Source organism: Cheilinus undulatus, linkage group 14 (assembly GCF_018320785.1).
Source record: "Cheilinus undulatus linkage group 14, ASM1832078v1, whole genome shotgun sequence".
Taxonomy (NCBI): domain Eukaryota; kingdom Metazoa; phylum Chordata; class Actinopteri; order Labriformes; family Labridae; genus Cheilinus; species Cheilinus undulatus.
The window spans coordinates 48,456,978-48,574,807 of record NC_054878.1 but is presented as its reverse complement, the minus strand read 5'-3'; the positions used below and the strand labels follow the sequence as shown (position 1 = coordinate 48,574,807).

General features: G+C 40.0%; 2 protein-coding genes across 6 annotated transcripts; both read right to left on the bottom strand.

The window, feature by feature from the left end:
* Nucleotides 1-4,678: 4,678 nt before the first annotated feature.
* On the bottom strand, nt 4,679-81,960 carry pex7 (peroxisomal biogenesis factor 7). Of its 5 annotated transcripts, none has more exons than XM_041804436.1 (11): nt 81,829-81,960; nt 80,636-80,780; nt 78,253-78,310; nt 77,814-77,964; nt 77,650-77,727; nt 77,457-77,565; nt 55,176-55,282; nt 52,287-52,400; nt 45,746-45,801; nt 27,849-27,948; nt 4,679-6,254 (listed from the first exon to the last, which is right to left on the bottom strand). In XM_041804436.1, the coding sequence occupies exons 2-11, from the start codon at nt 80,745-80,747 to the stop codon at nt 6,180-6,182; spliced, it is 960 nt and encodes a 319-aa protein (XP_041660370.1). In that variant the 5' UTR covers nt 80,748-80,780; nt 81,829-81,960; the 3' UTR covers nt 4,679-6,179. The 5 variants fall into 5 exon arrangements, with proteins under 5 accessions (XP_041660370.1, XP_041660371.1, XP_041660368.1 ...); XM_041804437.1 differs by having other exon boundaries at nt 80,636-80,777; nt 81,829-81,957; XM_041804434.1 differs by having other exon boundaries at nt 81,812-81,949.
* Nucleotides 81,961-83,755: 1,795 nt separating this feature from the next.
* On the bottom strand, nt 83,756-89,208 carry LOC121520947. The gene is made up of 3 exons (XM_041804571.1): nt 89,011-89,208; nt 88,167-88,442; nt 83,756-85,887 (listed from the first exon to the last, which is right to left on the bottom strand). Exons 1-3 carry the CDS (start codon nt 89,138-89,140, stop codon nt 85,193-85,195), a joined length of 1,101 nt encoding a protein of 366 aa, XP_041660505.1. The 5' UTR covers nt 89,141-89,208; the 3' UTR covers nt 83,756-85,192.
* Between the last annotated feature and the right edge of the window lie 28,622 nt (nt 89,209-117,830).

Here is a 117,830-nt window from a genome sequence, read left to right as displayed (position 1 = left end):
GGGGATGGAGACAGAAACATCTCCAAGTCTCTGAACATCCCCCAGAGTTCAGTTAAATCCATCATGAAGAAATGAAGGAATATGTCACATGTGTAAATCTGCCTAGATCAGACCGTCCTCACACACTGAGTGGGCGTGCAAGAAGGAGACTAGTGAGAGAGGACACCAAGACTCCTATGACTACTCTGAAGGAGCTCCAAGCTTCAGCAGCTGAGATGGAGAGACTCTGCAGACAACAACTGTTGGCCGGGTTCTTCAGCAGTCAGAGCTTTATGGGAGAGTGGCAAAGAGAAAGACACTGTTGAAGAAAACTCAGATTCAATCTGGACTAGAGTTCACCAGAGGGACTGTGGGAGACTCCATGGTCAAGAGGAAGAAAGGTCTTTGGTCTGATGAGACCGCAAACACACCATCCCCACTGTGGAGCACAGTGGTGGCAGCATCATGCTGTGGGGATGCTGTCAAAAAAGCCAAATTATATCGACCATGACTGATTTATAAAATCAGTTAAAGGGTAAAACATCCAATGGGGTGAATACTTTTTATAGGTACTGTAAATGGTTCTTTTCTTCTATTGTTGTCCATTTAATCTACATTTTAAAAGAGAAGCTGGAACCAAATGAAGAGCTGCTGGGGGCCGAATAACCGGCTCTTCCTCCTGCGCAATCAAATGTTCCAGATCTCTACAAAGACTCAGGTTTCCCATCACAACCAGTGAGACTGGATGGACATCAACTCAACTCAAGCAAGATCAGGGCTTACTGTGACAAACTGGACCGGTGGGAAGGAAACATATGTGGGCATTGTCTGACTCCGCCCCTCCAGACTTTACATGGAGGTTTATAATACATGTATGCCGTTCATGTAAACCAGGGGTCATCAAGTCCATCTGTACAAGGGCCAGATCTAGTCTCAACAGAAACTCTGGGGGCCAGATTTTCAAATACACAAAAATTAAATCAATATTTTGGTCTGATTGAAATATTACTGCAGTAGTATTTGTATTTTCCTTTAAACTACAGGACATTTTTAGTCATTACCAGTGAGATCTATCCCTATTATCTAGAATACAGCAGGCCTGACAACAGGACTGGCCAGACCCCTGAAAACCACAGAGAATGGGCCCTCCCTAATTGTCATTTAGCACCAATATTAACCCATTTTGAAACTTTTAACCCCTTTTTGATACTTTTTGTCTCTTTAACCCAATTCTGCATGATTTTAACCCCTTTTAAACCACGTTTCCTGCATGTTTAATCCCCTTTGTGCAACTCTTATCCATTTTTGCCACTTTTCTTCTATTTTTGCCACTTTTGAACCTCTTTTATTACATTTTTTCAGCAATTTTTGCAACTTTAAAACAATTTTTTCCCACTTTTAACCCATTGTTGATACTTTTTGCCTCATTAACACAATTGTAAAAAGGTTTTAACCCCCTTTAATCCACTTTTTATGCATGTTTTATCCACTTTATGCCAATCTGTTATCAATTTTCACCACTTTTCTTCAATTTTTGCCACTTTTTTAACCCCTTTTCTTTTCTTTCTTGCACTATTTTTTGTCATTTGTACCCAGTTTTGATACTTTTTGCCCCTTTTTCCTTCTTTCCCATTTTTTCACACATTTTAACCTCTTTTCACAACTTTTTTCTGCCATTTTTTGCAACACTTCTGCCAACCTTAACCATTTTTTTAAATCTCGGCTAATTTTGACAGTAAATTTCTGTAAAAACAGATGAAATGGTTCGTCATTCTAAAGCTATTTCAATGTTAATTGGGATGGATTTAACAGCTTCAGACATTTAAAGCAAAAAGATACTCTTAAAATCTTCTTTTTCTCCTTTTCTGAATTAAATGATCTCTTGGGGGCCGGACAGGAAGCTTTGGGGGGCCTGATGTGGCCCCCGGGCCGCCAGTTAATGATCAGTGATGTAAACTGTTTTGCCTTAATGTGTCACTACTTATAGGACTCAAATTTCACTTAAGATTGTTTCTTTTTCCTAATTTGAAAAGTTTGCACAGAGCTTCTGACATTTTGATGATGCTTCTCTATGCAGAAATCCCCTCCTGCCCCCCACCTGGAGTTCTACACTCTTACATCATCTGCAAACAACCTCCCTGGGTGTCTTCACCTCTATTTTGGTTGTCTTGTTTGATTTTAAGCTGGATCGTACCAAACTTTGATGTATTGTGACAGTCCTTTTCATCGTGCTGTAGCTTTAAGATTCCCCCTCTTCTTGGATAAAATCCAGGGAATATAAAAACAGAATTCATGAGAACACCCGCAGCTCTGTTCTCTCTCCGAGTGTTTGGATGTTTGCCATCATGTTGCAGAACTTGACGTCTGCTCTCTTTACATTCCTCCCTCCTCTTCGTCCATCTTATCACAAACAGAGACATCATCGTCACTCATAACAGGCGTGGAAATGGCTTGGACAATATTTTAATTGAAATATTTCATCAGAAAATCAGTTTCCAGGCCACGAGGGAGGAAGATCCGCCCTTATCAAGCGTAGACCATTAGCTTCCAATTAACACGCACAGACAGTAGAGACGCTTTCAAACGTGAGGAGATTAAGACCGGGCCGAGGATTTAGACCGGGACCGCGCTCTGCTGGGAAGGAAAAATGCCTCCATTATTCCACAAACTGTAGGTAATATAGATTAGGCTGAGTAATTTCACTTAAAACACAGAATGGAACGAGGCTGCATCCATTTTAATAAGGATTTGTGAATTAATATGGAGAGCAGAATCACTGAGAGTGGAATAAGTGCTGCTGTAAGCAGAAAAATCTGCAAATATTAAAATGATTCTCTTGGTTTACCTACACACCGAGCCTGGAGCAGGTTTAAAAAAATAACATAACAGAAAATCTTTCCAAATAATCCATCCATATAAAACAATCTAAACCAATCAGAGGCTCTTATGGTGTCAAAGCTTCTGCAGCGATCTCTCTGACAGTCATCAGCGTCTCCTGGAATGTTTGTGATTCCTGCAATCTGGATTTAGGTCTAACCTGAGGGCCCAACAGGGTCAAGATTTAACCAAAAACTGTCAACCGTGTTTTCACAGGTCGTGAATTATAGTGATGATAAAGGATTTTAAGATTTGTAAAAAAAAAAAAAAAAAAAGTCAAAATGATTAAATAGCACAGCATCAGTTACTGTGTGTCCATGTCAAACTTTTTACAGTTTTATTGTGGTTCCACATCAGAGACCAGGACCTGGATCTGAGAACACCTGGCCCAAAGTCTAGTTTGAGAACAAGCGTACTCCTGATAGCCAACCTCCTGGCCTGATCCAGGACCATGCCCCATCTCTCCAGGTTTTCTCCTCGATGCACAGGGCCCAAGAAAGCACGCCAGGTGCCCACTGTCTTGTCGACGATACGCAAAGATGACCTGGACTTGATCAAGACCAGTGGACCAACAGTACCCCAAACCATCACTGACTGTGGAGTCCGAAAACACTGGACTACAAGACCTGGAGGATTCTGGGCCTCTATGATCCTCCTCTAGACTCTGAGACCTGAAAACAGGACTTTGGACCACTGAGACCAAAACAGTCCAGTTCATTTTCTCCTCAGCTCAGGGAGGACTGTGATGTTGTTGAGGAGGAGGAGAGAAGGAGGAGATGAGGAGGAGGAGGAGAAGAGAAACAGGAGAAGAAAAGAAGGAGGAGAAGAGGAGGAAGAGGAGAAGGAGGAGGAGGAGAGAAAAAGAGAGAGAGAGGAGGAGAGGAGGAGGAAATGAGAGGAGAAGAGGAGAGGAGGAGGAAGAGGGGAAATTAGGAGGAGAAAAGGAGGAGAAGAGGAGGAGAAGGAGAGAAGAGGAGAGGAGGAGTTGGGGAGAAGATAGAGAGGAGGAGATGAAGAGGAGAAGAGAAGGAGAAAAGGAGGAGATGGAGAGGAGATGAGGAGGTGAGGAGGAGGAGGAGGAGGAGTGTCCTGATGTGTTTCATCGTTCCGGATGGGTTTTCCCTGCAGACGATGGACTGCAGAGCAGAGAGGAATCCTTCACGCATCATCACCAGGAGAGCTGTGATTGGCTGTAGCCAGGACAAATGGGGGAGACACATTTATCATCATCATCATCATCATCATCATCATCATCATCATCATCTTCATCTTCATCAGTGGTATTCACAGTTACATGTAAAGCTCAGCACAATCTAGAGCAGTCACAGCTCAGCCGAGCTCGTCTCTGGGTCGTTTCTTTGATGTTGGACCTGAAAATCTCTACTCTCACGTTAACTCATGTTTATTCTTACTAAAACATTTGATTCTGCAGTTTAAGGATGTTTTTATTCATCCCCTCTAATTTCAGTGTTTTTATCACATGATAACGGACTAACAGGACAGCTTCACTGCCTAACTGTGCCACATAAATCACAGAACAGAGGGACAAACTAAAATTCAAATAATGCATGGTCATAAATACGACCCAAAATTACTTTCACATGTGAACCTGATTATATCGTCTAATATTACAAGAAAATGGGACAAATGTATAATAAATACGTGGATCCATCATGGTTCTACTTTTTTCTTTATTCGACGTACTGACACTGATATTTAGGAAAGAGGAGGAGGGCCTCTGGAAAATGAACATTTTTTAAGATAACCTTTTTTTAATTATGAGGAAGGAAAATCAGAAAAATTAAAAAATCTTTGAGATTAAGTCAAAATTTTAAGAACAAGTCAGAATTATGAGGAAAAAAGTCAAAAGTCTCCCTTTAAAGTCAGAATTCTGCATTTTTTCTTAGAGCAGGACTTTCAGACTCAATCACAGCAGGGACCGGATCCTGGATTTAGATCTAACCTGAGAGCCTAACAGGGTCAACATTAAACCAGAAACTGTCAACCTCATTTTCAACATTATGGGAGAAAAAAAAATTAGTAAAATCTCACAATCATTTACTGCTAAGTCAAAATGATAAGATAAATCTGAGGGAGGAAGTCAATGTTAAAGTTCAAAAGGCCAAAACATGAAATTAAATATCAAAACAATGTTTTTAAAAGGCAAATATAAGGAAATGAAAGTCACAATCATGTTTGAAAGGGTTCACATTTAGCAAAATTTGCAGTCATACACTTAAAAGGTCAAAATGAGAACTTAAGAGTCAAAGTTAGGAGTTAAAAGTGCAAAATATGACTTAAATTTGGAGTAAAAATCACAAGTCTAAGTCAAAATTGCAAGATCCATGTAAACTTCGTGTTTGGACATTTGTGTTTGGTAGATTATTTCTTTATTGCAATAATGCTTTTAGTCAATAGTAACAGCAAAATTAGCTGTTTGACACTGGCAGAGAAGATTTGGCATGTTTTCATGGGCGCAACCCACATACTCAGCTCTGCTGCTCATCCCACAAATGCATGATCCTTATAGATGTGGCATCAGTTAAAAGGGTAATAAACAGGCTTTCTAATGGAATAATATTTATTATGAAGTGACAGCTAAAGCAGCTGATGGATGAAAACGCCAACAAAGACTGCTATGTGCAGATGTTGGTATCAACAACATGAGATCAGGGCATCCCCACACTTTATCTCTAAAAATAAGCGAATAACCAAACCTTCTTAGACATGCATCTGTCGACTTTAAAATTCCTAAAAATCCTCAGCAAAAATAAGAGAATAAAAATGTTCTTTTGGTGGCTGAGGGAGTGTTTGAATCATTTTGCCATGAGAGAAAAAATCATCAACATCTTTATGTCTGTTACTCTTGAGTAAAACCCCGACCACACACAGATCATCGCTGTTTCTACACTGATGACATTTGAGCAGTGAAATTAGTCACACTTGACATTTCTCTCTCCACTTTAATGCAAACTCACTGAGATAAAGCAGACCTACATAATGACATGGATATCACAGCCACATCCTCATCTACATAATTCATTTAAAGTTAGGCTGAAAAAAGCTTGAACTCCTTCGCCTGAGGCAGAGACTCACTCCCCACCCAGGGGGAGCGATCCACCGTTTTCCCAGGAGAGAACCACGGCCTCAGCGTAGAGGGCCTCACCCTCTAAGAATTATTGGTTAGAACTGAAAACTGAATCCCATCAGACCGAGAGGAACGACTTCCTCTAAAGCAATCTGGCAGAGTTTTGGTTTAAAGTGAGGCTCCAGGTAACATTTGAAGCTCATTGCAATGTCCTTAATAGTTGTGTACTTGTCATCTATGATGCTCGTCCAGCAGACAGACAGGCCGGCGTGTAGATCTTCACCGTCTCATCCCAGGAACAGTCCACCACCTGCAGACAACAACCTTTTTTAGCCATGATATTTAAGCTCTGGGGATGATGATATCTCAATACGAGCAATGATAAACTGACATTTCCTCACATGCGCAGTGAAGGGTTAGCATCAAAGAGGCTACAGTGTGGTGCAAGGTCACTGCAACCTCCTAGAAAGCCACAGTGACCTCCAAAATCTTATTACTTCACCCGAGAGTCCAAGTGTAAGTTTCTGCCAAATTCTGCAAAAACCCATCCAAGCATTCATGAATTATTTTTGTGCAGAAGATCAAAGATGATGTCAATGAAGACGTGTGTGCAAAGTGGTCGCCAGTACAGAAGCCTAAAACATGAAAACATTGATGAGCATAAAATTTTGTTACTACAGAGCAGTGTTACTCAACCCTGCTCAACCAGAGAGCCAAATAGATGAAAACTACCTTTGAAAGAGACACAATCGAAGAAAAAGCAGCAAATAACATTAAAATAGTAGTAAAAATAAGTTCAAGGTGGCAGAAATGGCCAAAAAGCATCAAAAATGGGCAGAAAGAGGCAAAAATGTGTGAGAAGTGACAAAAAATGAGTTACAGGGGGCAAAAATGGGTAAAGTGGCAAAAATGTAGCAAAAAATCAATGAGAAATGACTAAAATGGGCAAAAAGCAGCCTAAAGGTGGTAAAAATGGGCAAAAAGCTGTAAAAAAATGGGGAAAAAGTGGCATTTAATGGCAAAAGACAGTTTGTGTGGGAGAAAAGTGGCAAAAATAGTTTAAAAGTGGCAAAATGAAGAGGCAAAAACGGGCTAAAAGCAGCAAAAAATAGAAAAAAAAACAGACAGAAATAGGCAAAATAGGGTGAGAAGTGACAAAAAATGAGTTACAGGGGGCAAAAATGGTCAATAGCAGCAAAAACGTAGCAAAAAAATGGGCAGAAAAGCAACCTAAAGCTGTCAAAAACGTAGCGAAAACTCAGTGAAGAATGACTCAAATGGGCAAAAAGCAGCATAAAGGTGGTAAAAATGGGCAAAAAGCTGTAAAAAGGTGAAAAAAAATGGGAAAAGTGGAATTTAATGACAGCTTACAGCTTATGTAGGCGAAAAGGGGCAGAAAATGGCAAAAAAGGGGAAAAATATTAAATATTAAAAGGGCCACAAATGGGCAGAAAAAGTAGGAAAATAGACAGAAACAGGCATAAATGGGTGAGAAGTGACAGAAAATGAGTTACAGGGGGCAAAAATGGTCAAAACTGGCAAAAATGTAGCAAAAAATCAGCTAAAAGTGACTAAAATGGGTAAAAAAGCAGCATAAAGGTGGCAAAAGGCAGCTTTAATCAGCAAAAAGTGGCAGAAAATGGCAAATTCCCTCTCCCTAAATCCAGACTCAAAACTCACCTGTTCAGGACTGCTTATTCTTTTTAATTTCTTTGTCCCATTTTATATTGTGTTTGCTTTTATCTATTGTTTTTACTGTGCTTGTTTTTAATCTGTAAAGTGACCTTGAGTGTTCAGAAAGGTGCTTATAAATCAAATGTATTATTATTATTATTATTATTAAATTAAGTAGAAAAAAACAGCAAATAGCAAAAAGCAGGACATCAGTGGCAAAAATGGGCAAAAAGCTGCAAAAGTTGATTAAAAGTGGCCAAATAAAGTCTACTGTACAAGCGTGGGAAACAAACTTCTTAATGTGACTTGCAGTGGATCATTTCTGAGGTCAAGTTTTCCTTTTTCAAGGTTTTCTGGGGGGATAATATTTCTAATTCAGACATAAAAGAGTCACACGTGGCTCCAGAGTAACACTGCTACAGACGGCGTTTTCTGCAGATATGTGCAGAAACACTTGAGCTTCCAGTCAAAACACGGTGACCTCCTCTGAGCTCCTGTCTGCGTCTCGGTGCTCCGTGAAGTGTGGACACTCAGGGAGGCCGGCCGGCTGAGAGACGAGACGTTCAACGCTCTGTCTCCTCTGGCACACTCACATCAAAGTGTTCCACCTAAATTGGCCTCCATTATCGGGTCTGGGACAAAGACATTTAGAAAGACAGCTGACTGGCCGCTGGTCTCGCTCCTGCTGGATCAAATCAGTTTTCTTTCCTCCTAGTTTTCCCTCCCTTCCTCCTCTCTAGGTCTACAACAAAGAGCACATATAAGGACAGCTTGCATCCCTCCTTCAGTGTTGTTATTTCACTTTCATCATTGAAGATGACCTCTCCAATCAAACAGATTGTCTGGACGCTTTAATCATGTTTATCTGGTAGTAGATTCTTAGACAAACAAAGACCGTCTCACTTAATTATCATGCTAATATTTCCTTTTGTTTCATCTCAGTGGGCCGCTGTCTCCCAGTACAAAGGTCTGAATGTCCTCACTGCTGCAGTCATATTTTCCTGTTAATAATTACAGAAACAGAACATTCAGTCCTAAAGCTCCTCTCTCTGTTGTTCTCCACTGATTAGTGAGCATAATGGTTCAGCAGAAGCCTGATGATACAGGAGGACAGCCTGTTTGCCAACCATGTATTACACATGTTTTTATACAACTTTTATTCCAAAAAAGTTGGGCCACAGTGTAAACTGTAAATAAGAACAGAAGTCAAATCTCATAAACCCATATTTGAATCACAATAGAACAGAAACAGCAGATCAGTTTACCCCTGTGTAGCATCTCCTCTTCTTCAACAACACTCTGTAAACATCTGGGAGGTGAGGAGACCAGCTAATGGGAGAGGAATGTTGTCCCATTCTTGTCTGATCTAACAACTCAACAGTCCTGGGTCTTCTTTGTTTTCTATTAGTGAAAGGTCTGGACCGCAGGCAGACCAGTTCAGGACCTGGACTCTTCTCCTGTGAAGCCATGCTGTTGTGATGGATGTGGTATGTGGAAATAGTCAAGGCCTTCCCTGACAGAGATGTTGTCTGGATGGGAGCATATGTTTCTCTAAACTCTCTCTCTCTACTAGGTCGTTTCCACCAAGCAGTCTGGCTCAGTTCGGTGCGGTACGGCACGCATTTTTTTGCATTTCCATAGAGCAAAAGTTGGAAAGGGTCCCAAAAAACTGACCCGTACCGTCCTACTTTTCGGCACCCTTCCGTAGGGGTGCCAGTCTTACCTATCCGTACCAAAAAGGTGGAGCTACACACAACAATAGGGGCTGTACTGACGTCACGTCAGAGCGCAACTGCTGCTTGAAAACGTGAGAAAAGCGGACTATTATCTGCCTAAAGGGGAAATATTTGGACTCTCCTGGAGATCCAAACTGTTTCCTAGTCTATGGATATTGGTATCTGGCCACAAATCCAGTTTCCTGACGTTTATCTGGACCTGATTTTAAGAACACAAAGCAGAGCCTGAAGGCTCACATCAGCCTGATCTATCCATGATGGATGAGAAACTTGCTTAAGTTTTGTGAATACGAAGCCTTAGAACAGTTCATTCTCTTGTGTAACTAATTTAGTTATTAATCTACGTCTTACGTTAGGTAACCCATGAACACATCGCTCTGTGGTTGTTGAACGTGTTTGTAAAACTTCAGGCTGCAGACTATTTTAAAACAAGATCAGCGCACCCCGGATTTCTGACTTAATCTAGTTTGATTTTAACACCAGCTGAACTTTTACTTTATTTTTAATGCAGCGAATTCTCACAGTACAGCTCTAAACTTTCATACTTTGTCATATAAACTGTTCTAGACTAGATATATTCATATATTAACGTAGCGTTACGACTCTAAACGTCTCTGTACACGTATTCATCAGCTGAGGATCTGTACTGACGGCGGTTAACATCATTAAAATGTAGTTATTTTTTTAAAAAGCACATTCAGCTGAAATAAAGCTGTTCACTGCTTATTCCCGACTGATTTCTGTCACTCATCCTTTCTTTAACTCTGCAGCTGGAACAGCTGACTCGCGCTGTCTGTGACTTCACATGCATGCTTTTACAGCCCCGCCCACCAATAAGAGCACGGGTGTCTGTGGAAACGCAAACTATTTTTAGGGTTTAGCGTACCAAACCGAACTGAATCAAACTAGACCCCCCTGATGGAAACACGGCTTACTTTCCAGCACTGATGGTTCCTCTCCGGATGTTAGAGCTGCCCACGCCATAGGCACTAATGCAACCCCATCCCATCAGAGATGCAGGCTTTAGACCTGAGCCAGGAGGACAAGCTGGATGCTCCCTCTCCTCTTTAGTCCACAGGACACGGCGTCCAAGGTTTCCTCTGACCACAGAACAGTTTTCCATGTTTCCTCTGACCACAGAACAGTTTTCCATGTTTCCTCTGACCACAGAACAGTTTTCCATGTTTCCTCAGTCCACAGAACAGTTTTCCATGTTTCCTCTGACCACAGAACAGTTTTCCATGTTTCCTCTGACCACAGAACAGTTTTCCATGTTTCCTCTGACCACAGAACAGTTTTCCATGTTTCCTCAGTCCATGTTAAATGAGATTTGGTCCAGAGAAGACAGTGGCATTTCTGGGTCCTGTTCACATGTGGCTTCTTCTCTCCATCATCCAGCTTTAACTGTCATTGGTGGATGGCACGGCCGACTGTGTTGACCGATGATGATTTCTGGGATGTTCCTGAGCCCATGCAGGGATTTCTCTCCAGCCTTGTCCCTTGTTCTCAGAGATTTCTCCAGATTCTCTGAATCTGTTGATGATATTATGGACTGCAGATGGTGGGAGATTCAAAGACATCAAAGAAATCATTCCACAATATTTGGATTCAGTTTCCACAGATTGTTGAACCTCTGTCTCTCTAAAATGCTCCTTTTATACCCAGTCATGTTACTGACATGTTGATAATTAACCTCATTAGTTGTAAAATTCTCCTCCAGCTGTTTTTCATTAGTACCACTTACTTTTCTAGCCTTTTGTTGCCCCGTCCCTACTTTTTTGTAATGTGCTGCTGCCATCAAATTCAAACTGAGCTAGTATTTGTCATGAAATGGTAAAATGTCTCAGTTTGAACATCTGATCTGTTGTTTATGTTCTATTTTGAATCAAATATGGGTTTGTGAGATTTAGTAATCATTGACTTCAGTTTTTTTTAATTTACACAATGACCCAACTTTTTTGGAATTGGAAATGATCCAGGTGTGAATGCACTCAGCTCGATTTCACCAACTATGTCAAACTAGTCAGGATTCACTGCAGCTTTAGCCCAGAGAAACAGACATCTGCAACGTCCGCAGCCACAAAGATGTGGGGGACAAGTCCAGCTCTCCTCTGAGGGTGAAACTCTAAAGCCTGAGATGTTTCCCATGATGCAGTGCAGATACATCAGTGCGTCCACCTCCCTCTCTGAAGAATATAATCAAGAGGGACATGGCTATCATCTGAATGACATGCCTCTGATGGGACGTGACTATCAGCTGAATGACACACTACCTCTCTGTCATCTCTCCTGGCTGCAGAACACAGCGGCTCACCAGCTCCCAGCTTTCAAAGTAAAACACTGGCTCCCCTCGCCATCAGCGTGACAAATATAAAGTCACTTTGTTGTTCATGTTGTCACACGTGTTAACCAGCCAAACACAAGAAGACGCTTCTGCCTGCTGGGTGAAGACGATGGATTCTGCATACATAAACGGTGGTTGAATCTAAAGTGAGACATCCCTCTCCTTACTGTCACGATGCTGCACTTTGCCTCTCTCATTTGGAATGTGTTGGTCCTAAAAGCTTCCAGTCAGAGGAAATGTATTAAGATATCAGCAGGGTCAGAGCTATAATTATTTATAATCCTTCACAGTGATAGACAGAGGCTGTTAAAATGTGTCACAGTTTATTTTTAACTGTCATATTTATGGCCATATTTATGCAGAAATGTCTGCGGGTCCTTTTTGTGTGACTGACTGCCAAATCATTAAAGCTGTAGCAAAACAGGCTTGACAAAGTTGTTGACAAAAGTCACTGACAGATATTAAAAATGAGGTTAGAATCATGCAGACGTCTACCAGCTGTGTACCTGCTTGTGTGCTCTGGTGGGTAGCTGTCCTGTCTGGAGAAAAATATTATAAACAACCATCTAAAAGGGAAAAGAAAGAGTCCCTACTAGTCACATGTAGGGTAAGCCAGCTAAAGACTAAATATCTGGTCCTTTGGAAGTCGACACCAGAAAAGCTGGTCAGCTAACCCAAGTCCTGATATCTTAAACCAGTTCAGGTCCACAGTCCCAGTCAAACGCTCCATCTCAACTGTAAAGCAGCTACTTACCACAAGAAACAAACTCCAGTTAATGTTCAATGCATTATCTACTGCTAGGGCAGAAGATACTGTCACCCTTCACAAGGAGGGTAAGCCACAGAAGGCCACTGCTGAAAGGACAGGCTGTTATACACACATATATGCACATCTTAAAGGCCATGTTTAGAGGCTGACTGTGCTCCAGCCCTAATCCTTATAATAACAATAGGCCACATCAGAGTTACCTTTGGTTATGAATGGCGCTGTACAAATACAAATTGACTGATATATTGGTCTATGCCAATAATCAAACTTGGCTGAACAACCTGTCTGCAGCTCTCTGTGGGAACCTCTTAATGTTTAGTCTGTACACAAACACAGCGTTGCCTCCATCATCACAGCATCACATCCCTCTGAATCACCAGGCTTCCCTTCTGCTTCCTTTGTTGAATCTTTGAATCAGTGAGTCAACAAGCCGAACGGACTTTCAGGACATGAGTAAGCAAAGTGGCCGTTCAGTGAGTCAGCCATGGAGAAGAGGAATGCCCCTCTTTAATTAACTTTAACAGCCGACCGTAATGGAAAGGCATGCACACGGGCCAAGACTGCAGCAAAGCACAAAGAGACTGAGAGAAGTATATTCAAAGAGAAATGACAAGGAGGATCCAAGAAAAAGGCCACCAGACAAAAGGAAATATCAAAGCAAACTACAGTTCAAAGTCCAACCAATATTCTGTTTAAATTATGGTTTTCTTCTGAGGAATAAAGAGGAAGAAGAAACAATAATTAAAAACTAATGAGCCTGAGGTAGATATGTACTTCTAACAGGAAAGGGACACAATGGACATACCCTACATAACCCTTATTATCACTGCTGGTTTCCATAGTAACCGTGCTTTAAGTGACAGTTCTCGACGAGCCAACGAGCAAAAGTGTTGAAAAATAGTTTTGCAAAAGCCACAATCTAAGTGGTGAAAAGTGGCAGAAGCGGTTATTGGGGCAATAAAAATAATTTAAAGGTGGCAAAAATGGCCAAAAGTGTCAACAATGGGCGACAAGGGGTAAAAATGGAGAGAAAAAGTGGCAAAAGAGAGCAGAAAGTGGCACAAATGGGTGAAAAGTGACAAAAAGGAGTTATGGGTGGCAAACATGGTCAAAAGGTGTCAAAAACATGACTAAAATGAAGAGTGGGAAAAATGTCCAAACAGCAGCAAAGAGTGACAAAATGGGAAAAAGGTGTCATTTGATGGCAAAAGGCAGCTAACATGGGTGGGAAAACAATAATTAAAAAAAAGGAAAGAATGCAACCTCTATTGACCACCAGTTAGACCCTCTGTTGACCACCAGTTTGACCACCAGTTAGACCCTCTATTGACCACCAGTTTGACCACCAGTTAGACCCTCTATTGACCACCAGTTAGACCCTCTATTGACCACCAGTTTGACCACCAGTTAGACCCTCTATTGACCACCAGTTAGACCCTCTATTGACCACCAGTTAGACCCTCTATTGACCACCAGTTTGACCACCAGTTAGACCCTCTATTGACCACCAGTTTGACCACCAGTTAGACCCTCTATTGACCACCAGTTAGACCCTCTATTGACCACCAGTTAGACCCTCTATTGACCACCAGTTAGACCCTCTATTGACCACCAGTTAGACCCTCTATTGACCACCAGTTTGACCACCAGTTAGACCCTCTATTGACCACCAGTTAGACCCTCTATAGACCACCAGTTAGACCCTCTATTGACCACCAGTTTGACCACCAGTTAGACCCTCTATTGACCACCAGTTAGACCCTCTATTGACCACCAGTTTGACCACCAGTTAGACCCTCTATTGACCACCAGTTAGACCCTCTATTGACCACCAGTTAGACCCTCTATTGACCACCAGTTTGACCACCAGTTAGACCCTCTATTGACCACCAGTTTGACCACCAGTTAGACCCTCTATTGACCACCAGTTAGACCCTCTATTGACCACCAGTTAGACCCTCTATTGACCACCAGTTAGACCCTCTATTGACCACCAGTTAGACCCTCTATTGACCACCAGTTAGACCCTCTATTGACCACCAGATTGACCACCAGTTAGACCCGCTTTTGACCACCAGTTAGACCTCTATTGACCACCAGTTAGACCCTCTATTGACCACCAGTTTGACCACCAGTTAGACCCTCTATTGACCACCAGTTAGACCCTCTATTGACCACCAGTTTGACCACCAGTTAGACCCTCTATTGACCACCAGTTAGACCCTCTATTGACCACCAGTTAGACCCTCTATTGACCACCAGTTTGACCACCAGTTAGACCCTCTATTGACCACCAGTTAGACCCTCTATTGACTAACAGTTAGACCCTCTATTGACCACCAGTTTGACCACCAGTTAGACCCTCTATTGACCACCAGTTAGACCCTCTATTGACCACCAGTTAGACCCTCTATTGACCACCAGTTTGACCACCAGTTAGACCCTCTATTGACCACCAGTTAGACCCTCTATTGACCACCAGTTTGACCACCAGTTAGACCCTCTATTGACCACCAGTTAGACCCTCTATTGACCACCAGTTAGACCCTCTATTGACCACCAGTTAGACCCTCTATTGACCACCAGTTTGACCACCAGTTAGACCCTCTATTGACCACCAGTTTGCAAACTACAGTTCAAAGTCCAACCAATATTCTGTTTAAATTATGGTTTTCTTCTGAGGAATAAAGAGGAAGAAGAAACAATAATTAAAAACTAATGAGCCTGAGGTAGATATGTACTTCTAACAGGAAAGGGACACAATGGACATACCCTACATAACCCTTATTATCACTGCTGGTTTCCATAGTAACCGTGCTTTAAGTGACAGTTCTCGACGAGCCAACGAGCAAAAGTGTTGAAAAATAGTTTTGCAAAAGCCACAATCTAAGTGGTGAAAAGTGGCAGAAGCGGTTATTGGGGCAATAAAAATAATTTAAAGGTGGCAAAAATGGCCAAAAGTGTCAACAATGGGTGACAAGGGGTAAAAATGGAGAGAAAAAGTGGCAAAAGAGAGCAGAAAGTGGCACAAATGGGTGAAAAGTGACAAAAAGGAGTTATGGGTGGCAAACATGGTCAAAAGGTGTCAAAAACATGACTAAAATGAAGAGTGGGAAAAATGTCCAAACAGCAGCAAAGAGTGACAAAATGGGAAAAAGGTGTCATTTGATGGCAAAAGGCAGCTAACATGGGTGGGAAAACAATAATTAAAAAAAAGGAAAGAATGCAACCTCTATTGACCACCAGTTAGACCCTCTGTTGACCACCAGTTTGACCACCAGTTAGACCCTCTATTGACCACCAGTTTGACCACCAGTTAGACCCTCTATTGACCACCAGTTAGACCCTCTATTGACCACCAGTTTGACCACCAGTTAGACCCTCTATTGACCACCAGTTAGACCCTCTATTGACCACCAGTTTGACCACCAGTTAGACCCTCTATTGACCACCAGTTAGACCCTCTATTGACCACCAGTTTGACCACCAGTTAGACCCTCTATTGACCACCAGTTAGACCCTCTATTGACCACCAGTTTGACCACCAGTTAGACCCTCTATTGACCACCAGTTAGACCCTCTATTGACCACCAGTTAGACCCTCTATTGACCACCAGTTTGACCACCAGTTAGACCCTCTATTGACCACCAGTTAGACCCTCTATAGACCACCAGTTAGACCCTCTATTGACCACCAGTTTGACCACCAGTTAGACCCTCTATTGACCACCAGTTAGACCCTCTATTGACCACCAGTTTGACCACCAGTTAGACCCTCTATTGACCACCAGTTTGACCACCAGTTAGACCCTCTATTGACCACCAGTTAGACCCTCTATTGACCACCAGTTAGACCCTCTATTGACCACCAGTTTGACCACCAGTTTGACCACCAGTTAGACCCTCTATTGACCACCAGTTAGACCCTCTATAGACCACCAGTTAGACCCTCTATTGACCACCAGTTAGACCCTCTATTGACCACCAGTTTGACCACCAGTTAGACCCTCTATTGACCACCAGTTAGACCCTCTATTGACCACCAGTTAGACCCTCTATTGACCACCAGTTTGACCACCAGTTAGACCCTCTATTGACCACCAGTTAGACCCTCTATTGACCACCAGTTTGACCACCAGTTAGACCCTCTATTGACCACCAGTTAGACCCTCTATTGACCACCAGTTAGACCCTCTATTGACCACCAGTTTGACCACCAGTTAGACCCTCTATTGACCACCAGTTAGACCCTCTATTGACTAACAGTTAGACCCTCTATTGACCACCAGTTTGACCACCAGTTAGACCCTCTATTGACCACCAGTTAGACCCTCTATTGACCACCAGTTAGACCCTCTATTGACCACCAGTTTGACCACCAGTTAGACCCTCTATTGACCACCAGTTAGACCCTCTATTGACCACCAGTTTGACCACCAGTTAGACCCTCTATTGACCTCAGATGGACCAATCAATAGGCCACCAAAAGACCACCAATTGGATCCTAGGTCCACCAATGGACCACCCAATTGACCCCAGATGGACCAATCGTAGGGCCAACTATAGACCATCCATTAGACAACCATGGTTCAGGACTATAAATACAGTTGCACACTTAATAACTTAGTTATTAATAACTTAATAACTTAATTTATTGGTGCCAACAAAATAACATCTGACAGTGATACTGAAGTATTACGCTGCCAAAGATGGCACCCGGCATCTTAGTTCAATGAAGAACTTTTTTCTAAAGTGTCTAACCTACGGGCCTGTAAATGGTTGTCATCTCCTGATCTATCGACTCTAACTTACTTTACACACCAGCCACCCACAAGTCAGCCTCCACCAGCCCCTGTGTTAGTGTGAGTGTGGTTTGGCCTGCAGTGCTGTAAGGAGGGTGATCCATCAGACACATGTGGCTACGCCTGGATAACACCAACGGCCAGGGAGAGTGTAAGTGAGAGAGTGAGAGATAAAACGGGTAAAATGGAGAGAAATTGTTATTGATCAGGCTAAGACATGATTAGAAAGGAGAGGCTAAGAGCAACTTGATATCAGGAGGAGGAAATTAAAACAAGAGAGAGCCAAAATAAAAGTCTTAAAGGGAAGAATGAGAACAGACCGGGAGGAAAGTAGAGCCACAGATAAGACAAGAGAGATGGGGTGAAGTAAAGTTGAGAGAAAACAAAAAAAAAGCAGAGAGAAAAAGAGGTGAGGAGTGTGATATCTCACTGTGGGACGGATAACGTAGCAACCTCAAATTTCCTGCAGATTAAACTGCTGTCAGGATTATGAAACCAGGCAGACATTTATGGAAATGACGTGTGAGTTCACTGTCAGTTCTTACAAGTAAAATGCTAATGCAGCATGTCTCTGACTATCTCCACTATATCTTCACCGATGTTTTCCAGTCATCAGCGGTGACTTACAACAATAAAAGAAATCACATAAAAGCACAGAGGGATTTTCACATCCTTTACTTTTAATAGTCCTCTGGGGTCATGCTAAAGACTGCTGCTATCAAAAGGATGGTTTGAGGTTGCAGGAACCGTGTAGAACCAGTAGAAAAATGGAGTCTCCTGTCTACGCTCTTTATGTAAGACAAAGTGCTGACTTGGCCAATTAGAGCAATGAGGCAAGATCAGTAGATCACAGATGTCAATGTCAAACACACACGAGAGGCCGAAAGGAAGTGCTCTCTGGCTTTAGAGTCATAAATAAAGACTAGATTCTGTCAATAAGGGTCTAAATCTACATCGGGTTTTCTCTGAACCACATTTTTATAAAGCTGAGTTCAATTTGACTATCCACACCCAGACCTGATTACTGCCAGTCCTGCTGGATCCATAATCCTCTTCAATAGAACCTGTCTGACAAAGTGAAGTAGACTAAAAGATCTCCAACACATCATGGAACCATCTAAAGAGATCTAAGAACAGATGAGAAACAAAGTTGCTGACATCCATCAGTCTGAAAGGGTTACAAAGACATTTTTAAGGCTTTGGGACTCCAGCAAACCATGCCAAGAACCATTATCCACAAATGGAGAAAACTGTGAATAGGGGGTGAACCTTCCCAGGAGTGACTGGCCTACCAAGATGACTTCAAGAGAGCACTGACGACTCACCCAGGAGGTCCCAGAAGAACCCAGAAAAACATCCAAAGACCTGCAGGCCTCACTGACTCAGTTAAGGTCAGAGGTCATGATTCAACAGAAAGAGACTGGGCAAACATGGCATCATGGGAGAGTTCCAAGGACAAAACCACTGTTGACCAAAAAGAACACAAGGGCTCGTCTCACATTTGAGTAAAACATACTGATGACCCCCAAGACTTCTGGGAAAATATTCTGTGGACTGAGCAGACAGAAGATTAACTTTTTAGAAGGTGTGCGTCCTGTATCATCAGGAGTCAAACTAAAGCCTGATTTATGCTTCTGCGTCGCGTCGACGGCGTAGCTACGCGTAGCCCTTGACCATAGACACCCCTACACCATAGCCTGACGCACGTCCAAAAAATCCTATCTACGCATCACGGCGACACGGCCATGATGGCTGTGACTGGTCCGCTCAAAACATCATTTCCGGCAGTTCTCAGCCTCGACTCCTTTAGTGGTCGTACAGAGCACCTCTGCAAACAACTTCCCTGTTGCCCGCGCTTCAGCGTTTGCAACAAAACAATTTGTTCGTCAATTTTGATGAGCTCCAACTCCAAACACATTCACATGAATTCTGCTCTCTACTGGAAAATCCTGAAGTAGAATGTTTATCCATCAGGTCGTGACCTCAAGCTCAAGCACACTTGGGTTATGGAGCAGGACAGTGATCCCAAACACACCAAATGATCCCAGACATTTATCACAAACATTTGCTTCAGGTGTTGCCTCCAAGGGTGTCACAACTAGTTATTAGGTTTAGAGTGGAGTGACTCTTCCTATAGGGTCAGGTAGGTTTGGATGACATCAAGATTTTACCAAGGACTCACACCTGCTAGGAGCTAGGTGTAAGCTTTGAGGTGTAACTTTGACATACGTTGGATTTATGTCAGCTGGTGAAACGCCTTAAATGTTAGGAGGGCTTAAACTGAATGGTAAATGATTTATATATCTTTCATACATTCCAACATGGGCGGGTATTCCCAAGGATGGTCCCTGAGATGTAGAACAACTAAAAGAGGGGAGAAATCCACCAGAGAGGGACAGCGATGTCGATGGTGGGTAGGCATGGAAAGCGGAGCAGAAAGCCTCCAAACAGATGGGGAAAATCTCGAGTGTGACGTCAGCGTGAGTGTCCTCATCACTGTCAGAGCCGTTTGTGTACGAGAGTGGCTGCTCAGCTGTAATGACATGTCTGATAACAACACATGCTAACAATACAGCTCATTACGGCTGTTGTCTCCTCCCACACACATTCTCAAGCGCCGACATCGGGACAATGCTGCTCATTACTGTGTCTGTTAGACACAAACAGGAGCACGCTGCTGCAGCTCTGAGAGGAACAGCTGATACACGCAGAGTACTGAGACGATCGGGGTAAACACTGCTGTTTGTGAGGGTTTAGCACGTATGCACTTTGATCACGTCGGTCTCTTCTACCTGGAGAAGGGCTCGGTCTCTTTTCCACAGAGATATTTCTGGAAGAAAAACAAGAGCGCGAATGATAGAGCTGGGCGATAAATCAACTTGTAATTTCTTAAGTTCTAGCCACAAAACTTCAACATTACTACCTCAAAAACATAAAGTTACGTTTTTATTATGATGACTATTACTTCTATATATTTATTTTTCATTTATTCATGGTCAATTTTTGTTGTTTGTTTTTCAAAATGGTTTGAAAATGAAATTGTGAATAGTGTTTAAGGTAACAAATGCATGAAATAACTAATAAATAATCACAATCATAATCTCAATATGAATCAAAACTGCTGTGTAATTTCCCCTTGTAGGACTAATAAAGGAATACCTTAACTTATCTTGCATATTACCATGGGCATGGGATAATAATCTGTTAAAAAAAATAACAAAGTTCACACCTTTAGAGCAGAGAAAGGAGCGCAGGGTATTACCGGGTGAACCACAGGGTTGCCACGAGCCTGTGGTTGTGCTGTGACTGTCTCAGAGGCTCAAAACTACAAGCGGTCTTTCGGTGTATTACCGGGGGGGAAAGGCCTTAAATTACAGAGATTCTGTCGAGCTTGACCTTGGCTCTGCAGAGCGACACCTCAGTGAATCCTTAGCTCCCTACATACTTAATTGTATGCACAGGACTATATATTTTGATTATAGATATTTATTTTAGGGTGATCAGGAGGGCCAAGAATTATCTTTACATATCTATAAATATTTAATACAGGTCAAAAACTTATTGTTTGTTCAGCATCTGTTGATAAGATTTGTTGATGTCTCACTGAATCAGTGTTACTCAACCCTGCTCAACCAAAGAGCCAAACTGTTAACAAATACCTTTTGCACAATCTAAGTAGTGAAAAGTGGCAAAAACAGGTTAAAGAGGTAATAAAAATAAGATAAAGGTGGCAAAAATGGGTGAGAAGTGACAAAAAAATGAGTTTCTGGGTGGCAAAAAATGAGTGAAAAGTGATCAAAATGGGCAAAAAGCACCAAAGGTAGGCAAAAATGTGAATAAAAAAAGTTGCATTCAATGGCAAAAGGCAGCTTAAATGGGCTAAAATGGCAAAAAAACAAAAAAGACGCAAAAAATTTGCAAAAAGCAGGATAAAACTGGCAAAAATTGGCAAAATGTGGCAACAACAAGAGGCAAAAATGGACTTGTAGCTGTAAAAACTGATTAAAAGAAGCAAAATTTGAAAAAAAAAGGTACGAAAAAAAAATTGTAAATGAGGGCAATGGAAATACACAGACAAAAAATTAGGGTTCGCCTATAAAGCCAACTGTATAAGTTCAGGAAACAAACTCATTATTGCGACTTGCAACGGATAAGGTCTGAGGTCAGAGACCTTTTTTGAGGTGTTGTGGGGAATAATATGTCGATTAAGACATAAAAGAGCCGCATGCTGAGTATCACTAAACAGTGCATAAAAGCAGATACTGTAACTCCAGAACAGCAGCTTCAGCACCAAGGACAGCTCCACTGTTGCACCATCTCAGACTGATCCCTGGACTTCTGCATGTTTGAGTCAGTATTCTTCAACTAGGTAGAGAAAGTCTAATGAGTGTGTTAGTTTGCCTATAAGTGGGCATTAGACATGCATATTTAACATGTTTGACTGAATCTGTACCTAAAAAAAAAAAAAAAAGTCTTGAAGTTGGACTAACACAAACAGACCATGGGGTTAGTGAGCAATTTACTCTTGCTTGTATTTACCTCAGTCAGACTCAAACCGGCTTCAGCTTTCTGTACATGCTCCACAGTCTCTATGCCAGGCTTTGACGTGGAGGTCAAATCGAGATTGCAGATTCCCCCCCCGCAGATTGCTGGATCTCTACAAAGCTGCCATCCATCCATCCATCTATCAATCCATCATCCATCCATCAATCCATCAACCCATCAATCAATCAATCAATCAATCCATCAGTCTATCCATCCATCCATCCATCCATCCATCCATCCATCCATCCATCCATCCATCCATCATCCATCTATCAATCCATCATCCATCCATCAATCCATCAACCCATCAATCAATCAATCAATCAATCCATCAGTCTATCCATCCATCCATCCATCCATCCATCCATCCATCCATCCATCCATCAGCAGTTACTGAGCTAATACGTGTAGCCTTTCTTTTCTATAATAGTTCAGAGTAAGATAAAAATACATCACACCAGAAAGCCTGATGGAATGATTGGACTATTTTTAAGTCAAGCTAAACTCTTCCTGAACCAAAATGAGAAGAAGACTAATCTGGTCATGTACAGTGATCGGGGGCTGTGGAGGGGGCCCGTCTGAACCAGCTGAAAAACTAAATCAGACATGAGTGGCCTTTTCATTTCACCGCTGCTTCACACCGATGTGTTCAAAGACACAGCTCTCTGACAGCCACGCGTCACTGTGTCATTGTGTGTTATTGTGTTTGCTTTAACCCGGCCTGCTCCTGAGCAGACAGATTGATAGGTGGCTCCATTTCAGAACCACGTAAAGATCTGCTTTACCCTGAAGAGCGATTACCGAAACACTCGTCAGAAAGACAGAGACGGGAGAGAAGGAAGGGTGAGATGGAGCTTTATCTGAGGACCAAGCGTGTAGAGTACAGAGGGTTAAATTGATACATGAATGAGATGCTTTCCCTGACCTAAAAATGTCAATCTTTTTTATTATGAATGCAGTTTCACAACCCAGTTTCCAAAAAAGTTGGGATGACGTGTAAACTGTAGATAAAGACAAAATGTGATCATTTGTAAATATTAAAAAATGTATTTGATTGAAAGAACAACAAGGACAACATGTCAGATGTTGAAAGTAAGTAATTTTCCCGTTTGGGGGAATCAAATTCTTACTATAGATTTTATGCCAGCAGCATCTCTCAGAAAAGATTGGACAGGTGCAATAAAAGACCTGAAAAGATGTTAAATGCTCAGTCATCTTATAAGAATCACACAGGCCTCTTTGTTAGGACCACACTAGAACTGCCACTGTGATCTATGAAGGAGGTGGAAGCACAGGAAGAGGCTGTCCCGGCACCTGGCGGGCTGAAGCAGCAAGGTAGTCGGTAGAGTCCAGGTTGAGCAGACCTTGGTGGGAGTGAGACAAGGCCTCCAAGGAGGAGAGGAAAGCCATGGTGGTGGAGGAAGTGGCATCCCAGAGCTGGTACGGAGGTTGAACTTCATGGGAAGGTCTCATAGGCAGGCCAATGCCATAGTTAGACCTGTGGAAGTACTCCCAAGCTCGGCTAAGCCACAAGCAACATACGCCACCATACCTTGTTCACGAAACCTCCACCAGTGGTTGGCACTGAAGAGACCTGCCCCTTTTGCAACACTATCAATGCTAGCCTCAATCCTGTTGGGCTGCAAGACGGCCATGTCCTCAGACTGCTACAAATGGGAACACGATGAAACGAAGAAACCGGCTGAGTCATGCAGAACTTTCTCTCCAGCTTGCAAGTGGTGGTGGGAACACCAACACCTTCTGCTGGACAAGCACAGCAAGGGTCCATCCTGATAAAGACTGCAGCAAAGCTGCTCCAGTTCTTCAGGAAAATCTTTGAAACATTTCTTCATCTGGACAACAAGATATGGTCCATGGCTAACAAGGCGGTCCTTCTGGTGGAACTTGCTTTCCCATGGGAAGGAGGCTTGGATGCTGCCCACAAGCAAATGGGAAAATTACTCAGACCTGGTGGTGGACTGCAGGGAGGCTGGTGGGGAAGCTATCTCAGGCTCAGTGGGAGTGATTGTAAGGACTTAGTTGGCTCCTCAACTGCTTGTTTTGGCATCAGAGCGCGATGGATAGAGCTGGCTGAGGAGGCAGACGGAGGCAGCTTCTGGATGTGGCTGAGGAACCCCAGCACATCTGCCACCAGGAGATGCACTGGGGTTAAAGCTTCAAGGATTGGTGATGGCTGATAAACCATTCTGGTTCACCTGTACACATAGGCAATGAGGGTGTGCCAGGCAGAAATGCTAAGCAGGAAGGCCACCAAACCTGTGTTGTAACATTATCATGAAGTCCTGCTGATGTAAAGCAGAGCCAGTTCAATGAGACGGAAAAGTCAAACTTTGAGCTCAACGGACCAAGACTTAACTCTCAGCCTGCAGCTGGCTGCTGGGCTGACCACCGTCCCAACATTTACGAAAACTGAGTCATTCTACTAGCATCAATCATTTCTTCCAAACCAGAAGTCTGCCCAGTAATTATGGTTGTCTCTGCCTGGCAGCGGTCTGAAGTTTATTTATGAAGCTTTTCTGCTGTTGATTTTCTCTGATGTGTTTGCTGAAGCATGATTTCCACGGGCAGCAAATCTCCTGCTGTCTACATGTCATGGACTTCTAATCAATTTCTATTATGATGGATTAAACCTCCAGCCAGTTTTATTCTCTGCTCTCCCTTTTGGCATGTAAAGGTAATGAACAGAAACAAGCCTGTGCTCCTATGTTCTGTTAAAAAGGAACTTTTGACCTCTAACCTTTCAAACAGGTGTTTCTTTTACTCTGCTAGTATGGGAACCGTTCGTTTAGCGCCACAGGGAAACTGCAGCACAACAGCTGGTCAGGCATCATGAGGCGATCCGTGGTTTCTCAAGAATTCAAACATCTCAACAGTTTTTTTTTCATATATGTGAGCTTCTCTGCATGAGCCTGAGGGTGGGTCAAGACATTGTGAGGAGAAAATCTTTTCCACATGGCTCCATTAACATTTTAATTACTGAAACATAAACAATAAGGTGAATGTTGAGCCTTGAATTGAAGGTCAGGTGACTGTGAATTATTTGCTCTTACAACGCTGTTTCATTTAGCAATGAGTGGGATGATTTTAATATGTAAATTTGGTGTTTACCTGTGATTTTCTGTGATATATGTGTATGGAAACAGGATGTTGGGAAGGTTTAAAGTGGCTTTTTAAAGCAGGGGTGTCAAACTCAATCACAGCAGGGGCCGGATTCTGAATTTGGGTCCAACCTGAGGGCCTAACAGGGTCAGAGTTTACCCAAAATGTGAATCTAATTTTCACCAGAAATGAATCATAAGGTAAATTTAAAAAAAGCAAAAACAAACCAACAACTCAGCAATGTTGATAAACAATTCTGAGAATGAGATTTTGAGATTCATAACATGATTTTTAAGGGTCAGAATATGAGATAAACTCCAAAATCATAAGTTTAAAAGCTCAAAATATGACTTAAAATTGTGAATCTAAAGGTCAAACTGAGCTGAAATTCAAAATTGTGAGTTTTAAAAGTCAAAATGTAAGATATTATTCAAAACCATATGTTTTAAAGGTCGAAATATGAGATAAATTTCAAAGTTGTAAATTTGCAAGGTCAAAATGTGCCTTAAAATTTAAAATCAGGAGTTTAAAATGTCAAAATACAACTTGGAATTTAAAATCGTGAATCTAAAAGGCTTAAAAGAATAAAATGTGAGACTAAGGTTAAACTGAGCTGAAATTCAAAATCCTGAGTTTTAAAGATCAAAATGTAAGATATAATTCAAAACCATATGTTTTAAAGGTCAAAATATGAGATAATTTTCAAAATTATGAGTTTAAAAGGTTAAAACATGACTTAAAATTTTACATTTTAAATTTAAATGGTCAAAATATAAGATTAAAAAGTCAAAATTATGAGATGTTAAGGTCACAATAAAAAGTTTCCTTTTTTATACTGGAGGAAATCTGCAGACCTCATTCTAGTGGGTCAGTTATAATAAAAATATAATCTGATCTGGTGGGCCAGGTACGACTGTACCACGGGCCGGGATTTGGCCCCCAGGCCTTGAGTTTGACACCCCTGCTTTAAAGAAACATAAGGCATGTAAATTATTGAGTAGAAGTTTAACTGAAACTTTGCTGAATGTTTAAGCAGTTAATAATACTCTCTTTTATGGAGTTATCTTTCATGCAGAGCTTTAATAGTTTTAATTTATAACAGTAAAGTCTAATCAGGTGTTTTATTCAACAGAAAGGTACACTGAATAGATCTCTAACCTCAAAACTAGCTGTCTTATGCTGTGAATAGTCTGTATGCTGATCAGCTTATAATAAATCTGTGTAGGGAAATGATATTTTGTTGTACAACAGAGTTAGCTGTGGAGAGTTCCAAGGCCAAAACCACTGCTGACAACAAAGAACACAAAGACTCGTCTCACATTTGCCAAAAAACATCCTGATGATCCCCAAGACTTTAGGAGAAATATTCTGTGGACTGACGAGACAAAAGTTGAACCCTCTGAAAGGTGTGCGGGCCGTTACATCTGGAGTAAAAATAACACAGCATTTGATAAAAAGAACATCATGCCAACAGTCAGACATGGTGGTGGCAGTGTGATGGTCTGGGGCTGCTTTGCTGCTTCAGGACCTGGACCACTTGCTGTGATCGATGGAACCATGAATTCTGCTGTCTACCAGAAAATCCTGAAGGCCAACGTCCAGCCATCAGTTCATGACCTCAAGATCAAGAGCTCTTGGGTTATGCAGCAGGACAACGACCCGAAACACACCAGCAAGTCCACCTGAATGGCTCAAAATAAACAAAATGAAGGTTCTGAAGTGGCCAAGTCAAAGTCAAAGTAAATCCAGTAGAGATGCTGTGGTGTGACCTTAAACAGGCAGTTCATGCTGGAAAAAAATCCAATATGGCTGAGTTAAGACAATTCTGCAAAGAAGAGTGGGACAACATTCCTCTACAGTGATGTGAAAGACTCATCAGCAGTTATCACAAACACCTGATTTCAGTTATTGCTGCCAAGGGTGGAACAACCAGTTAGTAGGTTCAGGGGGCAATTACTTTTTCACACAGGGCCAGATAAGTTTGGATTTTTTTCCCCTTAATAAATAAAATCATCATTTATCCATCCATCCATTTTCTATACCGCTTATCCCATTGGGGGTCACGGGGAGGCTGGAGCCTATCCCAGCTGTCACTGATCGAGAGGCGGGGTACACCCTGGACTAGTCGCCAGTCAATCACAGGGCTGATATATAGAGACAGACAACCAGGCACACTCACGCTCACACCTACGGCCAATTTAGAGTCACCAATTAACCTAGTGAGCATCTTTTTGGTGGGAGGAAGCCGGAGTACCCGGAGAGAACCCATGCATGCACAGGGAGAACATGCAGACTGTGCACAGAAAGGCCCTGACCGGGAAGCGAACCAGGGACGCAACAGCACTTACCCCTGCGCCGCCGTGCAGCCAATAAAATCATCATTTAGAAACTGCATTTTGTATTTACTTGGGTTGTTTTTGTGAGATATTAAAATTAGTTTCATGATCCGAAACATTTAAGTGTGATAAATATGCAAAAAAAAATCAGGAACCAGAAAGGGGGCAAATACTTTTTCACGGCACTGCACCCAATCAACTTTTCTTCTTCCCCGTGGAGGAGTGGGGGTGAAATATTGAAAGTTGTGTGGTAATGTGACCAAGCAATTTGTGAACATTGGGTCCATCCAACATCTTCACATCTGTAATGATTACTCTTTGTTCTCTTTGCCAAATTTTAAAGAGATAACAAAGTTATCTGCAAATTTAAAAGATAAAACAAAAACATCCTCTATGGCCCAAATAGTGAGAAGAGACGTTTGCAAAGGAAGCAAGGTGTGTGCCAGAGAAGCTGATTGGCTCATAGCCGGCGCTTATAGAAGGCCTGAGGGATTTCTTATTGATCCGTAGTTTGAAGAGAGTAATGATCAATGTGATTTAATAACACTGTTGGGCAGGAATGAGTGAGTGAGTGTTACCTGGTTGGGAATATGGAGGTTAAAGTCGAGTCCACAGACGAATTCTGAGTGATGCTCCACGGTGTCCAGAAGAGGCTGGTTCATGCTGAAGTCCCAGAACCTACAAAAGCACAACAACTTCTTTTAGTGAGAGCTTCCCTCATAAAATACAAATATGCATAAATGTTTGTAGGTTAGTCTTCATCATTCCCCAGGTTTTTAGAGAATGGACGCCCATGCTGAGGATGCGTTTAGCTAAAATTTTAACACCTGGCTAAACCAAAGAAAAGCAACAGTGACAGGAACTAAAAATGACAACAATAAACAGAAATGTTGAAGGATCGAGTGCTTCAGGAATTTTCTATAAGAGTTATGATGGCTACAGCTGGTTTATACTTTTGTGCCATATGTTTTCAATTGGTGAAAGGGACTTTTCTCCTGTGAAGCCGTGCTGTTGTGATGGATGTGGTATGTGGTTTCTTGCTGAAATGGTCAAGGCCTTCCCTGACAGAGACGTTATCTGGATGAGAGCATATGTTGGTCTAAAACCTCTCTTTACTTCTCAGCATTGATAGTTCCTTTCCAGATGTTAGAGCTGCCCACGCCATAGGCACTAATGCAACACCATACCATCAGAGATGCAGGCTTTAGACCTGAGCCAGGAGAACAAGCTGGATGCTCCAGATCCTCTTTAGTCCTCAGGACACGGCGTCTGTGGTTTCCTCTGACCACAGAACAGTTTTCCATGTTTCCTCTGACCACAGAACAGTTTTCCATGTTTCCTCAGTCCATGTTAAATGAGCTTTGGTCCAGAGAAGACGGCGGTGTTTCTGGATCCTGTTCACATGTGGCTTCTTCTCAGAGATTTCTGAAGATTCTCTGAAACTCTTGATATTTTTGACTGAGATGGTGAGATATTCCAAGTCCTAACTATTTTACATTGAGGAACATTTTTCTGAAATTGTTCCACAATTTATAGGCTCAATTTTCACAGATTGGTGAACCTCTGCCCATCTTTATTTGCTATATCTGAGACTCTGCCTCTCTAAAATGCTCCTTTTATACCCTGTCATGTTACTGACCTGTTGATAATTACGCTGATTAGTTGCAAACTGCTCTTTCAGCTGTTTTTCCATTAATCCCACTTACTTTTCAAGCATTTTGTTGCCCCTGTCCCTACTTTTTTGGGATGCGTTGCTGCCATCAAATTCAGAATAAGCTTATATTTTCATGAAATGGTGAAATGCCTTAGTTTCAACATCTGATACGTTGTTAACCCTTTACCTACCGAGTCTAAAATGGTGATTTGGACATATTTAGTTATTCTGGCTGTAAAATAGTCAGGAAATGCCCTAAGTCTGAGAGCTTTCCTCCCTTTTCCCAGGAGTACTTGAACTTGACTTTTCAACATCTGGTTAATGATTATTGCACATTATATGGAATTGCCAGCAGTTTAAAAGAAGAAAAACACAAAAACTGATTTGTTTTTCATGGCTTTTATGAGAAGAAATGTTGTTATTGCTCATGAAGTTTTGATTTGACATTTGAAATGTGAACCTATACATGTTTAGAACAATCAGCAGTCATTTTTGGAGTCTGGGACTCTGGGTGTGCAAAACAGAGTAAAAGATAACTATATACATAGGCCACAGTTAGTGCAAATAAAGGTGGAAAAATGCATTCTCAGCATTCTCAGTAACATGTTGTTATTGCACATGACAGACACGCACAAATGCCACTATCTAACGCTATTTTAGAAAACTAAACTCCACTCTCACTCGCTCTCCTTTTACTCTCTTCCTTCACTCTCCTTTCTCACTCGTCTTCTGCCAAAGCTGCCATTGTCGCGGTGCTGTTCGACATTACTGAAATATATATACCACACATCATATATTACCGGAGAGCACAGATTCTCAGCTCTCTGTCAGCGCTGGAATTGTTTAGATTGAGCAAACTTTCGAGGAGTTACAGTGTTAAGAATTCATGTAGCGGTCTCGCGATACTTCTGGTTTTGCTATGAATGCCCGTGTCATATGGTTGCGAGTACTGTAATGAACCATATATGTGTGCATACCCACAATTCTCAGCTTTCCAAACGCCGTTGGAATTTTTCTGATCGGACAAACTTTGACAGAGTTACGGTAATAATACTCCGGACACATAAAACACAGCGCTGGCTCAGTAGGTAAAGGGTTAATGTTCTATTGTGAATAAAATATGGGTTTACAAGTTCTAAAAATTCATGCATTTTGTTTTAATGTACATTTTACACGGTGTCCCAACTTTTTTGGAAGAGCATTAAACATGCCTCAAATTCCATTTGCAGGTGTGATGTGTGGCAATGGGCCAGGACGCCTCCACTGGGTGAAATTCAGGCTAAATCTGCGTGTCTGATCCGGCCTTCAGAAAGGTTTTTAAAAGAGGAAGTGAAGTGAAAACGACAACAATCTAGAGAATGAGATGAAGAAAAATAATAAGTGAAAGAAAAAGAGGGACAGAATTAGAGAGAGCCAATAAAACACTGCCTCCTGACTCCAGGCAGCAGCGGCCAATCAGACTAATTGAAAGACTGTTTCTCTTCCTGGTCCTGACAGAGAGAGTGTATGCCAAAGCCCTGACGCAGCAAACACTCCCTCCAGACTCATCCACTTTGCAAATGTAATTAAATCATTTTCAGAGGGAACGCTGCAGCTCCCATTAGGTCTGTATTAATACTGGACACAGGCACAGACCAAGCACGGAGCAGCCATGGGTGTCTGGGGAGTCTCGTGCATTCAGAGTTATTATGTATTGAGTGAGCTGTTAGTGTAAATCACTGCTAACACTCACTATCACTGTCTGTAAGAGGGCCTCTCTGTGTGTGGTTTAAGCGTGTGTGTTTTATAAAACACTGCAGTATAGACTGGTTTACATAAGCAGCAGAGTGAGCTCACTCCTGGACTTTAACACTAATGAAAATTAAACTCTTGGAGAAGTTAACCAAACTTTATCTCAGATCACTGATGGAGAAGTAAACATGTCCGCCATCAGCTTCAGGAAGATTTAGAGCTCTGAAGTTTAGCTTCAGTGCAGGAGCACTTTACAATGATTAAAACCGGTTCTCCAGTGGGAGAGGCTGGCTCGGTTTAGAGCAGAAATAAAGAACAGGAAGTAAGCAAGCTTAGCTGCATGGGAAACTCTCTCCCCTCTTCATTCAGGTTTATTTAACAGCAGCACACAGGGGTCAGATATTGTGTCGCATTGCACAGCAGTGGACGCTCACTGTCGAGTCTGCAGCCGTTAAATGTTTCTTTAGCTTGTTTTTAATGCTTTATTTTTGCTTTATTAGTGCAGCCCCTTGGGGTGTAATGGTAGCCATAAGCCATGAATACTGATCAACTAATGACTGGAGCTTCCAGGCACAGGTGTCTTTATACTACACTGAGACACATTCACTGACCTCAGCTGATCCTCATTTCACTAACTGTGAGACTACCAGCACCAACTGTCTGGACCTCTGTTGAATCAGGTCAGTCACTTTAAAGTGGGTGAATATTTACGCAGATGTTTTACATCGCAGATTTGTATTTTATTGATGTTACATTGTAGGAATCTTGTTTCACTTTGACACCAAAGAGGGAATTTTTAAATATTTTTTCTATGAAAAAGCAAAATTATATAGACCATGATTGGTTTATAAAGTCAATAAAAGCGTAAAACATCGAAGGAGCCGAATACAGTACACAGTGCCGCGAAAAAGTATTTGCCCCCTTTCCTGAGTTTTTTTGCAATAGGAAAAATTTGGGTAAAGGCAGAGGCTTTGAAAAAAACTTGGATTGTGATTGGATGAACGTTCTGTCATATCTCTATGGGCCAATCAGAGCAACAAAACACATGACGCAGCCGCTTTCAAGCTGTGTGTGTGCAGCTACCGAGAACTAACGCGAACCAGGGCAACTATAGACATGCTGGTACTCAACTTTTGTCGTTTTTGAAAAGAAAACAACTCACTGCTGTTCTTTGTTCTTCTTTTAATGAAGAAATGTCGTCAAGTTCTGATAAAACTGGCGCTTTAGCAGCATCCAGGCTAAGCTCTTCAGTCATATTTGCACCAGCCTCTTCCTGCTGCTTGTTTACGACACAACTCCGCCGTGACTGAAAGTACCGCCCCTCGTCGCTGATTGGTCCTGTCACTCTCTAACCAGGCCCAAACGGTTCAGACGGGACCTTTGCAAGATGGATTCGCCAGTGAAAAACAAGGAAACGGGCGTATCCATCTGCTTTGCAAGGTTAACACAGCATCTGATAAAAAAAACATCATGTCAACAGTCAAACATGGTGGTGGCAGTGAGACGGTCTGGGGCTGCTTTGCTGCTTCAGGACCTGGACCACTAGAACCATGAATTCTGCTGTCTACCAGAAAATCCTGAAGGCCAACGTCCAGCCATCAGTTCATGACCTCAAGCTCAAGCGCTCTTGGGTTATGCAGCAGGACAACGACCCGAAACGTGCCAACTAGTCCACCTCTGAATAAGGTTTTGGAGTGGCCAAGTCAAAGTCTGGACTTAAATCCAGTAGAGATGCTGTGGTGTGACCTTAAACGGGCAGTTCATCCTGGAAAACCCTACAATATGGCTGAGTTAAGACAATTCTGAGGAGTGGGACAACATTCCTCCACAGCGATGAGAAAGACTCATCACCAGCTATCACGAACGCCAGTCTGTAGAAACTGCATTTTTTATTTACTTGGGTTGTGTTTGTGAGATATCAAAATTAGTCTGATGATCTGGAACATTTAAGTGTGATAAATATGCAAAAAAATCCGGATCTAGAAAGGAGGGAAATACTTTTTTATGGTACTGTATGTAACATAATCTTCAACCCTAGCAGAGAAAAAGGGGTTTCTCTGCTCCCTCATTCACAAATACAGCCACAAAGTAAAAGCCCAGCATATTCATCACCCGTAGCACTCAGCTATAAGTCTGCAGAGTAATGAAGTGCAGCTGCAATAAAGTCATCTGAACTGATATGAATGCATTCCTGTCACAGCGCTCCGCTTGCTGCATTAAGACGAAGGAGGAATAATCCTGCAGCTGAGAGCCACCGAGGCTTTGATTGGCTTCATAGAGAGACAAACAGGATGATTTACAGTCGGCTGATTTTAGCTGAAGAAATACAGCAGGGGGGATTTAACTCATGGATCTGGGAGGCTTTTTTCACATAAAATTACTTAAAATCTAGACATCTCTCTTATATTTTTGACCTGCTACAAAGGCTAAAAAAAAATCCTCATTCTCCTTTAAGTAAAGCAGCCTTTGGTTAATGGAAGGGATGTGCAGTGAATTTTAAACTCCCATATTTTACCCTTTAAGACAAGTTTATATCAGTCTCAGAGGTCCCCAAAACATGCCTGTGAAGTAGCTGTAAAAACACTCCAGTATTGTATTTCTGCATGTCTAAAAACCGCTCTGTTTCAACCCTCAGAACGAGCTGTTTCTGTGTCTGTGGCTTTAAATGTTACTGAGCTGTCTGACTCCACCCCTGACTCCACCCCTTTCAGAAATGGATGCAGCTTGACCCTTTAGGCGCCACCGTTTTTTCAAGAAAATATTCAGTTGTGATATCAAGATATCAAAAGGCTGTAGCTTGAAAGTGGTTAGAGATAAAGGCATACTGTAAATGAGAAAAAACTTCAGTTTGACCCAAAGTTTGTGGTGAGAGTAAATTCACTCATCTAATTTGCATATTCTGACATCACCAGGCAGCCTCCACCGCCACGGCTTCTATCCTGTCTGCCCCTGCCCCCTTGGTGTTTTGTTTTATTCCCCCTACCTTCGTCAATATTGGTGTTTTGACCACCCCTGCCACCACCATGTCCCCACCCCGGCTACTGTGAGGAAAAGCATCAGCTTCGGTATGTGCTGCTTGTGGACTCTCATGGCGCACAGACTCGTGGTGGCTGCTCACAGACAGACGGCCGGACAACTGAACGTCATGTATTGACAACCCCTGAACCACACCACGTCTCCTTGTCGGCATTAGCCAGTTACTCCCACCCCGGCCCCGGTGAGGAAAAACATCAGCTTCGGTATGTGCGTCTTCTGGACTCTCATGACGCACGGAGTTGCTGTGGCTCTGACACACTGGCAGTCTCGGTCTCACCGGACGACTGAACGTCATCGTCACGGGGGTGAATATTCCTCTATTCCTCCCGACATTGTGAGTATTCTCGCTACAATTCGCTCTCTTTCTCTCTTTTATGCACCGACTACAACCACTACTACCACTTCCTCGTCTCCTCGACCGGCGGTGCGTCTATCAAACTCTCTCTCTCCAAAACAGGCCCACAGATGCTGCTGGGATTGAAGTTACTCATGTCTGCCATCTCCTGGTGTGAAGCAGTAACAACATTAGGCACCATATTTGTAGCTAGAGCCTGTTTAATTCAGCAATATTGCTTGTTGCAATTTTGCAACTTTGGCACTTAAAATGTTAATGGATGTGGCTCTCCTCATCCTCTTCTCAGGATCAGGAGAGGAGGGTGGAACTTTCTTCCAAGTAGGGAGGGCCAACTGAACCTGGGGCGGGGCTTACTCCCCACATGACATCATGAGGGGAAATCTGAGAACAGCTTGTTTCAGGACACATTTTCTGAAAGGTGGAGAAAGGGGATTTTTCTGATTCTGGGGGGGATTGCGGACATGCACGGGGGAACATATTTTTGTTAGAAAAGCCTGAAAAGTGATTTTTGCATAAAATGTGTCCTTTAAACAGTCATCAAATGTTAAGAATGCAAAGATTTTCTGCAACTGTTATCTCCATTTACACCCTTTATTCAAAGTCAAATTGACAATCTGGGCTTTGCATGTAAACTTAAGCATGCTTTGTATTTGCGGATCCCTGTGCATGACAGTTTTCACCTGAACACAGAAAAGAGATGCCGTTTTAGGTGATCATTTTCATGTGAATGTGGCCTTAAAAGAAACTCTTCTCTGTTCATTTTTATCATTGCTGCTTATCTTTAAGGTTTGGGATCTTGGTGGGAAAAGTGAGATATAATAAAGCTCTGGGAACGATAAAGATTGAGCAAGAAAATAATGTGAGAGAAGACAGCAGAGTGTTTGCTGCAGGTTAAAAGGAGGAGGTGAGACCTTTTCTCTGACCTATGTGTCTTCTCCAAACAGCTCCATGTGTGATCCAGATTACAGCTTTAGATGATGTCCAGGATCAGATAACTGTCCCAGTTAGACAAACACACCATGTTATTTGTATAAAGGAAGCCCGCGCTGCACGGCCTTTTGTCTGCAGTTTCCATGGTAGGTAATTATTTAGCTTCCATTGTGTTTGATTCTGTGGAAGCGTCCATTCACCTGTCAGCTTTGTGTGGTCGTCTCACTATTACTGTGAAACTCATTAAGTCACAGCAGATGGAGAGAGAGAGAGAGAGAGAGAGAGGGAGAGAGAGGGAGAGAGAGAGAGAGAGGGAGAGGGAGAGAGAGAGAGAGAGAGAGAGAGAGAGAGAGAGAGAGGGAGAGAGAGGGAGCGAGAGGGAGGGAGGGAAGGCAGGAGAGGATATGAGGAGTAAAAAAATAAACTTTTGTAGAAAAGGAGAAGAGGTGAGAAAAAAGAGTGAAGTGTTTTTAAAAAGTGATGAGATCCGCCTGTATGTTTGTGTCAGAGATGCTTTCATTACAAACAGGAAATTAATGTTAACAGGCCGCAGTGAAGCATGGAGCAGGTTATCTAAAGCAAACAGAACATCTAACCTGCAGTTAAAAAAGAAAATATGACCTCAGTTACCGTGTTCAATTAATCTAAAGGACAACAAGTCCAGTGGTGAAATTTCCTGGCTCCTAAATATTCCACAGTCAGCTGTCAGTGGTATTAGAACAAAGTGGAAGCCATTGGGAACCACAGCAACTCAGCCACCAAGTGGTAGGCCACGTAAAATGATGGAGCGGGATCAGCGGATGCTGAGGAACATAGTGCACAGAGGTCGCCAACTTTCTGCAGAGTCAGTGGCTACAGACCTCCAAACTTCATTTGGCCTTCAGATTAGCTCAAGAACAGTGGTAGAGAGCTTCATGGAATGGGTTTCCATGGTAACAGCTGCATCCAAGCCAAACATCACCAAGTGCAATGCAAAGCGAGGGATGCAATGGTGTAAAGCACGCCGCCACTGGACTCTAGAGCAGTGGAGACGCCTTCTCTGGAGTGACCAATCACGCTTCTCCATCTGGCAATCTGATGGACCAGTCTGGGTTTGGTGGTTGCCAGGAGAACAGTACTTGTCTGACTGCATTGTGCCAAGTGTAAAGTTTGGTGGAGGGGGGATTATGGTGTGGGCTTGTTCTTCAGGAGCTGGGCTTGGCCCCTTAGTTCCAGTCAAAGGAACTCTGAATGCTTCAGCATACAAAGAGATTCTGGACAATTCCATGCTCCCAACTTTGTGGGAACAGTTTGGGGATGGCCCCTTCCTGTCCCAGCATGACTGTGCACCAGTGCACAAAGCAAGGTCCATAAAGACATGGAGGAGAGAGTTTGGTGTGGATCAACTGGACTGGCCTGCACAGAGTCCTGACCTCAACCCCATAGAACACCTTTGGGATGAATTAGAGCGGAGATTGAGAGCCAGGCCTTCTCGTCCAACATCAGTGTGTGACCTCACAAATGCGCTTCTGGAAGAATGGTCAAAAATTCCCATAAACACACTCCTAAACCTTGTGGAAAGCCTTCCCAGAAGAGTTGAAGCTGTTATAGCTGCAAAGGGAGGACCGACGTCATATTAAACCCTATGGATTAAGAATGGGATGTCACTGAAGTTCATATATGAGTCAAGGCAGGTGAGCAAATACTTTTGGCAATATAGTGTAGCATGCAGGGAGGACAATGTTCAACTAAGAGTACTTTACTCCATGTTAGGATTTCAAAAACTAATATGTCGCTATACACTAGCCTAGTTTGTACATAAGTTCTTATTTATGATGGACTTTATTTTCTACTAATATTTATTTGCACCAGCTGAGAAGCACAATATGGACAAAAGTATTTGGCCGCCTGCCCATTCCACCATTAGGGACTGTAATGACGTTGTATTCTAATCAAATATGGAGTTGGTCCTCTGTTGCAGCTCTTCTTGGAAGGATTTTGGAGTGTCTCTTGTGTCCATTCATTCTGTAGAGCATTTAGGAGGTCAGGCACTGATGTTGTCGATCCCAATCTCATCCAGTTCATCCAAAGGTTGAGATCAGGGCTCTGTATGGACCAGTCAAGTTCTTCCTCTGAACTCATCACATCATGTCTTTCTAGTCCTTTGTGCTCTGGGGCTGCTTGGATAGGTGAGGATTTTATACACCTTTGGGTCTGACTGAAACACCTGGAGTCAATAATTAGCAGATGTGGCCAAATACTTTTGTCCATATCTGACTTTAGACTCACCCATGTGAAGTGAGACATTAAGGAGCAGAACTGTCCAGAGCACAGAATCAATCAGGGTTATTTCCCATAATGCTTCACTCAAAGCTGCGATTGTAAAGAATATAAACAAAGGAGAAAGTCTGAGGGGGCGGTGAGCGGAAAGGAGCTATGAGAAAAGATAAATAGAAGGCTGCAGGGCTGCAGATTTACATACATGAGCTCTCTGTGTGCAGTGGTTTTGTTCTTTGTGTGTGCAGGTGGATTTATGTATTTACACGTTACGACCAGCGTCTGAACACACAGGAAGTCCGATAGAAGCAGGTGTGTGAGCAGAGAGGGAGGTGAAACCGGCTGCCAACAGGTGGACGAGTGAGATCCCAGATTTAAAAGCATATTTTGACTCCCTACAAGCCTTTAAAAAAACAGAGGAGTTTAAAATCATTTCTTTAATAAGTTCTGATGAAAACACTAAAGTGAAACAGCAGAAAGGACGAAGGAGGCGATGGCTAATGATGGAGAGAGATGAATTAATGAGGTAACAAGAGCGTCCTGCAGTCATTCATGATGGATGTTCAAGGCTCTTCACATGCCTGACCACACACTGACTCTTTAAAAGTGGAGAATAGCTGCTAATTAACGGGTACCTGTGCTGGGACGTCATGTTGCTAAGGAAGGAGGCCCTCTCAGCTGCAGCCGGGCTCCGTCTCATTCATGATGTTTAAATAAGATCAACTGGGATGAAGTAAACGGGCTGAAACTGTGTTATCAGCGCAGTAATGAATGGATTAAGAATTATCTGAGTGAGCGGACAGTAGGCGGGTTAATAAAGGAGACAGAGATTAAATTAAAGATGGAGTATTCAGAGCTTTAAGAGGGTTTAACAGAGTTCCTCTGCTCAGGACTGTTCAGTGACGCTCTGATGAAACCAGCTGAGGAGGAAATTATTTTTACTTTGGTTCCTGTTTTTTAGTCTTTAGCTGCTGAGTCAATCTGAAACTGCTTCAGCTCCGGCCAACGGCTCTGAGCAGAGGAGGCTGACGGGGCTCCACACCTTCCTCCAGACTCCTGGAATACATATGACAATATATCGTCACACACATTATCGAAACACACTTTTTTTTTTGATCTTCGGGCAGATTTTTACTTACTTTGCATATTGTTTTCCTATCTATATTTTACTTGCCTTTATTCCCTACTAACCTCATTTTATTTTCTTCCCCCCTCGGCTGCTTTAAATCTCCTTCATCACTTCAAGGCTTTCATCTTCTTCATTGCTTTTTTTTTGCAAACCTTTGCTATTGTATTTATCATTTTACTGCCTTTATAGCTCTAGGGCAGGGGTGTCAAACTCAAGGTCTGGGGGCCAAATCCGGCCCATGGGACAGTTACACCGGGCCCGCAAGATAATTGAAGTTTTTGTTATAACTGGCCCAGAAGTACGAGGTCTGCAGATTTCTACAGTATAAAAATGTAAACTTAACCTCAATGATTTAAAATGTCCTTAAGTCATAAAAATATGAAAAAGTACAGTAGAAAGAATTATTATATATCCAAAAATATTACTTTGTATTTAATATTTTGATCTTTAAGATTCACAATTTTAATTTAAGTGATATTTTTACCTTCTAAACTTGTAATTTAAATGTATTCTGAAATTCTGACCTTTAAAACTCATGATTTCCAAATTTATCTTATATTTTGACCTTTATAACACATGATTTTGACTGATTATCTCATACTTTGAAGTTTAAAATGTGTTATTTTGAATTTTATCTCATATTTTGATAGATAAAACTCTGATTATTTCATATTGTGACCCTTCAAACTTGTGATTTTGAATTTCTTAATCATATTATGACAGATAAAACTCATGATTTTGACGTTTTTAATCTCATATTTTGAAGTTGAAACGTAACCTTTTGAATCCTATCTCATGTTGAGACCTTTAGAACCCATGATTTAAATTTATCCCGGGTAACTGCCTTTTTTTCATTACTGATGATATGATGATGACAGTTTCTGGTTAAATATTGACCCAGTCCAGCTCTCAGGTTGGACCTAAATTCAGAATCCGGCCCCTGCTGTGACTGACTTTGACACCCTGCTTTAGGGCTTTCTTATCTCAATTTATTTATTCATTTTTTCACACTTTATTCACATTTTACTGCCTTTACTATTTTATCTCCATTGTTGGTTTTATTCCTTTTTGGTACATTTTTAATTTCTCACATCTTAAATTTCTTTCTCAACCTTTGTAGCTGAGTTCCTGTTGTTTTCTGGTACTGATGATGTCACTGTGGTACCTGCACACTGATTGGTGTCCACCATGTTTTAGTTATGTAGTATCTGATGATTTCTGCATTCTGAGTTCTGAGTTCAGTTTGGCTATCCACACCCAGACCTGATCACTACCAGACCTGCTGGATCCAGAAACCCCTTAACTAGAACCTGTCTGACAAAGTGAAACATCTCCAACACATCATGGAACCATCTAAAGAAACTCAAGATCAGATGAGAAACAAAGTCCCTGACATCTATCAGTCTGAAAGGGTTACAAAGACATTTCTAAGGCTTTGGGACTCAGTGAGAGCCGTTACCCACAAATGGGGAAAACTGTGAACAGTGGTGAACCTTGCATCCCGTTCCATGTGGAGTTGAATTAACTCAGCATTTCATCAAAAGAACATCAGACCAACAGTCAAAGAAAAGTCAAAGTTATGAAATGTAAAGGTTAAAATATGAAATAAAAAGTCAAAACCGTAACTTTTAGTCAGAAAACACACATTTCTTCCCCATGTTCCTGACTTTTTATCCAGTTATTTTGACGGTTTAATTTCTCTAATTTTTATGACTCAGCAAGGATATTTTCAATCATCCAGGTTAAGTTCACATTTTTATACTTGAGTAAATCTGCAGACCTCATACTGGTGGGCCAGTTCTAATAAAAATATCATGTGATCTGGTGGGCCGGGTATAACTGCGCCATGGGCCAGATTTGGCCCCCGGGCCTTGAGTTTGACACCCCTGGCTTAGACTCTAGCAGAAAAACAGCATCTGTAGCAAAAACCTCCTACAGGAATCCTAATAACGTGCTCTCATCAATTATTTCTTGTTTCTTCTCTTTGCGGCCTGCAGGCTTCTTCTTAGAAAACAAAAAGAAAGCTGGTTTTGAATGTCCTGATTTGTTTGGAAGGATTTTTTTGTCTTTGCAGCTGCAGGCGTAAAACTAGCAGGATAAGGCAGGTGGAGATTTACCAGCGTGTGTCAGGGCAGTCTGTAATGAAATCAGTACTCAGCACTGAGTATTTGAGCCAATGAAAGCACGGATCAATAAAACACAGCATTTGGCACAGAGCCAGCTCTCAGCACATCTATCTTTCATCCATCCACTTTCTCCCTCTGGTGTTTCACGTCCTCCATCTCTCTTTTCTCTCTCTTTGTCATGTGACATCACTTAGACCAGACCTCTTTTTGCTCATTAACATTTATCCCTCCATCTTTTCTGAACAGCTCTAAGACATCAGGATGGTGCTTTATAAAGTTATATGAAGATATTTAGCACAAAAACCAAGCAGAAAGATTTCTATATGAAGACATGGACGTTTCAATTTTGCTGACAGAATTTTAACAGGGATATTCCTAGTGGCTGATTTCACTGTAAGTTAAACGAAAATTTAAGTTCAGACTAGTGGTGGGCAGTAAACGGGTATCAGGACCGTCTCTGCTATGGACTGGTAAGGAACACAGTCATCACTGGTTTAAACGCTCGAGTGTTGGTGCAAATAAGATGGATAATCGCTTTTTATTAGAAACAATGTGAGAGCACACTTCATAATCATAAATTTGATATATTGCTCTACAATGCATGCATTTTAATGTGCATTTTATGTTGTATTTATTAGTACTTTTTCAAATCAGGAGATTTGAGAATTATTATGCAAGTGATATTTTTCTCTGATTTTCCTAAATATCTGATGCAAATGACAGAATAATTTTCAAGTCCTCAAATGTTAGAGCATAATTCAGATTTTATCAAACAAACCTCCCAATTATAACTATTTTAATAAAAAAAACTCAAAATGCACTGTTCCACATTATTACGCACAACAGGGTTTAAAACATTTTATAAGATGTATAGAAGTAAAAACGGTGATTTGTTGAATCTGCAGCATTAGGAGGTCATATTTACTGAAATCAAAGCTATTTCAATCAAAAACATCTGAACAGGCCAAGTTCATGTTAACATAGGAGCCCTTCTCTGATATCTCCTTCACTATTCTTCATCCATTGAACTTGTGAGTTTTTGGAGAGTTTCTGCTTGAATTTCTTTGCAGGATGTCAGAATATCCTCCCAGAGCTGCTGTTCTGATGTGAACTGCCTCCCACCCTCATAGATCTTTAGCTTGAGGATGCTCCAAAGGTTCTCAGTAGGGTTAAAGGTCAGGGGAGGATGGGGGCCACACCATGAGTTTCTCTCCTTTTATGCCCATAGCAGCCAATGACACAGAGGGATTCTCTGCAGCATGAGATGGAGCATTGTCACGCATGAAGATAATTTAGCCACAGAAGGCACGGTTCTTCTTTTTGTACCATGGAAGAAAGTGGTCAGTCAGAAACTCTATCTCTCTAAACTCTAACTCTATCTACCAGCTCTCTCCCTGTGATTCCAGCCCAAAACGTGACTCCGCCCCCTCCTCACTGACGTCTCGGCCTCATTGGGACATGGTGGCCATCCACCAACCATCCACTACTCCTCCATCTGGACCATCCAGGGTTGCACGGCACTCATCAGTCAACAAGACTGTCTGAAAATGAGTCTTCATGTATTTCTGGGCCCACTGCAACCGTTTCTGCTTGTGAGCATTGGTTAGGGGGGGCTGAATAGTAGGTTTATACACGACTGCAAGGCTCTGGAGGATCCTACACCTTGAGGTTGGTGGGACTCCAGAGGCACCAGCAGCTTCAGATACCTGTTTGCTGCTTTGTAATGTTATTTTAGCATCTGCTCTGTTAATCTGATGAATTTGTATTTGTATCTGAAACCTTCATCATTATGCCTTTATCTGCAGGAACCCGTCTGTGCTCTGAATCAGCCACAAACTTCTTCACAGTACGATGATCATACTGAAGTTTTCCTGAAATATCTCATGTTTTCATTCCTTGTCCAAGGCATTGCACTATTTGAGGCTTTTCAGCAGCAGAGATCCTTTTCCTTTCCCGTACTGCTGAAACCTGTGGCCTGCTTAATAATGTGGAACGTGCTTCTTAAAGTAGTTTTCCTTTAATTGGGCTCACCTGGTAAAACTAATGATCACAGGTGTCTGAGATTGATTTCAGTGATCCAAAGAGCCCTGAGACACAACACCATCCATGAGTTTAACTGGACACCAAAAACTGAATGTTTGTGACACTAAAATCCAATGTGCATAATAATTTGGAACATGGTGTACTTTTATTATTGGAATTTCTCCTTGTGTAACTAAAAAAGGAATATCTTATCTTATCTTACAACCTCATCTCATTTTCCAGATCAAAATCCTGTCTGCTCCAGAGTCAGTCGATATGAATGCCCTCTATCAGCTCTATATCTCTGACCAAGGCTCAGTGCTGAATGTCCAGTTTGCTTCCAACAAAAGAAACCTGAAAACAGCCATTTTTTCCTCTGTAATATCAATCTTACAAGTCACGCCGTTTCATTTATTATTGATTGATCAGTCAGAATAATCCATTACATTGGCCAAGAGCCAAAGGGGACATTTTTTAAATTGTTTATTGAGCCAGACCGACAAAAACCTAAAGAGATTAAAACTACAGCAATGAAGACAAGCAGGACATTATCACAGTAGAGCAAAAGAAACAACAACTTTCATTGCATGTCATTAAATTAGACACATTTACCTAGGTTTGCTGTCACTGGCTGCACATCTAATACAAATTCTATGCAGGTACAGAAGAATTAAAACCTTAAATTTAGTTTAAATAAGCCAACGCTGTGTAAAGAAAAGGGGAATTACCCTTTAACCTACTGCTGCAAAAACTTGTGCGAGCTACCGCTGAGAAAACCAGAGTGATCATGCAGGAGAGACTTACAATCAGACATATACAGGTGCAGTCGTGCTTGATATTAGAGATCTTAATAACAGAGCCTGTGCAGCTCTATAAAGGAAAATCTCATCTCATCTCACACACCAGTTAACTTTATCACACATTATCACCATGTCCTCACTCATTACCACCTCTGCTCTGACACCATCTATCCATCCACTCCGCTCCGTAAGTGAAGGAAAGACAGCGTAAGCAGAACTAGCAGTCCTGGATGGGAACCACATCCATACTCAGAGCTTCCACCTCAGGACAGAGAGGTAGAGTCAGCTATATGACATCAAACCTCTGCTAGCTTCCAGAGTCGAGAAGACTCAAACTACTGATGGTGCTCTTACACAGCTGACCGGGAAAATCTTTTTTACACATTAATCAGTGCTGTCTCATTCACAGAGAGCAATGACGGTCTGAATGCCTCTCTAAAGCTCTTTTTTTTTTTTCATTTGAAAGCATCAATACGTTCCAAGGCTTTATGACTCTCAAACATTGATCAAAAATGATCCATAAAATCCTAAAAACATCAAACTGGTCATACATTTGTAGACGTTATCACTGTAGTGATATAAGGAGATATAGATATACCAGCATGTAAATGTTACTGAAGCTAAGTTCTGGCTGGGACTGATTTTAGTGATTTAGTGTCCCTGTGCTTTAGAAAGATCCAACGGGATAAAAACTAACAGTTTGAATTAAGTCCTCTGTTTATTCTGAGGTCGTCAGCTGAGATAAGTATGCACTGCTCCGAGGAGATGGGACATTAAAATGTTCAGTGTTGCAGCTCCACATGGTGGTTACAGGTAGCTGCCACTGTCGAGATGCAAGATCACCAGCATAATGTCAGTACTGGCAGATATAACATTTTATTGGCAAATATCAGCGGAAAATATTGGCCTGTATTGGCTGTTTATGTGTCATATGTTGACAGCTAATACTGACCCATAACTGCTGTTAATGATGCCCTTAATATTAACCTATTTCAGCTGCAAATATAAGCATATTCTGGCTGGTAAAGATAGTCTAAATGAAGAAATTATATTAGCCTATGTTGGCTGTTAATATTGGCTTTTATTACGTTTTTACATTGGCCTATGTTGACATAAAATGTCGGCCTATACAGGCTGTGAATACCGGCAAATATATGCTGGTATTATTGACAAATATATGGTGTTTCTATCAGCATAAATGGAGTATTATGTTGACCTATTTCAGCTGTGAACATCAACCTATGTCAGCTGTCAATGTTGACCTATGCTAGCGCTTAATATCAGCCTATGCTAGCGCTTAATATCGGCCTGTGCTAGCTGTTAATATGAGACTTCCTGAGACTTTTTTTGACTTATTTCTAGTAAATGAAGTTCAATTATCATTCATGTTTAACCTGGTTTTAATTATTCACCCAGGATCAACACTACTATCGACCTCAGACTAGGCTGGGTGATATGGAACAAAATTAAACCCTTAAATTGTTGATGTGTTTATTTAGAGAAACAAATAAAAGGCAGTGGATGCCAAAGGGAGAGCCTTAATGCATCCAAGCAGCAGGTTGAGCTGGATTTAAATATGGAACTTGCAAAAGCACTGCTAGTGTCCTTAAATACCCCCAAACATGCTGATATAATGCATAAAAAATATGATTCTGAGTCAATAAGGATTTAAGTTCTACTAAACTGGTGGTTACCTTTCACCCTGTAAAATGCAGTTAATGTTTATTATTTCCATTTCAGATTCTATTACACAAAGATGAAGAGGGTAATCGAAGAGCTGTGAGATAAATGACTGTTACTGACTGTATTTGTTCATGTGTTTCTTCCTAATTCCCCTCTGAGAGATGTTCTATAAGAGTCTCTGTGGGGTTTCTGCCTCTGTTTCTCTCTAATGTTTAACAAAGATGACTTTGTGCAAACACATTTAACTGAAACGTGTTAAACCGCCATCATTTCCACACCTCATTTATCCTGAATGAGTTACACACATACCACGCTGCTCCTTCACAGTTAAACAAAAGTGCACAGAAGATGCTGGAGTTAATTTGAAGATGTTTCAGAGGAGGGAGTTTAGAAATGGTCTAATGTGTAGGACAAATAGACAGTTTTTAAATGAGCAAAAAGAAGGCAGTAATAGAGCAGTAAGAGTCTCTGCCTCTGTTTCTCTCTAATGTTTAACAAAGATGACTTTGTGCAAACACATTTAACTGAAACGTGTTAAACCGCCATCATTTCCACACCTCATTTATCCTGAATGAGTTACACACATACCACGCTGCTCCTTCACAGTTAAACAAAAGTGCACAGAAGATGCTGGAGTTAATTTGAAGATGTTTCAGAGGAGGGAGTTTAGAAATGGTCTAATGTGTAGGACAAATAGACAGTTTTTAAATGAGCAAAAAGAAGGCAGTAATAGAGCAGTAAAACTTTTCTTACCTGACTGTGAAGTCGTACGAGCAGGATGCCAACACCGTCCCACTGAACGGAGAAAACTGCAGGAAAAAAAACAGGATTAAGCTTTGTCTTCACATATTTTTAAATAAAATTTACGTTAATTAATTCTAATAAGTTTTTAATAACCAAGACAGAGAAAATAACATTTTACCGTACTAATTAAAATTACATGTTCCTAAATCAAGCAGATAAGTCGCTGTAAAGATTGTAACTCCAAATCTACCAGTTAAGATCTTGTTTCTAAGTTGCGTTAAAGTTTGTTACCATAAAACCTCCCAGTCTGTCTTTAATGAGAGTTTCAGTGAAGTTTGTCTCTGAGATACTTCACTGCTGCAAAGATCTATGTTGATGATGCAAAATCAAACATTTAACAAGTCTGGGTACATGGGCAGATAGATGATGGATGGATTGGTGTATGGATAGATGATGGATGGATGAAAGCATGGATGAATGGATGTTGGATGAATGGATAGGTGGATGGGTGAATGGATGATTGATGGATAGAAAGATATATAGATAGATAGGTGGGCGGGCGGACGGAAGGACGGAAAGACAGACAGACAGACAGACAGACAGACAGACAGACAGATAGATAGATAGATAGATAGATAGATAGATAGATAGATAGATAGATAGATAGATGATGAAAGACAGATGAAAGGATGGATGGATGATAGATGGATGGATGCATGCAGATGGATGGATGGATGGGTGGGTGGGTGGATGGATGGAATGATGGATGGATGGATGGATGGAATGATGGATGGATGGATGCATGGATGGATGGATGGATGGATGCATGGATGGATGGATGGATGCATGCAGATGGATGGATGGATGGGTGGGTGGGTGGATGGATGGAATGATGGATGGATTGATGATGGATGGATGGATGGATGGATGCATGCATGGATGGATGGATGGATGCATGGATGGATGGATGGATGGAGGCATGCATGGATGGATGGATGGATGCATGGATGGATGGTTGGATGGATGGATGGATGGATGGATTGATGATGGATGGATGGATGGATGGACGGACGGATGGATGGATGGATGGATGGTTTGATGGACGGATGGATGCATGTATGGATGGATGGATGGATGGATGGATGGTTTGATGGACGGATGGATGCATGGATGGATGGATGGATGGATGGATGGATGGTTTGATGGACGGATGGATGCATGTATGGATGGATGGATGGATGGATGGATGGATGGTTTGATGGACAGATGGATGCATGGATGGATGGATGGATGGATGGATGGATGGATGAATGGATAGGTGGATGGGTGAATGGATGATTGATGGATAGAAAGATATATAGATAGATAGGTGGGCGGGCGGACGGAAGGACGGAAAGACAGACAGACAGACAGATAGATAGATAGATAGATAGATAGATAGATAGATAGATAGATGAAAGATGATGAAAGACAGATGAAAGGATGGATGGATGATAGATGGATGGATGGATGGATGGAATGATGGATGGATGGATGCATGCAGATGGATGGATGGATGGGTGGGTGGGTGGATGGATGGAATGATGGATGGATGGATGGATGGAATGATGGATGGATGGATGCATGGATGGATGGATGGATGGATGCATGGATGGATGGATGGATGCATGCAGATGGATGGATGGATGGGTGGGTGGGTGGATGGATGGAATGATGGATGGATTGATGATGGATGGATGGATGGATGGATGCATGCATGGATGGATGGATGGATGCATGGATGGATGGATGGATGGAGGCATGCATGGATGGATGGATGGATGCATGGATGGATGGTTGGATGGATGGATGGATGGATGGATTGATGATGGATGGATGGATGGATGGACGGACGGATGGATGGATGGATGGATGGTTTGATGGACGGATGGATGCATGTATGGATGGATGGATGGATGGATGGATGGATGGATGGTTTGATGGACGGATGGATGCATGGATGGATGGATGGATGGATGGATGGATGGTTTGATGGACGGATGGATGCATGTATGGATGGATGGATGGATGGATGGATGGTTTGATGGACAGATGGATGCATGTATGGATGGATGGATGGATGGATGGATGGATGGATGGATGGATGGATGGATGGATGGATGGATGGATGGATGGATGGATGGATTGATGGATGGATGGATGGATGGATGGATGGATGGATGGATGGATGGTTTGATGGACGGATGGATGGATGGATGGATGGATGGATGGATGGTTTGATGGACGGATGGATGCATGTATGGATGGATGGATGGATGGAAGGATGGATGGATGGTTTGATGGATGGATGGGTGGATGGTTTGATGGATGGATGGATGGATGGATGGATGGATGGATGGATGGATGGATGCATGGATGGATGGATGGATGGATGGATGCATGGATGGATGGATGGTTTGATGGATGGATGGATGGATGGTTTGATGGATGGATGGATGGATGGATGGATGGATGGATGGATGGATGGATGGATGGATGGATGGATGGATGGATGGATGGATGGATGGATGGTTTGATGGATGGATGGATGGATGGATGGATGGATGGATGGATGGATGGATGGATGGATGGATGGATGGATGGATGGATGGATGGATGGATGCATGGATGGATGGATGGTTTGATGGATGGATGGGTGGATGGTTTGATGGATGGATGGATGGATGGATGGATGCATGGATGGATGGATGGATGGATGGATGCATGGATGGATGGATGGTTTGATGGATGCATGGATGGATGGATGGTTTGATGGATGGATGGATGGATGGATCAAAGCATGGATGCCCCTGAACCCCCAGCAAGCTCAGAGTTTGGACCTGGCGTTTCTAGAACCCTGAATACGGCGCTAATGTGTGACTCTTCTTCTATCAGTTGTCGGTTTTACTGAGTCCACTCACCTAGAACTGACTCCACAGATCTATAATGACATTTGTGGTAGTGGAGGTTATAATGTTAATGAGATCTTATAAAACAGCTCTATAGAATTAAACTCTCTAAAAACAATCATGAAGTAGAAGCAGAAAACCTTTCAAATATAAAGTTAGAGTTTAATAACCTTCACTACAGGAGGAGTTTTTACACCACTGTTGGGGTTAAAGGTGCTTTTGCTCGAGGAAGACTGAACCATGCTCCACTCAGCCTGTCTAACTACATTTCCAGAGGTGGATGGAGTTGGACAGTTTGAATTAAAGTTTGATGTTGAAAATAATTAGAAGAATCTCATTTCCATAAACAGATTCAAAATGTTTCTGTGGTTCACTTTCCTTTCTCTTCTTCTGCTGCTGATCATGAATCTCTTTACCTCCTCTCTGCTCCTTCCAGTCAGTCGATTCTAGCGCAGATTTGCAAACTCTGACTAAACACACACACATTAATACACACCCACTGTTTAAACGGGAGGTCTCTGGATCAATAAGAAACACCTGTCCTGGAAAACAACACCTGAGTCAGCCAGCTGTTTGACTGGGTGAACTCAGGACTCTGGTTTGTGGTAAGCTGGGTGTCTACATGTTTAGGACATCTGTGTGTACATAAGGCTGCTTAAACAACACATTATTGTGGTTTAATAATGTATTTTGGGCTTTCAGATATCAATGGGGGCGCTGGGGAGATATATCAAGGTTGATGCTAGGAGAACAGTTAGCAGACCTTTGGAGAGGTGCAGAGATGAAGAGAAGCTTAGACCTGATCAGCTGGACATTAAGATTAAATGACAGACCTGTGCCAGTTTTCACTGTAAAATCAGAATTCTGTCTCCAAAGACAGAGTTTTTACTTTATTTCTTACAAATTGAAAAAGAGTTTCTCTCCCATACTGTGCATACACCTTACATCAGTGTTACTCTACCCTGCTTAACCAAAGAGCCAAATTGTTGGAAATTACCTTTGCAAGATCCACAGTCTAAGTCTCAAAAATGACCAAAAAGTGGCAAAAATGGATGAAAAGGGGCAAAATAAGCATAAAGTGGCATAAAAAGAGCAGAGAGTGTCAAAAATGGGTCTGAAGTGACCAAAAAAGTGAGTTTCAGGTGACAAAAATGGTCAAAAATCAGCAGAAATGTAGCAAAAAAATAGAGAAAAGTGACTAAAAAGAGCAAAAAGTTGGGAAAAAATTAGCAAAAAGTGGCATTTAAATCACTCATATTATCTCTGTTTTAGCTTGGTGTGGTGTTATTATCCCTGTAGAAGCCTGCAGAACCGCACAGCTGACCAGAGGGGACTGAGGTGACAAAATGCTGAAAGCTGCATCATAGATTAGTGCCTGACACAGAGGGGGTTTTTGGGAGAAATGGAGTTCTTTGTATGTTTTCTACACAGAGTACAGGGGAGCCAACATATGTTCTTGGCCTGTTTTTACATAAAACTGGTTAAACAACACGGATAGAACGTTCCCATCTACAGCCGTTATGCTCGTAGACTGTAGAAAGAACTGGACAAACCCCGTGTGACGTCAGTCGTCTGCTAACAATAGGCGGACTCAAACGGCTCTTGAAGCCAATCTGTGGATGCTTCCATATTGAAGTCGCGGCCTCAACCGAACTTTGGATCAACCTAACGGCCCGCCCACTAAGCGCAACTTCCTGTCAGCCTGCTAGCTAGCATTCTGGTTGACAGAAATGGAGCCTCTGCCTGCCGGGCTATCTGTCAATCAAATGAGATGAGCCAATCAGCTTTCATCCTAAATATAAGCCAAACGATCGTGGTACAAAAAAATGTACCCCCCGTACAGTGAGAGCACAGTAAGACCCTAGCTAATGAGACACGTTTGGTGTTTGAACCAGGCTGTAAACCACTTTATGTCTAGTGTCAAAACCGGCTGTTAAACAGGTGTACAGACGGGACTTCTGGTGCTCCTGCAGCCAGCCTCAAGTGGACACTCGCGGTATAGCAATTTTTTGCACTTCCACATTGGCTTCATTTTTCAGGACCGAAGGTTGCCGCTTGGTTATGCCCTGGATCTCTCTGAGCTTAGAATAACCACAGGATCAGCTTTAACAGAAATCACTGGAGGCTAACGCCACTACTATAGCCAAGTACCTCATAATACCCAACTTCAAAAATCCTGAAATATCCCTTTAATGGCAAAAGGCACTTTAAATGGAGGAAAAGTGGCAGAAAATGAAAAAAGGGCAAAAAAATTGCAAGTAAAAAGGTGGGCAGAAATGGCATAAATGTGGCAAAAATGGGCTAAAAGTGTCAGAAATTGATTAAAAGCAGGGTAAAAAATGAAAAAAGAGGACAAAAATTGAAAAAAAGGCAATGGAAATATATTGACAGAAAATAACAGATGACAATAAAGTTTGACAATTCACAACTACTGTGGGAAATAAACTGACCTGCGACTTGTAATGGATGATTGCTGAAGTCAAAGTTTCCCTTTTTAGGCAATGAGAGTTCTTCTACCAGCTCTGCTGAACGGCATCTCCGCTCTGACAGAGCAGGACTTCTATTTCTGCCGGACGCTGAAGCTCTGTGCATAAATTCAGCACAGAACAGATCAAACGGGGCAGGAAGTGTCGCCAAAACCCAATTAAAATATCCCATTAAATTTTATAAAATGCTCTGTGTCGATGCAAGACTAATGCCAGACTGTATTTCCTTTCACTGCATCGACCAAACATCATAATGGGCCGTAGCAGAGCCTGTAGCCAACAGGTCAGAGGAGCAGGAGGAAGCACGTTTATTTATAAAGGGTTACTGACCCATGGTAGAAGCACAAACACAGTCAGTGGGTGTTAACGGACGGCGGGGCACGCAGTCAAACTGCAGCACAGCCGGGATGGACCGAACACATGTCTGGTGTACTTTCAGGCTAAGAGCTAGTCCCTTTTTTCAAAGATGGGAGCCTGCTCCCATTTTTCTTTCATGTTTGTTGTTTTAAAATATGAAAAAAGGCAAAATAGCTCTTAATGAAGAATAGTTTATCTGGCTCTTATTGTTGTATGGTGTCCAATAATCCAGATCTCCATCGCTCCCAACGAGGTTAGATTAACATGAATGAAGCTTTTTGTCGATTAGCAGAACGCAGCAGATCACAGGTGATGTCTGCCATCTACACACCCATACAGAGCAGGTGAAGACATCCCAGGCCACCTCTGTATGAAGTCTGAGCTATCATACCATTTTCATTGAGGTGCGTTGGTATAAAGAAGCACCTCTTGTGTCTGAATGCCCAGAACAGATAGAAATCCACATTAATGTGTTGTCTAAACAGGGTCTGTGTGTGAAGAGGCATGTGTCTAATCTGACTAAGTGGGATGCGTTTAGGGACTCCTCTGCAGCGTTTGGTCTGTCTCTGTGTTAGTGTGTTTGGCTGCGGTCCTATTAGGTCCATTTCAGTGGGTGTTTTGATGCTGTCAGGCCCTGCAGTGAATCTCTGCCAAAACAGAGAACCGATGCAGCGAGCTGTGCTCACCAAAACCCGACAGTTTGATAACACATGTGGAGCCAAGCCGTGTTTACGCGTTTGTGTGTCTGTGTGTGCTTACCTTTACTCTGCGGATGGCGTAGGTGTGGCCTCGTAACTGAGTGACAGGCTGCCGGGCGTTCCTGAGGTCCCAAATACACACGCTGCAGTCCACGGAGCCTGTGGCCACGATATTCTGCAGACACAACGACGTCTCTAAATAAGTCCATTTATTTTAAGGAACACATGCTTTATATTCTGTAGGATCATTTCAAGGCTTTAATAACAAAAAAACATCTTAGGATAAATTCATTCCAACATAACAGAACTGGAACAAACAAACCTTTTTTTCTGTTGTGCACAAAATTTTTTTTTTTTTTTTCTCCAAATCTAAGAAAGACGTAGGAATCCTAAATCTGAAAGTCAGAATTCTGACTTTAATCTCAAAATTTTGACTTCAATCACATAATTCTGGTTTTAATCTCATAATTCTGAAATTGCCAGGATGAGTTCCACCTGTAATCCCAAATTCTAACTTTCATTATAAAAATATGGTTTTAACATCTTTTTGACTTTTTTTCAGTCAGAATTCCGGCTTTAATCTGACCGCAGTTTCCACATAGATCGCAGCACCACGGTTTTGCTCCGATCGAAGGTGAGCGACCTCGCCAACTGGAAGCGTGTCGAAGGTGCTGCGCCGCGGCACGCAGCATGGATCTGAGGGCAGAGCTCATGGTAGAAGCAAGTTCCACAGGAATTGTATGTCAACAGTGGACTATTTTACCTTCTGGGGTTAATTTATCATCCACTAGGTCTGTGACCCTCAGACCTCCCGGTGACCCTTTGCTCTTGCTGCAGGATGAGACGTAACATTGATATGATGATGGTTTACGATCAGAAGTCTGTGCATTGTGATGTATTTTGAAAGAACCAGAGAGCGAGCCATTTGCTCCGCAGTACAATTCACCAGTAGATGACAGCGCAGAAGCTTTATGTGGGAATTGTGGGAAAGGATTGTAGCTTTAATCTCGGAATTCCTCCTGATCTATGAATTCAGTCTTTAATCTCAGAATTCTGGATATAATTTCATCATTCTGATTTTAATCTCAGAATTCTTAACCTTGCACACCAGATGGATGTGTGAAACCTTCAATACTAAGAGTGTGGGAGAGGGCAGAGCCTTTGAAAAAAACCCGGAGTGTGATTGGATGAACGTTCTGTCTGTCACATCTTTATGGGCCAAACAGCGCAACAAAACACGTGACGTAGTCGCGACCGAGGTGCGTGTGCCAAGCTACGGCGGAATAACGTGAACCATGGCGACTGTAGACATGTCAGTACACAACTTTTGTCGTTTTTGAAAAGAAAACAACTCACTGCTGTTCTTTGTTCTTTTAACAAAGAAATTTCGTCAAGTTCTGATAAAACTGGCGCTTTAGCAGCATCCACGCTAATCTCTTCCACCATAACTGCTCAGGCCTCTTGTTACTGCTTGCTTACATCACGACTCTGCCGCGCCAGGAAAGTACTGCCCCTCATCGCTGATTGGTCCTGTCACTTTCTAACCGGGCCCAAGAGGGAGATGGATTCACCAATGCGTAACATGGAAATGGGCGAATCCATCTGCTTTGAAAGGTTACAGAACTCTGACCCTCAGAATACCCTCAGAAGTCGAAATTTAATTTATGAATTCAGTCTTTAATCTCAGGATTCTGGCTATAATCTCAGTAATTTCAATTTAATGTCAGAATTCTAAACTTTGTTTTAAATTCAAGGATTCTGACTTTAATCTCAGAATTCTTCAATCTTTGAATTCTGGCAATAACCTTAGAATTCTGACTTAATCTCAGAAATCTGACTTTAACCTTAGAATTCTTAATTTAATCTGAAAATTCTGAATTTGATCTGAGAATTCTGGCTTTAATCTCAGAATTAGGGCTGAACAATTTTGAAAAATAATCTAATTGCAATTTTTTCCACCCAATATTACAATTGCGATTTGATATGCAATTATTATACAGTTGTTCAAAAATATCTAATTCTGTTGATTTTGAATCGTATGTCAAATTGGATATGAACTGTTGCATTGAACTTCTTTTGTTTTTGTCATTCTTATATTTAATACGTAAAAAGTACAAAAATGAAGAAGACAGGATTTTTTGTAGACTATTTTAGACAAAGGGCACCTGAATGACTGTATGGTATGTTATGCATAACATCTCGCTGCAAAAAGTTTTAAACTGGTATTTTGACTCAAATTTCAGGTCAAAGAAATATTGCACCTTCTGCGATCTGAAAATTGCAGCAGGCCACATTGCGATTTAATCTAATTTTGGATTAACTGCCCAGCCCTACTCAGAATTCTGATTTAAATAGAAGAATCCTGGCTCTAATCCTAGAATACCTCTTGATCTATGAATTAAGTCTTAAATCTCAGAAGTCTTGCTTTAACCTCAGTTTTCTTAATTTCATCTTCGATTTCTGGTTTTAATCTAAAGATTGAAGATTTAATCTCAGAATTCTGTCTTTAATCCCAGAATTCCTCCTAATCCAGGAATTCAGTTTCTAATCTCAGAATTCTGACTTTACTCTAAGAACTCCTTTTTATTTGAAAAATCTTACTTTAATCTCAAATTTCAGACTTCACTCTAAGACCTCACTTTAATCAGATAACCCTGACTTTAATCTCAGAATCCTGACTTTAATGTAATATCTCAATTTAATCTGATAATTCTGACTAACCTGAGAATTCTGACTTTAACCTGAATATTCTGGCTTTATTCTAAAATACATATTAAATCTGGTAATTCTGACATTAACCTTAGAATTCTGGCTTTAATCTGTGAATTCCTACTTTAATCTCATATGTATGGCTTTTTATCTCAGACTCTGTCTTTAATCAACCTTCAATCTTTAATTCTAACATAATTATTTGAAGATTAAAAAATAAAGCCAAAAGGTGGGCGTTTACCTGGTCATATTTGCACCAATCACAGCTGAGGATCTCTGCTTTGTGTGCTGGGATGGCCAATCGGCATGCAGCCGCCTTAACATCCCAAACTCTGAGCGTCCCGTCACCTGTACAGGCACAGACAGAGAGCAAAGAATTACCCAGCATGCTCGGCTCATACTGGTGACCTCTGAGCTGCAGGTTTAGTGGGAAGAGGAGAGACAGAGGAAGCTTTTATCCTCTGAGAACCAGAAACCATGTCTGTGTTTCTACACACTGATGACATGCAGGGTGGATCCCAACTGGTGGCTAAAGGACATCAGAAAGTTCTGGACGCCTTCATGCTAAGAACAGGGTAAACCAATACATGCACACATTGTAGTTTTGATTCCTGTTAAAGAAAATCCTGGTTCTGATCACAAAAATCCTCAATCAAAAATGGAGACGATGATTTTTACACTTTGGAAAGAGGTTCGGAAATGACCAAAGTCCTCAAGTCTATGAAAGAATCAAGACAACATCTGATGATAAAAGAGGAAAACAATGGAAAGTGAGAGTAATGTAGGAGAACAAATAAGAAAAATGAGAGGGAGAGAGAAATGTAGCGCTGGCAGAAAAAAGACAAAGAGAGGTTAATAGAGGGGAACAGGCCTGCCAGTGTTTGAGTTTTTACAGACGTCAGGGTTTATTTTACTGTGGATGTGTCCCAGTATAACTTATTCTGTGGTGAACCATGGTACTCATTTCAGGGACCACTTCATTATGGCTTTAACCCAACAGAGTGTGTGTGTGTGTTTGTGGGCAGAGGTTGAGGGTCTGCCAGCACACTGCGACATTCATAAAGCTGAACCCTCCTCCTCTTCATTCATTTCACAGTGAGCTGAGCTGAGAGGTTTCTTCAGACTCCTTCCAGTCTCTTCATGCCAAAGTCAGAGTGAAGGCTCTTAAAGAGAGGCAGAGAGACATCTGTAGTAATGCTTTTGTTCAATAAGATTCTTAAAATCCAGCTGAAATACGCAGAAACCAGAGAAAAATACATTCTCAAACAAGACTAAAGCTGAGAACACATGGCGAGATTTTACCCATGATTCCCAGTCGGGCAAAGTCTGCACCAGTCTGCACTGGATGGGGATAGTCAGCATGGCTAGGTAGCACAAAAATCTGTTAGTGTGACTGAAAAACTGCCAAAACCGTGTATTACTGTGTATTATCATGCAGCATTTGTTAAATGGTACGTGCATATATAGAATAACTTATATTCAAAATTATTCCATTAGTGATTCATCGGACTTTGTCATACTAACATCACAAAAAAACATTATCCGGCCTGCAGGACGTCTCATATCCTGTAGTCTGTGATCCCCAGTCACACAAAAATCTGAAACCAGTCTGTTAGTGAGGACTCCCAGTCTTTACAATCTCTGTAAACTGTGAGAGTTGTGTCGTGTGTCTCCAGATTAGCAGCCTGCCTGATCAGGACCAGTCATTATCAGTCCGTTTTCAGGAATAAAATGTAAGCAGTAGATTAAAACTAATGCTTCTAATCAGCTGTAGTTCATACTCTGAGGTCATTATGAACAATCAAACAACTGAACTGGCAGCCAATAATAATCCTAAATCACATCAGCGTGGAGAATCAAGTAGAGCTGCAGCACCTTTGACGCCTCATCTCGCCTCATCTGCCACTACTGCGGGTCAGTCATCCTCCTCCAGTCAAAGAAGTCTTAGTAAGAGCTCAAACTTTCTACCAAGTGTTGATCAAAGTATAAACCAGGGGAAAAGTTACCTCCAACTTCCACATACAGCGACCGCGCCGCGATCTGCCGGTGAATCGTACTGCAAAGGACACACACACACACACACACACACACCCCCCCCCCCAGTCTGTCACAGCCGACGCTCCAGTCTAGAATCTGACTGGTACCCACAGGTGATTGGTCCAGGTTATAATAAACATGATGAGGGCATCCCTACTGCTAGTAAAACCCGTATTATTAAACTTCATCCTCATTTCATGAGGCCCCATCTGTCTGCTCCCTGTCACTCTTCCTCAGCCAATTAAAGATTTTGTTTTTGGCTTTATTGGAACTTTAATAATGACGCTTGTGTTCGATCCAAAAAAACGAGGATGAAAAATGGAAGTTTCTGGCAGCAGCTAACCAAATAAATTAGCTTAATAGGATTATGTGTCTGAGACTGTGAAACCGCTTTTCTAAAACAACACCCCCTAACGTCTTTACATGGCAAACACCGGGGAGAACAGGCTGGAATATTTAGGAATCTGAGCGTGGTGGGAGAGAAATCTGGAATAAAAGGAGGCCCGACCTTATGTTTACCAGCAGATTAATCCTCAGCTCCTGTTCAACATCTCCTGTCACCTCCTCTTTAACCCTTTAAAGCCTGAAAACACAAATTATAGCCAGAAAATTCTCATTTTTTGGAACTGAACTGTTTATTTCACTTTCTACTGAAATCCAATAGAATCCAAATTTCCATAAAAATTAAAATACATATTTTTTGTATGTCATTTGATACATTAGGTGTTTTTGGTAAATGATAATCCACTTGAGGGCGTTTTTATCATTTATCAGATTGTATTCAGAATTTTTTTTGAGTAATTCATTGATCATATTGATTAGTTAGAGGTATCATAAAAGTATGTATCAAATATGATACAACAGGCTTTAAGGGGTTAATTCCAACCATAGAGGGAAACCAGCTCTCCTCACCTCACTTCCTCTTTAATCCCAGTTTTCCATGTTTCCTTGAGCTTTGATTCCTCTGACCACAGAACAGTTTTCCGTGTTTTCCTCAGTCCATGCTAAATGAGCTTTGGTCATTGACTTCTGTTTTAATTTACATTTTAAACAGCGCACCAACTTTGTTGGAGATGTAGCTGTACTTTGAACAATTTTTTGTGTTTATAGCAAATCAGAGTAAGTCCTTTTAACGTTTTTTTTGCTTGTAATGTCCTGAAACCAGCTGTTTGTAATTTAGTTCAGCCTCAGTCATGGATAATTTTGGACATCAGCATCAGCGTCGGTGCATCTCTGTACTCAAATGCCAAGATCTGGACCACAACTGGTCTAGAACACTACTTAAAACCCATTTGTGGGTGAAAATTGTTGAAGTGTGGTACAGTTGTCTAGTGGACCCACCTCTTCCTCCCACATTCCCACTAACAGCCAGACGCTGAAGCTTCTCTGAGCAGAAAACATGCCAACTAGACGGTGTGAGTGTGTGAGAGAGGGGGAGCGTGTGTATCACGTTTTACAACATCTAAACTGTTTAACATTTTGTTCTTGCAGCAGCAGCAGCAGAAAGGGTCTTTGACTCTGCATGTAAATGTACGAGGAACCGTGAGCGTGCTGCAGTGCATTAGAGGCTGACTTCTGTGAAAGGGTCTCACTCTATTACACCTGGTATCTCTGCTGAATCAGCAACTCTGACCGGCACGCACACACCGGCACACAAACATGCAGCGCTCTCCCACATGGAGCTGCTTTAAGCTTCTTACTGATGTGACACAAGTTTAAAATTCTGCACATGTACGACACAAACACACACCTGATAGTAGACTTAATCCAGACAGGTGCAGAGAGGGAAAACATCTCAGAGCTCTTAACCTCTGACTTTGATTTTAAAACCAACAGAAAACTCAACTTGAAGTCTTTATTTGGGAACTAAAACAGCATTTACAATCCACATTTTTTGAATCACTTTGGTTTGGAAAACAAGATGATGGAGACATGATGTCATAAATTCAGTGTACATTTACATTTGTCCTGCAGAGATGGTGACTGGCTGCAGTCTACCATCTCTCCATGGCCGTCACACCTGCAGGACTTTGAGGCATTCAGGTTAAATTACAGCCAATCCCTCTCTACCAGGATTTGGACTCTTAGAGACTCCCAGGAGTGGCCGGCCTACCAACATGACTCCAAAAGGGCATGGACAACTCATCCAGGAGGTCCCAGAAGAACCCAGAACAACATCTAAAGACCTGCAGGCCTCACTGACTCAGTTAAGGTCAGAGTTCATGATTCAACAATCAGAAAGAGACTGGACAACAATGGCATCATGGGAGAACATACAACCAACAGTCAGACATGGTAGTGGTAGTGTGATGGTCTGGACCAGGACCTGCACCATGAATTCTGCTCTCTAGTAGAAAATCCTAAAGGAGAATGTCCGGCCATCAGTTCATGACCTCAAGCTCAAGCACACTTGGGTTATGGAGCAGGACCATGATCCCAAACACTCCAGCAAGTCCACCTCTGAATGGACTAAAAGCTAAATGAAGGTTTTGGAGTGGTCTTGTCAAAGTCTGGACTTAAATCTGACTGAGATGCTGTGGCATGATCTTCAACAGGCGCTCCAATGTGGCTGAATGAAAACAATTCTGCAATTTTTGTCCATTTTAAACCCAATTCCACCTAATTTTTTTTTCTGCCTGTTTTTGCCACTTCTAAACAAATCTTGTCACTCTCTGCCAACTGTTGGCTCTGCTGACACATTATTTACCCCTTTTACCACTTTTAAAGCCACATTTCACGATTTGATACGCCCATTTTTGCTAGTTTCTGACTTTTTATGCCTCAGCTAACCCTTTTTTTGCCAGTTTATATTAATTTTCATCCCATTTCACAAGATTTGCACCTATTTTAGCCACTTTAACACCATTTTAACCACTTATGAATCCCCTTTTGCCATTTTTGCCTGTTTTTTGTTATTATGCACCTTTAATCTATTTTTGGCATTTCCAACCCATTTCTGCTACTGTTAAAATCCAATTTCACCACCTTTCCCACCATTTTTACCATTCTCTTTGACCGTCTATCTCACCATCTTGGCATCACTGGTACAGCTCTCTCCTGGTTTCACTCATATCTCTCACAAAGAAAACAGTTTGTTACCATCGGCACCTCTCACTCATCCCCCGCCCCAGTTAACCAGGGCGTGCCTCAAGGCTCTGTTCTTGGACCTCTCCTTTTCACCATCTACATGCTTCCCCTTGGACAGATTATTCACAAACACGGTCTCAGCTTCCACTCTTATGCAGATGACACCCAACTCTATCTCAGCACCAAACCATCCACTCAGCTCCCTCCCCACTCCCTGGTAAACTGCCTCCACGACATCAAAGCCTGGATGACCTCTAACCAACTCAAACTCAACAGCAATAAAACAGAGCTCATGGTGGTGGCCCCGAAAGTGCTGCTGCAGAAGGTTGGAGACCTCATGCTCCATGTGGACGGGACCTCCATCTGTCCGTCCTCCGAGGTCCGAAACCTGGGCATCATCCTGGACTCCACCCTCTCCTTCCAGTCCCACATAAAGTCTGTCACCAAATCTGCCTTCTATCATCTCAAGAACATCTCCAGACTCCGACCATCACTTCCAGACCCTGTGGCAGAAACCCTCATCCATTCCTTTATAACCTTCTGTCTAGACTGCTGTAATGGAGTCCTGTCCAGGGCACCGAGCAAAACCCTGGACAGGCTTCAGTACGTCCAAAACTCTGCAGCTAGAATTCTCACCCGCACTAGACCCTGGCAACACATCACTCTGACCCTCATCCACCTCCACTGGCTCCCTATCAAGTCCCGTATCAACTACAAAGTCCTCCTCCTCACATACAAATCTCTCCATGCTCTGGCTCCCCAGTACCTTTCTGATCTCCTCCATCCATACACACCATCCCGCAACCTTCAGTCTTCAGGAACTGGCCTACTTTCCATGCCCAAAACCAAACTCTGAACCTATGGAGACAGAGCCTTCAGTGCTGCAGCCCCCACCCTCTGGAACACTCTTCCTGCAGACATCCATAGCGCTCCATCTCTGGACATTTTCAAAAAACGTCTCAAGCACCACCTGTTCACCACAGCCTACAGTCTTCACTAAACCACCCTCACACTCATCCTACCCTCACACAGTTTGTCCATGTCTTATCTGTTTCTTGTAAAGCATCCTTGGGTTTCTTGAAAGGCGCTATATAAATTCAAGATATTATTATTATTGTTATTATTATTCGCCATTATTAACCCATTTTAGCTTCTGTTTTTAACAAAAGGATTTACATTTTTAAGAGGGCTACTTTTTGCACAAATGAATCAAATTTGTTTCTTTGGTAAGAGTGGTTATTATTCATGTTAAATATAAAATACCGCAGCTTAAAGTTATAATGGACCATGATTTTGCTGGCCCCCAGTTTGGCTGGGCCCCAGAAAGCTCTCCCATTTCTCCCCCATAATGGGCGGCCTTGTCTCCACATGACTATTCTTGCATGTGCATGGCGTGTCCAGCCACCTTCAGGTACAGTGGGGTCCCCAGTCTCTGACACCTTTATTTTGGGGTCACAGGCTGAAAAGGTTTAGAACCTCTGATTTAGAGAATACAGAATATTATCTAATAAGTTGATAAAGGTCAGATTAAAAGATCCTGAAAAGTTCCTGTGGTCAAAGAGAAGTCCTTTTAACCTGTGTGATTCTAGCTCCTGTTGCCTGTGGCATCTCTTCCAGCTAATCCTATCTGGGTGGAGGGATTCCTCCCCCCTTCTGTACGTCTATTTGCATTTAAAAGTCTCCTTCTTGTTTCAAAATCCCCAGAGTCGAGGCTGAATGTGATCAGGGCGAGTGTGTGGGTGACCATAGAAAAATGTGTTCAACAGCAAGCCGCTGGAGCTGCATTCATGGAGAATAACATGATTGTTTTAGCGGCTGATGGAAGCTGAGATCAGACACCTCCACAGATTTATCTCTGAGAACCCGAGCCTGTACAGTAGGACCGCCATGAACGCATACACAAAGACACGCAGCCTGATCCTGTCTTTGAGCCAGGCCAGCTGGCAGAGGAACGGCATGCTGCTGCAGAAGTCAGGGTTCTATTATTCTGAGATTATTCAGCGCGGCTCTGCCAAAACCACGTTAAAGTGGAGAAGTCAGCAGACACAGGAGATTCTTTATGCATAAACATCCACATTACAACCAGGTAGATTTGATCCTGTGATGGAGATTTATGGTACTTCAATTTGTGAAAACAGAAAACTCACTGAGTTCAGATTTTTGATTGCTGAATGAAGCACAAAAACACCAAACACAGCCAGTTCCAGTCATCTTTTCCTGCAAGGTTGTCAATGGAGCCTATGCTAATAGCTCACAGCTCACAGCTTTTTCTGTTAATTTGACTCACTTTGACTCGTTTTGCTCAGATGCCCTCTCTTGGAATCCTCCACTTTTTAAAATGATTGTGGTGGGGAACAGTTTGATCATTTTTATGCACATGCACGTCGAGTACTCGTGCTTGTGAGCATGTTTAAGCAGACGTACCACTCTGGAGCCCGTCTCTTCCATCTGTGCCAAGGCAAACGTCATGCCTGAGCACTGAGCTCTCATGATGTTGGAACAAACCGGACTTTGGGGACTCCAAAACTTTTCGTAAGTCCATCCATCCATCAATCGCAGGGCTGACATACAGAGAGAGACAACCAGGCATGCTCACACTCACACCTACGGTCAATTTAGAGTCACCAATTAACCAAATGAGCATGTTTTTGGTGGTGGGAGGAAGCCGGAGTACTCAGAGAGAACCCATGTGTGCACGGGGAGAACATGCAAACTCTGCACAGAAAGGTCCTGACAGGGAAGCGAACCAGCAACCTTCTTGCTCCACTGTGCCACCCACTTCTTGTAAGTGTGAGTTATAAAACTCATGGGTCAAAAGAGTAAAAATGGTGGAATTCCCCCTTACTCTTTGGCTCAGTTTAGACTTGTCTTGCATTACCATTGAATAAAAATGTGTAAAGCACAGAGTTGGGTTGTACTGGAGCTCTGATCTGTCACAGCGCTGAGAGGAGCTGGCACTCAGGAGGAGATCTGGAGGGCAGATTGAAGCTTTGACAGACTTTCTGAAAGAGGGGATCCAGTGTGACACCCAAGAAACTCCAGGGAGGAAAGAGCGGAGTGAGATTAACAGGGGGGAGAATCATGAGGAGGAGAGGCAGAGAGGAGCATGGGAAACCCTGATAAGCTTATCAGAATGAGACGCCATCTGCCCCCCCTGCTGTAACCGTATCCCTGTCTCTGATTGGCTCTCTCCTTCAAAGACAGCAGCAGGAGCTTCTAGTGTTCGCTGCCAAATGCCACCAGAGGGGAAGCCTCCATGGGGAGATAAGCAGCAATTCTCAACCCTAATGCTAATGCTAGCTAGCTCATTTTGACAGCTCATTATCCCCTGTCCATCCACTCATCTATAGCAATGGTTCTCAACCTTGGGGTTGGGACCCCATTGGGGGCCGTGAGACACTGAGAGAGGGTCCCCTGATTCCCTAAAAACTAAGAATATTTTTTAAATGACACTGTTGCCACTTTACACTAATTTTACCCCATTTTCATCAATTTTCCCTCCAATTTTAACACATTTTTGGGTCAAGACAGCAATGGCGGTCAAAAGACACTGAGAGGGGGTCTCCAGATGCCCTAAAAAATACTAAGAATACTAAGAACATTTTTAAAATTTCACGTCAGATTGCCTTGTTACTGCGCCAGATGCATTGTGGGATTACCAGCCATCACTCTGAGGTGGAATGAGTCTGTGGTAACAGGAGGTTTCCTTATTATTTCAATTTAAATTTAGGCAGTTATTTGCTTAATTATTTCAATTTACATTTAGGCACTGTGGTGTTGCCCGGTGCATCTGGTGCAGTAACAAGGCAATCTAATGTGGACTTTCAAAATAAAAGTCTTCTCAAATATGCCATATTCATTGTACAACCGCCTAGATGTAAATTGAAATTATTAAGAAAATAACTACCTAAATTTAAATTGAAAAAATGAAGAAACCTCCTGTTACCACAGACTCATTCCACCTTAGAGGGATAGCTGGCAACCCCACAATGCATCTGGCGCAGCAACAAGGCAGTAACACGGCAATTTGCCAAATTTTAACCAGTTTTAATCACTTGCGTTGCCTGTGTTGACCTTTTATTGACTCTATTAACCACTTTTCTTTTCTTTTTTTTTACCAAATTTTACACCCAATTTTGCTCATTTTAACCACATTTCACTGTTGGATATGCTCAATTTTGCCAGTTTAATCCATTTCTGTGCCTGTTTATATCAATTTTTTCTCCCATCTCACCAAATTTTCCACCCATTTTTGCCAATTTAAAGCCATTTCAGCGACTTTTTAAACGCATTTTACCACTATCTATGCCGTTTTTGCCACTTAAACTCATTGTTACCACTTTTTGCTTATTTTTGCTACTTCTAGCCCATTTCTGCTACTTTTTAAATCCAATTTCACTACCTTTTCCACTATTTTTCTCCTTATCAACCTACATTAGCCATTTTTAACCCATTTTGATTCTGGTTTTAACAAAAGGGATTTATTTTTTAAGAAGGCTTTGTTCATTGATAAGAGTGGTTATCATTCAGGTTAAATTTAAGATATGGATACCACAGCTTAACGTGAACCATGATTTTGCTGACCTACGTGGTCCCCCAGTCTGGCTCGGCACCAGAAAGCTCTCCCCTTTACCCCCCCTTATGTGCCACCTTGTCTGCACATGACTGTTCTTGAATGGCTGTGTTGAACCACCTTCAGGTTCAGTAGGGGTCCCCGGTTTTTGGCACCTTTATTTTGGGGGTCGCGGGCTGAAAAGGCTGAGAACCACTGATCTGTAGGACCCACCAGAGTAAAACAAGGCTGCCAAAGTCCACTGGCAGCGCCACACTGCCATCGCCCCATGAGCAAGTCCAAGACAAAACACATGGACTGCTCCACAACTTCCACGCTCTCAGCATCCTTACACTCAGACTCAATGGCGGCATCCGCAGCGTCCCTGAACGCCATGATCTTAGCTTCGGCCCAGGAGATGCTGTTCCCAAGGCTGCAGCCTCATCACTAGCAAGGTAAGAGAGAGAACATCTGGATTTAGATTTCTGATGAAAACATCTCTCCTCATTATCAAGACTAAAGGACAAATCCCTGCAGAGTTCAACAGACAGAAAAACTCCATCACTGCAGTCAGAACCAGAATCTGTGACAAACAGTAGGATTTATTTCTACCCTTCGTCTGGTTCAGAGCTCCCCCTGCTCCTCCAGCTCCACTTTTATCGTTTCAGTTAAAGCACAGCTCTCTGTGGGATTACAGGGCAGCTCCACCGAGAACGCTGACACCACAGCGCAGGGACAATTTAAAAAAAGACTTGTGAAAGGTCGATTTCCTTTCCAGATCAGCTGGTCAGTGGACGCAAAGCAACACCAGCAGGACCCGCTCTGGTCCCCAGCCATGAGACACGAATACATGTGCATCCACCCACTACAGCCAACCTTTTCAGCCAGCATCAGCCTCCATGCATGAAAGTAGAGTCCTGAGACCAGCAGACTAAGACCAACATCTCTATGAACACTTTGACAAGGAGCTGGAGGTCATCTTATAATAAAAGAGTTTAGGACTCGGTTCCTGCTGGAATGTTTGCTCATAAATCTCTGACTGAGGTGTTTAAAGTCGTTCTTTCTCAGGTCATCACCGATAAAAAAACAGCACGAGCATCTGTTTTTACAGGAAGGTTTCGGTCTCTCTTTTTTCCTCTATTGATTGTCATCTCAGCTGTGAGGATGCCTGCAGCTGCACCGAGCTGGGACATTAACACAGGGCTGCTTTCTCTTTGGGTGTGAATTTTGTTGATTGTGCAGCCGTCAGGAGACGCAAAAACAAGAGAAGTTTGCAGTCAGAGAGGACGTCTATGCAAAGAGGAAAATCCCTGAAGTGTTCTTGACATTTCATGTTAATGAGAGCGGCCTAAACATCATTCTTTATCTCAGCTATCGCCCACGCAGCAGCATAAAGAGATATGTTCAATGTAATTCCCCTGACATTTGATTTATGATCACACTCATGTCCAGCTTTATGTGTGACGCTGTGTGTTTACCAGGCAGTAAAAGCTCATTAGTTGAATTAGATTTATTATAACACAAATACACACAGAGATGCTCTAGATTTATGTGTTTGATTTGGATGAGACGTAGAATCTGAATCATTCATCCAGCACTTCACCAAGCTATTATGAAAATGACATTTTTCTCTGACTTTCCTAAATATTCAATGCAAATGACAGCCAAAGGTTCTCAGTAGGGTTAAAGGTCAGGGGAGGATGGGGGCCACACCATGAGTTTCTCTCCTTTCATGCCCATAGCAGCCAATGACACAGAGGGATTCTTTGCAGCATGAGATGGAGCATTGCCATAGAAGATCATTTTGCTACAGAAGGCACGGTTCTTCTTTTTGTACCATGGAAGAAAGTGGTCAGTCAGAAACTCCAGATCAGTAATACTCAACGTGTAGCTCTGTTGTGTCTTAATTTTAAATATTATCAAACTTTATTTATTTATAAAGCACTTTTCATACATAACATGTAATTCAAAGTGCTTTACATAGACAAAAACATTATCCCCCAGAAAACCTTAAAAAAGAAATGTTTTTGCCATTTTTGTCACTGTTCACCTATTTTAGCTACATTTTGCCATTAAATGCCCCTTTTTTCCTATTCTTGCCCATTTTTGCAGCTTTTTTTTGACACTTTTCCCAATTTTTGCCTCATTTATCCCATGTTTGCCCTTATTTTAACAATTTTTTGCCACTTTTAGTCTTAATAAGTAACACTTTGCCATTAAATACCAGTTGTTTTCTTTTTTCCCAAATTTTTGCCCTTTCTTTATGCCACTTTTTACCCATTTTTGCCTTTTTTTTACAATTTTTTCACCATTTTTTGCCCTTTTATGCCACCTTTTGCCGTTAAATGCCCCTTTTTTCCTATTTTTGCCCAGTTTTGCAAATTCTTTTGACACTTTTTCCTGATTTTTGCCTCATTTATCCCATGTTTGCCCTTATTTTCACAATTTTTGCCACTTTTGGTCTTAATAAGTAACGCTTTACCATTAAATACCAGTTGTTTGCTTTTTTCCAAAATTTTTGCCCTTTCTTTATGCCACTTTTTCCCATTTTTCACCATTTTTTGCCACTTGTTACCCATTTAAGCTACATTTTGCCATTAAATCCCCCTTTTTCCTATTCTTGCCTAGTTTTGCAACTTCTTTTTGACATTTTCCCCCAATTTTTGCCACATTTATCCCATGTTTGCCCTTATTAACAATTTTTGCCACTTTTAGTCTTAGCAAGTAACCCTTTGGCATTAAATACCATTTGTTTTCTTTTTCCCCAAATTTTTTGCCACTTCTTAATGCCACCTTTTTCCCATTTTTTCCCGTATTCATCATTTTTTTAGGGTTAGGGTTGCCATTACATCCCACTTGTTTCCTATTTTTTTGCCCATTTCAGTCGGTTTTTACTCATTTTTTGTCACTTCTTACCCATTTTTCGGTACTTTCTGACCATTTTTTCCACCTTTTCTCCCTATTTTCACAACTTTTTGCTACTTTTTGACCATTTTTGCTACCTTTAACTTTTATGTATTGATACTTCAAGATGGTTTTGCCACATTCACCATTTAGATTGTGGCTCTTGCAAAGGTATTTTCAACAGCTTAGGTCTTTGGTAGAGCAGGGCTGAGTAACACTGCTCTATATACTTTGCCGAGGTCATTTTTACACCTTCAGGGACCCTAAGGGGTCTACCAGCTCTCTCCTCATGATTCAGGCCCAGAACATGACTCCGCCCCCTCCTTGCTGACGTCACAGCCTTGTTGGGACATGGTGGCCATCCACCAACCATCCACTACTCCTCCATCTGGACCATCCAGGGTTGCACAGCACTCACCAGTAAACAAAAAATGAGTCTTCATGTATTTCTGGGCCCACTGCAACTGATTCTGCTTGTGAGCATTGGTAAGGGGTGGCATTTACTGTGGTGAAGTGCCTCCAAGATCCAAATGTTTCATATTTTCTTGCTACATAAGCCTAAAATCATGCAGAGTCTCCTGAAGTCACATCAGAAAAAGTTTAACCAAACCCCATTCAAAAAACAAGCATCTTAAAAACTGAGCTGATAGCTTGACTTTTAGTGGAGGGTCCTATAACAGGTTATCTGATAGCAGGGTGCTGCACTAAGTTGAATTAAAGTCAGAGCCTTCAGGGGAAAGAAAAGTAAAATAAGAGCAGAAAACAGAAGGAAGAAAGCAGCAGCAGAGGAACAAAAGGAAGATATAGGAGTGGACCGGCTGCACTTTAATTGCTGAGTACTGAAGCTGCAGAAACACAGAGAGATAAACACAGAGGGTGATTTGTTCTGCAGGTCAGAAAGCAAAGAGGAGCTCCTCACCTTCCCCTCAGGCTGCTGCAGGGAAACAACATCAACCAGGCAGCTCAAATATAAACAGCTCTGTGCTCACTATCAGGCTCTGCTCAGACCAGGTCTGCTTAAATCCAGCCAGGATGCTGGTCTGTGTCCGTGGCTTTAATTATCTGCACTGATCGGTTTTGAATATTGGCTATCTGTCTCATGAATGACTAATACTCATATTCTTTTAGTCCTGAAAACAAAAATCAGAGGTAAAGCAGCGGTATAACCGGTAACATGTTTGGTTTAAATCACTGAGACTCAACGCATGGCTCTTGAGCTACATGTGGCTCTTTCTGTGATGATTTGTGGCTCTTGTATGTCTTCATCTGAAATATTATTCCTCAATGGCCTTCTGCCATTAAATGCTACTTTCCCCTACGTTCCCACCTTTTTGCTGCTTTTTTGCCCATTTTAATCACTTTTACTCATTTTTTGCCTCATTTATACCAATTTTTGACCACCTTTAACTCAATTTTTGGTGACTTTGCACCCATTTTGTCACTTTTCATTCAGTTTTGTCTATTGTATGCCTATTTTGCCACTTTTTCACTAATTTTTCCACTAATTTTTGACCATTTTTGCCACCTTTCTCTAATTCAGAGGTTCTCAACCTTTTCGGCCCGTGACCCCCAAAATAAAGGTTCCAGAGACCAGGGACCCCCACTGTACCTGTACCTGAGGGTGGCTGAACACAGTCATGCATATTCAAGGATAGTTATGTGGAGACAAGGCTGCCCATAAGGGGGGACAAAGAGGAGAGCTTTCTGGGGCCCAGCCAAACTGGGGGCCCATGGAGGTCAGCAAAATCATGGTCTACTGTAAAGTTAAGCTGTGATATATGTAATTTTATATTTAACCTGAAAAAGAACAAGCCTCATCAATTAAATAAATCTCTTTTTTAAAACATTTGTGTAGTATATAGCCTTCTTAAAAAAGTAAATATATTTTGTTAAAAAAAAAAAAAGAATTAAAATGGGTTAAAAATAGAAAAAAAGGGGTTAATAATCGCAAAAATGGTGGAAAAGGTGGTGAAGTTGGATCCTAAAAGTATCAGAAATGGCTAGAAGTGGCAAAACATAAGCAAAAATGGGCATAAATAGTGGTACAAGGAATTAAAAAGTGGCTGAAATGGCTTTAAATTGGCAAAAATTGATGGAAATCTGGTGAATTAGGAAGAAAATCAATAGAAACTGGCAAAATAGTGCTAACTGAGAAAGAAAAAATTGGCAGAAATTGGTCAAACTGGCAAAAATGGGCATACCAGACAGTGAAATGTGGTTAAAATGGGAAAAATTGGGCTTAAAAAGTGGTAGAATGGGATTTATAGTGGCAATTATGGGTCAAAACAGGTAATATTAGGCTTATGTGGCAAGAATTGTTTTAGAAGTGGCAAAAACAGGCAGAAAAAAGTGGTGGAAAGGGTTTGAATGGCAAAAATGTGTTAAAATTCGAGGAAAAAATGATAAAAACTGGTTAAAATTTGGCAAAACTGGTGTAAAGTGACAACAGTGAAATTCTAAAAATATTCTTGGTTTTTTTAAGGGATCCCCTCTTAATGTCTCACGACCCCAAGGTTGAGAACCACTGCTCTAATTCTTATTGCCACTTTAACCCATTTTTGCCACCATTTAGATTGTGGCTCTTTCAAAGGCGTTCTTCATCAGTTTGACTCTTTGGTTGAGCAGGGTTGTGTAACACTGGTTTAAATGCATGCCTAACCATGGCTTAGCAGAGGGATATGTGACAGTCATCAGCCTGTTTCACTCAAGCATAACAAGCAGGCAGGTTTATAACTCTCTGTTGGCCTGTCCGGGGCTGCAGCACCAGCTGTGTGCTGCACTGGATCAGCTCGGGTCGTCTTGAGCCTGGCGCTGCTTAAACAAAGGTGAGTTTTAACTCAAGATTCCCTTGTTTTAAGTCCATGATGAGTCCAAGAAGCAGGTGTAAACTCTGTAGCTGCATAAACTCACCAGCTCTGCAACTAAAGATACACTACGGTGTTTCAGTCAGACCCACAGGTGTATAAATCCTCACATATCCACACAGTCTCAAACATCTGTAATCCTTGACAGGTCACAGGTGTCACATGACCTTTAACTGTCCTATAAGACAGGGGTTCTCAACCTTTTCAGCCCGCGACCCCTGAAATAAAGGTGCCAGAGATCCGGTGGGGTGCCAGTGGGGAACCCCACTGTACCTGAAGGTGGTCGACCACCGCCGTGCACAATGAAGAATAGTGATGTGCAGACAAGGCCGTCCATAAAGGGATAAATGAGAGCCTTGTGGCGCCCAGCCAAACTGGTTGTCCATGGAGGTCCCCAGAATCATGGTCAAATTAGTTAAGCCGTGAATCCATATTTCATTTATAGCCTGAAAAATAACCACTCTTATTAAAGAAAAAAATATCTTTTTTGTGTAGTAAATTGCCTTCTTAAAAATGTAAATCTTGGATTTTAAAAGTAGCAGATACGGTTTAGAACTGGCAACACTTGAATAAAAATGGCAAAAATGGGCAAAAATTGGTTAAAATGGGCATAAAAAGAAGTAACAAGGAGTTAAAATGTGGCTGAAATTACTTTAAATTGGCAGAAATTGGTCAAACTAGCAAAAATGGGCATATCAAATGGTTAAATGGGGTTAAAATGGGGAAAATTGGGTGTAAAAAGTGCTTGAAAGGGGTTAAAAGTAGCAGTAATGGGTCAACAGAGGCAACATTGGGCTTGATGGCAAGAATTTTGTTTAGAAGTGGCAAAAACAGACAAAAAAGTGGTGGAAAGAGTTTAAAACGGACAAAATAGGTGTTAAATGATAAATTTGTGTTAAAATTGGTGGGAAAAAAGATGGAAAGGGGTAAAAAAAATTTACAAAATTGGTGTGAATTGGAAACAGTGTAATTTAAAAATATTTTTGTTTTATTGGGGCAACTGCAGACCCCCTCTTAGTGTCTCACGACCCCCAATGGGGTCCTGACCCCAAGGTTGAGAACCACTGCTGTAAGAGACCTTTTATAGCTTTATTCTTGACTTAAACGAATTAAGTCCCTGATTGAAACACACTGATCATTCTGATGGGGTCATGTGATTGGCCAAATAATTTAAGAGCAGAAAAAATGAAATAGGTGTAGAAAAAAATGCATAACTTGTGAAAGCAGTGGTGGAAATGGTTTAAAAGAGGCAACAACGGGACTAATATGGCAAAAAAACATTATAGCAATGCAACAAGATAAAAACGTGAGGAAAATTGTGAAAATTGGTTAAATGACAAAAATAGGTTGAAGAGGCAAAAATTGGTTAAAAAAAAGCCAGATTAAACTTGTAAAAAAAACTTGTCAAAAACTGGCAAAAATGAGTTCAAAGTGGGAAAAATGGCCGAAAGTAAAATACAGTTGCAGAATTTTTTTTGAATAGGCAAAAATGGGTTACAGAAATGCAAAAAGGGTGCCAAAATGGTTGGAAAATGGTGAAAAGCTGTTCAAAAGTGGCAAACAGGGTATAGAGTGGAGAAAAAGTTGCAAAAATTGGCTAGCTAAAGTAGGAAAATAGGGTCCAAAGGTGAATTAAAAGTAGAAAAAAATGGGCATAGAGTAGGAAAAAGTGGCATAAATAAAGTGAAAAAGTGGTGAAAAGGGGTTAAAAAGCCCCTCTTTCACCGATCCAGCCACGGGCGTAGCACAGGGGGTAAAAAGGGTACCGATTACCTGGGCCCACTGTAGGGAGGGGCCCTTGGGAAGTTATTATGGTCACAACTGAATTAAAGGCAACTCCATGAAATGGTCAACAGACTGAAATTTCTGTATCAATTAGACAGAAATGAAATACTGGGGGGCCCTGCCCCTCCCTTAAAAATGTCTAAATGGTATAGTCCAGTGCTGCAAAATAATGCAAGTAAATTTAATCTAACCAAAGTAAATATATTGCTCATAAATCTGTAAATTATGGTTAAGAAAATCATTTAAATGCATGGATATTTGTAAAAATGATGCAACATTTATTGCTTGGCTAGCCGGTTAAGGGGTCCCTGTGTAATATTCTCTCTAGGGGCCCAAAATCCTCAGCTACGCCCCTGATCCAGCACATGTGCAGTGATGCCATCAATAAATCATGACTGTGGACGGCCCATGCACCGGGACTTTTGTCGTTAAATCTTATTGATTTTGACTTATGCTGTATAAATATAAATTAAAGGTAAAATTACGCCACTTTGCAATCAAGACTGGAAAGTAAATGAATTTTCCAATAATAGATGTAAACGGATCAACCAGAAAAGCCAAACGTGACATTAACTGACAGAGATAGGTGTATTTTTTTAAGTCAGAATGTGTTGAACATGGTCTACTGAGTCTGTGTAATGTCCCGCCATAATTTTGCTATGAGGGGAAATGGGTGTGGGCTCTTATGGGTTAATGCTTCAGCAGACAATCTGGACAACGCTATGCTTCCAACTGTGTGGCATCAGTTTGAGGAAGACTCTTCTATTCCAACATGGCTGTGCCCCAGAGCACAAAGAAGGACTAGAAAGACATGGTTTGAGGAGTTCAGAGGAAGAACTGGACTGGTCCACACAGGTCCCTGACCTCAACCTTAAACACTTCACATTGGGAGTACATTAGAGCCCCGCATCTTTATGTTCTCTTTCCACATCTGAGTGTAATCATAGCTGTTTCTAAGATTATAACTATTAAAAAATCATCATTATCTGGTTTACAGAGGCTCTGGGTGTAGAAAGAGAAGTGATACATTCAAAAGACCCAGACACCTGGCGAGTAAACTCTGACTTAGTCAGTCCTTGAGTTTTACACAACAAAGATCTACCAGCGTTGGTGATGTGTTCAGAGTCCATAGGAAATGTCTGAACTGACATGAAAAAGAAAAACAGCAGTCTGATTTTAGAATGTGTATTCTTCTGTCTTAAGGCATGGATTGTTGAACCAGCAGTGATATAACAGAGCGTTTCTGCTGTTTGGTTCACAGAGTTTCCTCTGACAGCTGTTTTCACTGGTCTGTTGTCAGGTTAATGCATCAGATCAGATGTGAACATGGTGATAAAGAGCTGTAAGTGCTGAACATGGACGGCCTGTCCACACTGACTGTTCCATCACAGACGTCAGTAAATCATTTAGCAGAGCTCCAGAGCTTCACTGCAGCCTTAATCTGATCTGTTTCTCTGCTCTGAACACAACACACACTTCAGCTGATTATTCTGATAATCAATTACTTTGAATCATTCTTAATCTTTTTTATTGTCCAGATGTCGCTCGTTTTTGATGAAATAATTGTTGTTATGTTTTATTTTAGCAGAGTCCCTTTCAGGCTGATCTCAAGTGTGATTATTCAGATGTTTTTAACAAGTTTAAGCTAACAAAGAGCGTTTACAAAGAGAGTTTGTGATGAATCAATACGCTTCAGATCCAAAGATCTGCGTCTTTTCTCTCTGTGATGGAACTACAAATTATCTTGTGATATTCTTTCTGAACTTTTTAGGGGGGATTTTATTCCTCTATCTAAAGGACAGCAGATAGAGAAAGATTGGCTCAAACACCATTAAATATACAGTCATGGACCAAAGCATTGGCACCCCTGGAATTTTTCCAGAAAATACACCATTTCTCCCAAAAATTGTTGCAATTACAAATGTTTTTGGTATACATGTGTGTATTTCCTTCATGTGCATTGGAACAACACAAAAAATCCAAAGAAAAAAGACAAAATTTTTCATACTTTCATCCATGACTGTTCATTTGATTCACTATCAAACACAGTGGGAGAAATTCATGAAACATTGTCAATATGGACTGTTATAAAATGAAAAATACTTTAATTTCAATTTTGAATATCTAACGAAATCCAGAGATTAATCTGGTTTTAATCCTTAATCATCTGACCGCCCTAGTTCTGAATGTTTCCAGCTAACAGGACCGTCCACACACCCTACAGTATGAAGATGAAACCTTACAGGTCACACTGTTGAACCCCCAGTAAACTCCCCTCAGCAACAGGAGCTTAACCTCCTCCTGCTTCTAAAATCTCATCACAGATTTCCGCTCGCTCTCACAAACCAATTAAGCCAAAGTCATTAACCGACCTGTTAGCGCTCTTTACATCCTGAACCACAGACAGCTGCAGCACATTTCTCCGATCTGAGCAGGATCGCCCGCTCCGCTCCACCCTCTGATAAAGTTATCATCGTTAGCTCCCACACCACAGATAAGATATAGCCAGCACCTCCTCCAGGGGAAAACTGATTGACTTCATTGTTCTGAATGAAGCTCATTTCTAGATCTCACATCCTCGATAGAGAGTGAGGAGCTGCAGCATCGCCATCAACCAGCCGCTTTTATTTCTTAATAAGGCCTGTATCACTGAAAGTCCCTCCAACCCTGAACAGGAGGGTTAGCCACCTCCAGCATAACCCTAGCCCTTCAACACCGGTAGCATGATAAGGATGTTTTTCAGGGTTCCTTCATTCAGAGAGGAACCTTCATCAGGCTGGTACTTATGTGAACATATCAATATTAAACACACTTTCTGTTATTCTGAATATTTTACATGGATTATCAGACACTTTTGCTGGGGGAGTGGGTGGTAATGGTCAGAAATCCAGCAGGAGTGAGATTAAGAGTTCCGCGCAGGACTCTAGTCTGAAGAAGCATGGTGCATCAGTTCAGCTTAAAAACACCCAGAATCCCACAGTCTACAGATAAAATAGCTTCAGATTTAACTGGAAATGTCCCATGTTTACGTGTAATATTTTCTTGCATCTGTGTGGTGGTGTGATCTTTGCATGAAGTTATTTTTTAATGTCTAACAGCTGCTGCAGGGTAGGTGAAGTGATTAACAGAATGCTGCAGAAAAACACACTCGGTGCATTTTCCAGTGGAAATAATCACAACTACCAAGATATCTGACTGTTAAATTAAAACAGAAGGAGATATTTTCTAAGAAAAACAATGCTTCCAAAACAGATGGCAAGCCATCTGACAGAGCCTCTGTGTTTCACCTCTCCACTTCCTCTTCTGCTTCATCAACATCCTGTCTGAACCGTAAAAACACAAACATACAGAGAACCAAGTGAGTATTTTAACTCCATCTTCCTGTGGGACATTCAGCTTGAATTTTAATGCACTAAACAGAAGCTGCATCTGAACGTCCTGAAGCAGAATCCCTACAATATGATGGGACACGCTGGTGCAGCTACACAGTAATAAAGCTGCACTGCCACCTAGTGGGGAGACAATAAAACGGCAGGTCAGAGCCTGCAGCAATGAGCAGTTCAGATCAAAATCCTGCAAACTGTGAAATAAAAACACTTCTTTTCTTCCCTGCCTCTAAATCCATCACTTCAGCATCTCCATCGCTCCACACAACCCCGACACAGCTGCAGCAGACGGCTGCTCAGCATCAGTACTGACTTTTTCCCCTCCACTATAACTTTGCTAAATGCTGCTCAGCACTGAGCTCAAGGAGGATTAATGTAATAAATTATAATTATGATAATAAATACGTGCAACTCAGAAAGTTTGAATATCAAGTCAAAACTCATTTTTCCTGTGATTTACTTCAAAAAGTTAAACTTTATCCATTCTAGAGCCCGACTGACATGGGATTTTTGGGGCCGATGCCGATGCCGATACTGGGGGCTAAAAAAAGCCGATATCCAATATATTTGCCGATAACCAATATAATGGCTGATATATGAAAAAAGAACATTGATATACACAGGATATATACTAATTTAACAGTTGCATTTATCTTTGTTTATTTCACAAAGATGCAACTTGGACAAAGTTAAAATGCTGTAAAATTGTTTTTATTAGATAATAGTGGGCATGTGAACTAACAGTTGCTTTTATCTTTATTTCACAAGGATGCAACTTAACAAACTGAAAACGCTGCTGACTGGACTACGGACCAGAGGAACATCACTGACATCCTCCATGAGGAGGGTAAGCCAGGCTGTTCTCAGAGGCTGTATCAAAGCAGATTCAAGGACTTAGGGGAGCCAAAGGACTGGACTGAGACTGGAGTCAGAGTATCAAGATCCACCACACGGACAGGCCAAGGAAGTGGACTACAAGTGTGGTGTTCTTACTGTGGAGCCAATCCTGAACCTCAGCTGCATCAAAGTCTCACCTGGACTAGGGACAGGAAGAACTGGACCGTTGTAGTCTCAGTGGTCCAAAGTCCTGTTTTCATTTGTAAATCCAGGTCTAAGAGTCTGGAGGAGGATCAGAGAGGTCCAGATTATGTCAGGTCTTGAAGTCCAGTGTTTCCAGTCTCCACAGTTTGGGGTAACTGTTGGTCCACTGGTCTTTATCCGGTCCAGAGTCCATGCCGTCAGCCGTCTACCAGGAGATTTTACAGCCCTTCACGCTTCCATCCGCTGAGAAGCTTTAAGGAGATCCTGATCTCCTTTCCACCTGCCCACAGCGAAACCAGAACTACCAGAAACTGATTTACTGACAATGGTATTACTGGGTTTGATGGGCCAGCCAACTGGTCTGACCTGAACCCCACAAAGAATCTCTAGAAGATAAGAGACTCAACAATCCAGACCAGCTAAAGGCTGCTATCAGAGCAACCTGGGCTTCATGACAGCAGGAGCACAGACTCATCGGCTCCATGACACGATCAGAGATGCAGGAATTCATGAAAAAGGAGGTCAGACCAAGCACTGAGAGATAAATGAGGAGGATTTAACAATATTTAGAAACTGTGGATTTTAGATTTTCATGAGCTGTGAGCCATAATCATCAAGATTTAAACAAAAAAGTCTTTAAATATGTTACTGTGTTGTGATGGATCTAGAATATGTGGAAGTTAACTTTCTGAATTAAATCACAGGAAAAAATAACTTTATGATATTCTGATCATTGGAGATTCACGTGTATGGGGGAAGTTTAAGAGCCAAGAAGGGTCATTCAAACTAGAAAAGTGGCACGCTGCAGTCATGATATCCATCCAAAAAAGAGCAATTGGTAAAAGCTAGGTTTTGACGAGGCTCACCTGAGGCTGAAGCAAAGCATCCTGGGATGTGAGGTGACCAAATGGTGCTGTAGATGACTCCTTCATGGCCTGTGAACGTGGTCAGGGATCGGCTCAGAGTGGGATCCCACTAGGAGAGAGAGAAAACATACAGATAAATACTGCTGTTATTAAAGGAGAAAAAAAAAGGAAAAGAACAGTCACAAAAACTCACAACTTTGGCGGTTTGATCCCAGGATCCAGAGACGACGAGGTTCTCTCCTCTGGTTTGGCTCCAGTCTACGGCGTACACCTTCAAACAAAAACAGAGTGACTCCACGCCCCCTCATGAACCTTCACGCACCTTCATCCACCTGTTGACTGCAGGTGTGTTTCTACCTCCTGTGTGTGTTCTTTGGCCACTCTCAGCGGAGCCTTGTGATTGGCTGTGTCCCACAGCTGCAGGCTACAGTCCCCGCCCCCAGTGACCATGACGTGCTCATTGGCTTCGCTCCACGTTACGTCGAACAGGCCGTCACTCCACTCCCATCTGAGCACAGCAACACAAATAAGTTTAATAATACTGAATATATCTGGATCCAGAATCACATTTAAAATAGATGGTACACAGTTCACTACACCAATATGACTCATCAACTAGGTTTAAAAAAGAAAAACATCACACCTATAAAGCTCAAATCACAACATAACAGCTAAAGATTAAGGCTTTTTAAAAGTTTCAAAGAACAAGACAATTATTGAAAAACTGTTAGTTTCAGAGAGGGACAGAAACTTTAAAACAATTAAACAGCATCTCTGAGAAAATATAAAACTTTACCTTCTCACTAGAGAGACTCCTGTCTCTGTCTGATCCAGGACCAGCAGGGTGCCACAGCCTACAAAAACAGAGAGAATATTGGCATGATGAGGTCAATCACATTTCCATACTACTCACATTTACATATTACTCACATTTACATATTACTCACATTTACATACTACTCACATTTACATATTACTCACATTTACATATTACTCACATTTACGTATTACTCACATTTACATATTACTCACATTTCCATACTACTCACATTTACATATTACTCACATTTACATATTACTCACATTTACATATTACTCACATTTACATACTACTCACATTTACATATTACTCACATTTACATATTACTCACATTTACGTATTACTCACATTTACATATTACTCATATAGATAAGAGATAAATAAGAGGGAAGAGTGTATAGTCAGAAAAGAAGACACAACAAGGTAAGATAAATAAGACACGACATGACAAGTCAGGGCAAGACAAGACAAGAGATTACAAGTCAGGATAAGGGAAGACATGATAAGATACGACACAACAAGACAAGACAAGAAACTACAAGTCAGGACTAGACAAGACACAACAAGTCAGGACAAGAGAACACAAGACATTACACAATGCGACAAGACACGACAAGTCAGGCACCGTGTAGTTCCTAGAGCACTGATATCAAGTCCAAATATTGAGTAAATTCTTGTTTTAGACCACTAAAGAATCCTGATCAATTATTGCATTAAGTCTAAATTCACACAAACATTACCAAAAGCTGGTAGCAATGTTGACTGTATGCAGGAGTTTAACTGCATAAAGTTGAGATCCACCTTTTTTCAAATTCTGAAATTAAAGTCAGAATTCTGGAAGTGAAGTGAGAAAACTGAATTTAACTTCATAAATCTGACTGTAATCTCAGGATTCTGTCTCTTTCTGAAAAAACTGGAGTTTAAAACCAGAATTCTGGTATAAAAAGCCAGAATTATTTGGATTTTTTTAAAGAATTTGAAAAAAAAAAGTTGTCTCAACATACTTTTTACAGTCAGAATTCTGACTTATTTCAGAACTGGAAAAGAAACCCAGTGTCCCGAATCCTCTTCCATAGTCCTGTAGGGCTGACAGCCTCAAGTCGACTGGTCAATTAATTGGTCGATGACCTCATGTCCGACCAAAATCCAATTGGTCAAACAATCGCACGTGCTACTTTAATTGGAAGAATCCATTTTTTGCAGGGGTGAGAAGGGAGATGTCATGTGTTCTTGTTTTTTCAGTTATCTAGTGTTACAGAAAATAATTTACAAAAAATAACTATGAATATAACTATTCAGATATAATTTACTCTTGCTTTTAAGGTTAATAATTACAGGTTAAATACCCAGAAAGTCAAAACAACATCACGAGGACCCTCCCTCCTTAGAGGAGAGCAAAGCCTGTGAAGCACGTTTATACTCTGTTCCCCGTTAATTGACAACATGTCAAAAAAGTCAGCGTTGTGGCAACATTTTGTTAAAAAGGATGATTTTGGTCTGTCCCATGACCAATCGATTCATTGATGATCTGGTGACCAAGTTTTTCTTTGGTTCTGAACACCTTCGTAGCATCTGTTTAAGTAATACTGGTCATAAATCTACCACTATCTGGTCCTCTATTTCAGTGGTTCTCAACCTTGGGGTCGTGACCCCAAACACTGAGAGGGGGTCTCCAGATGCCCAAAAAAACTAAGAATATTTTTTTACACTGTTGCCTCTTCACACCAATTCTGTCACATTTTTTACCCCTTTCCATCATTTTTTTCCCACCAATTCAAACACATTTTTGTCATTTAAAACCTATTTTGGACAGTTTTAAACTCTTTCCACCACTTTTTTCTGCCTGTTTTTGCCTCTTAAGCTTAATGTTGCCCCTGTTGACCCATTACTGCCACTATTAAACCCTTTTAACACCCAATGTTTTCCCATTTTACCCACGTCACCATTTGATATGCCCAATTTTGGTAGTTTAACCAATTTCTGTCAATATCTGCCTATTTTTATTTTTTTTGTTGCCATTATATATCAATTTTCCATCCCATTTCACCAAATTTCCACCCATTTTTGCCCATTGAAAGCCATTTCAGCCTGCTACTTTAAAAGTCCATTCCACCACCTTTCCCGTCACTTTTTGCCATTATCAACCCATTTTAGCCATTTTTAACTTACTTTACATTTTCAAGACCCCCCCCCCACTTATTATATTCTTAATTGTGCATGGTTGGGTTCAACCCCCTTCAGGTACAGTGGGGTCCCCAGTACCTGGCACCTTTATTTTGGGGTCGCGGTCTGAAAAGGTTGAGAACAGCTGCTTGATTTAGCCCATAGTGAATAAACTTTAAGACTGTTTTATACTGACCAGCTATGCCGTAGTACTGGGAGGCAGCACACACCAGTCTGTTGGAGAGAAACGGAGATACTTCCACGGCGTAGCCATGGCGAGCCGGACAGCGGAAAACTTTCGCCATCATCAGAAGCTACCTGCAGCCTGACTGGGCTTCCTGCTGAGAAAAACAACAACCTTTCATCCACTGAAACAGGCTGTGTAGTACAGTCATGAAAGCCATTGCTATGGTCTATTTGTATCAATTATGGTGTCTTGAAGTCTTTTAATAAAAATAAATATACAAATAATTGCTGTGGTACTTGAAGTTCAGTAATTTTTATTAATTGTTGTACCAACAGAAAACTAAATGCACCTACTGCTCCTCAAAATCAGAGTGGTTCTATTTAATTCAGAGAGGTCATTTGTTGTTTTTGTTCAACAGCAGCTGCCTTTCTGTCATCCTCTTTAGCTCTCTCTCTTTTTAAACTGTGGCAGCCTCTGCTCCTCACTTAAATTAAAGTGAGAGCTGTTTTGTTGGAAGGGGCAGAGTATGGGCAAAACGAGCACAACACCACGGCTTCACAGTAATCATTTCATCTCCATTATCTTGTTTTCATGACTGTGGGAAGCCAGGATCGTCAGTAAATTGAAGGGTCATCGATTGCTCTGCACAAGTAGAAAAAAGGTTTTAAGAAAAATGTTCCTTTGTTGTTTCACAAATTAATGAAATAATGTTTAAATAAACAACAACATTACAGTTACAAAGATCTGAATCTAGTTCAGCTCTTTATCTGTGGCTTCTGTATTTAACTCTGACCCTAATGCCTCTCTGTTTGATCATTTCAATGCATGAAAACAAAAATGATAGACTACATAAGAGTATTAAATTAAATAAATATTACACTATTTAGAAATAATTTTCCTGTGTATTTTTTAAACAAAACACACAAATAAAACCTGTCTAAAAGCCCAATGGTGCTCTGTGCTTCATAATATCAATATTCAATTTACTTTGTCGTATTAACCGTGTACACCTGACTGTGATATCTGCATTTAAGCAGTAATTCTAGTGCTTGTGGAGGTAGAAAACATCTTACTGCTGCTAAAGGGCTCTAAAGTTAATGTTTGACTTAGATAAACACACAATGACCACGTTTCCTGACAAATACATCATTAAGACTCCCGTTAACGACTTTTCATAGAACTTACATGTAAAATGAACCTACTTTCACACTCTGGCGTCCCGTCGATAAGTTAACATAACGAAGAATTGTCCTCAGATGTGAAAAACTTCAATATTTCCACAGTCCAGCAGCTCAAACCATCTTCTACTCCACTGTAAACCACACATCTGCAGCTACTTCCGTGTTTTGATGCGCTGTCCAGAATACCCGGATGAAAGCCGTTCCAAGCATAGACACACGTAGACGCCTCTTTGGCACTGTTTGACTCTGACTGCTGCCGTCATACGGCAACGTGTCCGCCATATTGCTAGAGGCAAGACCGCCTCACAAACGTACAAGTATACGAGGTAACTTGGGATTTTCGGGATAACGTCACTCGTGTGAGACCATGAACGCGTGATAAATGCATTTTAAATAAATGAATGCACAAATTATAGACATCAATAGTATCATGATTTGTGCATTAATATGGGCGGCCCTAGATTATACATATTACAGTTAAGTCAATATTAGGGGCAGTAGAAGAGGTTATACTCCTAATTTATATTCTCTTTAGAATGGGTATATACTTCATTTTAAAGTGGGTATACTCTATGGCAGTGGTTCTCAACCTTGGGGTCAGGACCCCATTGGGGGTCATGAGACACTGAGAGGGGGTCACCTGATTCCCTAAAAAAAAAAACCTAAGAATATTTTTTTAATTACTCTGTTTGCACTTTACACCAATTTTAACCCATTCAATAATTTTCCCATCAGTTTTAACATTTTGCCATTTAAAACCTATTTTTGTCCATTTTAAACTCTTTACACCACTTGTTTCTGTCTGTTTTTGCCACTTTTAAACCAATTCTTGCCACTTCAGATTAATGTTGCCTCTGTAGACCCATTATTGCCACTATTAACCCCTTTTTGCCACATTTTTACACCCAATTTTCCCATTTTACCCACATTTCACTATCTGATATGCTAATTTTTGCTAGTTCAACCAATTTCTGTAAATATCTGCCTATTTTCTCTTTCTTAGTAAACACTTTTTTGCCAGTTTATATCAATTTTTCAATTAAATTTATTTTTTTCACCAAATTCCCACACATTTTTGCCAATTTAAAGCCATTTTAGCCTCTTTTCAACTATCTTTAACCACTACATGTCAGTTTTTTCCACTTTAACCCATTTTTGCTTCTTTTAAAATCCAATTTCACCACTTTTTCATTTTTTTCTTTTTTTTTTTTTTTTTGCCATTTTTTACCCATTTTAATTCTTTTTTTGACTATGGTTACAAGCCGGTGGCGGGGTTCCTTCAAAGTAAAAGCAGCACCAGCACAGATTGGGTTCATAATTCTAAATATCAAATGTTAAATGATAAAGTACATTATAGCAATCAACTGTTCATGAGTGACAAATGTGTATTTAAAAGAATCATATCATGTGTCAATAGTGCTTGATATTTCATGAGGTCATTTTGTACTGAATATAAACAATTCTTGAATTATTAGCATGAAAGTTTCAGACACTATTTACAATTGAGGATAAAGGCCACTATAAAAAACTGAGGTTCTCAGACAACTGTAAAAATCTGAGGAAAAAAAGTCTCTGATTTCTTCTGCAATAAAGTCAGAATTGTTAAAAAAAAAAAAAAGGCAGACTTCTGGTTTTAATCCCATTATTCTGACTTTATTCTCAAAATTCTTAATGTCATAATTCTGACTTAATCTCATAATTCTGGCTTGAAAGCTGACTCAGTTTCTTGTTCAGTGTCCTTCATCTTTCTGCCTTTCTGATACAGAGCAGATTTAAAACACTTTCATGATGTGCTCTGAGTCAAAAACATCAGAAAATAAAAATACACAAAACACTAAAAAAGTGACATTTTGATCTGTGTTAGTGGTTTGAACACGTTTTAACCTCCTGAATGGACTCAGAGAGAAAAGCTGCATTAAATCTGAGTAGTAATAATAACAACAAAAAGTGCTGTTACAAGAGAATTTTATTCAAAAATGAACATAAACATGAGAAAGATGAGGTTTGGCTGCAGATTCATGTCACTGGAGAGAAATGAAGTCTTTTCATGGTGAAGAGAGTTGAAGTTAGGGATGTAATGATACATGATAGGAGTCGTTAAAGAGACCTGGAGCAGATGTGACTCAGATTCATCACTGATGTGCCACAGCCAAGGGGGGGCTCAATGCCAACGGCATCTCTTTGTCCGGGTCCTTGGGACTTCCACAGCATGACCAGGGGCTTGTGGTAACTCTTAAATCTGCCATGACAGTACCCTAGGCTGTGCTTGCTCACCACATCCACCCCTGACCCCGCCCTAAAGGTGTGGACTTTGTCAACAGATACTTTACTTATGCCCCTGGTTAGATGCAAGGACATCCAGAGAACGACCGGGGTTGTAAACTTACACACAGCACTGTACTCCCACACATTTCATGTCACTTCATTTTCTTGTAATAACGAGTATTTTAGGTTGTTTCTCACTTGTCGTCACAGGATAACAATGATTTTTCAGTGATAAAAAATTAGTTTGACAAATTCTGAAGAACAGTAAGGTGGCATGAGTCTGTGGTAACAGGAGGTTTCTTCATTATTTCAGTTTAAAGTTAGGCAGTTTCACACTGAATATGGCATATTTGAGAAGGCTTTTATGTTGAAATCTTACATCAGATTGCCTTGATACTGCCCAAGATATATTGTGGGGCTGCCAACTTTCACTCTAAGGTGGCATGAGTTTGTGGTAACAGGAGGTTTCCTAATTATGATATCTCGTTTTCACAGAAAAGAATGTGTTAAATAGGTAGAGATCTTGTAAAATATATTTGTGTTTTTTACTGCATGGGAAAACGATAATTTTGAATTCATTCGCCAGCAAGAACATTTCAAAATATTCTGTTTTCAAATTTATTTTATAAATAAAAGTAACTCTTCTTAATTAGGATGTTGTCCTCTGATTATTAGTGCATTTCATCTTCAGCTACTGACACAGAACGAGAGGAGTCAGCACCTTCTGCTGGTTACAGAAATAATACAGCTAGAAATATATCAAGGTGGTCCAAATTTGAGATTCTTTATGGTTGAACACCACTTTTAAATGATGCATGCTCTGTTATTTTAACAAACAACAGCATCAAAAAGGGCAGAAGCTTAAATTATTTTATAGGACAGTGTTGAGGAATGAACTCTGCACTGTTGAAATGCATTTGCAACATTTTGGTCCAAACATTTCTAACATATTTGTGCTATTTAGACAATGTGCATGAGGTTTCCTGCAATATTTCATAACCCAAAACCAGAAACAACACAAATTTGGTGCCTAGAACTTTTAAGTATTGTGTGGTATCATTACATCCCTAATGAAATCCACTCATGTGAAGTCTGTGCCGTATTTAGAAAACATTTAGGATCACTGAAAGTTCGAAGCTCCAAACTCGGCCTCGTGCACGAGCTGCTGAATCTTGGTGCGGAGCCACGACTGTTTCTCTGCCGTCAGTCTCCTCATAGCCGGAGCCAGGCTGAGTAAAAACAGCATCACATCGTCTCTCTTCTCCACATCTCGCTCTGTTTGAGCCTCCCGGGCCTCCATCCTCCTCAGGAACTCCTCCAGAAGGCCATCGGTGGTCCTCCTACACAAACGGCTCGGCCTGGGAGACGGGGTGTGAAAATCCTCCTCCTCTCCATCTATGTGGCCTAACAGCTCTGCATCCATGACCTCCTGCTCCTCAGTCTTCAGCTGGTGGAGCCTGGATGGAGGCAGGCTGCGCTGTGCCTGTACGTCCAGCTGCAGGGCGGGGGGCGACGGCGCCATCAGCTGATCTGAGAGCTGCGAGGACGACTGGGAGGAGGACTGAGTAGAAGCTAAAGACGAGGCTAGAGATGTAACAGACTGCATGATAGTCTCAAACAGCTCCCTGATGTTGGCCTGCTGGGCTTGTTGTGTCTGAACGCTGTCGTCTGGAGCAGCAGCGTCTGAAATCACCTCCATCTTCGCCTCTTTCAGTCTGACAGCGTCTCTGCTTGCAGACGACGGCCGCTTCCTTTGAACAAACTCTGAGGAGGAGGATGAAGACGTTGTTGTTGTAGCATCTGCCACCGCGATGCCTACAAAGACAGATACAAAAATCACTTCATTACATTTTCTTATTTCAAATCTAAAAGCTGAAACATGCAGCTAGAAATCACACAAGGGAGTGGTAGACCCATAACAGCTGTTTTAAGATTCAGTTAATCGTGTTCCTTAATTCATGTGAATCTGTGATTCCAGATTTTCTGGTCCGATGAAGCCAAAATTGAACTGTTTGGCCTCAATTCTTAACATAATGTCTGGAGGAAACCAGGCACCACTCATCACCTGGAAAATACCATCCCAACAGTGAAGCATGGTGCAGGCAGCATCATGCTGTGGGGTTGTTTCTCAGCAGCAGGGCTGGGAGACCAGTCAGGGCTGAGGGAAAGCAGAATGGAGCAGAGATATCCTCAATGAAAACCTGTTCCACAGTCCTCAGACTGACCCTAAGACACTGATCATCAACTGGCGACCCGGGGGCCATATCAGGCCCCCCAAAGCTCCCTGTACGGCCCCTGAAAGATCATTACATTCAGAAAAGGAGGAAGAGTGATGTTGTGGTTTTAAGAGTGTCCTTTGGCTTTAAATGTCTGCAGCTGTTAAATCTATCCCACAAACACTGAATATTCAAATAGTTAGAGAATGACTTCATATTTGATCTGTTTTTACTGAAATGTACTTTCAGTCAAACTTACAAGATATTTAAAAAAAGGGGTTAAAAAATAATGGGTGTTAAAAGGAAAAATGGGTTGTGGAGTGGCACAAAGGGACAAAAATTGGTGAAAAAATGGTGAAAAGAGGAAAAAAGGGGCAAAAGTATCAAAAATGGGTTAAAAGTGGCTAAAAATAGTGCAAAAAAGTAATGAAAAGGGGTTAAAAGGTTTTAAAAATAGAAGAAAAGTGGCACCAAGAGGATAAACCGTGCAGGAAAAGTGGTTTAAAAGGGTTAAAAAATGGCAAAACATGGGTTAAAGAGGCAAAAAGGGGCAAAAGTGGGTTGAAAGTGGCAAAAATATAGCAAAAATAGCCTGGCAAAATAGTGGAAAAGGGTTAAGAGTGGCAAAATGGTGAAAAAGGTCAAACATTGATTTAAATGTTGGAAAAAATGTAAAGAATAGGGGTTAAAAACATGTAGGAAAAGTGGTTAAAGAGGGGTCAAAATTTTGCAAAAATTGGACAAAGAGGAAAAAGTGACAAGAAGTATTAAAAACATGTAAAAAGTGGCAAAAAACAGTGCAGAAAATGTTAAAATGTGGAAAATAGAAAAAAAGTGGCAAAAATGGATAAAATAGTGGCTCAAAGAGAATAAAACATACAGAAAAAGTGGTTTAAAATGGGCCAAAGAATTGAAAAAAATGGGTTAAAAGTGGCAAAAACAGCAGAAATAGCCCAGCAAAGCTGCAAACGGGTTAAAGAGTGGCAAAATGGGTGAAAAGTGGCAAATACGGATTTAAAAGTTGCAACAATTGTTGAAAAAAAAGAAACTAAAAGGGGTTAAAAAGTGGCAAAAATAGATAAAAAGTGCTGGTAAAACATGCAGGAAAATTGGGTTAAGAGGGGTTAAAATCTTGCAAAAATAGGTAAATAAGGAAAAAAGGGGTTAAAAGTTTTTAAAATGGGGGATAGATAGGGATAGATCTCAATGGTAATAAAAATGTCCTGCGTTTTGAAAGAAAATATAAATACTACCACAATAATGTTTCAATCAGACCAAAATATTTCTTTAATGTTCGTGTATTTGAAAGTCCGGCCCCCAGGGTCTCTGTGGAGAATAAATCTGGCCCTTGTGCAGATGGACTTGATGACCCCTGTGAGACCACAGCCAGGACACCGCAGGGGTGGATTAGGGACAACTCTGATAGGGTTCAAGTCCGGACTCTGGCTGGGTCCTGCTAGAACTTTCTCAAACACCTCCGAAAGACCTGAAAATGGCTCCAGCAGTCCCCAGGTCCAACCTGACTAAGCTTGAGAGGATTTACAGAAAAGAATGGCAGAAAATCCTCCATCCAGGTGGTCAAAGCTTGTTGCATCATGTAAGTACAGAGTGATTTGAGGTTTACACCCAAAGAAAATCATGCCAGTGTGGACTGTGCGTCTTATATTGAGACTATGAATATTCTCAATGTGACATTTTTTCCACCACTTGTACTAATTTTATAAAAACTACCAGTTTATTAGTGCTCTTTACCATCTTTGGTCACAGGTGTACCTTTCACTGAATGTGCCATTAAAGCACATTTGAGCTTGACTACATTTTTTTCAACAGACCACACTGACCTGTGCAGCTCACACATTTACATCTTCATCTACTCACCGTAATTGTCGTCATCATCGCTCCGTGTTTCAGTGGTTGTACTACAGCCCACCATCTCAGACGCCTGAAAGAAGGAAGGCTGAGGGTCCAGAGCCCAGCCGTTGGTCCCTGCAGCTCTGGCATCGATGAACGGGTTTAGAAATGACAGGATGGCTGAGTATCTCCAAGGCCTGTAGTTCAGGAGGCCGATGCCGCTCTCTCGCCTGTCCTTCTCCCGCTGCCTCTCCCGGCGGTGTTGGTCCCTCAGCATCTTCCACTTCCTCCTGCACTCGAGCTCTGAGAACAGGAAGACATGAAGACGTTAAACATAACAGCAGAAGGTTGACAGAATACGATGGAGCTGGTTCACTGTGCTTTATTCAGTCCAGAGTCAAGGCCGTGCTCTATAGAGACATTTAAGAGCCTTCCCTGCTTGTGCCTGCTGACAGGCTGTGGCTTTATGGAGATACGCATGGAGCACAGACAGGAAACAGTTTCATACAACAGGCTAAATTTAATGTTTTAATGTTCAACCTGTCATTTCAGTTATAATTCCGGTCATTCCAGTCAGATGTGAGCGCCACATTCTTGTCCTCTTCCCACTCATGGATAGATAATTCATTTTTTGAGGAGGGTTCAATGCAAGCCGTTATTAAATCTCCCTGTAGGAACCAACGAGCTGTAACTGTAAGCGTAAGTCGGACTGTATTAAGTGACGGACTCTCTTTGTTTTGATCTTTTTCCAGATTAGATTCTAATAAAAAAATACACTAGAACGTTGAACCGTAGTCTCACTAAAAGCCCCATCCCCAACCCTCTGTATCTGCGGTCAACAGAGGTTTAAAACCGTGTTTCTGAAGCTCACCGGGAACACCGACGAGCTCTGAGACCTGTCTCCAGGAATCACTCCTCATGTTCAGGTCTCTGTAGGTCGGAAAGCCCGGGTCGTAGAGACTCGGGAATCTGGCCACCGCCATGATCAGTTTATACTCCATCTGACTGAAACTCCTGAGTCTGTCCGACAGAGGCGACGGGAGGAAAACAACGGTCTGGCTGTGCAGAAAAAAGGAAATACTTCCGTTTCCGGTGCATCACTCCAACCTGATTGGTTGTTGTTTCTATGAGCGTCAGGGCACACGAAGGGGAAAAGAGTCCATGACGACGAGAAAGACAGCCTGCTGCGGAGGACTGTCCCGATTCTGGTGATGATGTGATGCTGATGGTCCAAAAGATGAAGTTTATCCTTCAGCAGCTTCACAAGATGCTCAACATGGTTCATTTCAACGGAGGCGGCGCCGTGGCAGGCTCTCTTTATATTCCTATCTCTTTATTATTCCACTTTATTCTCGTAATGTTAAGATTTTACTATCGTAAAATTACGACTTTATTCTCGTAAAATCACGACTTTATTCTCGTAAAATTACGACTTTATTCTCGTAATGTTAAGATTTTACTATCGTAAAATTACGAGTTTATTCTCGTAATGTTAAGATTTTACTATCGTAAAATTACGAGGTTTTTCTCGTAAAATTACGACTTTAATCTCGTAATATTACGACTTTAATCTCGTAATATTACGACTTTAATCTCGTAACATTACGACTTTTTTCTCGTAATATTATGACTTTAATCTCGTAATATTACGACTTTAATCTCGTAATATTACGACTTTAATCTCGTAACATTACGACTTTTTTCTCGTAATATTTCGACTTTAATCTCGTAATGTCATTTTTTTCAATTCTTTTTTTTTTCGTGTGGCCCTAATACTCCGTCGTAGAAAAGAGTCCATGACGACGAGAAAGACAGCCTGCTGCGGAGGACTGTCCTGATTCTGGTGATGATGTGATGCTGATGGTCCAAAAGATGAAGTTTATCCTTCAGCAGCTTCACAAGATGCTCAACATGGTTCATTTCAGCGGAGGCGGCGCCGTGGCAGGCTCTCTTTATATTCCTATCTCTTTATTATTCCACTTTATTCTCGTAATGTTAAGATTTTACCATCGTAAAATTACGAGTTTATTCTCGTAATGTTAAGATTTTACTATCGTAAAATTACGACTTTATTCTCGTAAAATTACGACTTTATTCTCGTAATATTACGACTTTATTCTCGTAATATTACGACTTTATTCTCGTAATATTATGACTTTATTCTCGTAAAATTACGACTTTATTCTCGTAATATTATGACTTTATTCTCGTAATATTATGACTTTATTCTCGTAATATTATGACTTTATTCTCGTAAAATTACGACTTTATTCTCGTAATATTATGACTTTATTCTCGTAAAATTACGACTTTATTCTCGTAATATTACGACTTTATTCTCGTAATATTATGACTTTATTCTCGTAATATTATGACTTTATTCTCGTAAAATTACGACTTTATTCTCGTAAAATTACGACTTTATTCTCGTAATATTATGACTTTATTCTCGTAAAATTACGACTTTATTCTCGTAATATTATGACTTTATTCTCGTAAAATTACGACTTTATTCTCGTAATATTACGACTTTATTCTCGTAATATTACGACTTTATTCTCGTAATATTATGACTTTATTCTCGTAAAATTACGACTTTATTCTCGTAATATTACGACTTTATTCTCGTAATATTATGACTTTATTCTCGTAAAATTACGACTTTATTCTCGTAATATTACGACTTTATTCTCGTAATATTACGACTTTATTCTCGTAATATTATGACTTTATTCTCGTAAAATTACGACTTTATTCTCGTAAAATTACGACTTTATTCTCGTAATATTACGACTTTATTCTCGTAATATTATGACTTTATTCTCGTAAAATTACGACTTTATTCTCGTAATATTATGACTTTATTCTCGTAAAATTACGACTTTATTCTCGTAATATTATGACTTTATTCTCGTAATATTATGACTTTATTCTCGTAATATTATGACTTTATTCTCGTAATATTATGACTTTATTCTCGTAATATTACGACTTTATTCTCGTAATATTATGACTTTATTCTCGTAATATTATGACTTTATTCTCGTAAAATTACGACTTTATTCTCGTAATATTACGACTTTATTCTCGTAATATTATGAGTAAAATTACGACTTTATTCTCGTAATATTACGACTTTATTCTCGTAATATTATGACTTTATTCTCGTAAAATTACGACTTTATTCTTAATCGACTTTATTCTCGTAAAATTACGACTTTATTCTCGTAATATTATGACTTTATTCTCGTAATATTATGACTTTATTCTCGTAAAATTACGACTTTATTCTCGTAATATTATGACTTTATTCTCGTAAAATTACGACTTTATTCTCGTAATATTACGACTTTATTCTCGTAAAATTACGACTTTATTCTCGTAATATTACGACTTATTCTCGTAAAATTACGACTTTATTCTCGTAATATTATGACTTTATTCTCGTAAAATTACGACTTTATTCTCGTAATATTATGACTTTATTCTCGTAATATTATGACTTTATTCTCGTAAAATTACGACTTTATTCTCGTAATATTATGACTTTATTCTCGTAATATTATGACTTTATTCTCGTAATATTATGACTTTATTCTCGTAATATTACGACTTTATTCTCGTAATATTATGACTTTTTTCTCGTAATATTATGACTTTAATCTCGTAATATTACGACTTTAATCTCGTAATATTACGACTTTAATCTCGTAATATTACGACTTTAATCTCGTAACATTACGACTTTTTTCTCGTAATATTTCGACTTTAATCAGGACTGTCCTGATTCTGGTGATGATGTGATGCTGATGGTCCAGATGAAGTTTATCCTTCAGCAGCTTCACAAGATGCTCAACATGGTTCATTTGTGGCAGGCTCTCTTTATATTCCTATCTCTTTATTATTCCACTTTATTCTCGTAATGTTAAGATTTTACCATCGTAAAATTACGAGTTTATTCTCGTAATGTTAAGATTTTACTATCGTAAAATTACGACTTTATTCTCGTAAAATTACGACTTTATTCTCGTAATATTACGACTTTATTCTCGTAATATTACGACTTTATTCTCGTAATATTATGACTTTATTCTCGTAAAATTACGACTTTATTCTCGTAATATTATGACTTTATTCTCGTAATATTACGACTTTATTCTCGTAATATTACGACTTTATTCTCGTAATATTACGACTTTATTCTCGTAATATTATGACTTTATTCTCGTAAAATTACGACTTTATTCTCGTAATATTATGACTTTATTCTCGTAAAATTACGACTTTATTCTCGTAAAATTACGACTTTATTCTCGTAATATTATGACTTTATTCTCGTAAAATTACGACTTTATTCTCGTAATATTATGACTTTATTCTCGTAAAATTACGACTTTATTCTCGTAATATTACGACTTTATTCTCGTAATATTACGACTTTATTCTCGTAATATTATGACTTTATTCTCGTAAAATTACGACTTTATTCTCGTAATATTACGACTTTATTCTCGTAATATTATGACTTTATTCTCGTAAAATTACGACTTTATTCTCGTAATATTATGACTTTATTCTCGTAATATTATGACTTTATTCTCGTAAAATTACGACTTTATTCTCGTAATATTATGACTTTATTCTCGTAAAATTACGACTTTATTCTCGTAATATTATGACTTTATTCTCGTAATATTATGACTTTATTCTCGTAATATTATGACTTTATTCTCGTAATATTACGACTTTATTCTCGTAATATTATGACTTTATTCTCGTAATATTATGACTTTATTCTCGTAAAATTACGACTTTATTCTCGTAATATTACGACTTTATTCTCGTAATATTATGACTTTATTCTCGTAATATTACGACTTTATTCTCGTAAAATTACGACTTTATTCTCGTAATATTACGACTTTATTCTCGTAATATTATGACTTTATTCTCGTAAAATTACGACTTTATTACGACTTTAATCTCGTAATATTATGACTTTAATCTCGTAATATTACGACTTTAATCTTGTAACATTACGACTTTTTTCTCGTAATATTACGACTTTAATCTTGTAATATTACGACTTTTATCTCGTAATATTACGACTTTTTTCTCGTAGTATTACGACTTTAATCTCGTAACATTACGACTTTTTTCTCGTAATATTACGACTTAAATCTCGGAACATTACGACTTTTTTCTCGTAATATTACGACTTTAATCTCGTAACATTACGACTTTTTTCTCATAATATTACGACTTTAATCTCGTAATGTCAATTCTTTTTTTTTTCGTGTGGCCCTAATACTCCGTCGTAGAAAAGAGTCCATGACGACGAGAAAGACAGCCTGCTGCGGAGGACTGTCCTGATTCTGGTGATGATGTGATGCTGATGGTCCAAAAGATGAAGTTTATCCTTCAGCAGCTTCACAAGATGCTCAACATGGTTCATTTCAGCGGAGGCGGCGCCGTGGCAGGCTCTCTTTATATTCCTATCTCTTTATTATTCCACTTTATTCTCGTAATGTTAAGATTTTACTATCGTAAAATTACGACTTTATTCTCGTAAAATCACGACTTTATTCTCGTAAAATTACGACTTTATTCTCGTAATGTTAAGATTTTACTATCGTAAAATTACGAGTTTATTCTCGTAATGTTAAGATTTTACTATCGTAAAATTACGAGTTTTTTTCTCGTAAAATTACGACTTTAATCTCGTAATATTACGACTTTAATCTCGTAATATTACGACTTTAATCTCGTAACATTACGACTTTTTTCTCGTAATATTATGACTTTAATCTCGTAATATTACGACTTTAATCTCGTAATATTACGACTTTAATCTCGTAATATTACGACTTTAATCTCGTAACATTACGACTTTTTTCTCGTAATATTTCGACTTTAATCTCGTAATGTCATTTTTTTCAATTCTTTTTTTTTTCGTGTGGCCCTAATACTCCGTCGTAGAAAAGAGTCCATGACGACGAGAAAGACAGCCTGCTGCGGAGGACTGTCCTGATTCTGGTGATGATGTGATGCTGATGGTCCAAAAGATGAAGTTTATCCTTCAGCAGCTTCACAAGATGCTCAACATGGTTCATTTCAGCGGAGGCGGCGCCGTGGCAGGCTCTCTTTATATTCCTATCTCTTTATTATTCCACTTTATTCTCGTAATGTTAAGATTTTACCATCGTAAAATTACGAGTTTATTCTCGTAATGTTAAGATTTTACTATCGTAAAATTACGACTTTATTCTCGTAAAATTACGACTTTATTCTCGTAATATTACGACTTTATTCTCGTAATATTACGACTTTATTCTCGTAATATTATGACTTTATTCTCGTAAAATTACGACTTTATTCTCGTAATATTATGACTTTATTCTCGTAATATTACGACTTTATTCTCGTAATATTATGACTTTATTCTCGTAAAATTACGACTTTATTCTCGTAATATTATGACTTTATTCTCGTAAAATTACGACTTTATTCTCGTAATATTACGACTTTATTCTCGTAATATTATGACTTTATTCTCGTAATATTATGACTTTATTCTCGTAAAATTACGACTTTATTCTCGTAAAATTACGACTTTATTCTCGTAATATTATGACTTTATTCTCGTAAAATTACGACTTTATTCTCGTAATATTATGACTTTATTCTCGTAAAATTACGACTTTATTCTCGTAATATTACGACTTTATTCTCGTAATATTACGACTTTATTCTCGTAATATTATGACTTTATTCTCGTAAAATTACGACTTTATTCTCGTAATATTACGACTTTATTCTCGTAATATTATGACTTTATTCTCGTAAAATTACGACTTTATTCTCGTAATATTACGACTTTATTCTCGTAATATTACGACTTTATTCTCGTAATATTATGACTTTATTCTCGTAAAATTACGACTTTATTCTCGTAAAATTACGACTTTATTCTCGTAATATTACGACTTTATTCTCGTAATATTATGACTTTATTCTCGTAAAATTACGACTTTATTCTCGTAATATTATGACTTTATTCTCGTAAAATTACGACTTTATTCTCGTAATATTATGACTTTATTCTCGTAATATTATGACTTTATTCTCGTAATATTATGACTTTATTCTCGTAATATTATGACTTTATTCTCGTAATATTACGACTTTATTCTCGTAATATTATGACTTTATTCTCGTAATATTATGACTTTATTCTCGTAAAATTACGACTTTATTCTCGTAATATTACGACTTTATTCTCGTAATATTATGACTTTATTCTCGTAATATTACGACTTTATTCTCGTAAAATTACGACTTTATTCTCGTAATATTACGACTTTATTCTCGTAATATTATGACTTTATTCTCGTAAAATTACGATAATATTACGACTTTATTCTCGTAATATTATGACTTTATTCTCGTAATATTATGACTTTATTCTCGTAAAATTACGACTTTATTCTCGTAATATTATGACTTTATTCTCGTAAAATTACGACTTTATTCTCGTAATATTACGACTTTATTCTCGTAAAATTACGACTTTATTCTCGTAATATTACGACTTATTCTCGTAAAATTACGACTTTATTCTCGTAATATTATGACTTTATTCTCGTAAAATTACGACTTTATTCTCGTAATATTATGACTTTATTCTCGTAATATTATGACTTTATTCTCGTAAAATTACGACTTTATTCTCGTAATATTATGACTTTATTCTCGTAAAATTACGACTTTATTCTCGTAATATTATGACTTTATTCTCGTAATATTATGACTTTATTCTCGTAATATTATGACTTTATTCTCGTAATATTACGACTTTATTCTCGTAATATTATGACTTTATTCTCGTGACTTTTTTCTCGTAATATTTAGACTTTTAATCTCAATGTCAAATTCTTTTTTTTTTTAATACTCCGTAAAAGAGTCCATTTATTTGACGAGAAAGACAGCCTCGGAGGACTTTATTCTGGTGATGATGACTTTATGCTGATGGTCAAAGATGAAGTTTATCCTTCAGCAGCTTCACAAGATGCTCAACACTTTATTTCATGATTAGGCTTTATTCTCGTAATATTTCTTTATATTCCTATCTTTATTATGACTTTATTCTCGTAATGTTAAGACTTTATTCTCGTAAAATTACGACTTTATTCTCGTAATGTTAAGATTTATGACTTTATTCTCGTAAAATTACGACTTTATTCTCGTAAATTATGACTTAATTCTCGTAATATTACGACTTTATTCTCGTAATATTACGACTTTATTCTCGTAATATTATGACTTTATTCTCGTAAAATTACGACTTTATTCTCGTAATATTATGACTTTATTCTCGTAATATTACGACTTTATTCTCGTAATATTACGACTTTATTCTCGTAATATTACGACTTTATTCTCGTAATATTATGACTTTATTCTCGTAAAATTACGACTTTATTCTCGTAATATTATGACTTTATTCTCGTAAAATTACGACTTTATTCTCGTAAAATTACGACTTTATTCTCGTAATATTATGACTTTATTCTCGTAAATTAATGACTTTATTCTCGTAATATTATGACTTTATTCTCGTAAAATTACGACTTTATTCTCGTAATATTATGACTTTATTCTCGTAATATTACGACTTTATTCTCGTAAAATTACGACTTTATTCTCGTAATATTACGACTTTATTCTCGTAATATTATGACTTTATTCTCGTAATATTACGACTTTATTCTCGTAAAATTACGACTTTATTCTCGTAATATTACGACTTTATTCTCGTAATATTATGACTTTATTCTCGTAAAATTACGACTTTATTCTCGTAATATTATGACTTTATTCTCGTAAAATTACGACTTTATTCTCGTAATATTATGACTTTATTCTCGTAATATTATGACTTTATTCTCGTAATATTATGACTTTATTCTCGTAATATTATGACTTTATTCTCGTAATATTATGACTTTATTCTCGTAATATTATGACTTTATTCTCGTAATATTACGACTTTATTCTCGTAATATTATGACTTTATTCTCGTAATATTATGACTTTATTCTCGTAAAATTACGACTTTATTCTCGTAATATTACGACTTTATTCTCGTAATATTATGACTTTATTCTCGTAATATTATGACTTTATTCTCGTAAAATTACGACTTTATTCTCGTAATATTACGACTTTATTCTCGTAAAATTACGACTTTATTCTCGTAATATTACGACTTTAATCTCGTAATATTACGACTTTAATCTCGTAATATTACGACTTTAATCTCGTAACATTACGACTTTTTTCTCGTAATATTATGACTTTAATCTCGTAATATTACGACTTTAATCTCGTAACATTACGACTTTTTTCTCGTAATATTATGACTTTAATCTCGTAATATTACGACTTTAATCTCGTAATATTACGACTTTAATCTCGTAATATTACGACTTTAATCTCGTAACATTACGACTTTTTTCTCGTAATATTTCGACTTTAATCTCGTAATGTCATTTTTTTCAATTCTTTTTTTTTTCGTGTGGCCCTAATACTCCGTCGTAGAAAAGAGTCCATGACGACGAGAAAGACAGCCTGCTGCGGAGGACTGTCCTGATTCTGGTGATGATGTGATGCTGATGGTCCAAAAGATGAAGTTTATCCTTCAGCAGCTTCACAAGATGCTCAACATGGTTCATTTCAGCGGAGGCGGCGCCGTGGCAGGCTCTCTTTATATTCCTATCTCTTTATTATTCCACTTTATTCTCGTAATATTATGACTTTATTCTCGTAAAATTACGACTTTATTCTCGTAATATTATGACTTTATTCTCGTAAAATTACGACTTTATTCTCGTAATATTACGACTTTATTCTCGTAATATTACGACTTTATTCTCGTAATATTATGACTTTATTCTCGTAAAATTACGACTTTATTCTCGTAATATTATGACTTTATTCTCGTAAAATTACGACTTTATTCTCGTAAAATTACGACTTTATTCTCGTAATATTATGACTTTATTCTCGTAAAATTACGACTTTATTCTCGTAATATTATGACTTTATTCTCGTAAAATTACGACTTTATTCTCGTAATATTACGACTTTATTCTCGTAATATTATGACTTTATTCTCGTAATATTATGACTTTATTCTCGTAAAATTACTCTTAATGACTTTATTCTCGTAATATTACGACTTTAGTCTCGTAATATTATGACTTTATTCTCGTAATATTACGACTTTATTCTCGTAATATTATGACTTTATTCTCGTAATATTATGACTTTATTCTCGTAATATTACGACTTTATTCTCGTAATATTATGACTTTATTCTCGTAAAATTACGACTTTATTCTCGTAATATTATGACTTTATTCTCGTAATATTATGACTTTATTCTCGTAATATTTATGACTTTATTCTCGTAATATTACGACTTTATTCTCGTAATATTACGACTTTATTCTCGTAATATTATGACTTTATTCTCGTAAAATTACGACTTTATTCTCGTAATATTATGACTTTATTCTCGTAAAATTAAGACTTTATTCTAGTAATATTATGACTTTATTCAATTACGACTTTATTCTCGTAATATTACGACTTTATTCTCGTAATATTATGACTTTATTCTCGTAATATTACGACTTTATTCTCGTAATATTACGACTTTATTCTCGTAATATTATGACTTTATTCTCGTAAAATTACGACTTTATTCTCGTAATATTATGACTTTATTCTCGTAAAATTACGACTGACTTTATTCTCGTAATATTATGACTTTATTCTTAAAATTATGACTTTATTCTCGTAATACTTTATATGACTTTATTCTCGTAAAATTACGACTTTATTCTCGTAATATTACGACTTTATTCTCGTAATATTACGACTTTATTCTCGTAATATTATGACTTTATTCTAATAATTACGACTTTATTCTTATTATGACTTTATTCTCGTAATATTACGACTTTATTCTCGTAAAATTACGACTTTATTCTCGTAATATTATGACTTTATTCTCGTAATATTATGACTTTATTCTCGTAAAATTACGACTTTATTCTCGTAATATTATGACTTTATTCTCGTAAAATTACGACTTTATTCTCGTAATATTATGACTTTATTCTCGTAATATTATGACTTTATTCTCGTAATATTATGACTTTATTCTCGTAATATTACGACTTTATTCTAATATTATGACTTTATTCTCGTAATATTATGACTTTATTCTCGTAAAATTACGACTTTATTCTGAATGACTTTATTCTCGTAATATTATGACTTTATTCTCGTAATATTACGACTTTATTCTCGTAAAATTACGACTTTATTCTCGTAATATTACGACTTTATTCTCGTAATATTATGACTTTATTCTCGTAAAATTACGACTTTATTCTCGTAATATTACGACTTTATTCTCGTAAAATTACGACTTTATTCTCGTAATATTATGACTTTATTCTCGTAATATTATGACTTTATTCTCGTAAAATTACGACTTTATTCTTGTAATATTATGACTTTATTCTCGTAAAATTACGACTTTATTCTCGTAATATTACGACTTTATTCTCGTAAAATTACGACTTTATTCTCGTAATATTACGACTTATTCTCGTAAAATTACGACTTTATTCTCGTAATATTATGACTTTATTCTCGTAAAATTACGACTTTATTCTCGTAATATTATGACTTTATTCTCGTAATATTATGACTTTATTCTCGTAAAATTACGACTTTATTCTCGTAATATTATGACTTTATTCTCGTAATATTATGACTTTATTCTCGTAATATTATGACTTTATTCTCGTAATATTATGACTTTATTCTCGTAATATTACGACTTTATTCTCGTAATATTATGACTTTATTCTCGTAATATTATGACTTTATTCTCGTAATATTATGACTTTATTCTCGTAATATTATGACTTTATTCTCGTAATATTATGACTTTATTCTCGTAATATTACGACTTTATTCTCGTAAAATTACGACTTTATTCTCGTAATATTACGACTTTATTCTCGTAATATTATGACTTTATTCTCGTAAAATTACGACTTTATTCTCGTAATATTACGACTTTATTCTCGTAAAATTACGACTTTATTCTCGTAATATTATGACTTTATTCTCGTAATATTATGACTTTATTCTCGTAAAATTACGACTTTATTCTCGTAATATTATGACTTTATTCTCGTAAAATTACGACTTTATTCTCGTAATATTACGACTTTATTCTCGTAAAATTACGACTTTATTCTCGTAATATTATGACTTTATTCTCGTAAAATTACGACTTTATTCTCGTAATATTATGACTTTATTCTCGTAATATTACGACTTTATTCTCGTAAAATTACGACTTTATTCTCGTAATATTACGACTTATTCTCGTAAAATTACGACTTTATTCTCGTAATATTATGACTTTATTCTCGTAATATTATGACTTTATTCTCGTAATATTATGACTTTATTCTCGTAAAATTACGACTTTATTCTCGTAATATTATGACTTTATTCTCGTAATATTATGACTTTATTCTCGTAAAATTACGACTTTATTCTCGTAATATTATGACTTTATTCTCGTAATATTATGACTTTATTCTCGTAATATTATGACTTTATTCTCGTAATATTACGACTTTATTCTCGTAATATTATGACTTTATTCTCGTAATATTATGACTTTATTCTCGTAAAATTACGACTTTATTCTCGTAATATTACGACTTTATTCTCGTAATATTATGACTTTATTCTCGTAATAATACGACTTTATTCTCGTAAAATTACGACTTTATTCTCGTAATATTACGACTTTATTCTCGTAATATTATGACTTTATTCTCGTAAAATTACGACTTTATTCTCGTAATATTACGACTTTATTCTCGTAAAATTACGACTTTATTCTCGTAATATTATGACTTTATTCTCGTAATATTATGACTTTATTCTCGTAAAATTACGACTTTATTCTCGTAATATTATGACTTTATTCTCGTAAAATTACGACTTTATTCTCGTAATATTACGACTTTATTCTCGTAAAATTACGACTTTATTCTCGTAATATTACGACTTATTCTCGTAAAATTACGACTTTATTCTCGTAATATTATGACTTTATTCTCATAATATTACGACTTTATTCTCGTAAAATTACGACTTTATTCTCGTAATATTACGACTTATTCTCGTAAAATTACGACTTTATTCTCGTAATATTATGACTTTATTCTCGTAATATTATGACTTTATTCTCGTAATATTACGACTTTATTCTCGTAAAATTACGACTTTATTCTCGTAATATTATGACTTTATTCTCGTAATATTATGACTTTATTCTCGTAAAATTACGACTTTATTCTCGTAATATTATGACTTTATTCTCGTAATATTATGACTTTATTCTCGTAAAATTATGACTTTATTCTCGTAAAATTACCACTTTATTCTCGTAAAATTATGACTTTATTCTCGTAACATTACGACTTTATTGTCGTAATAATACGACTTTATTCTCGTAATATTATGACTTTATTCTCGTAATATTATGACTTTATTCTCGTAAAATTATGACTTTATTCTCGTAAAATTATGACTTTATTCTCGTAAAATTATGACTTTATTCTCGTAAAATTATGACTTTATTCTCGTAAAATTACGACTTTATTCTCGTAATATTATAACTTTATTCTCGTAATATTATAACTTTATTCTCGTAATATTATAACTTTATTCTCGTAATATTATAACTTTGTCAAAAAAATATATATTCTTTTTTTTCTCAGTGTGGCCCTAATACTCTGTCGTAGTTCGAGCGGATTTGTCCTGATAATAATGTATTTATTTTAGGGAAATCTTGTAAAAGACAAGTTGACTATTATGAAGTTACTCCAAATGTTATAGCCTTTATAGACTGTCTATATAGTCTATTTATAGACTTTTATATTGATTATTGATCTTTTGAAATCTTCTGGTTTTAATGCATACTTGTTGTCTGAAAATTACGGAGAAGGTTTAGGGCCACTGGAGAGAAAATGTTAAATTCTAACTTCAAAGTCATCCAGAGAAAAATAATCAGAATTCTGTGCAAACAGTGAGAATTCTCATTTTGAAATATGAAATTTGAAAAAGTCAAAATTCTGATTGTAATGTTAGATTTTTGGCTTTGTTCATTTTTCTCAGAATTCTGTATTTTCTCTCAGGATTCTGAGATTAAACTCCAAATTTTGAGATTAACCCCTTAAAGCCTGTTCTTGCATATTTGGTACATACTGTGATGATACAGCTACCTAATCTATATGAGCAATAAATTCAGAGGGACCCAACTGCAGGCAAGATGGCCGACATGGGCGTCGCTAAACATCCAATCCATGCTGGAAGTCCCAAGCGGAAGTTTCTTCTTCTTCGTGTTGGACTCAGCTGCCAGTGTTAGTCAGTCTTCTTTGAGCCTAAGCCTAACCCTTGGTGCTGGATCTCAAATATATCACCTTCCCCACTGCCTGAGCCTGAACCTAACCACTCGGGTTTTAGTGCCTAAGCCAGAATTTTGAATTTAATCTCAGAATTTTGACTAGAAAGTCAAAATTCTGAGATCAAATTCAAAATTTTGACTTTAATCTCAGAATTCTCAGATTAAGGTAAAAATTCTCAGATAAACTGAAATTTTGAGAAGCAGATTATGTCATTGATGGGATTTTTTTTTTGTTTTGTTTTTGTTTTTTTGGCATTTTTTACTAAAGAAGTTTTATTTTGTCTCCACTTAGAAATTAAAAGTAGGTCGTTCATCTCCGTTCTTCATTTGTAAAGCATTTTGAAATAAGTCATCCAAAAACGTCTTGCTGCCTTTCATTGATGGTGGAAGTAAAAGCAGCAGTTTAGGCTGACAATACAGACATGAAAACTAAACTCTCATTGCAAAGGAAGTGTGGCAAAGTTCAATCCAAGGAAAGTTCAGTTATTTACAAGCAGAGCTGCCAACAGTGATGGGTGCAAGTCTCCAAACCTTCCTGTAGGAGGCAACATCCAACCAAGAAAACAACCTGGCTTTGGTTTAACATCATCCCTTTCATTAAACTTCATTTACATGTTTTAGATAATTCTGTTGTTTTTAGTTATACAGTTAGAGAAACACAGACGCATCAGACAATGTGAGCAGCACCGCTTTGTTATAATTAATCCCACCATAGATTGGTTTATGGTTCTCCACACCAGCAGGAACATCCAGTTAAAGCCTGTTTAGATCCTTTTATAGATGGATTCAAACAACAGAAAACCACATGATGTGAAACAGTGAGATTCAACAGGATATAATAACATGAATATAAATGTGATGTCTGAGAAAGTATCTCTGTATTTGTCTGGGAAGAGTGAATCTTCTTAAACACACAGAACTCAGCCTGAGAAACGGACAGGGATTTCCCCGACGTGTCGCATGAGTCTCAGTGTGTTTACTAGACTAAATAAAGAATAATGGGGTCAAAGGTCAACTAATGTCTAAAAAAAGCTCCTCGAGAGGTCAGAGGACTGAGGCGTGCAGCAGCAGGAAATCCTAAAGAAACACAAAGAACCAAAAAGAGGGAACGACGAAGAACCAGAAACCGACAACAGAACACAAACAACATGTCATACCGTCTCAAAAAAGTAGGGACAGCGTCATGTTTACCAGTGTGTAGCATCTCCTTCTCTTTAACAATGGTCTGTAAACGCTGATGGAGAGGAACGCTGTCCCATTCTTGTCTCATGTAGGATTCTAGCTTGGTCTTCTTTGCTGGATTTTTCCTTCTCTGATGCTCCAAATGTTTCCTATTGGTGAAAGGTCTGGACTGCAGGCAGACCAGTTCAGGACCTGGACTCTTGTTCCGTGAAGCCATGCTGTTGTGATGGTCGTGGTATGTGGAAATATTTAAGGCCTTCCCTGACAGAGACGTTGTCTGGATGGGAGCATATGTGTCTCTAAAGTCTCTCTCTGCTGTTCAGCATTGATAGTTCCTTTCCAGATGTTAGAGCTGCCCACGCCATAGGCACTGATGCAACCCCATCCCATCAGAGATGCAGGCTTTAGACCTGAGCCAGGAGGACAAGCTGGATGCTCCCTCTCCTCTGTAGCCCACAGGACACAGCGTCTGTGGTTTCCTCTGACCACAGAACAGTTTTCCATGTTTCCTCTGACCACAGAACAGTTTTCCATCTTTCCTCTGACCACAGAACAGTTTTCCATCTTTCCTCTGACCACAGAACAGTTTTCCATGTTTCCTCAGTCCATGTTAAATGAGCTTTGGTCCAGAGAAGACGGCGGTGTTTCTGGACAGACGATGATTTCTGGAATGTTCCTGAGCCCATGCAGTGATTTCAGTACAGCTTCATGCCTGTTTTTAATGCGGTGGCCTCCCTGTGCTCACAGAGATTTCTCCAGATTCTCTGAATATTTTGATGATATTATGGACCGTAGATGGTGGGAGATTCAAAGTCTTCACTATTTTACATTGAGGAACATTTTCCTGAAATTGCTCCACAATTTTAAGACTCAGTTTTTCACAGGTTGCTGAACCTCTGCCCATCTTTACTCCTCAGAGACCCTGCCTCTCTAAAATTCTCCTTTTATACTGAGTCATGTTACTGACCTGTTGACAGTTAACTTAGCTGTTTTTTATTGGTACCACTTACTTTTCCTGCATTTTGTTGCCCCGTCCCAACTTTTTTGGAATCAGGGTTGTGCTTTGTGAAATGAAACAGAAGGACATGATACACAGCCATAATCTATGCTACAATGTGATACACTATGATGTAATATGTACGGTTGCCAACTGACCCGTTGGAGCCGGGACGTCCCGTATTCCGTTTCTTTGATGCAGAGGCATTAAAAGCCCTGAAGCCACTGAAATAAAGTTTATTAAAGGGTGGGTTTGTTTGGTTTGTTCTCTCTGCTACAGAGATTCAATCATTTTTACTTTTTACTGAAATTCAGTTTTCAGAAAACTCTGCAGAAGTCCATCTGCACAAGGGCCAGATTTATTGTCCACAGAGACCCTGGGGGCCGGACTTTCAAATACACAAACATTAAAGACATTTTTGGTCTGATGAAATATTACTGTAGTGGTATTTGACATTTTTGTCATTACCAGTTTGTCATTTCCTTATTTACCTATTTTTGCAAGATTTTAACACCTCTTAAACTTCCTGCATGTTTTAGCCACTCCTTTATCATTTTTGCCACTTTTTAACTCTTTTTCATTACATTTTTCAACATTTAAATCAGTGTTTGCCACTTTTCACCCATTATGCCACTCTTTAACCCTTTCCACTACTTTGCCAGGCTATTTGTGCCATATTTTTGCCTCTTTAACCCATGTTCTGCCATTCTTAACCCCTTTTTTTACCACTTTTCCTGCATGTTTTATCCTATCGGTGCCACTTTTCTTCTATTTTTCATGCTATTTAACTCTTTTCAATCATTATTTTGCACTATTTTTGCAACTTTTACCCATTTTTGATACTTTTCCCCCTTTTTTCCTCTTTTATCTATTTTTTTGTGAGATTTTAACCCCTCTAACCCCCTTTCCTGCATGTTTTACCCACTTATATCTTTTTTTTTTTGCCATTTTTAATGCCTTTTCATTCAATTTTTTTCAACATTTACTCTTCAACCCTTTTCCACTACTTTGCCAGGCTATTTTTGCCATATTTTTGCCACCTTTAACCCATTTTTTAAAACTTTTTGCCTCTTTAACCCACGTTTTACCATTCTTACCCCCTTTTTAACCACTTTTCCTGCACGTTTTATCCTCTTGGTGCTGCTTTTCTTCTATTTTTAACACTTTTTAACCCCTTTCTTGATACTTTTGCCCCTTTTTTCCTTTTTTTTAACCACTTTTTTCACCAATTTTTGTCCCTTTGTGCCACTCACCCATCATCCATTATTTTTGTAACACTTTTGCCAACCTTACCCTTCCTTTTAAATATCTTTTAGGTTTGACTGAAAGTACATTTCAGTAAAAACCGATCAAATGTGAAGTCCTTCTGAAATTATTTCAGTATTGATTGTTTGTGGGATGGATTTAACAGCTGCAGACATTTAAAGCCAACAGACACTCTTAAAATCACAACATCGTCTTTCCCTCCTTTTCTGAATGTAATGATCTTTCAGGGGCCGGACAGGAAGCTTTGGGGGGCCTAATGTGGCCCCTGGGCTGCCTGTTGATGATCAGTGCTCTAAAACGATCGTTTTTAGTTTGTTTCTGAGGAAGCTTCGGTCTGAAAGGGTTGATCAATACCATCCAGTATAACTGTGACGATCTTAACTCATCACAGCAGCTCTTTATTTCTCATTCAGGCAACGAGATGTGAACGACCCTCCTTTACTTTGTTGTTTCCTTCTTATTCGTGTCATATTTCTCTCTCTCACACTCCTCCCCCTTCACCCTTCGTTTCTCCTTCTCTCTTTTCTCTGGTTATGCAACAGTCGGGGGCCGATCAGCAGACAGCGGCAGCTCTGTGACTGTGTTACTACGTCCCTGTGTGTGGAGGGCCCCGGGGTGTTGGCAGTGTCTTGGGAATGGGGCGTTCAGGACGTGGGAGCAGACGTTTGAGCGCACACAGTCCCAGACGAGGCTGAGAAATGGGTCACTGTTGGCCAGAAGAGATAAAATTACACACTCACACAGCCTCCTCATCATTCCCTCTAGATTTCTCTGCAGTTTTTCCTAATCTCGCTGATGTTTGTACTGCTCTCGCCACATTGATCATACTTAATAACCTCTACAGAATACTTTAAAACACTTGTTGACTTTGGCTGAGGAACGCTGAAATCACTCTGTCTGTGCTGAATATGCAACAACCACAAGCAACTGTCAGCACAACAGCTCTGTCCCAATGCAGGGGTTGCATCCTCTGCAGACAACGCTTGTCATCGGGCTGATCCGTCTTGTAAAGGTTCACACCCGTGTGCTTGTTCCTGCATCCTCTGTGGTCCAGGATTTCCAGAGGTTCATGTTCTGCCAGTTTAAACGAGGTCGACTCTGAAATGAGCCATGAACATTAATTTAATTCACCCAGTTTAACTCATCAAAAATTACCAATAACAATCCCTCCACACCACGTCCTGATCTGAGTGGGTACAGTTCTTAAGAAATCAAACGCTGTTACTGAAGACAGGCAACCTTAGAACTGTTTTATTTCCTTTTCGCATACACACACGATGACATTATATTTTTGTCTTTCCTCCACCATCTTTCTCCACCATCCACCATTCTGCTTTTAGATTTTTTGAAATAATTGTAAAGAATTTCTATTGAATTTTAAGTGATGTGATTGAAATGCTGTGATATCTTATTTTTGTGTTTTTGAAAAATTGAAAAGTTTTTTTCATGGAAATTTAGAGAATATTTTTGAGAGTTGCACTGGAAGAGTTAGGAAAATAGCTTTGATATAGCTTTTGTGTTTGTTTTGTTTTTGCTTTTTTTGTGGGAATCTGGGAAATTTGTTGCATTTTTTGGGAATTGGATTGGGATTTTGGGGTGGGTGTTGTCCATTGCAAGTTTCAGGAAAATTGCATAGAATTTGTTTCTGTCATATATATATATATATATATATATATATATATATATATATATATATAAATTTTAGGGTGAATTTTCTTGAATTATTCTCAGAAATTTCCATGAGATTTTTGTGGGACATGTTTACTGCAGGGCTTCTCAACCTTTTTAGCCCAGGGCCTTCAACATAAAGGTGCCAGAGACCAGGTGCCCCACCTGTACCTGATGGTGGCTGAACATGGCCATTAAAGAAGTCATGTGCAGACAAGGCTGCACATAAGAGGGATAAATGGGAGAGCTTTCTGGTGCTGGTGAATTGATGGTGAATTAAAGCAGTCTAAGAACTGAACCTAGAGGAACTCCTGTGGTATTTAAAATCATTTAGAAACTACTTAGAAATATGGGGTTGGAGTTTAGGCGGTGTGTAATTTAGCAAGAAAAACTCAGAAAGAAGGATTTAACTGTGAAGAGAGGATGATGCATCAGGTTATAGATGTTTGAATGGATGTTTGATTTGTGTTTGAATAGTTTTGCTGCTGCCTGTCATGGCCAGGACTCTTGTAAATGAGGTTCTTCATCTCAGTGAGGTTCTTCTGGTTAAACCATTTAAAAAAATGAATAAATAAACAGTTCAATTCATCACAAATGTTCAGAACTGCTGAACTAATTCAGTGGAGTTATGCTTCCCTGGTGAATATGTTGTAAAAATGACCATCTGTAACTGATAGAATGAGGATTGTAGTCTAAAACGTCTCATCAGATGAAGTCTTCAGTAAAACATCCACCAGTTGTAGTAAACTGGTTTGTCAGAACGTGTTTAAAGCTGCTCTGGAGCCTGAGAATTCGACTTCAGGGACTCAAACCAAACAATTGCTGCCGTGTCGCTCGCTGCCTGGGTCAACAAACACGCTGACAGCGTCACACACACTCTAACACACACACACGCCAACCAGCGTGCACCACTTCCTTGCTTTCTGCCTCGCCAACATCCAAACGCAGTTCTCGATTAATTCCCAATAAATCAGCCGCAGTCACGAAACAACAGGCAGCTTTTCTTTCTGAGTCCTTCACGCTCTTCCTCCTTTTCTCTGACTTCCCTCCTTCTTCTGCGGTATTTCAGACGGTCCTCCTCCTCACTCATTGTTCTGGAATAAACTGGAGGATTGCTCATTCACTGGAGCTGAACATGTTTTTCTCCTACTTTTATTTATCCGTGTAACAATCGTGCTGTTTCCAACATCTACAGCCTGAATCTTTTCTCCTTGAACAATCTTGGACCTCGGCAGCCAGAACGTAGAAAGTTTCACGTTCTGTTAGAAAGATGAATGGAGTCTAGCTGCAGACCGTTACTGAGAGAAACTGCACCTTTCAGAAAGGAAATCCACACTAAAACTTTCAAAATAAAACAAGATTGATCTTTTCAGTGAGGTGAAGGTTAGGGTTAATGTTTCAAAAATGAAAACTTAAAAACCTGACCTGCAAAACCAAAATACAAAATGTTTAATTAAGCCTGGTCTGCTTAAGAAAAAGTTCTTCCTCCATGAAAACACTCTAACGAAGCAAATGTAGCTTTTATGTAGCCTACGCGGAAAACAGAGCTCCATAGCTAACATGGCTAAAGCTCAAGCTCATGATGCTCATGGATATCTATACAAACAAATGCCAAAGCTACCTACGTAGCTTCATTATCTACATCGCTTATGTACTTTAACTATCTAAGCTCCATTCGCTGTGTAAGCTATCTAGATAATGTAGCTACGTAGCTAAGATAGCGAAACATCAAGTTCTCAAGGCTCATGGATATCTGTACTAATGCTAACATCCTCATGTTCCTCATGCTCTAATGTTACCTATGTAGCTATGTTATCTACATTTCTTGTGTAGCTGACCATTGTCCTTTACTGCACAACAGTAAAGGACAATGTCATCCGCATAGAGACCAAACTTGCAATTTCAGCAAGGCACTTACGACACCTATAACTACTCTGAAGGAGCTCCAAGCTTCAGCAGCTGAGATGGAGAGACTCTGCAGACAACAACTGTTGGCCGGGTTCTTCACCAGTCAGAGCTTTATGGGAGAGTGGCAAAGAGAAAGACACTGTTGAAGAAAACTCAGATTCAGTCTGGACTAGAGTTCACCAGAAGGACTGTGGGAGACTCCATGGTCAAGAGTATGAAGGTTCTTTGGTCTGAGGAGACCAGAATGGAGCTTTGAGACCATCAGACACTGACATCACCACAAACACACCATCCCCACTGTGGAGCATGCTGGTGGCAGCGTCATGCTGTGGGGATGCTTCTCAGCAGCACCCTGGAAGGCTTGAGTCCAGATGTTTGAGCCTGACTGAGACCTATCCACACAGACTCAGAGCTGTGACTGTAGCCAAAGGGGACTCCACTAAATACTGACTAGAAGGGGAGACTGTTTATGCAGTCACTTATTTTACATTACAGATTTTTATTTCATTGGCATTACTTCGTAGAAATCTGTTTTCACTTATTAAAGAGGGTTTTGTCAAAAATGCCAAATTATATCAACCATGGCTGATTCATAACATCAATAAAGAGTAAAACATCCAAGGAGGTGAATACTTTTACACCTCTAAATGTGTTCAGTACTCCATAATCACATACGTTAAGAATCATAATGGGGATAAATGGCCCCAGATGACCCTTACATCCATGTTTAAGTGCAGTAATGGAGTAAATGTTCCTCCATCTGAATTTAGTGGTGGGAAACACAGCAGTGTTTCCTGAGCTCTTGTGCTCACTAAGGGTGGAGGGCTGAAGTCTATCTCTGTGTGTAAGGGTCTCATAGTGTGATGCTAATCTCTTTTAACAACAGAGGGAAGTGGTTCAGGGAGGAAGCCGTTGTAGCTGTACTACTCTGTACGGACCACGTGGTTCTACCTGCTCTCACTCTGTGGAGTGAAGCTGAGGTATTGGACATCATGGAGATTTTCAGGAAGCACCGCAGTATTCATAGTTGTCAGTCACATGACTTCAACGGGTCTCATTTCAATCCAAGTGTTGCAGCCCTTGCCCACTTGCATGTAGATTAGCATGACAGGAGTGAACTATAAAGGCTGAAAACATGCTCTCTTATGAGTTTCTCTGACATTTGGATGTAGATATCTCCTGCAAATCTGAGAATGAAAGCAGACTTTTAACCTCGGCTGACTTTGTCTATCTCTATAGAATATGTCTGCCTGTGAGCGTCTTTAACATGCATGCGCCTGTGTGCATTCACTGAGGTATTCTAGTCTGTTGGCCTTGAGCTTTTTTTTCTTGTGTGTGAGTTTCTATACGTCTGTGTGTATGATGGGTAGTGACAGGCGTAGGCTCAGCTACAATACGAGCCTGTGTGGCTGCAGCAGGGGGCAGGAAGCACGGTGAGGGGCAGAAGAGGGCAGAGAGGGGCATGAAGTCGGGTCAAACACCCTGGGAGAGAGCAGGCCTGGGAAAACCGGGGAACAGAGGGGGGGTAGAGGGTGGAGGATCATCTACAAATCAATGTCAACATTAACAGCAGCATCTCAGTTTTCCCCTGTTCTCACAAACACCTGAACACACCACACAGCTTACAACAGCATTACAACACAATGCAATTATAATTTACAGTTTTCACCACATAAAGGCTTATAAAGGCTGTTAACAGCTGGTTTATACAGGGTCAGAAACCTCCTCTGGTGATTGGTCCAGATTAAAATTTGACCAAAGAATTGAACAGACGGCCCAAATTACGCTTACGCAACCAGTAGTTTGACTCCTGTTAGCGTTTCTCTCAGTGTACAGGAATTAAACATAAAATACAAAAATAAATAAACTTATAAAAGTATAAAGAAAATAAGATTAAAAGATATACAAGCTCTTGTGGGTATTATCTACAATATACAAGTCCATGTGCATTGATTGTAGGTTTGGAGGATGTAAAAGAACGCTGAGTAGACATGACAGAGTATAAAATATGTAAGGATGTGGACAGGTTTACACCAGAGAGATAAAATCATTCAAGATAAGTGGCATGTGCTGAGCTGAGGAATTTTACAGCTGGGAGCCTTCTTACAGCATTTGAGTACAGTAAACAGATTAAATAAGTTGTTGGTATGGTTAGTGTGACTCTGTGACTGTTGAGTGGTCCTCACAGTGACTCTGTGACTGTTGATTGGTCATCACAGTGACTCTGTGACTGCTGAATGGTCGTCACAGTGACTCTGTGACTGTTGAGTCATCATCAGAGTCGCTCTGTGACTGTTCAATTGTCGTCACAGTGACTCTGTGACTGCTGAATGGTCCTCACAGTGACTCTGTGACTGTTGAATGGTCGTCACAGTGACTCTGTGACTGTTGAGTCATCATCAGAGTCGCTCTGTGACTGTTGAATGGTTGACACAGTGACTCTGTGACTGTTGAGTGGTCCTCACAGTGACTCTGTGACTGTTGAGTGGTCCTCACAGTGACTCTGTGACTGTTGAGTGGTCCTTACAGTGACTCTGTGACTGTTGAGTGGTCCTCACAGTGACTCTGTGACTGTTGAGTGGTCCTTACAGTGACTCTGTGACTGTTGAGTGGTCCTTACAGTGACTCTGTGACTGTTGAGTGGTCCTTACAGTGACTCTGTGACTGTTGAATGGTTGACACAGTGACTCTGTGACTGTTGAGTGGTCCTCACAGTGACTCTGTGACTGTTGAGTGGTCCTCACAGTGACTCTGTGACTGTTGAGTGGTCCTTACAGTGACTCTGTGACTGTTGACTCTGTTGCTGCTGCGGTCATCAGAGTGATTTGTGTTTAAACCTTATTCAACAATGATAAAAGGGGGAAACTGGTAATATATGTCATATGAATTATCACCAAATTTAATCTCAGACAAAAGAGTTTTCTGAGATCTCAAAATCAATCAAACTTTATTTATAAATGCCCTTTAGACAAACTAAACGCCAAACCTATTTACAAGGTAAAAAGTTATCAATAACATAATAACATTAAAAACAGATTTAGAGATTAATGCACTCTAAAATCACACAATAAAATAAATAATGGATGACAATGAAGTGATGAAGGAAGAAATAAAAGATAAAGCAATGAACATAAATAATTACAGCAGACATTAAATTAAACAAGTCATTTTTAAAGGATTTATTTAAAGTTGTAGAAACTGATTAGAGCCTGGTAATTTATTTATTATAAATGATTGAAATAAAATATCTGTAAATGTCAGAGGTGTTCAATGAGAAATCTATGCTGTGGATTGGTATGAACATTAAGGGTCTGCCAAAAATGTCTCTTTGAGACAAAAACAGCAGAAAGTCCCTTTTCAGTCTAAAAAGAGAGAGCATGAGAAGAAGCAGCTTTGAAGATGATGAGGATGAAGGGGATTTCTTTGTGAGTAAAGTCAGACTTTAAGTGAATTAACATCTCAACCGATGAAGGAAAGAGAAGATGAAGAATGTTAGAGGAGAAGAGAGCAGTAAGAGAAAAGGATAATTGTGTGTTTCTGCAGTCAAAGACTGTTATTCTTTGGTCCAGCTGAGAGGCGGCCATTGTTGAGGGGAGTTTACCAGTGGGACCGGTCATCTGAGATCACACTTCATGATAGTCGCCCTCAGGCCTGATGCCAACGGGCCGCTGGAGGAGGCTTACCCAAGATTATCACCCCGATCCAACACCAGACCGAGAGATCACAACCATCTGTTTATGTGTTTGTTTGTTCACGCATCAAGAACATAATCCCAGAAGAACTTCACTCTGTTTCCACAAAGACCCAGTTTCCCTCGACATTAATAAAGTATCTATCCTTGGAGAGGTAGACTCTGCTGAGGCAAAGACTTTAGAGTCAGTGAACAAGGAGCCACAGGCCACTATCATCCAGAAGGCATTTGACTCGGTGAGTGGAGCGTGAAGTTGCAGAGCAGTTATCAATCCTTGGCAGTGTAATCCATCAATCCGCTGACTGCGGGGCTAAGATCAACCACAGGCCTAGTCTCGAACATGGGGTGATAGGTTCCCTAAATAAGACAGCCTGGTCTTCTGGCATCTAAGTAGCAGACAAAAGTCAGTCTTTGGCGCTGTGGAGGGGTCAGCTGGGAAGACACCTGGAGAGATGGGGCCTGGGCCTGGCCCAGGCGTGTAAGATGACCATCAGGAGGTCGGAGCAGTACGAGACGAACCATGCTCCCATACCTGTCCTGGCCTGACCAGGGTTTTAGGGGCTTATCGGCCCCATTCATTCTCGTCAGTAGCAGCTTCCCTGCACGCAGCATGTAGGGAGAGCCACAGGGACGATGGACGGACAGTTGTTTCAATATGAGGAGGAAGTCAAATCTAGTGGAAATGGACCTTTAAGAGTGAAAACACAGGCTAATTTGTATTTTTCCAGTTGTTTCAGTTACATAAAGCCTGCAAGTTACTAAAAGTTCACTGGAACTGTTTAATAGAAAAAGATTAAGATATGCAATCAGGTGATGTTGGCTGATTTAACTGCATTGTTTATCATATATCACCTCTAAAATACGAGGGTTTTCTACGTGAGGGGAAGCTTCTAGAGTAAAGGATCCGAGCTCTGGTGGCATTAAAGAATTATCGGAGCTGAGCGGGACTTTCCCAACCCAGACTCAGATAAAGTGCTGGGAGAGTTGGGGGAGTTAGATATCAGCTGACCGCATGTGAGAGTGGCGTAGAGAGATGGGCGAGCAGGTCTTTCCCACACCCACTTTCTCTCTTTAGAATGTGACAGAAATGTCAACACACACACACACACACACACACACACACACGGTCTTCGGCCCCCCCATCGGAGGAACGTGTGGAGTCAGGAGGCCGCAGAGTGCCGGGTCGCGTTCCTGAGGAGGAGAAGGTCTGCAGTGAAACCAGGAGAGAGAGATCTGACCTCTGCAGCCTCATCACATTTATGCTCTCACTTTTTCTGTCAGACTCCTCGAGAATATTTAAATGAAGTTTTATTTAAAACAGGACTGCCTACTTTACTGTTTCAAGCCTGACAAGTGGTTCTCAATGTTAGGGTCAAGACCCCCTTGGGGGTCGCAAAACACTGAGAGGGGGTCTCCAGGGTCTCTCAATCACGCTTCTCTGTTTCAGTCAGATGGTCAGTCTGGGTGTGGAGGATGCTGGGAGAGCGTTACCTGTCTGACTGTGACGTTTAGGGCAGGTGGGATAATGGTATGGGGCTGTTTTTCAGGGTCTGGTCTAGGCCCCTTATCTCCAGTGAAGGCCAGTCTTTATGCTTCAGCAGACCAAGACATTCTGGGCAATGGTATGCTTCCAGCTGTGTGGCAACTGGACTGGTCCACACAGAGTCCTGAAGTCAACCCCATCCAGCACCGTTGGGATGAACAGAGATTGTGAAGACCTTCTGGTCCAACACCAGAGCCTGGCCTCATGAATGCTCTACAGAATAAATGAACTCACATTCACACAGAAACACTCCAGAATGCTGCAGAGAGATTTCCAAGAAGAGTGGAGGTTGTTAGAGCTGCAGGAGGAGGACAACTCCATTAAAGTACTGTACATGGATTTGAATACAGTCCCTGTTGGTGGAATGGTCAGGCGGCCAAATACTTTTGTCTATGTAGTGTATCAGGTGGATGTGTTGAGTGTGTGAGCACCCTGAGGTGAGACTAAAGCGGAGCAGAGCGTCTAGAGAACAGGACAGCTCTCTTTACAAACAGCAGCTCCAACACCTTCTGACATGAAGAGATGATGAAGTTCTTCACTGACAGGAGGTGGAGATGATGGAGAACACGACGGCTCTGATGTTTGTCATAACTTATGATCCAGAGGAGGGTGTAAGGTGTAAGAGCACCCTAAAAACTCAAGAATCTTTTACAAGTGTGGATGATTAAAGTCCTCCCTAGTTGTAGAGAATTTGATGGAACACTTGTGGTTTAAATTAGAGCATTAATGGAAACACAGAGTCACTGCTGCAGCAGAAAACGTCACACTCTGCCTTTATAAAAACTCTAATCTGAGTGAATTTCCAGACTGGGTGTTTCCCTCGATAAGTTCAAACCAGAGGACCGTGGGCGAGAGAGATAAGAAACCACTGGAAGAAATCCACAACACCTCTCTCTCTCTCTCTTAGACTCATTTTACCAAATCTGAAGTGGACTTGGAGAGCAGGACTTGAAATGTCTGAGATGGCTGTCATACTTTTCATACATTTTCTAATCACACTTAAGCCTCAAGCATCACTTTAGTTTACAACTCTTTAAAGCCATTAAGGACAAAAATGTACACTTCCAAAAAACCTGCTATAAAAACAGATTCATATTTTTTTCTGCTTTTTTTGCATAAATCTCTTAAAAAAACTTCAGCTGTGCTCAAAACTACCCAACATTCAATCATTTGGAGGATTTTAGCCCTTTAAATTTCAGTTTGATTACTTAAAGATCAAAAAATGTGATTTAAATGGGAGTCAATGGGACGTTGTTGTCCTTAATGACTCTAAAGGGTAGTAAATTTGAAATCAGATGCTACAAAAAAACTGAAAATGCATCAAAGTCAATATTTTGGCTGATTATTGACATATCCAAGCTGGATTTAGAAATAACGCCCCAGCCATCCAACATTTGGTTTAAGGCAGATATCACATTTTTTTTTACCTTTTTTTTTTTCATAAAAAACAACATTGACTTTAAGTAATCAAACTGGCATTTAAAGGGTTAAAATCCTCAAAATGATTGAATGTTTGGTAGTTTTGAGCACAGCTGAAGTTGTTTGAGAGATTTATGCAAAAAAAAAAAAGCAGAAAAAATATGAATCTGTTAAGTTTTTATAGCAGTTTTTTTGAAGTGGACATTTTTGTCCTTAAAGGCTTTAAAGGCTAGTAAATTAGTTCCACAGTGTTCCCTGATCTATTAGAGCAGTTGACATTTGAATTCAAAAATTTGCCCAGAAAGAAACTTTATTGCAAAAATAGGTGGTGAGCAGAGAAAGAGGAAGAATTCGCCCAAATGGACAAAAATGTTCCTGGTGATGCCAGAGGGGTAAAGCTGTACCAAAGCTGGTCAGTCTCCCATCAGATCTGCTCCAAACTTTACAGGATTCTTCATCAGTGTCCTGAAACTTTTCACACATTTTCTTCAATTTCCTTTCTTTTAATGCTGCAGAAAATCAGGATTAAAAAGCATCTAAATGCACCTCAAAGGGGTGGAATTTCAGACCCTGATCCCAAGAATATCAGAGCTCAGTGTGGGTTTTAGTGTCGTGGTGTTATGAGACTTCAGATGTGAGGTGTTGTCGTTGTGATGACAGGTATGCTCTACAATCTGGACTTTTACACAAACACAAACGCTACAGCTCCCTGAGGGTTCCCGTACGCTCCTCAGTATGTGTTGACGTGTCAGAGATTAAAAGTATCAGGCCCCTCGACTGCTTGAATGCTGGGAAATCCTCACCTTCTCCACTTTTTACTCCGCTCTTTTCTCCACTGATAGAATAAAGGGGTTTTAGCGGGTCGTCAGCAAACTTTAGCGACCTACCAGAACCTGGTGGGAGTCTGTTTCAAGAGGTGTACCGTGGCCAATACTGGGATGGTTTTTGACCTTGTACCTCCAAAATATTTCAATACTGAACTAAGCCCAGAGATTCAGCTGAGGCTCATCTACCCTGAAATTTAAGGAAATACCTTTAGAACCCACTGCCTCCTTCCTACTGTCCCTTATCAGCCACAGCATCATTCAGTCTGTGCTACTCTCTAGATCTGATTATTAGCCATAATGTCAAAACCATTCAGATAGAATTACCATGAAATAAATATGTGCAAAACATCCGTATTCAGTCTGACGCTGCAGCTAAGAGTGAATAAAACGATAATTTTTCAGCTAAAGATAGTTTAAAACTGGGTAGCCAAAACGTACTGAAGAAACAGGACCATGCAGAAGAGATACGTTTGTCTGTTATCCACTTGATTTTAGGAAAAGCATGTTTTCTTTAATATTTCAGTCAACAGCACTACATTACCCACAATCCTAGAGTGTCACAGTCACGTCTCTAATTGGTGGAGTGTGAATGTTGGCCGTGAGCTGCTACTAGTGGGG

Bases quoted from the DNA above. Each gene is read 5' to 3' on its own strand.
- LOC121520947 (XM_041804571.1), bottom strand. From the start codon at position 89,140: ATGGAGTATAAACTGATCATGGCGGTGGCCAGATTCCCGAGTCTCTAC. The intron at 88,443-89,010 runs GTGAGCTTCAGA...TCCTGTTCTCAG, and splicing joins AGAGCTCGTCGGTGTTCCCG to AGCTCGAGTGCAGGAGGAAG. The intron at 85,888-88,166 runs GTGAGTAGATGA...CTGTCTTTGTAG, and splicing joins CGATGATGACGACAATTACG to GCATCGCGGTGGCAGATGCT.
- pex7 (XM_041804436.1), bottom strand. From the start codon at position 80,747: ATGATGGCGAAAGTTTTCCGCTGTCCGGCTCGCCATGGCTACGCCGTG. The intron at 77,566-77,649 runs GTGAGTTTTTGT...TCTCTCTCCTAG, and splicing joins GGGATCAAACCGCCAAAGTT to TGGGATCCCACTCTGAGCCG. The intron at 55,283-77,456 runs GTGAGCCTCGTC...GTGCCTGTACAG, and splicing joins ATGCTTTGCTTCAGCCTCAG to GTGACGGGACGCTCAGAGTT.